The sequence below is a fragment of the Schistosoma haematobium genome, chromosome 1, assembly GCF_000699445.3.
Source record: "Schistosoma haematobium chromosome 1, whole genome shotgun sequence".
In the NCBI taxonomy this organism is placed as follows: Eukaryota; Metazoa; Platyhelminthes; class Trematoda; order Strigeidida; family Schistosomatidae; genus Schistosoma; species Schistosoma haematobium.
In genome coordinates, this window is record NC_067196.1 from 53,118,705 (window position 1) to 53,262,883 (window position 144,179).

At 31.5% G+C, this 144,179-nt stretch overlaps 1 protein-coding gene across 1 annotated transcript; it reads right to left on the reverse strand.

Annotated features, from left to right (window-relative positions):
• Nucleotides 1-19,085: 19,085 nt before the first annotated feature.
• On the reverse strand, nt 19,086-76,522 carry MS3_00001584 (uncharacterized protein; the record flags this gene model as incomplete). Its single annotated transcript, XM_012942489.3, has 5 exons — nt 75,504-76,522; nt 36,401-37,581; nt 24,642-25,203; nt 22,110-22,448; nt 19,086-20,020 (listed from the first exon to the last, which is right to left on the reverse strand). The coding sequence occupies exons 1-5, from the start codon at nt 76,282-76,284 to the stop codon at nt 19,086-19,088; spliced, it is 3,798 nt and encodes a 1,265-aa protein (XP_012797943.2). The 5' UTR covers nt 76,285-76,522.
• Between the last annotated feature and the right edge of the window lie 67,657 nt (nt 76,523-144,179).

Sequence of the window (144,179 nt, forward strand, 5' to 3'; positions counted from 1 at the left end):
TCTCCATAAAACCTCTCTCTGATTATAATAGTTTAGTCTTATTTATATTCTACAAATGGTTATTTAGTATATATCTGAAGAGTTATGTTCGATATATATTCTATTTATGATAAGTTAATGTGTCATGAATATTAAGACCTTTAAAATTGTTGTTTTCAGCTGCTACCCATACCTCTTTAGATAACCAATAAATGTTAACTATTCATTATTGTTAACAGTCTTTCTTAGAATTTGAAAACAAATTAAACGTTTTCAAAGTTGTACGAATAGTCTGTAAGCTGAATGTAGTTTCTCTTTGATATTAAGCATAATAATTTTGGAATAAAACTCTTTTAGTATTGTTTCATGTTATATTGTTTTGTCGTTTGACTGTTGAAAGGTCATAGCATTTTCATAATGAATTAAAATAAATTTAAAAGCGTACAGTCTGTCCAACAAAAGTGACAGTTTATGCTGCTTGTTTTATGATATTTTACAAGTTATATTTCTTCGTTTATTTTTCTTACAGTGAAGTCTTATTTTAATTGCTAAATGTATAAGTGTAGCGTGTGTTACTTATATTGACCTAAGTTGTATATGATGTTAGTCGTGAACAGAATGTCTGACAGCAGAGAGACAAGAGAATCGAACAGTAAAGAATGGAAACAGAATGCAATTTGTAAGAAAATGCAAGAACAATGAAATTTGAGTCATTTTGAGACAATTGGTGGATATCTTGCATATTAAGCATTTACTTTATGAATCTTAGATTTTATTAAAAAGTCCTGTAGTTTTGTGTTAAATACATTCGATTGTCCCCACCTGTGTTCTGTTCACTACATAAGTAAAATATAACTGACATTTTTCCTGAAGTCATTTCTAATTTAAGCCAGACAGAATGTTTAATATTTAATCATAAAGAAATTAATAAGTGAAGGTCAACTACATACCTACATACAAAGAGAATTAAAGATTCATTATATATGAAAATTATATTTGAAATAATCTCAGTGATTGAAATTTAAATAATTCCATTTTGGTCCCTTCAAAGATTATTAACATCTAGACTTATAATTTAAAAGGGTATCACATACTTAAGATGGATTATGATTACAACAAAACATAAAAACTATGCTACCTGAATTAGACACAAACATAAAAAGTTATAATGATGACGGAAACAAACAGCTACAACAGTAAACTATTTTTAGATTATAAAAATGTGTAAAAATGTAGTTTTAAAGTAAATAATTATGAACTAAAAGAAGTGCTCTGAATAGAATATTTCATTTACACTATAATAATGTAAAAGTATCTTAGAGATCCTTAATATTCCAGGCAATCATTTTAGTAGATATGTATTAGATCCAATAATTTATTCGTTGTCCCCTTTTAACTTTGTCTATTCGACGTAAACGATTGCAGAAAATTGGTTAGTTATCTTAAAACCATCTCACTAAAGACGAAAGTTATTTTTAAAGTGGTTTAATCTAATTGATGGAGATCTGGACAATTTCCTATTCTATGTTTCTTTCCGAAATGTATCAAAAACTATATTCCGTTATCGGATGTTTATTAATAGAGTCTTAATTGATAATAACTTGTTTCTCAAAGTCATCTTCCATTGTGTCTGTCATAAGTTAAGAATGATCTACGCTACTCACAGTTAACATTTATGAAAAAAATGAAACACTAAGGAGAAGTTTTGGTCTAGTTTGTTGCTTTACAACAGAACACTTTAGTGGTTCAACACTGGTTTGATTCTCCCATATTTTTGATTTTATATAGCTTGTAATACGGTACGAGTACGTTATTGTTTTACTGTTATAAGTCACGAATCTCCACTGTTATTAATTTCTGCAGTTAACAAATGATGCCATTCAAAACTGTTTAGTTTTCATTGAATCTTCTGATGTTATTCAGTGATAGAAATTACCTTTAAACTATACAATTTTTTGTAATTGTTTAATTTATCTTGTATAAGGTTAAGTTATTTGAATAAATCGTTGGTTAATTACGTATATCCTGGGACCAACGAGTAAGTAACACAGTTGTTAGGAAACGGGTACTAGGTAAGGATGGCAAATCAATTGATGACGTAGTGAAACTTCATCAGTTGAGATGGCTTGGACACGTGTTACGTATGCCCAACGACCGACTGCCTCGACGTGCGATGTTCAGTGGTATAGTGGTAGGTTGGAAGAAACCTAGGGGCGGTTAGACCAAAACATGGCACAAGTCCATGAAGTCACTGACAAGTGGACTGAGTCATGTTGGTAGGTGTAGACTACCTGGTTGGGGACCGCGAGATGATAGCAACCGATGGTTAGAGACCCTGAATGACATGGCTCAAAATCGTTTGCAATGGCGCAGGTGCATCCACTCTCTGTGTTCTCCCAAATTCTAATCTTCTGAATTCTTCATGTCCCTTTTTTCCTCTTTCCAAATTTATTTCACTGGATTATACTGTTTAAATAACATCTCCAAACCCTAATCTTCCCGATTACTGCTTATACTCTTATTACCTCTACGACTACGGGATTTGAATCGACCACTGCATCTCTGTGCTAATGTGGTGTGGCAACTCGAACTGATGTACGTACGTACGAAGTTCTACGTTGTTACTGACTGACTGATTAATTACGTGATGATCACATGATTAGTTAAGAATAAAATTTATACTACATAATTGACTATTTGATAATATAATTATTCCATCACTAAGTCTATCTAAAACTGCTTAATGAACAAAGTAATTTTTCAACATCATAAATGATATCCAGTATGTAAATGATCTAATGTGACAAAATAATGATTCTACTGCTCATTACAACGGATATCGCGTTTAGTAACTTACTAATTATACATACAGTTGTTACTATTAACTACATTAACTCTATTTGTAAATTAAAAGCTTTAATTATTTTTGTACAATATTTAGGTTTTTAAAAATTCTCTAATTCTGAACTGACTGATAAGCTTATCATAGAATTAATATCAAAAGGGGTTTTTGTGGATATTATAGTAATTTTAATAGTTGAAATCATGGGTCAATTGATGCTAGACCACCATGAAAAACCTGGAAGCGCTGGACGGCCATTTCGTTCTAGTATGGTACCCCTCAACAGTGCGCACCCACGATCTCGACTCGCGAGATTCTAATCCAGGACCTGTCAGTCTCGCGTGTGAACGCTTAACCTCTAGACAACTGAGCCAACCAGCATTTAACGGTGTTAATTTCTAACGTCAACTAATCCACGAAATTAAGCGACATACCCACCATTGTCTTCTGTGAGTTACTATCTCACAATAGACCCGGTTGAACTCTACTGGTCACTGCTTCTCAGTAGAACTCCAGGAAATACTTCTTAAAGCCAGTCACTAGTGAACATATATTGATTAATATCAGAAGGGGCCTTTGTGGATATTATAGTAATTTTAATAGTTGAGATCATGCGTCAATTGAATTTTGTGTCAAATGTATCAAAAGAGTTTATAGTGATTACCTTCCAAATAATGTGTAGATTATACAAACAATCAACAGATGACTTAAATGATTAACGATAACTAATTGATTGTTTGATACTAAATGATGTTCAATAAGAAACAATAACATTTTTCATTATTTGATGCACTAACTCAGAGTAATTTAAACTAGGTTTATTGATAATATCTGTATTATAAAGTAGTCAAAGCGACTAACTACTGAGTTCATAAGAAATATAGTTTAACTTAATTGTGCATATACTGAATAGTTAATTTATAGGTGAAGCTGATTTCTCACTAATTAACAAGAATAATAATAATTGGCCAATTAGAAAGATAAGGAACTATCTCCAAACAGTTCTGTTTGAGAAGTCAAATAGCATCACTAACCTTCATATAAAGTGGGAATATAAGCCTATTGAATAAATACGTACTTCGTAAGTTAGTTACTGTAAACTCTGTCCAGAGCCCCCTGGTGTTACTGCGGGTTCAGACTACGAGTTAAGGAGGAGAGTTGGGTGAAGAGTCAGCAACCACACCTCGTAAGAATGACCTCGCTACAAAAATGCTAGCCACTAAGAACTGTTTGACACAGCTAAACTCTATACTTGAAGTTGAACGGTCTTCATATAAAAGAATTATGAGATTATTCGAAAGTCAAGGGGCCACTTCCTTCTGACAACCATAACAAAAATTAGTGCAGGTACATGGAATATCAGGACCATGTGAGAGACCAACAGAGTCATTCAATCTGTCGTGGAATTGAGAAGACACAGTCTGATGGAGCTTGGAACAATCAAAAGCCGTCAAATGCAGTCTGGACAAACGGGACAAATTTCAGATGAACCGTTATTGTATTCTGGTCACAATAAAAGGTGTTAAACTGTTTCTGTCGTAGAAGCGCGAGAAGTACTTACAGGATGGGAGCCGATGACTCGATGATCACCAAAACATCCTTCAAAACGGAGAAGGCATCACAACAAATGTCGTCCAGTGCTACTCACTAACCAGTGATGGCAGCAAGGATGACGAGAATCAGTTTTATGAGGGGTTGTAGTCGATCGTAGAGATATGTTCAGGATAACACTTGATGGAGATCCGAATACCAATGTCGGGATGGACAACACTAAGTGTGAAGATATCATGGGACGACATGTACCAGGAGAAAGCTACATAGACGGTAAGCGACTGGTAGATGACTGTTTTCAACAGTTTGACCACAGGTGATGGCATTTTTACCTCCAAATGCATACACGAAGCTGTGTGTATTTTATCGGACGACAGCATAATCAACCAGATAGATCACATCTGGATAAATAAAAGATTCAAAAAGTTTATAGAAGGCGTAAAAACAATGAGGGAATTACCATATGGTGTTGGCTGGGTGAAAACTGAAACTAGACAAACATGGAACAGTTGAATGGGTAGCACTACGCAAGTTGAATATATCCTTTCTTTGAAAAGCTAAAACAAATCAGATAGCTCTCAGCAAAAAGTTTTAAGTTTCGCAAGATCAACTGGGAGAAACCACTATGGAGAGGAATTTGAAAGGGAACGACAGGTTGAATCGCAAAGATGTTCACAGGAATCAGGTCTCAGATGCGTCTCATGCGAAAGCTGGTGTCAGACATGACCTTTTACTCTTGCCTTTTATCCTTCTTCTGGTTGTAGACTGGATTATGAGAACCTTCACACTTAAGGAGCAGCACGTAATACAGTGGGCAGCTTGTAAAGCTGGACGATTTGGAGTTCATGGACGACCTAGTCCTTCTACTCCACACATTGCAACAAATGCAAAAGAAGACAGTCATTGTAGCGGTCCGTTTTTCAGAAATAGGCCTCAATATTTACAAAGGAGAGAGTGTGATTCTAAAGTAAAACGCAACGAGCACCTAACGATTCATACTTGATGGCGTAGCTGTAGAAGATTTACTTGCTTGAACGGAACCATCAATAAACAAAGAGGAGCCAATACAGATGTGAAGCCAAGAATCGTGGAAGCAAGGAGAGCACTACTTCAATTGAAGAATGTCTGGGATTCGAAAGAGTTATCATCCAAGATCGAAGCCACAATTTTCAATACCAACGTTGAAACAGTTCTTTCGCACAGAGCTGAAGATTAGAAAACTACCTCAACCATCATTAAAAAGTGAATGTATTTATATTTAGCTATATACGCAAGATACTCTAGATCAATTGATCGGAGACCATCGGAAATAACTGTGGTACAGAAAATATAGTGGTGGTGGGTTTGACATATATTATGGACCCTAATGCAAGCTATAACTTCAAATCAACAAGAGGAAAGGACAAGAGAAAAACCAAGGAGCACTTGGCACAGGGTTCAGAGTCAAACAACAAGACCGTGAAAAGTACTTAGAAACAACTGGAAAGAACAGCCTGTAACAGAGTTGTTTGAAATTTCCTGGTTGGATGTATATAACTCATATGAGGTTATAGGCTCAGATACGTAAGTAGACTAGTTACGTTGAAGTTTGAATCTTGTTGGCGTTCCAGATAGGGAACATTATTCTTAGATAATCTATTTCCATTTCAAATGAATACATCTGTGATGCGTTGACGGAGACAGAAATAAGAAAAAGGTCTACATTAGACAAAAACTGTAGATAAAGTTGCTTGTCAAATATATAGTGCACAAACAATATTAGAAAACCTGTGAAGTCGGAATTTTTTTATTCAATTGAATAGTTGGTGAATAGTGATGACGGTTTTTTGAGAACAATGGTAACTTGATGACAAGAGTACCTGATAATGGATTAAGTATAACAAAAAAGTATCAGACGAAACTATAAAATCGGTACATATTCTCAGACAATTGGTAAAACTCTTCTGAAGAACATAAAGAATATTTGACAACTGATATATACGTTATACTATTTGAAGAATATGATTTAGACAAAATCATCACGTTGACTATTTCCGCAACCATTTCAATGAGACTGTCTATTAATTTGTTTTTTATGCAATACTATGTTGCTTAGGTAAAATGAAAGAGAAAACTCGAAATGACTATTTTATTCTTTTTGATCAATAGAGAGGTTATTCAATATTTCTTTTATTTACTCACTCATCATTTGTTGTCAATTTTAACAAATATTTTCATTATATGCTAAAATTATCTGAAATACAAATGAAACCCAAGTAAATGTGACGTTTTTTTACTTTATTCTACTGTATAAACTATTTTGTTAAAATGAATACACAACACCGTCAACTTTAGTGAATGCTAAACAAAATGTAAACAACCGTTAATTTAAATGAACTTGAATCAATGAACTAGTCGGACAATATTTGTAATTGAAATATTTTTAAGTCACTATATATAGTCAAGACAGTTCTATTGTATGGGGCGGAAACCTGGAGAACTACTAAAGCCATCATCCAGAAGATACAAGTGTTCATTAACAGTCATCTACGTAAAATACTTCGGATCCGTTGACCGGACACTATCAACAACAACCTACTGTGGGAGAGAACAAACCAGATTCCAGTGGAGGAAGAAATCAGGAAGAAGCGCTGGAAGTGGATAGGACACACATTGAGGAAAGCACCCAACTGCGTCACAAGACAGGTCCTCACCTGGAACCCTCAAGGCCAAAGGAGAAAAAGAAGACCAAAGAACACATTACGCCAAGAAATGGAGACAGATATGAGAAAAATGAACAAGAACCGGACAGAACTGGAAAGGAAGGCCCAGGACAGAGTGGGTTGGAGAATGCTGGTCGGCTGCCTATACTCCATTTGGATTAATAGGTGTAAGTAAGTAAGTTAGTAAAGTAATATAGTAAACGATCTTATTTGAAAGTTAAATTCGGTTTAAAGACAATAGTAGAACTTAAGTAGTGCAAAATTCTCAAGCTAATTGGATTTATAACATTTACAATGTTAAATTATAGTGTTTATATAACAAAACAAACAATATACGACCAATCAAACCTACTAATCTGAACTTCATCAAGTTTATATGCAAATAACTTCACTGAAACAAAGCTAACATTAATTACACATTAAATCCTATTACCCGATAACTCTATCACCATGACTGATAACTACATACATCTGCAGAGATTCATATTGTTTCGAACGTAAATAATTACCAATATTGTAAAACGATAATTAAGCAACAAATTTTTAATGACAGGTATGATAAATTAAAGAAATACATAAGTTTACAAGTTCCGCGAAAACGTCACTTGGTATAGATAAGCTACTTCACTATGACAGCATATTTGGGTGACTACTAAAATGATTTGTGGTGCGAAAGAATGCGAACTTTCACTAAGCTTCCATAGGGTCTGAGACGCTACCCATTCTTCTATTGTAGTATGCTTTTGCAAAAAAAATCGAAAGATTGAGTATAGCTGTTATATTCAAAGCTAAATATCTCATTAGATGAAGAAACATGGACGTGGTCAGTATTAAGCACAGTTATCAACTAATAAGTTATTCGTTTACATAATTTTGCATATTCTTCAGTTTGTTAAATTGTTCACTAGTATAGACTTGAATATTAAAAAGGTTTTAGCCTCTTAACTAGTTGACGAAAGCCATGTTGCATACAACAGAACATATTGATAGCTTTCCAGCTTAATCAATGCAGTTCTGAGAAGTAAAACAAAACTAATGAAATATGCGGTTAAATTTCGTAATATATAACAAATCCAATACTTAAATAGAATAGCAGCTAATAAAATGTAGATATAAGTGCCTTGCTCGTTGTAAACAATACCTTTCGTTCTCCGACTATCCTTGAAGTTTACCTAGACATTTAGTATTTTCAGACAAATTATAGACAACAAATAAACTGGTTCACAAACTTTGTATATTGCTATGAAGTTCGAGAAAAATTTAGTTAAGGCATTCATAATACCGACATTAGTTCACTATTTGCATACAATAAGAAATCATTGTAAAATACAATTTGAATATTACTCATCCATATGCATTAGATCTTTGTTTATAACTTGGTTAATGGTTGTAGATGATGTTTGCAGAAATTCATTAATTAATAACATAATTCAGTTACCCTGTTCAAAACAAACATGCATCATTTTACGAAGATTATCAGAACTATGTGATATATTAGTTCCGATAATCTTCGTCTTCTTATTACATTATCGAAATTTATCAAAGGGACTAATTACTTTAAAGAAGAATATATGACTAATTAGTGTGATACTTACAGTGATGTTATATACAGTTGCTGCATGTTTTTAAGGAGTGGACAGTAAAGGCTATCAACGTCAATTATTATGCATACAATTTTTCCTCAAGATAAGTTACATATTAATACGTCAGTTCAGTCAAAAACGATGGTGCGTATGATAGAATTGCTAATGGTTGTATACTAGAGACTTACAAATTGTCCAAAAATAATTTAATTCCGAATTACCTCAACCTGGATTAACCGAATAATTGCTAGACAACCTTGTTCATCAAAATCATTTAATTGAGATCATGAATCAATAAATGTTACATCACCATTGAAAGCCTGGAAGCACTGGACGGCAGTTTCTTTCTAGTATTGTACTCCTCAACAGTGCACGCACGCGATCCAGCACATGGAAATTGAACCCATGACCTTCAGTCTTGAGCGCGAACTTTTAACCTATAGACCATTGAGCTGGCATCAGGCATCCGACGATGTTAATGTCTAACTCCAAACAATCCATGATATTGCGCTACCAACTTACATTATATTCGGTGGGTAACTGCCTCACACCCGACACGGATTAGCTTCACCAGTCATGGCTTCTCACTAGAACTCCGAGAATCACCTCTCAAAGCTAGTCACTAGTTGGCGCAGGATAATTATCAGTATAAGATTCTGCTACTGATACTAATGTGGTGGCAAATCGTGTTTTAAACGTTTTTATAGCTCATTTTTATCTAAAAAAAATCTGACAATACTCTATCTCTGGCCTGATAAATAGTGCGTTTCACTTGCTTGAGTTTAGATTAATACAAATAATCATATGAAAGTTGTTTTAACATTCGTCTGAATAATGAACAACAACTACCCTAAACTACTACTTACTGAGATCATAGTCACATTAAAGAAGCAGAAACATTACGAAAACTGATATGTGATGGCAAAATATGCTGTTTGCAGCTACGAAATAAGGACACGCAAAGTACTTGACAACACGTAACATGTACGCAATGTAATTACACATCAATCCAATTTTTTTTGTTGGAATACCTCATAGAGTATTAAGTGATATGAACTTAGAATTAATAAAGTTGAATGAGTGCCAAATAAATTATAAGTTTATAAGATTAATAATAATGTTACATGAATAATAATACCAATAATAATAATAATAATAATAATAATAATAATAATAATAATAATAATAATAATAACGAAAACAATACAAAGGTAACCTCACAATTTCATTTAACATATAATTTTATTCAAGTGATCATGGAATGTTAGTCAGTTCAATATTAAATGTTATTTTATTTTACAAACAATCCCAAATATAAATTCACTTGATATTGTTTACTTGAATCTTTCCGTTGATGTTTAGGTCTGCAGTTGATCAGTCTCTTATTGGCATATGTGCATATTGTGCATAGCGCCTCGATATTGCCTCAAATAAACAATATCGAGTGGATTTAAACTTCACTTCATTGCACAAACAATTAACTACCGGGACTCAGTAGCTAAGTGGATAGCGCGACGACTTTTGAAAAGAACGGTACTGGGTTCGAGTCCCAGAGTGAACATCAACTATGGGATGCAGATACACCCAACTGACGAGTCCCAAACAGGACAAAACGCATGTCCTGAATTCCATTGCTAGTCACTATCCATCTATACGTATAATCGTAAGTTTATATAACCTAATTGTAAACGATGTGTTGCTTTAAACTTGGTCGTTCTTTTGGGTTATTAATTTAACCTTATAGCTTTATAGAAGCTGACGAGAATTTGTTGAAAATAATATTCTTTGTTCATATACCTTATATTCAGTTTTAAATAAATAAAAAATTATTATAAATTATTTACTTCCTCATAATTCACGTTTGTTTGCACGAATTATTATGGAATCTCATGATTAACATACAGTTGAATAACATCCACGTGAGAAAAAAGGTCATCTAAAGAATCCTTAAAAAGTACATATAATATTAGCGGCTTCTATTTCAACATTTACTGTTAATAATCATTCAGTCAAATAACTTCAAATATAAAAAATGTCGGTTTTCATGAAAAGTCATTTTCAATCAAAATTATCTTACCCCTTCTGATACTAATCAGCATATGCCACTAGTGACTGGCTTCAGGATGTATATCTTGGAGTTCTAGTGAGAAGCAGTGACCAGTGGAGTTCAACCGGGTCTGTTGTGAGATAGTAACTCACTGAAGACAATTTCGTGAATTAGTTGAAGTTAGACATTAACACCGTTGGATGCCGGCTCAGTTGTCTAGTGGTTAAGCGCTCGTACACGAAATTGATAAGTCCTGGGTTCGAATCCCGAGGGCGGGGTCGTGGATGCGCATTGTCGAGGAGTCCCACAACAGGGCAAAACGGCCGTCCGGTGCTTCAAGGTTTTTCATGGTGGTCTAGCTTGAACTGACTCATGATCTCAACTATTGCAATTACTATCTTCTGTTAGTTTATTTTCAATGTTTTAGTTTATTTGAAATATTGAATAATTTGCTAGTTTATTTTCCTTTAGACTGAAAGCAGTTAATGATATGAATATTGTTATTCTGATATGCTGAATGAACTTTTTACCTTACACATTTTTCGTCTCTTAATTAGTTTGTTTTATCAATCTTTTTCTTGTTGGCGTCAGAATTATCATTTTTTATAAATCATACATGATGATGGATAAAAGCCAATATTCGTAATAGGAATTCAGCGATATTTTAATTATAAATTACGAAAGCCAGAAATGTAATGGTATTGAGACTATATGCGGAAATTCAGTAACTCATCGGTGGATACAGTCAATCAGATCCTCAGAAGATATTCATGCATCTAAGAGTCTGTCACTAGTTATTTTATTGATTAAACAGAAAATCAACAAAATTAGAACGTTATTTCATTCCAATTATTAATCAAGTACCACATGAGTCTTGACACCAGTAAGCTTGTTCTATAAAATCATCTCATCTGTGAAATACAATAAACACACTGACGCCTAATGAATGCAGATAATTGTTCACTAATTATGATCATTTTAACGTTGTAATTCGGAGATAATATGTTGACTTCTAATGTGACCGGTACCTAATACACTGGTGATTCAAGGCTATATTAAAGTAATGTATTTTTAAATGAAGAATAGCCTCAGTCATCTTACATTCAAAACCAACTGTTTTTGTAAACTAATCAATCATATGCGGGAATTTCAACTCTATGCCTATTTTTTAATATTTCTGATATAAGCAGGAATTCAAGGAAAAAAAACAAAGTGAAAGACCTGATGTGATAGAAAATAAATATATGAGATTCTTAAAAATGATTAACAGTCGGTTAATTTCTTGAGGAGAATAATTACCAGGTTTAAATTAATAAAGTATTAGTGGGAATATTAGTGTTAATATTAGCATACAAAATCTCACTTTTTCAACGTCATTCTAGAGAAAGTGTTTTATGACTCCTGATGTGAAGAGAAAAATGAAGAAGTAATGCCGAAAATTGAAGGCTACGTTTTTGGACATTCTTTCACTCAATTCAAAATCAGTAAATCGCTAACATTTAATTATGCTGAGGAGTCCCATACTAGGAAGAAATGGCCGTTCAGTGCTTCCAGGTTTTCCATAGTGGTCTAGCTTCAATTGACTCATGATTTCAACTACTGAAATTACTAAAATCTCCATAAAACCTCTTCTGATTTAATTATGTACCTGCTTCATTCACAAATTAGTCATCGTTGTATTTCATTTTTTCTCCTCTAATGTCCTAGTATTGTATAACTGCATTTCAATTGTTCCTTTTATGTAGTGGTCTCGTTATTCAAATATCTATCCATATGCTTATTTCGAGTTAGTCGAACTGGCCGTTCGGCCTTGAGGTTAAACACCAGAGATGCAGTCTCAAGGGTGTACTCAACAACATAGGACGTCAAGGTCATAAAACAGTTCGATACAACTTTTCCTCTCCGCATATCTAAGAGCAGGATAGTGGCCAGATAGTTAGGTCGTAACAACTCTAAAATTTAAACAACATTTAGAAAAATAAGAATCGAAAAACTCCTTTGATTGCTGAATGTATCGGTAAAATCAGTTTACGAGTAGAAGTTAACTGTCAATATTCTACAACACACACGTTAGGACTAAATAGACTTTACCATAAAAATCAAAACAGGATTATAATTTTAAAGGAAGTGATTCATAAGGTTTTTTTAATCAATAAATAATCTTAGCCCCTAATTAAAGTATTGTGTAGTGTCGGTCATTGTGTTAAGCCCATATACCTTATTATAGCTTTTGGAGTCACGTTTTGACTTTTGAACACATATATTTTGTATATAAAGCGAATGGAAAAGAAAGAAGCAGAACGACTCGCAATAGAGACGGTGGGTAAGCCAACACCCCCTTTCACCAAACGTTAATCAGTAATTATAGTTACAGACATGTGATGAGTAATGAGGTGAGAAGTGTACATACACCTACGGGCTCATAGAAAAACAGTCAAGAATGATAAGCGAGTAATTAACAAGGTCAAAACGTGACTCAACTAGAATGAATAGAATGGGCTGTCCAAAAGCCAGAATAAGGTATATGGGTTTAACATAATAACCGACACTACAATTGCTTCCACATAAATTCCCCAATGAAAGGTAATATCACTTATCATTAATATATAAATGATAGCGAATACGTTGTTTTATTCTTTCACCGGAGCTCCATATTTATCTGAATTATGTGCCGATACATTGAAAAATGCTAGTTAGTCCGAGTTGTGGCTTATGAATTGTTTTTTTCTTAATGATTCATTTGATACCAAGTACTAATTGGTTATAATCGATAGCTGACTAGTCATTTTTTAACATTTCTCAAAACATCTTCGGATTCACTATTTCGGAACATTTTTTAATGACCAGAAAACTTATTGACGCGACCCAAGATGTGTAATCGCTATCTGGTTTGATATATATAACTTTTGAATTCCTATGTTAAAACTAAGTTAAAATCCATGTCACGATAAGAGTTAATCTAGAAGATTACTAACCAGAGGTTCAGTATCACGTCAGTTGTGAGGTGAAAACAAACATATTTCATTGTTTTAAATGAAGCTTATTTTCCCTATTAATTAGCATTCTACACATCTTGTAAATTCTGACTACATATAAACTGCTTGTATGCTAACTAGCCACAATAAGTATTTTATTTTAAATGTCGTGTTGTTACGAGGACTTGATGTGATAATGTAATAAACCCACTGAGTCATTAAGCAAAATAAAGACTTTACAGTCAAGGAAACTTCCTTTCTGACGATACCCTTCACTAGAGCTTAACAATCGTGATATGACGCGATAAAAAGGTAGGATTGTTTTAGTCAATATTTTTTGTATCAATTCATCATGAATTTTGGCTAGAGCGACAGGTGTGAACTTCGTTCACTGTGGCGCTTTAAGGTCAATATTCTTTGTATCTATTTAGTATAAACTTTGTTTTCGTTGATTTTTTGTCCACTGTGATAATTATATTCGCTGTATCAATTTAGGTGAACTATATTTAGTTCCTGTTTTTTTATAATAACTCTATTTTCCTCTCTATGAGCTATTGTAGTGTGTTTAGAAATCAGTGTGTAATTGATAGTATTTTGGTCTAATGCTGACGCGATTTTGAGAGTTGCTTGGGAGCGTGTTTTTTGGAGGGTCCATAAATCTTGATTGTATTAGTCTTTCATCTTCTTACTTTGTATCCTGGGAATCGTACTAATTCCTGGTCCAAAATGTAAGCAGTTATTTAAAAGAATTCCAGTGGTTCTCGATGGTCAAGTATGAGCAATAAGGCTATAGACTGAACATAGTCGGTACGCACGTGGAGGAGGCAACACGAAGATAAACAGTGACCGCCAAATATATATATATATATATATATATATATATATATATATATATATATACTAGTCTCAGTCACGCAAAATGATACTTTTATGTCATTGTGAAATAGATTACTTCAATACCGTTTATCGATTTTATTTAAGCACCTCGAAGTTACTAAGTTTTTATACATTCACTCAAAAAGGTAAAGTATTTTCCAATTAAATAAAACTTCTTGTACAAAGAAGTTTTTTGTAAACTAAATTTTTTCTAAGAAATCAGGTGATCTATAATAATCTCTTAATTCTATATGACTGGCAAGTAATTTCCATATCAGAGCGTGTACAAAGTGATCAATTTCACACATAATACAACACACGATAATAATTCAAAATCCACAATCAAACCACTGATTTTGAGACTAATTTATCATACATCAATCATAGTTACATTTGATTAGTTGTTAACAAACAATCGAAAACATCGTCCTAAAAATTTTACTTATCACAACTCAGTAGATTGATGACGATAACTTCCGTTGTCTATCACACTAGAAATTATTATTCAGAGACAGCAGTCTATTTTGACATTTTTTTAATTTTCAAACTGGCTTGTTCTAAAATTTTACCTTGTTCAGAAACAATCATTCCTGAAGATTGGACTAATATAAGTGAATATAAAGGAAAATATTTAGTATATCAAGGCTGGAAATGTTCACTTATTGGTTACCGAATTAGCACGGATCTCGTGAATTAAAAATAACGAAAATGTATTCGAACTAAATAGCAAATATGAATGCAATGTATCCGATTTGTATAATCTTTCCCAGTTAATCATATATCATATGATTTATATAACATGGTTTTGTATAAATTACAAATCCAATGACTTGGGCTAAGATCAAACTTAAAAATCAAAATGGAATTCAGTTATCACGAACTAGGAAATGAGAATTTGTATATTACTTGAAAAATCTAGCACACCTCTGTACATTTTCCTTTACTTATACAGTGTACTATCGATGATTAAATTTTTAAGCAGAGACTTTGATAAAATTCCAAGGTATTTATGAAAGTAATTTAATTCCTTAACGAAATTTACTAGGATATAATGTATAAATATGAAAGATCCTTACTTACTTACGCCTGCTATTCCCTGTGAAGCATAAAAAGGTCATGTTTTCGTGATAGATTAGTAATTATTCTTGATTGAATAATGTGTTATGTTTCCTCTATGTATTAAATTAAAACAATAATCATTACTCACGTACGCCTGTTACCTCCAATGGAACATAGGCCACTGACGAGCATTCTCTAACCCACTCTGTCCTGGTCATTCCTTTCGTGTGGCTAACAGCTTTTCATGTTGACCTGCGATCTAAATGGTTAATATAATTAATTTAGCTATAACTCTTTAATCATACACATCTAAATTGTCAATATCCCTCTATTATTCTCCGACAATGTCGTTGCTTACTGGTTTTTAGCCGGTTGGTAGATTGGCTTTATTGACTGCCAAATGATCTGAATGAGAACCTTCTAAAAATCAACTCAAGGTTTAATCAAAATCATATCTACAACGATCAACATCCATAAATTTGAGGTGAGATATTTCGTGAGCCATTGCAGCTAATCAATGTCTAAGTAGAAGGGGAACAGGTCTACCACTTTCCAGTTAAGCGTTGTTTTTTTATGACTAATTTATTATTTAGATGATATTTGACTTATCGACCGTTTTCATTACATTCCTCAGTTTTGTAATATAAATTTAAACTTTATGTACATGCCAGTTATAGTAATGTGGATAGTCCACAATCATTTGTTCCTCTCTAACGACAGAGGCCTTTAGCACGATGAACAAGATAATCCGACAGTTGATTTTTACGCGTGACTTAGTAAGTAATAATGGGTTTCATAAACTTTTAGGAAATTATATGAACAACAGCTCATAAACTCGGGATTTTAGAAAAGAATTGTGAGTCGATTAATGATTCTTCAACGTGTTTTGACTGAGATGCATTTGAGACATGCTTTACGAATTCTTAAATTATGTCTCTCCTAGTGCTGGTTATTGTAAGTAGGTTGAAGGCTAAAAATGATCAAACAAAAACATCAATACATGATATTAATGACTTGTACGCATAGCCGTATGGGGAGATGGAAGCTTCTTAATCTGAGTCTACAAGATAATAGTAATTAAGGTTTTATTCTTTAATATGTTATTATTATTATTATTATTATTATTATTATTATTATTATTATGGATTACATTAGATATTGTCATTTCTTTGATATGCATTCATTCTTTTGACCTCCCCGTCACGTTGTTTCTATGATACATTGAAACTTTAATCACAACATTCTCGTACTAAATTCGGTATTATGTACGACCTACTTATTTCCATCTACGTAGAACCGAGTAAACTACCATAACAATAGTGTATATATCATCAGAGTGTGAGCCTTGCTATATTACTCACTAACCAATATCGCATATGTAAGTTGTCACTTATGTACCCAATACTTGAAACGCCGAATTGCTTATCTTACAAACAATTATGAAGAGTCGCATATTCAAAATGGTCAATAATCTAGATATTACTTAATTTAACATATGAAAAAGAATTTTTTTGATATTCCATTATTTGAGAAATTGTTGTATTAATACAGATTTGAGATAATCACCCAATAGTTCATCAATATAACTTTAACCTATTTCATTAATATATAGCAAAATAAACTTGCCAATATTCTATACCAAACTACATGTAATATTCACATGTGTTACCATCACATGACTATTTTTTAGTTAGACATAAAAGTAAAAACTTAATGACACTATTATGATCACATGTAGTTCTTAACCATTTCTTGAAATCATTTATACATTAGAACAAACCTTGAATAATGATTATGATGATAAGTTGAAATCATGAGCCAATTGAAGCTAGACCACCATGGAAAACCTGGAAGCACTGGACGGCCGTTTCGTAGTAGTATGGGAGAAGTCATTACCAGTGGAGTTCAACCAGGTCTGTTGTGAGATAGTAACTCACTGAAGACAATGGTGTACGGTGGCGCAACTTCGTGGATTGGTTGAAGTTAGACATTAACACCGTTGGATGCCGGCTCATTGGTCTAGTTGGTTAAGCGCCTGGCGCGAGACCGATAGATCCTGGGTTCGAATCTCGTGGGGGGAAGGATCGTGGATGCGCCCTGCTGAGCAGTCCCATACTAGTACGAAACGGCCGTCCAGTGCTTCCAGGTTTTCCATGGTGGTCTAGATTCCACTGACTCATGATTTCAACAAGTGAAATTCCTAAAATTCTCCACAAAACCCATTCTGATGACGGTAAGATTGTAATTAGAGTTATTGCATAATATTTTTTTATTATATTTAACTCGAGAAAAGATAATTATCAATTTCATCAAGAAAATAAATAAAAAGTAGAATGGAGGAGGAGAAAAAAAAACAAGTAGCTAACATGTGTAAAAACAACAGACATATTGACTCATAAACATAAAATGGGAAAATAGCTTGATAATTTTAAGCAAAATAATTAATTCATTTATTGACTGAACAACACAAGGAGATATGTACTTGGATATACGTATCCAATGTTATATATATAAATGTTTGTATATACACATCAAGCAGATATGGTATAAATATTCTGTATTATATCGATTAAGGTGTACTCAAAAGACCGATAACATTAAATATTAGTAAATTACAGAGAAAAAGGAATATCAACATAAAAATGACAATAGTTGTATTGTTGATGTTGAGGCATACTGAGAAATATTTGTTCTGTTGATAAAACCAAATTGAAAAATATATATGTGTATGTGTATGGATGTTTCATCATAGTCATGGATGATAGATATGATTTTATTGCAGATATGATCGATGTCATGTTTTTTTTCAATATGAAGTTATATAACGTTTAAGAAATGAATCATTCCAGCAAATTGGCGCTTTTAGCATAAAATATTGAAGAATATTATTACAGTAAACTTTTGTATACATTGAATGGTAACTATTTACATATATTTTTTTAATATTATGATTATTCACATTACTGATAATAGTAGTATATTCTTTTTATTCAGTGGTGAATTGGTTTGAGTAAAACAAAACAATAAGATGATTGTAACCACTGCATTTGTGCTTCAAACGAATGAAAATAATGAAATTGGAAAAAACATTTGTTATTAATAAGTTTGTTTAAAGTGAGATATTCACATTCGTTGATTTATTTTATAGTTTGAATATCCACTGTTATGTATCTTGAAACATATCTTGAATGAAGTAACGTCACAGTTGATGGTAACTTTTCTTTTGTGGGGGATTTCGTTGTGATATTTTCCAATGACAAAGTATTGGTATGAAACAATGTTAACATGTACAGAATAACTTAACTGGCATATTACGATTTAACTGAATAAGAAATTATAGAGGAAAGAAGGAAAGTGAATAATAGAGGAGACAAGACTTTAAACATCAAGATGACTAAATGCATACATTTAATTTTATGTGATCAAACGTAGAATACTCATAAACGAAATAGAAGATTCAAAAAAGTTTTATTAAACTTGACTACATAATCTAGTTTCTTGATTTTCATCGGTTGATAAATGAGATGTCAATAATAATGGTAACTCTTCCATAGAACTAGGTTGACCATTAATGAAAGTGTCACCAATCATGATATTATTATTATTACAGCTACTACCGGTTATTCTACTTGACTGATTATTTTTACTATTATTATTATGTATATCTGTTAGTACATTGTCAATCATTTCAGGAATTGTTGATTGACCGACAGATGTATTTGGATACAAAGAGTATATATTGGAATTATTGTTGTTGTTTGTATTGTTATTTGTAGAGATATTTCCATGTCTCAAATAACCTGAATTGTTCATAAATGTATTAGATGATTTAGGCAAATCGATAGTGTCTACTTGATTTTTACCAACATTTTGTAATTGATTTTTTAACAATAAACTAGAATGAAATGTAGGGAATGCATTATCATATGGTCCACTGCCATAAGTAATTGTACCAACTTTATCTTTGTCAATCGATTTTTCGTCAAATGAACTACCCTCTGTTGTAATGGTATGCAATAAGCTTGATACATTTTGATTATAAGATGTAGTTCCACTAGTTGAATTAATATCATCTTTAAATGTTACTCTTGGTCCATTTGAAGATGAAGATGGTACTTTAGTTGAAGCCAATGAATTTCCTGTATTCTGTACACTCGAATTCATTAAACCGCATTCCCCAGGTGATAATACTGTAGTATTTTGATGTGACCGTAAACATATCACCTCGTTCGACGCACCAATTCTTGGGAGATTACCGTATGATTCAGTTGCTGTAGTTGTTCGAGAATCTGTAGATGTTAGATTCGGGAAACGATTTATTAATGAAAACGAATTTGAATGTACAACTTTTGGTGATGTGAAACCGAATCCTGGATAAGATGGACCTCCCTGTATAGAAATTTTATCTATAAGGAACAAATGAAGGATATTACTGAAAAAGATGAAAAGTATCTAACAAAACTGATTATTAAAGGACTATGGAAAATTACTAGATTTTCTATTTTCCAATATAAATCTGATCATAACTTCGGTTGACAGAACCTATCATTCTAAATTGTTTGTGAGAGCGAATCACATCTACAGAAAAGTGTATGCACACATCTGCTTTGAATTTCAGAACGGTTAAGTTAAATTAGTCCTAACAATCTTGTCTCGTTACATTCAAACATATTTCATTTGTTTTATCACTTGTTCATCTGTTTTATCATTATTGCCATTGTTATGTATTCTCACTCTGTTAGGGGGGACTAAGGTTATCTAGTTTTTGTTATTGCATCTTTCTTTAAAGGACAACCTCAACGATATTTTTCAAATTCAAATGCCCGCAATGACCTTTGTTATTATTTGATCGACTGTTGTTAACTTTAGTTTACTAATTTTTCTATATCCCAAGATGTTACCATAAAGAAAATGTCGGTTCATTTCAATATTTAACTTCTATATGGAATATAAGCTATCCAGAAAGCCCTATCTTCTTAATCATATATTAGCGTGTGGATTATTAACGTCTAAATTTTGTTATTACAGTCGCCATTCTATCGAGTCAGTCATAGAACAAGTTCATGTTAAAACAAGTTCTAGTGTTTCTTAATTATCAAGCACCGTAGGTCTTTACAGAATACAATCTGAAAATAGAACACACTCCTGCTTACAATGATTATCGTTTAGCTGCTTAACGAACAATCAGATCGTAAACCTTTATTTTGTAGTTGTATATAAGGTTTTAGTTATCATACGTCTATATTTTCTAAATATCCTGATAATTCATTTTCTAATTTGTTTCATTTATTCTGGGTAAAACGTCGTCACCGTACTCATAGTAAACAGGTTTATTAAACTACAAATCTATTCATCATCTTAATAGTTGCATATTAATACAATCGTACAATATTTGAAAATTAAGTTGTCAAATTAACTTTTCTTCTGCGAAATATTTGCCCCTAAAACGACATGGGTGATAATAATAAATAACTAACTTTACCAGAATCTTTTATAACTCAATAAGGTTTTTTTAAAGCTGGCTACTTGGTAGGTCATTAATAACTGTTTTCTTCAAATTTTATGGTACCACAATGAAAGCCATTAAAAATAATTCATGCTACTGAATTGTTTATCAGTAGAGTGAAATTAAATCACGATTTTTCTAAGCACTGGGATAAAGATTTTCTGAGGAATATATTTACCTGTAAGGGACTTTACACTGAGTTATAAATCATATTAAGAATATTTAAATATTCTCAACTGAAATTAGTTTCATATCTTTATTCTAGTATTTACTGATGTCACTATCAGTATGTTTTTGAAAAATATGTGTTTAATCTACAGTCACGCTCAATTTTAGCCTCCTTATTAATCCCAATTGATCATTTATTCATTAATTATACGTATATCAAAACAGTCGTTTAACCTTTTGTCATTTCTTATTATTGATTGAATTTATTATCCATTAGTCTGTTGGAAACTCTGAAATTGAAATTTAGCTGAGTGTAATGGCTTCAGTAGTTTGAAATTTATTTCAAAGCTGGTTTATAATTTCTTTCTAAAAAGCTATAATCTTAGTTTTAAAAACTGTGTTGTGCTACAGAGATGTATGTGTAACACACTTCCATATTCAAATCTATTTGAGTGATTTTTGATGGCATGCTATATACTAAATAATTCTGAATGTAGTATTTATGAGTCTACAAAAGTAGTTATTACAATGAATAGAAGAAAAAGGACTACTTTCAGAAAAAAACTAGAAACACTTTCAGTAAATGGTTTAAATTGGTTTTCTGAAACAATATGACATGTAGTGATCTTAATATTGTTTCTCAGCAGATATTCACATTGATAATGATAATTCAAAGACTGTATATAAATGTTAGTTCATTGGATCCTCTGTGATAAAAATTACCAGTAGAAGTTCTTACAACAAAATTATATTTTACCAATAAATAAACATAGTTCAAAAGGCATTCTTGTTTTTGAATATGGATGGAAAATGTAACTTACTTGCAGGTTGTATTGTACTCATTGAATTTTCATCATCATCTACTCCACCATGACCTGAAGAACTGGACGATAGTTGAGTATTATTAGTTACGTTATCATTGTTAGAATTATTATTAAGATATCCTGAATATAAATTCAATGTAGGATATTGGAGCTGACTAGTTGATGACGATATTGTGACTGGTGTCAATGTTTGTAATCCAATACAGTCATTATGATTATTATTATTGTTATCGCTATTCCCATTATTGTTGTTAGAGCTAACAAGGATTGGTTGACCTATATTAGAAATATTATTTGAATTCAGGGCACTTTGAAGGCAAACATAGTTATTCCCACCTAAAGCATAAATATGAAATGTTTTATTGTAATCATGTTGAATTTTAAAGAAGTAACACTTTAGGTACTATGCATAACAAAGAGATGGCTAAGAGAAGAATATCTAAGTTTATGCGCGTTGGTGTGACGACATGAGTGCTTTATAAGAATCCGATGATGAAAAAACATTTCCATACTGTATAGTCATCTTGAATTTGATATTTCACAAAAATTAATAACTTTTCATATACCTTTTTTCAAAAGTTTTAGGATTGAATCATCGACATCAGTTTTAGTTAATAATATAACTCCAGGAATCAATCCACTGTGGAGTGAAGATAGTTTTTATGATCTACTGATGTCTCTCAAGATATCATTAGAAACTGTCATATGATTCTTACTTAATAATGCTAAAATTAGGAATATGATTGATAAACTATGTTAGCGGTTTAGGTAACCTACTTATAAATGTAATCAAACATTGATAAGAACCTATTGAAAAAAGATGTACCGTATATTCTTTGAATTAAATGGCTCAACGTAATTGGACAGTATAAATCATGATTAATTGTATTACCATGACTAGTATTGAATAATCACATGTTATTTCGTGGTTTCTATTTATTCATTAACTGAAAATTAACTCATAGTTATACTATTTCGGATATATATATATATATATATATATATATATATAATGTTAATTTCGTAATACATATATGTATATACTCAATTGTCGTGCCCGTGATTCTTCTGTTTCAAGTCTATTTGAATTGGATTTAAGAAACAGTTCTATCAGTAAATTATCAATTAGAACATCATATTAATTGAAGTATTAAGTAATTTATATATTCCAATCTCAACAACTGGCTTCGTTAGCTGCCGATTTAAAGTGATATTTTATTCTACTTAGTTAGAGTAACTGTACTGTAAAAGCATTAGTGAGGTTCATATCAAGATGAAAGATTATGTTTTCTACAGAGAAGGTGAACAGTAATTTTAAATATGAATGTTGCACTCATAGTATTAAAGGAGAACAATGTACATTGGCTGAATGTCTAATATGATAGATATACAACACAATACACAAATAACTTATAACTTGTTTTTTCCTGGTCATTATTAATACTTTTCGAAAGTTTTGGGAAATATTCATTTGGCTTAAATAAGTTTGTACGTTAAATGAAATTATGGGATATATGATCAGACTAAATATGGTTGACATGGAGGTGAAAGAGATAATAAAATAGTTACGAATGAAAAATTACGTAATATGTAGAATAATATGAATTAGTAAATAGGGGTGGATGTTGATTAAATTAATAATACTCCATTATTATTATTATTATTATTATTATTATTATTATTATCAATGTAGGTATTAGTGCCAAGGTTGGACTTGATAGCTTCAAATTAATTGAGTATTGGGTAAAAAGTTAATGATAGATATACTACTTGTTATATTCCAATCAGTAAAAAACTTGTATTTCTGACGTTTCGTGACTTAATGTAAGCCACTACTTCAGAATGAATGAATAACCCAAATAAAATTAGTACAAGTTTAAATAATACATACAAAATAATGTAAAATATTCTCAGTACAATTAAAATCATAATAAGTCTGAATATGATAATGTCGCAATGGCCACTATTGTTATCATTATTATAGTACCTGCAAACGTTCTGAGAAAATTATCCAGCATCCACCTCTATTTACTAATTCGTATCTCATTCATATTATCTTGAATATTCATTTATTGATGTTTGAATTTAGTTCTCAAACAGATAAGATGCAAAACTGTTCCCGATTGATCTTTTATTATAAGAATGAAGAATATTTACGATCATCATATATAAAACTTAATATTCTGTTACATTATAGAAACTTTTCTAGTCATTTTATTTCTTTATGCTTATCACAAATCTAACAATGTAGAGAATGTTCACTTGATTTATCAATTGATTCTTAAATTTAAACTTCTTGATTAATGAAGCCGGTTTATTTTAATAACACAACTAAGAAAATCAATCAACTAAGTTTTACATATATTAGTTTCCTTCAATAAGCATAAAACTAGCCATTCAATTTGTCTTTATGATATTAAAATGTATGATTTCTGTAAGAGAATGAAGTGTCAGTAGAATGGTTCATTATATTGACAAAGTTTCTGATTCATTGCACAATATTCAATTCTAAAGACATAGTTATCTTACCACTTTGTCTACTACCTGCCTCAGCGTCTTCAATCCCATGCTCTGCGTTACGTGTATCAACATTACTACTAACTTGATTATTAGGTCCGATTGATGAATTCACTAAATTAGATGTATTATTATTACTGATCATTTCTGGTGTAACTAGTATCTGTGCGTTCATTGGTAAACCGATACTTGAAGCACTTGCTGATATACCATAAAATCCAGTATTTTTATCATGAAAACATGCATAAATTGGGCTAGCCGGTACACCAACTGGCTGTGAACCATTCACATCAGTATGCATGAAACCATCATCATTTGAGCCAAGCATGGTCATTTGTGTATGAATATTTGATGAATTTGGATTATGTAATGTATTTGTTAATCGGTTATTAGTTCCATTCATTGGTATACCATAATTTGTTGATGTTGTTATTTGTCTTATTTGACTATTAAACATTGAATTTTGTATCATATCATTGACTGGTTGATAATTTATAGGCGGAATAAAAGTTATTGGTTGAAATCCAGTTGTCAGTACACCTGGTGATGATACAGTTTGAAGTGGAAGATTCACCTTAAAAAATAATAAACAAACAAATAGATAAATCAAACATCTAAATGTGAAGCTTATGACGATTGTAAATATAGCTTACTGTAATACTTTTTAGTTACAGTATGAACTTTTGGTTAAGAATATTTTTGTTTTCAAATAAAAAACGAATTCTAGTTAATATCTCAAGCAAAAATAAGTCAAATAACATTTACTATAGTTATAAGCAGAGTTGGATTGTGACTGGCAGTGGAAACCAGGACGCGTGTTTCGTCCTATCCGTGGCTTGATGTCAATATCAAAGTAATCCACACAGGATGCGCATATGTCAATAAGATATGCCAAGCGATCGCAGTCCTAAAAATCAGTGAGGTAATTCAAAAACCAATAAAAATAAGTTTACTGTAGTTGTTTTAGTTTAGTGTGGAACACTATGAGTGTATGTTTATCTTTAACTCCAACTAAATAGTTGATACTAACAGGATTTAAAGATGGTAGATTGACGACTCGTTTAAGTCTCTTTTTGCAGATTCTAAATTAACCCACTCTTACAGATTACATTTTCATGTACACTTTCAATGTCTAAAGACACTTACTGATGTCAAAAGCTTGTTTATATTTCTTGTTATGAGAAATTATTTCGATCTAATGATTCATTATCTCTGTAATGATTGTAAAGTTAAATACATAACTGAAGAAACTAAAACTGCAGACTTTCATTTCATCCAATAAACTTATAAGGAGAAAATTATGAGTACACAGGGAAATTAAAATAATAATGAAGTGAAGACTTAGAATTAGATATTAAGTGTATTTTAGATGCTAGACCCTGTAAAATTTTACAAAACTATTTTGGAATTCCACAATTGTATAGAAAACTTGAATCACTAGAAATTGAATTCATGGATTAATTCTATGTGTGGTGCATGTGTGACTGATGTCGACAGATATACGTAGTATGTGCCACCAATCGAAAGTGAAATGCCTAGCGACAGAAGGTGAAAAAGATTGAAGAAAAGAGAATGAGAACAGAGAGTGATTGGTGTGGAAACGAAGGAACAATGAATTCTGATACAACTGATTGACATTTTGTAAATGAAGTATTTACTGTATAGTTCTCAGATTTTATCAAGATATTCTGTAATGTTGTGTCCTAGTACACTTGGATGGCCGCATCTGTGTTCTCGTTCACCACATATGTATTAAGATTATCATTCTGTGGCTTCTCATTTCGGTTTTTCAGTTTCGTGGTTTTTAGACAAAGTGAGACAGTCACATATAGCATTTTCTCGTTATATTTAATTTGTCTAATGATTTACTTATGAGGTAGTTGGTTATTAATCTACTACAAGTAAAAGTATAGAAGTTTAATGCAAATTTCTTAAAAAGCCATAGATAACTGAACTATCCACCTAGTTAAAGATATTTTTGATTTTAATTTAATAAATGAAGTGCAGTATTGTGACAAATATGCATAATCAGTAGATATTAATCAATTCTGAAAAGTTTAATTATAACAGTCAAAGTCTCTGGATAATGAAATAATTCTAGAATTTAATTACCGTCATGGGACCAGCTAACTGTTGTGTAAAGCAGGCTTCAACACTTTTGTTCATTCAACATAATAAACCCTTGGTAAATTTATTATGCATATAGACTGAAATACATATTGACTGTATTTTGATGTGTGTATAGATGTTTAGTTATAAAAATAAATGATTCTAATGAATAGTATACTTCAAGTTTTCATGATAAGTTTATAAGCAGAGATGATTTTGGCTGGCAATGGAATCCAGGACTTGTCAGCTGGATGTACCTGCATAACAAAGTTGATGTACACTCCTGGATTCCGCTGATAGTCACCATCATCTCTGTTTGTAATGCTTGTGACTTAAATCAATATCGGGGAAATGCTTACAAAATGTACATATATTAATAAGAGACTGGTCAACTTTAATCCTAAACGTCAATGGGAACATCCAAGCAACCAGTACAAAGATGAATTAAGTCTAAGTTTGTGATTTTAAATATCATATGATGTGCAGAGAAAATTATGTTAATTCATTAAGAAATTGAATGATAATTGCCCGTCAATGCAATAAATAATCTCCTTTATTTCGCCGGTTAAAAATCCTAAAAAAAGCAACCATTATAATTACTTGATTTACATCGTCCATTTTTATTCGACTGCCACAACATATGAAGTAGCTAGATATGAATTACGCTACTGATATTTTCGCTTGTTTGGTCGTCTTTTAACAAAGTAATTTGAACTCCTATACTCCAGAAACGACTATTTTATTGTTATCATTATTATAACCTATAAATATTTTGAATCATTGTGTATTTCGAATAATGGCTGAGTTCTACAAAGACTGGATATCTCCTTGGAGTTTAGAACAATTAAATGAAATTCTCCATTTCCATCAGTAACAACAATAAAAGTTTTTTCGATCACATTTATTTTTTGTTATGCCATTTACTCTTAATCCTTTGTTTACTATTTCAATATCAATTGGAATGGTTTGAAGTCAACTAATTTTTATCATTAATAGTCCTAGTGAATAATAAGAGGTTTTCAATATTTGTCATTCGAAAGTATGAATTTTAAAAAATGATCAACGATGAAGTATGCTACTTAAATATGGTTGTAAATAGTATATAAATGTAATGGGAAAACAGAGACATTGACAGAGATCATTGGACTTCGATGGATTTATGTATTTGTACCTCAAATAATCACCTTACTATGATTTAGATGAGGAAATTAGTTTTCATTTATGATGAAAACCAATTCATTCAACCTTTATTCTGGATAAATTAATATATATTTAGATTGATATCATGAATGGATCGATGTTAGACCAACATAGAAAACCTGGAAGTAACGGACGCCAGTTCATCCTAGTATGGAACTCCACAGTAGTGCGCATCTAAAATCCCACATGCGAGACTCAAACGCTTAACCTCCAGACCACTGATCCGGTATCCAACGGCGTAAATGTCTAACTGTAACCAATTCATTAGTGACTAGCTTCAAGATAGATCTTCTGGAGTTCTAGTGAAAAGCCGTGATCAATGGAGTTCAAGTGTGTCTGCTGTGATGCAGTTACTCGCTGAAGACAATGGTGGATGGTAGCGCAAAATCGTGGATTGGTTGAAGTTAGACATTAACATTGCTGGATGCCGGCTCAGTGGTCTAGAGGTCAAACATTTAAGTGCGAGACCGAAGGTCCTGAGTTCCAACCCGAAGAGCGGGGTCATGGATGCGCACTGCTGAAGAGTCATATACTAGGATGAACTGACCTTCCATTACTTCCAGGTTTTCAATGTTGGTCTAACATCGATCCATCCATAATATCAATCTAAATTCAATAAACTCCACAAACCTATACTGATATTATATATCTGTTCAAATAGCTAGCGATCACAAACGAATACATATCAGCAATATGCTGACCAGTTCAACTATTTAAACCTCTTATTTCAAATTAAAATGATGATATCAGATAATTTGTTCGAATTGGATAGAATGGTGGTCTAAAATTGCTGGTTAACATTGAATAATCAGTTAACACAGATGTACAACATAGAATAGGTTATTTATACACATTGATAACTTGTACCAGTCATAAAAAAATTATTTATGAATACAGATTGAAGATGTTAAAAGTAGAAATAAGTAAATATTCTATTTACAAACCCATCCGTCTACATATTATTATAGGCGTACGGGCGTGTTTATGCGTATGTGTTACTTATTTATACAGTTACTTAGATTAAAAAAGCTTACGTTCTTTATATCATTATTATTATTATTATTATTATTATTACTATTATTACTTTGAATTGGTGTCGACAAAAACGCAACAAATAAATTAATGCAATGGAAAGCATCGATCCCATGCTCCTATGAATCACATTTCGGGCTCTTTTATTATGATACAAACTTATTTTAAACATTTGTAAACATATCTTGACACATATACGTAACATTTTGTAACATTTACCATTATTCATTGTGATGTATATCTTTATTGTCAAACCACATAACGCATTATGTAACAAAATACGTTTATTAAAAAAAAAACAAGGAAACACCGGTAATAGTTGTAGACTTATATTCTATTCATTTGTGGGATTGAGAGGGAAAAAAAAGAAAAAATAATAAAAAAATTGAGTACACCTTCAGTTATTTGACACCATCTATTTGGAAAATAATAAACATAAATTATTTAATAGAGGTGCTTCCTAAAATTGGATTTTCGGCATTTTTGAAAAAAATTTTTTTCTTCATTAGTCTGTTTGAATCTGTAAATGTTTAATAGTAGTAAATTAGATATTGTTGATGGATTAAGATATAAAAGATAAACACTTTTTTATTACAACTTATGTAATAATGCCTACGTCCGATTCAAAGAACATATTCCGAAAAGTTTAAGATTAAATGGATTAAAAGCATCCAGTAGTGCCATCGCAAGACATCTTCTTAACACAGGACATGAAGTTGATATACTGAAGTCCTTCAAGGTGATTAATAAACAATCAAACTCCAACCTTTTGAAATTTGTCAGAAGGGGTTTGTGGAGATTTTTAGAAATTTTCACAGATTGAAATCATGATTCAGTTGAAGCTAGACCACCATTGAAAACCTGGAAGCACTGGACGGCCGTTTCGTCCTTGTATGGGACTTCTCAGCAGTGCGCATCCGCGTGGTGCGGGATCGTGGATGTGCGCTTTTGAAATTTGCTGAAGCAATAGCAATTAAGCGTCTAAAATCAGATGTATGTATACAAAAAGAGACAGTAATAAATCTTTCTTTACCCTGGTAACAATAACCCCCTTTTTATTCATTTATTTCTCTATTTATTTATTGCGTCATTATACCAACTCTTTTAAATTACATCATATGTAACTGACTGATTTCAGCTCGTATTTTCTTTATTACCATTAATCTATTTTCATGAGTTCTAATCACTATTTCAATGTTCCGGAACTTTCCCTCTCAAACTCTATTTATTCGAAACAAAATTTTATGTGCTCATTAACTCTATCGGAATCTTCGCTACACCATGATACATTTATTCATTTTTAATCACCCTCTTATGTATAAATATGTCTGTAATAATGTTGAATTTCAAATATTTTAGGTTGTAAGCAGCTGATGAGAACCTAACGAAATAAAATGAACTCATATTATTCTGCACCAAACTTTGTTCTTGCTCTCTTTAAGATAATAAAGGGAACTATGTGTATGAAATAATGATAGAATTGAATTTAGAAAACGAAAGCATTCATCTAATTATTTAACTAGTGAGGAAATATTAAAATTGATACTGACAGGAATGATGAATAGAACAGAAAACTCTTAAAAATATTTGAATCAGCAATATCTCATCTTTTTCTTATGTTTATCAAGATATCTAGAGGTTTCTGAGACGGTAGAATTATTAAAAATAAGAAAATTCAGTTGAAACCATAACATCCAGAATAAATTATATTTAAAATGGTAAATAGAATAAAGTGTTATTTCTTTTCTTGCACTCTAGTTCATTTTCACTTAACCTGCTATTAAGGAGTTACATTTTACCATAGGTTTATGTTCATATAAAAATCCAATTGCCTCAAACGACCTGCCAGTGAAGCATTTCATAAGTTCTAACAAGTCATACTAAAACCTGATCGATAGAATTTAGCTAACACTAAGAACTAAACAGACATGACGTTGGTTTTCACTCGATGTTATATGAAGTCCTCTTATATCTGGTTGGATACATGGGAGTTGTAGCTACCCGTTACTCAGTAAATCCTTATGATTTTTTAAAGTGGTATCGACTACCTCTAATAACCGCTTTATATTACTCACTTCATGAAAGATCTTAATGTATTATGTTTTATCGGTATTAGTCAGCTGGTCATGCAGTTTTTGGATTTCACCATCGGTCACTAAAAATATGATCAGAAACAACTTCAAGAAGTCTATATATGGACAATTAGTGTATTAATCAGAAATATTTTTAACTGAACGTTTTTGTGATAGGTTTAATCCAAACTTCAGAATTCTTCTGCATATGCAGTATACATCTCAGTCAATGTTTCGGATAAAAGCTGACTACTCTACGCACTGGTCTTTAATTAATAATGACTTCTGAAAGACTGAACCATGTTAGCACTTTTATAAATACAGTTTTCAGTAAGAAGAGATGAATATAACAAAAGCCTTCCAAAGAATTTTAGGATCATTTGGCAAACATTAAATTTGGATAGCAAGATAAAATTTCCTCTGTTCAGTAATTTACAGTAGATGTTTGACTAATAATGATCTATAAAAAATCCATTTTCATTTAAATCGAGAACTTCTAGTTGGTCAACATCAAATGAAAACCTTCCGTCTGACCACATGTTTGTTTCCAATGTCAAGCTTCCGATTCGAATAGATAACGAAATCGTCACATGGTCACTGTTTTAATAATGAGATTAAATTAATTACAATGTCTGAATATGACTTTGCTTAAAAAATAGATAATGATAAGCATATATGACTCTCATGATGAGTGTAATTTAAAACTACCACTCTCTCTCCCTCTCCCCCTCCCTCTCTTGATATATTTCAATGAAACGCATTTCAGTGTATTCGTCAGTTACGTAATTCGTATCGCAATTATTTATTTGATTGATTTTTATTATTCAAGCAACACCTACCAGTGTTCAGCCTCTTGAGACATCAACAACTTAGCCTTTGTCAAGCAGATGGCATGGTGTTCTCCTCTTAGTCTAAGCTTTTGTGGAGTGTGGTCAAAGATGACGACACACTCTCCTTTCTGTTCTTCCTATATGCTATGATAAGTACATGTAAATTGGTGGTTACAATTGTTGATAAGATAAGGCGAGCATTGCTTCATACAGTTCTTCAAGTTAATTAATAAACAAAGAACGTAGAATTTACTATGGTTTGCCTAAGCAATTACCTTGAAAATAATCAAACCAAATTAATGTATCCAGTAAGATTCAGTTGTAAATCTTGTTATGTTGATTGTTACACAATACTTTTCATGATACTATTAATTAAATTCAGCTTCTCATCTGATCTGTAACCATAACATTAATTTCTTATTTCTAAATAACTGTTTCTATGTTCTTAGTTGTTTATTCTAGAATATCTTTATATTCAGCTTATACATATTAACATTAATTAACATCTGAACATCTGTTACCGTCTTTTCATACTTATTGCTCTTTACATTAGTTTTCATTGATGAGAAATGTTTCGATATGATGATGTTAAGTATGTACGCTGATTTTTAAAGATTAATACTATCAGGTTTAGGTTGTAAGCAGCTAATGATAAACCGCCAAATATAATGTGAGCATGCTAATATTAATTATTCTTATTTTAATCAAATTCATAAATAAGAAAAATTTGTATGAAATGGAATTTTGCTAAACAGACTACGAGTTGAAAGTTCTAACAATGCCTGATAATAAAAATTACTATCTATATATGTTATTATAAGAAGTTAATTTAGCTAATCAAAGACATGGTTACAAATGGTTACAGATCGAAATTTATATGCAACTGTCTTTTCAGTATACTTGTAATCTTGAGTGATTTTAATAACAATCACTTCATATCACATTTCCCTCAAAAAAATATATTTGACGGTCTTTAGAATATAACCCAGAAAGAACGTTAACTGGTCAATTTCAAATGAGCAGAGAACAATGAGATATAGGAACTGATAAACATTTACACATTTCAATTTGGTTGACTAAAAAATGGTGAACATATTAAGATGGTAATCTCTTTCGAAATCTAGCACGGCCGTATAATCAATCTATTGTAAATAGCTACCAGATTGATGTGAGGAAATTCTTTTTACTAAACAAAGTATTAAAGGTGGTAATTTAACGAAAAACCATCTAGTCGTAATACATATGGTATGTTAAAGTGAAAAAGGGATAATCCGAATCAAAACTACAATTATCATGATCTGCCTGAAAAACTAAGCTTAGATTTTCCTTTGACTTCTAACACACTGATAGACAACTTCAACTGTCATACCACGTAATTAGGTGTCTTTATAAGTGTTATGATTACACATTTTAATGTGCTGAAAACTGGTAGGTGTTGCTTGAATAATAAAAATCAATCAAATAAATAATTGCGATATGAATTACGTAACTGACGAATACACTGAAATGCGTTTCATTGAAATATATCAAGAGAGGGAGGGGGAGAGGGAGAGAGAGTGGTAGTTTTAAATTACACTCATCATGAGAGTCATATATGCTTATCATTATCTATTTTTTAAGCAAAGTCATATTCAGACATTGTAATTAATTTAATCTCATTATTAAAACAGTGACCATGTGACGATTTCGTTATCTATTCGAATCGGAAGCTTGACATTGGAAACAAACATGTGGTCAGACGGAAGGTTTTCATTTGATGTTGACCAACTAGAAGTTCTCGATTTAAATGAAAATGGATTTTTATAGATCATTATTAGTCAAACATCTACTGTAAATTACTGAACAGAGGAAATTTTATCTTGCTATTCAAATTTAATGTTTTACTAACTGATATTAAGATTCTTTTAAAGACAACTTAGATTACAATTTATTTAACTGATTTCCTCCTATGATTGACAAGCATCACGTAAATCGAATATATATATATATATATATATATATATATATATATATATCAGACTGGTTACCGGCCAGAACAGCTGAAAAGTGTGTTATTTATTATTTAATCTAATTCACTGTAAATTTCCTTGAATATACTTACTAAGTTGTTAATGATTGAAAAGCCAATTTTTTCTGTCAAAATCATAAGTAACAGGATATTTCGAAACTAAATAATATTTAAAAACTAATTAAGTTAATTGAATATGATTAAAGAAATTTTCCTGGAAAATAGCAAATAGAATTTTGTTTTCTATTTTGTAAAACTACTGTTTATTGTATAAATATATAAGTATATGTACGTGTATAGTAGAATATGGATGTGGCTCACATGTTTCCCCACATGGATGTACCGTCACAAATCATGGTTTAGTGACATTTAGCTTATTGAATATATCAACAATACTACCAAGTAGATACACTACAATTGATAATAGTGTCTATCATATGTTTTCAATGATAAACAAACAAAGTCAGTCACATACATACCAACAAATACTGTCAAACAATTTTTATTCACTATTATTTTAACCAGTAACTTTATTTGTAAATAAAGTTGATTAGATTATTTCATGAGATAGGCAGCTGACCTTTGTCATCAAATTACTTGTCTACTTGATTTTATGTTTACTTGTATTGATACTGTTTTCAGTTTGTATTATTCCATTTTTCTTTACTACAATCTTAATTCACTAGTTATCTATTTTCTTACTGTCATGTTACTCGTTTTAAAATCTTTGTCTATAATTGGAAATCAATGCAAAACTGTTTTACATAGTGACTAATTTGAAAGACGTGTTTTGGTGAATAAATTCTCCCTATTCAGCGTGTGAAGATAAAAATATAAAAGGTTTACCGGAAAGTATATCTTTCTTTTTTTCCCCGCAAAGCATTTATATATTCACGTGTATGGTTGTAAAATGGAGTAATGTATGTTCTCAAAATAAAGATAACTACAATATATATATATATATATATGCATATTTTATGTATGCATAATTGTAATTGTCATTTATGTTTCTCTCCTCGGTTTGTTAAAACAATCACTAAAATAGTATGAGGAAGTTGACGCCCATTTGAAGATATTAAACAAAAACTGCCTACTATCTAGTTTTTTCTCTTTCAAAAAGTAACCAAAATTAGTTCTTTCAAGAAGCATATATTATTGTTATTTATTATTACGAAATCTTTTCTCTTGTGAAAATGAGAGAGACAACAGAATTGAAAATTTTAAGACTTACTTTATGGTAAGTAAGAAGAGAGGAATTACTTAGATTTTAGTCTAGGTTATATTAACCAACTCTGTATTAATCACAAATGAATTACTAGTCCAAATATAATAAATTATTGACTGTTTGTGTTACTTATAATTAGAACAAATTGTTAACCACTTATTTATGGTTGGTGGCCTATGCTCCTCCATGGGGGTAACAGGCATAAGTAAGTAAGTAAGTAATTAGTTATGGTCACTGCTACTTAGGAGTTGGATGAAAAAGCCTTATTAAGTGTATAATTGAATGAAATATAAAAAGATAAGTTCCACTCTATTTTATCTGATAGTGAATATAGCCTGTAGATATTCAGTTTTATTTGATCAAGATAGTTGCAGAATTGATTTATTTGGCTTTTTCCAAGATAAATATTTAGAGCTTCCACTTCAATTCTATACATTTCAAAAAATCATCTATTTAGTTTAGCTAATAATAAGCTTTTTTTTGTTTATTTTGATCTATTATTTTGGTTCGTGTTATAAATTCCATGAATTTCTCTAGCAGAAATAATCACAATTAAGGATTGTAAATTCATTATTCTAATTCTATTCTTATCAATATTTGATGCAACATAATTGATTGATCTTTGAGTTTCAATTGAAATAATTATCAATAAGTTACATTTTAAAGTTCCTTTACATCATCTTCAAATATTTTTATTGTCACCGAATGCATCTAAAAAGCAATTTTCTTTCGATTACAGCATGATTCTCATTCATTTAGTTTAGTAGTTACATTCCAATAACGATTGACAAAATTCAATTAGTATTATAGATTAAACAGTATGACACTGGTAATACCTCGGTAACTTGATATTATGATTATGGAAGATGAAAAATAAACTTATAATGTACTTATGAGACATTTGGAGACTAGTTCTAGTTATAATACCTTTAATCAATTCATCATTAAATTAATTCATTTATTGAAATCAACAGTTTAACAAATCCATCGGAATATTATTCTGATAACTTTGCTTTTTATGTGATTAATCAAAGTATATGACATATTGAATGAGTATTATGATAACTAATAACATCTACTGTCTAGTAACACAACATCTTGCTCTTAATATCAAACAGTATATATATATATATATATATATATATATATATATATATATATATATATATTCGAAAATTCTACAATAGATTTCCAGAAAATATTGTGTACAGTACTCGTTAATTGTATCACACTAATTTTATTATAAGACAAAAACAAGAAAACTAAGTAACAATACAATCAATTATCTAACTTACCTGAAATTTCCAAGCAGGTTTTAATGTAAATGCAAACCAAGCAATAAACCAAGCGAACATAACAACAATTCCTGAGATTACACTGAACAACAAAATAGAATGTCTAGTTATCCTGTATACCAATATACAATCCCACATAATTGGAATTTTACAAGCAAGTACAATTAAACTGCCAATCAATGCACATATATGCGGTGTGTATGAATATAGATAACATCGACATCCATTATGTAACATTTCTGCACCGTAACTATAACCACGAGTTTTACCTGTTGTCCAACCATTTGCATCAGTACTAGTACCTAAACAGTGACTGGATTTTCCACCACTTATTTGACCCGAATGTACTGATTCTGTCACTGTATGATTGAATAAATTACCTGAAGATAAACCATTGGCATTCATTCCACAATTACTGCGTCTTTCCATCAATTCACCATTAGAAATAAGACCACCTCCATTTACAAGTGGATAACCGTTTCCGTTACATGATCCAATAAGATAATGTCTATAAGCTGCCAGATTTTCTGTGAATTGATGATAACCATATTCAAACATTGCTATGAAAAGACTAAGAAATAACATAGTTCCAGAGAATGAAAGTGCTAACGGTCCGATAATATTTAAAGTAAAACTTGACTCCACAGGTAATACGTCGAATGGGTCTGATTTATCACTTTCGGCTGATTCACCTGTTTGAACTGTTTTCTTTTCAATACTCAAATCGCCTGCTGGTAGATTCGGTAATGTAAGAAGTTTTAATTCAGTTGGCCAAATTTCACTTGGAAGTAGAAATTGATTCCAGCCAAGTCGTACAAGTATAGATGTTGCACAACATTCTAATAAGGCATTCACACCCGTCAACAATAATAGTAGGGAGAAAACAAACGAAAATCCACGATTGGTATACCAAAACACACTTGGATAACGTAAGCTAAGAATTAAGAACGCTATAGCCAAATTGAAGAATTCCGGTGATATTGCTCTTAAATCATCCCAAGTTGACTTATCATCATGAAGTAAATGTTGTGAATCTTTCAAATTTGATTGCGCTTCTAACTTAGTAGATGATAAGAGATTCAATGTGTTTCCTGATGAAGATGGTAATAGCTGATTCGATGGTTGTACAAATACATTACGTAAACCAAACAAGACATCCAGATCTGAACGCCAAATCCGATCTGTAGTTATAATTAAAAAGTCAAAAATCTCTTAATTGATATTTTAATAAACATAAAAATAATATAGGTGATGATTAATATTAAAAGATAATTAGATGAGAAACTTGTAAGTGGGTTTCCTGCTGAAAAACAATACAGATTATCAACAGTTTCTTCGAGAATGTAACACAGTTTCGAATTTTACAGAAAGATTGCGGACCACGTTTTCAAGTTGCTACTGACATTATTTAATAATAAATTATACAATGAATTTATAGTCATAAACTAACCAAGGTTATAATCATGACGTTTTTGATGAATCTATCAGCCGAAGGAATGTATGACAATACAGTTGTTATACAAAGTTATTCTAGGTAGTCTTACGGCAACAGCAAAACTGATACACGAATTACTTACACTAACAACTTCGTTTCGTTTTCACTTATTCAGTTGGTCAGGTGGATTAAATTTTGCAATATTTTATGGGTTCATGATTTTGTACTCAGAATAGGTAAAACAGTAAACTAGTCCAAATGGACGATTAATGAAATACTAAATAATCATTTTTGGTCACTTACAATGTTAATCGGAATTTACAGAAGGCATAATGGCTTCTAATTTTCCAAACTATATAAGGAATTCTCGTTAAGAGGTAGAATCAGGTTCAAAACCTATTTTTCTACTTCGGTCAGAAGAAGGCTTATCGTTAAACAATCATCTCAATTCCAAGATGACTCATTAAACGTGATTTAAGTTTCATACTTCATCTCTATGTATATGGAAAAACCTACTTAGCTCTCTCCCTATTTTTGCGGCCTCTTACACTATATTATTTCATATATTAGTGAAACTAAATATGTCATAATAACTAATTATACAGTATCGTTTTTTATCCTTTATTATCTATATTTATTCTAAATACTGATTATCAAACTCTATTTGACCTAAAATCCATCTCAGACCAGATCAACATTAAACACGATAAGACGGAACCAAGTTATAGTTCTATGTTCATATTTATATTTTAATAATACATTTGTCTGGCTATTCCTTTTAAACTAGATTGGTGAACATGATGAAATTTAACTTTATACAACCCATTCATATATATATATATATATATATATATATATATATATATATATATATATATATACATATATATATATATATACGTTGAAAGTAAATCCCTTCAATGAATTTCATGCTTTTTAAGTTATTAGTCACTAAAGTATTTGCCTAGGTGATTGTCTCTTTTGAATTCATATCCAATATTGAAAGATATTTCGACAAACTATATAAATATGATAATGACTAGGTTAATGGTTCGGTAGATTCACTATTATGGATCTAGATCATTTTATTAAATATAATCAAACTGACTTTTTATGTTCATTTGAACTAAATATGTAATTAGCAATTGAAGAGCGAGATTGATTATGAATACAGTGACTTTGAGTACTGCTAGAGGTATGGTTGGGCCACGTGTTACGTATGCCTGAACACCGATTACCACGAGGTGCAATGCTGAATAGTGTGGGAGACGGTTAGAAGAAACTTAGGGGCGGCCAAACCAAAAACGTGGTATCAGTCCTTAAAGTCACTAACTTCTAGTTTGAGCCATGTTGGTAGATGCGGATTACTTGGTTGCGGTCCACGTGACTATCGTAACCAATGGTTGGGGACTCTGTGTGACATGGCTCAGAATCGACCACAATGGTGTCGGTGTATACTTTCTATGTCGTCCCTTAAACAGTGAGATTAAAGTGGCTTTATATCTTTCTTTCTACGAATTAATTCTTTCTTCCTGTATTATATCCTTATGCATAATCTTTCTTCTATACATTACTACCATTAAATTGACTACTTCTATGAATCCGGTGTTCATCCTGGTGTACTAATGAGATGTGGCAACTTCGGCCGATGCATATATGTGCCTGGTCCTACGTTGTAGCTTACTGACTGGCTGAAATATGGAATCTAATGAATATGTTTCATTAAGGTTTTAAAACAATCTTTAAGAAAGAAATATCAGACTACGACTGTGAATATAGTTTCTACTGAAAAAAGTAATTTTTGTGTGCATATCAGAGGAATTTTATAAGCTGTCTCTATAATATATAGAACTAAACAAAACCTTTTTTAAAAATTACACTAGAACTTGTTGGAATAAAAGGTATTTTAGTGGGACCCTTTATTTAGACGTCAATTAGATCGGAAGATGTTTTCGACAAGCTCACCACTTTGTGGCCCTGGGATTTGACTCCAATTAGATCGTATGAATGTGATTGAAGTACACATGTCGTCTATCCTTGTATAGAATCATCGGATTAACACGTGTTAGTGAATAACGGAATTAAATAAGTCAAATACGAAAATGGATTTCCGAATACCTATATTTTGTACAATCGTTGACCCAGGAAGACTGTCAAAAGAACGAAATGAAACAAAATGATACATGAAGGATAAGGCATGTGAGCCAACACCCTTTAGTCAAGCGTTAATCAATGTTTATAGTCACATAAAAATAAGATACCGATATGTGATGGCTGTTTTTATATGAGCGTATGTGTGTACATCTTATCCTACTCAAGGTTGATAAGTGAATAATTAACAAGGTCAAAACGTAACTCAAGAAAGATGGATCCAGTAGCTAGAATAAGTTATGTGGGTTTAACACAGTAACCGACACTACAGTATATACAGGACTCATTAAAACAATACCATGTTAATTTGAATATAAGATAGAAGAATTTTGTTTCTTGATGTCATATGATTAACCTCTATATCTGTCGATGCTTCAATAGATTTAATTGTGTTTATCTGTCTTAAGTTCTCTGAAAAAGTGATAATTTATCAGGAAATCGCAAATAATTTGGCTATAATAAATTAAATAATAACTCTAGAGTTTACAAACTTAGTCAAAGCTTCCAAATGTAACGTTAAAATGTTCTTTTTTTGAGATTTTAATTAGGCTGAAGGAACTTTAGGATCACAACAACCTTCCTTGTTTAAATCTAACATTCCATTAACAAAATTTCATTCTAACATAGAGATATAGATCACTCAGCAATGAGAAAAAATTTACTGAAATATCTTTTGTTTAAAAAAAACTGTGAAATATAATAGCATTAATATGGCTAGTACAAATGAGAAACAACTAAGAGCTCCTGGAATTGATTGCTTTAAATAATAAATTAGTTTGTAATCCGAGTGGGGTTTCGTGGATATTATAGCAATTTAATAGTTGAATTTATGAGTTTAGAGGTTAAGCGTTCACTCGCTGGACCTATAAGTCCTGGGTTCGAATCTTGCGAGGCGGGATCGTGGGTGTGCATTGCTGAGGAGTCACATAATAGGACGGAATGGCTGTCTAGTTCTTCCAGGTTTTGCATGGTGATTTAGTTTCAACTGGCTCATGAATTGAACTATTAAAATAAATTAGTCATTTAACTTGCTAGCTACTGGTTTTTACAACGGGGATAAGTTATAATTTATTTATAAAGATTTAAATCCTACGTTAGTGATATTACGAAGATCTATAAGAAATACAAAATCCATTCAGTCTGTGAACTGCACCATTTACAAAGTCTATCCATTTTGCTCCATGCTTACAAAATGCTGCACAAATTTATAACTTTATATTATACAATCTAATTTCTAAAATTGCTTGAGGTCAGTGTTTGCATCCAATAGAAACAGTGAGTTACCTATGTCCTAAGCATACTATTTATAATGAATCTGTATTGACATTTTAAAAATAAAATTAACATTCATTTATAAATGGATGAGTAATGACATAAACTAATAAGTTTAGTTGATTTACTCAAACATTTATTTACTACGCCCTGAAATTATACCTACAAATCTATTTCTATGGGATGAGGGTGGAAAAAAAAGTGGATTTCAAAATGAAATAATAATTCATGACCATTTCAATCGGCTATCAAACTACTCAATTAAATGAGTCATATCAAAAATTAATTAAAAAATATACATGTATATTGGGGTTTAACATTGATTTTTACTTTTATTCTAACTCATGACTAAACACTAGTATATATGCTTATAAGCTAATCCATTTATTGATGATGATGATGATGATTATAGGGAAATAATGTCAGATGTTATTCACAAATCTGTCGTTTATTTTAAAAAAACAAAAACAAAATGGCTGTACATTCTTGAATATTCTAAAAGTTCCATTGAATGTGTTCATACGTATACGTTGATATGGATTAGAGGGATAACAGAATAACAATTTTAAGAAAAAATAAAACCTATGGACTATATCTATCGTATCGTAAACATAAATTGTCATACAACTTTGTTTTAGAAAAAATTATTCACATGACTAAACATTTCCGTTTTGAAATTTATTGATAAATTGATTGTTTGTTTATTTATTTGTTTGTTTGTTTTTGCATAGATGTGAGTGTGTGTGTTTAGTTAAAAATTAAAAAAAAAACAAATAGACAAAATGTGGCGGGAAAAACAAACCAATTGCTTAATCATAAAAGAAACTATCACGCAAATAATAATAAATGAAGTTGAATTTCAACAATTTATTTGTTATTATTATTGTTCTTGTTTAAATTAGACTGAGATCTCATTTACAAAATTGTATTATTCATAGAAAGTACGTTGTAAAAATGAAAACAAAAAGCATTGATTGAAAGAGGTACTATCAAATGTGTTTATCTGCGTAGAAATAATTAATTACCAGTATATAGGGGTTGTGGAGATTATTAAGTATTTGATTGAGATCATGAGCCGATTGGTGTTAGAACATCGTTGGAAAACTGGAAGCATTGGACGGTCGTTTCTTCCTATCATGCGACTCCTCAACAGTGCGCATCCACGATCCCGCTCGTGGGATTCGAACCAAGGGCCTTCAGTCTTGCGCACGAACGCTTAACCTACTGGACGATTGAGCAGGCACCCATTGGTGTTAGTGTCTAACATCAAGTAATCCATGAAATGGCGTGACCATCTTCCATTGTACTGAGGTAGATACCTGTCTCTACCCGACACGGATTAGCTTCACTGGTCACGGCTTCTCACTAGAATTCCCTCATGAAGCTAGTCACTAATGAGCACATATTAATTATCAGTATAGAGGTTGTGGAGATTATTAAGTGCTTCCAAGTTTCCAACATTGGTCTAATATCAGTCGGTTCATGACATATTCGGTGTTTTCTATCGATTAAGTTTTGCTGTACGATTATGTCTAAAGTTTATAATTAACTCAAATATTAAAAATGAAATAGATGACTGACAAGTTCATCAATGTTAAAGACAAATGTCATATTCAAAGGTGAAGTGTTTATTTATCAAATGCGAGTAGTATGTTTTCAGTAATACTTTATATTATAATTGTTTGATGACATTGATTCAAATAAATGATAATAAGTTCGAATTCATAAGAACAATATTGGACACTTGACATTATATTTAAATATCTTAGCTATGAGTAGTCTATCAAAATACTTTTAAGAAATCATAGTCAAATCAATTTTCATTACATAACAGTGGTGGTTAATTGTTTGATAAGTAAACTGATATTATGCCTTCATCAAGATAACCTTAAATGTGTTACTGAGGTGTGATATTTATCTGCTTATTTTCACATTAGGGATATGTACTTAAAACACTATCCAGATAAGTGGACTAGTTGAATTTAGACTTGTACACTACTGTATCCCGCCTTTAGTAGTCTTAAGGCTAAACATTAGCATTCTAGATCGAGGGTCCTAGGTCGATTACCGGTTACGAGTTTATGGACACTTACTGATGAAAATTACCATGCTAGGAAGAAGCGACTGTCCAGTGCTCTCAGATTTTCAATACTTGTGTAACTAAGATCATTTTACTATTTCAATGAAAAATCAACTTAAGCATTTTGAAAAAGTGTGGGTAATTATAAGAGACATTTAACGACAAATGTAAAATCAAGACCACAACAACTGTGAACAAGAGAGAACATGTTTTGAGTTTTTTAGCAGTCCACATCCACACAAGCATATGTGTCGTTTTTATATTTAAATTCTTCAGTTACATAATTTTGATGAAAATATCTATGACTGAATATCGACATTGTCATAAGTTTAGTTTAATCATCTCTACGAAATACAATATACATACATTATGTTGTTCAGAATCGAAAACACAAAACAAGTAACTACTTGTTAAAGACATAAAAGTTTGGATTTTGTTGTAATCTGTTTTTCTTTGTCCGAAAGGGTGAATTGAATTTTTTTTTAAACACACATTAGTTTTATCCTCTGAAATTAAAGAACTGTCTCACTCCAACGTTTAGCTATTTTCATTTGGAGACAATGCGGTTAATTCCAAAATAAGTGAATTAAAAAATCCAGTAATCATAAGTTTGATTTGAATTTCTCAGGCGCCCTTGACTATAATGCAGTAGATATAAGGTTAATTTCTGAAAAAAACCATTTTCCCAATGGTAAATGCTTTAAATCATAAGGATAAATAAATAAACTAAATTTAATCATTGTTACCTAAAATAGTTCCAGAATGTGGACCAAAAATACACATGAATACACTTAAAAAGGATGGGATAGGTTAACTTTATTAGTTAAAAAGAAAAATGTTTAATAAATGTCCCAAATAAAAACTTTTGATCACAATGAAATATAATAGTAGAATAGGGACCAAATTTTATCATGTCTAAGTAAGATTGAGGCTTACAAAAATTGATCCTATTCAAAATTTCAATCTAGTGTTTTAAGTCTAAAAGCAATTAAATCTAAATAATAATAGTTATTCCCTATCAAACTGATGATAGTATACTCAGTTCATACAATAGGAAATGATAACTGGTCATAGCTTTCATGGACAATGAGTTCTTCTAAATTACCTTAAAAGGACATTTACAAGATAATTGTTTAATGGAATCAAGATTAAATTTACAAACTCAAGCGAAAATAACATTCTTCGAAGGCACTTAGAATCTGTAAATATTTAACCCAATATTCAATATTTAAATTCACTTGGTGTTTGGCTTGTACCTTCCACTCAGTAGCTGATTGGATAACGAGATGACGTTTGAAGCGAATGGTACTGGGTTCGAGTCCCAGAGTGAACATCGACTCTGAGATGCAGGTAAATCCAGCTGACGAGTCCCAAATAGGACGAAACGCGCGTCCTGGATTCCACTGCTAGCCGCTATCCATCATTGCTTACAAAAATTCAATATTTAAGTTAATTTGATCAACCTAGATAAATTTTACAATTGAAGTAAATTATACAAAGCTGGTAAAAAATTGAGTAACACTAACAAATTATTGATTAAAAATGTAATGGATAGAACCCAGTTAAGTATTTATATTAGGGGACTTAGTCGATCAACTGTAATCCGTGAATTGTCAAATATGCATTCTTCGAAACTATGAACCTTTACTTAACTAGCTATCACTCAAATATACAATCAAACGGTCGAGTTAAATAGATGAATTATAGTTTGTTATTCATTTACTATTATAAGAAAAAAAGCTGAGTGTTTTTTGTAAATTTCAACATTGTTCAAATTTATTATGACAAAATACCATTACTACTATTACTATCCGAATGAAGTAAAAGATGATGAAGAAAAGTGGGAAAAAGAGGAAAGGAAATTAGTGACGATTACTACTTATTCGACAAGATTATACAATAACGAATCAATTCAGTACACTAAAATTAAAAACTGTATAGTAGACTCCTGCAAACAACGACGAATACTAACAAACTGAAGTGTCACTCTGTAAATCTCTTACATTAATTTATATGAAGTTAGGTATTGAAATTAGATTGTGCAATAATAATCATTGTTTATCATAATAATTTTCCATTATAAACTTTTATCAGGCACGATGAATCAAAATTAAAGTGTTCCTAACATTTACAGAGAAATACTACATAGGGTTCCATTGTAAAACCATGATTTCTGATATGAGAAAGATTATAAGTGAGCAGCATTAATAACCAGTAACATTGGGAAGTGGTAATTTTTCTTCCTAAATTGACAGTAGACATGTTTAGCAATGGACCAAGTAACTGTGTTGAGAAATTTACTGATTTCGAATTCTATTCTGTAACGATTCAACAAATAGAACGAACTTATAGACATTTGTAAAGTTGTCATCCATCTACATAACGTCAAAGAACCAGTACGGAAAACATTAGTGACAACATTAAATCCATGGGCACAGTGAGCAAAAATTATGGATTATCATTTGTAATAATATATAAAATGAATTAATCATAAATAACTGAATTATTGAACTAATTTCAAGTTATAAGACATACTATAGACTAAAGATCAAAGACAGAACTCTAAGATGAGAGGTTTTGGTGTGACTTCATAATTAGGTAAATGTTAGTTATTATGAATGAGAAGAATCGACTTGACATAATCATATAATGACAATGAATGAAGTGAGAGAATGTCAATGGGTCAAACATGAAAACAGAGGGTTTATTTGTTTCACCAAATTAGTGTAAACTTCGTTTGTTTCATGCATCCAACGTAGCAAGATGGGACATTTTCACAGACTTTAGTTAACAATGATGAGAACAATAAGGTCATTAGTATTAAATCAAATAAGCGAATTAGAATTTCTATTTTAAACTGATAAATTCTAAGAAAAAATCGCCAAGTGATATTTTGTGCATGAAATTGCTAACATTCCTTTTTTTTCTCAACGCATTACAATAACAATACAGATAACACTAACAGTTGGAATGACATCATTACACTTAATTGCATTTTTGCACAAATTTGTTTTCAAATATGTATGAATTATAGAATATTTGTCGACATTACATCATACTTACACAATGTGGTGAATGTGCTATGTTTAAAAAAACAACTTTACAAGCATAATCAAATGAGAGATGAATGCTTTGGAATAAAACTTACTGAAAATCGCAATTAGAAAGAGTATAAATCTTTAGAAACGGTATGTATCCTAGTTACTTAGCAGTATATATGTGTATACGTAAATGAGTATAAATTTATCCTTTTCTGAATATAGAGGTTTTTTGTATTTAGCAGTTGATTATCTTAGTTTTAATTAATATATGGTAACTAAACAGGGAGAGGCAGGAAGGTATACGATGAATTTTATTAGAATTTCCCGATAAGTTTATAAATCATTCGAAATCTGTGAGATGAGATCGATTACTAGGGCAATGACTTTGCTTAAAACAATGTAAATTTGTTAGTGTATGATTTGAACATGAAAATATGAAGATCATGTGTATTCGTGTAGTCATCAACATTATATATTTATGCAATCTGAATGAAACTAATCCTCTACCAACCATTCGATTTGGCGTCACTCAGAAAGTTGACTCCCTTATGTTAGCAAATGGACTTTCTGGATATATAACAAAATGCACAAGGATAATGTGATAAGTCTTATGGATTTTCTCCCCACTCATCAAAAACGAAGTAGGTCTGTAGTGAACGAAGACTTAGTGGGGAATCAATTTAGTGTTTAATGTAAGGTCACATAATAACTTAGTAGAATGTGAAAATCATAAATTAAATACATAATTTTAACAGCTTCCTTGATCTGTCATTTACGTATTCCATTATTTGTCTAGTTCTTTTGTTATTTTGTTTACGCTCCGGTTTCATTTCTATTCTCTTCATTTCAACTTCTGCTGTCAGACATTCCACTTTCGATTAGTACTACATGCTACTTATGTGTCAGCATTAGTAGCATATATCACTGAGATATTAAGGCTAACATATTCGTTATATTTGGTATTGGGTTTTGGAGTAATTCAGTGAAGTACTCAGGATTTGATAGCATGATACAATAAGTTACTCTCCAAAGACTGAAAAATACAAAGAAACTAAAACTACTTACGACTCCGACTGTGGTTTTCTAGGGTTACCGCCGGTCCCAAACCCGGACAAAGGAGGAGGGTTGGGAATGGGGTCAGCAACTTCATAGAAAACAGCTTCACTAAAAAACGCTAGCCGGAATGGACAAATTAGATCATCTAAACTCTGCCCTCAGAGTCGAAGGATTTTCATTTAAAGGGATGATCAAAGCCGAAATTCTTCGGAAGTCACGAGGCTGATGCTCCTTCTAACAACCAGAGCAACAATTTTTATAAGCACATGGAATGCATGAACAATGTGAGAGACCGGGAGAACCAGTCAGATATCTGTGGAAATGAGGAGATACAACTTGACTGTGCTCAAAATCAGCGAGACCAATTGAACTTTAACTGAACAGCGAAGGCTAGATATTAGAGAGATGCTGCTGTACTCTGGTCACGGAGAGGAAAATGCTCCACACACTCAGGGAGTTGCTCGGATGCTGTCAATAGATGTGAGAATGCTCTTATTGGGTGGGGATCCCATAGATCCAGAATTATCAGAGAATCATTCCAAACGAAGAAGGAGAGAATCACAATGAACAAGGAGGACATGATGCAGACATGAAGGTATGGATTAGCAAAACAACAAAAATAACATTCCTACTATTGAGGAACATATGGAAGTCAAAGCAACTGTCAACAAATATAAAAGTCACAATCTTCAATACCAACGTTAAGACAGTTCTACTGTACGGAGATGAAACCTCGAGAACTACCGGAACCATCATCAAAAAGGTACAAGTACTTTTAAACAATTGTCTACTCAAGATTCTCAGTGTCCGTTGGTCAGATACCATCAGTAACAGCCTATTGTAGAAGAGAACAAACCAGCTTTGAACTGAATAGGTAATTAAGAAAAGACGCTGAGATTGAATAGAACATACATTGAGAAAATCATCAAATTGCATCACGTGACAAGTGCCAACATGGAATCCTGAAGGGAAACGAAAAAGAGGAAGACCGATTAACACACTTCTCCAGGAAATGGAAGCAGACGTGAAAAGGATGAATAGAAACTAGAAACAACTGGAAAGGATTGCCCAAGATAGATTTCAGTGGAGAATGCTGGTGGGCAGCCTATTCTTCTCCACAAGTGACAACAGGCGTATGTATGTAATTAACAAATCTGCTTACAAGTTAATTTAAACAAATTTCAAGCTTTCTATGTAGGTCATGACTACTATTTAAATAGATATTTAATTTGAAAGCATAAGATAATTGATATGTTCTTCATGAAACCAGACAAAAGTTGCAGTTTGTTATTTGCTTTTTGTTAACAAAACAATCATTTAATACCATGATCACTTCCTAATATTTACTAAATAACCATTATTATTATTTGAGGGTACTGGGGCGGTAGTCTTCAAGCATTAAACAATTTGGTTATGTCTTTATAAATAAGATAAGGGCTCAACTGTTGGTTGTATTTTCTAATTTAGCTTATCGTATTCTTTGTATCAGATTTTCTTCAACTAACTTCCAAACAATTTATTTATGACCTTAAATAATAATATAATGACAAATATCTTGTCATTAACCTTTTATTTGTAGAATGTGCATAATGTTTTGCATGATAGTAAAGAAAGTTTGAAATGAGGACTTAATATTCCTTGTTTACTGGCTTGTGAGTATATTACATTGTTCCATTGTTTATATCAACATAAATTCAACCATTATTATTATTATTATTGTTATTATTATTATTATTATTATTATTATACTCCCTCCTAAATGTTTCGTATTAGGATAAAATGGGCGGAAATAAATGTAGTATATTGTACGGTTATTCTGCTTTGTTGTCAGATAAAAACACTAATTCATTTGATGAATACATGCAAATAGGTTTTTTAAATAGTAAGCAATTCTGTAGTATTAATAGTAATAATAATGATAATAGTTATATGATTTGACCCACATAACTTTTTATTTCAACCGTGATTAATTTATTTTCTTTATGTTTCCTAATTAACAAACTTTATTGACATTTCTTCCATAATGTAGCTGTTTTAATGTTTTTATCTAGGAAAGATAGTTTGAAGTTGTCAGTTCTATTTGTTAATAAGATGTTATGATTCATTGAAACATATTTTTATGTATATGTGTTTGATGTTGTACGTTAGTTGATTGAGTCACATGGAAAGTATCAGTAAGTCAATTCAATATGTCAAGTCATTAATTTGTGTCTAAATTGTAGGATATTGTTACATTTTAGGCTATACTAGTTCTGCGTAGAATATACAATAATAAACTAGTTATTTTATAATCATAGTTAAAGTGTTTAAACTAGAACGATCAAGTAACTAGCGATAACTGGTTCTTCAGACATTTCAGATAGTGTAACTTCATGGAAAAAAATTATCTCTAAAACTTATTGTCATTCATATTAGATTCCTAGTAATGATTAACCATTTACATCTTGTAAACTGAGTGTACTCATGAAGTACTTATACAGAAATTAGGTGTACATGAAGTGGGATAAGTTAATCTTGTTTAGAACGATAATGAAAGCTCTACAGCTAAACCATCTAGTTGAAAGGACTCAACAACACAAAAATGTGCTCATTATATGGACATATACAATAAATACTTATTAACTTCAAACTAATTACCGCTTTAAAACAATTATCTTATTATTCATTATAAAAGGTGCCTATCACTTAGACTGATATCATGAATGGAGCAATGTTAGACTAATACTGAAAACCTGGAAGTAATGGAAGGTCAGTTCATCCTAGTATGGGACTCCTCAGTAGTGCGCATCCACGATCCTGTTCGTGGGTTTCGAATCCAGTACCCTCAGTATCGCGCGCAAACCTTTAGCCTCTAGACGACTAAGCCGTCATCCAACAATGTTAATGTATAACTTCAACCAATCCACGATATTGCGCGACTATCCACTATTGTCTTCAGTGGGAAACTGCCTCGTTACAGTCACGATTGAACCCCACTGGTCACGGGTTCCCACTAGAATTCCAGGAAATTCATATTGAAGCTAGTCACCATTGAGTCTCGTATGCAGGATCGAGGATGCTCACTGCAGAGGAATCCCACAATAAGACGAAACGACCGTCCACTACTTCCAGGTTTTCAATAATGGTCTAACATCGATCCAATCAATAATTTCTAAAACCCTATACTGATGTTTATTTCTTAGTTATTTTTATAAGGAGGTCAAGAAATATTGAACTATTTTGATTAGCGTAAATAATATCAACCGTTCACAAAGAAAACGATTACTACAAGAAAATTAGTCTAGTTGAGGTCATAATTTATGACTGAATTTAAATTATTAAAAAAGTTAAATTCTTTCCAATTTTAGTCGATCATTTACGAAAACACAATTCTACACAAGACAACAAAATGAACACAAAAAAAACTATAATATTCAAGTACTTTTATTTGACCTGTAAATGAAATGAAAATAAACAAATAAATAAAATAAACAAATAAAATCTGAAAAAAGAGAAGTGATTCCAGGTATTTACTTGTTTATTTCATCTTCCGTTACGTGATATGTCGACAATGTATTGTATTTTCTCGATTAGAATGAATAGACTAGTATACGTGAGTATATATTATGTAAGAACACATGACAGAGACAGTCAACAGTAAAGTTTTTTTTGATGGATTGTAATAAATTAACTGCTTACATACTTCCTTCATCTAGGTTTTATAATAATAATGGCATTAAATGATATTCAATTTTCAACTGAATATAGATCATCATTTAATTAATTATTGTGCCCCTAAATGCCCTGATACGGCGGAGGGTGGGAAATGTTAGCTCTCCCTTTCTAAATGCTCACACATGGCCACGTGCATACAAACACTGTCAGGGAATTCCTACTCACCGCCTTCTCTCAGCGGGGGTTATTGTTTACGAAATCCAGAGGACCAAAAACGAATGTCCTGCGCTTTAACCGGGTTGGTGGACACAGAGAGTCCACCTAGGGGAGTTTGAAAACCCTGATTCCAAATCAATGGTGAACATAGGCTCCAATATCCTGAAGGAACAAATGGCATACGAGCCAACTGTTGGTCACCGGCTAACATAGGACTGCGTCTCCTGACGTTGCTCCACTGCCTTATGGATTAGACCTTTTGGTCGAAGGCTCCGGGTATGGCCCCCTAAGAAAACCACCTGCTTCGGTCTGGGCACCCGTGCAGCATCACAGCCAACACACAAATCAAGTGACTTATGTGGCACATATGTATTCGGTGCCCCTTTGTTCCGATGTTTGTGTGTTCAAATTAATAAATAAACAATAAATAATTATTGTAGTAATTCTTGCCTTGATCGAAACCACCTAATAGTTTATTTGAAGCTAAACTTTATGATAAACAAAATGAGTTGTCATAGTTTTAATGAATAATATACTTTTCATGAAATATCTAAACTACTGAACTCAAACGGTGACACTGTAAAATACGAAATATCTGAATTCTGAAATCAAGACACCAAGATAGATGAGTAGAAATTTGATGCAATTTTGACTAAAGTTGGAAATACCAACCATTTAATTTCGGCACAACAGTCTAAAGGAGTTGTGAACACCGTAATAATTAAAAGTTCTGAATTGAATTTTGTTTAGTGTCGCATGTACATTCTATTGTAAAGTTACAAAGTAAAACGGAACAGGAGTCGATCGCACATTGATTTTTAACATGGTTCTCCTGGTAGAATCACCGGTTGTGAAAAGCAATCTTACTGAAACTAGACTTTTTATGACATCTCATTTTTATTTGTCGTTAAATCGATTATCGGTACGAATTATAATGTTAGCTAAAAGTAATTAAACTTCACATATATCAATACACTGCTCATTAATAAACTTTATCTCACATTTATTATCTTTCTAAATATGTAGTGTTGTACAGAATTGAAGAGCTAAAATTAGATGAGATAAATAACCTACAAATATTGCGAGACAGAACATGTGCTTGTTGGTAGTTTACTGTTTGTATTAATTAGAGCTAGTATAGAAAACAATAAAAATAAATCATTTGTCACCTGAAAAGCCAACCTAGATGTAATAATATGAATAACAACATTTTCAAATATACTTATGAAGGGCAATAGCTCAAACATACATAAGCAAAAAGGACATTGTGAATACTAAGCAGATATCCATTTTATGAATGATGTAAACAACGTAGTGATTAAAATGTTTATAAATGTTGTAGACTGAAGAGGTGAGCGATACGTGAAGTCATGATGAATTAATTATTTGAACAAGGTTACTAATATAGTAGGTCAGAGTAATGATACCGATAAAAGTTGTTTTAATATTACATTTTCTTAATTGTACAATCTAAAGTATGTTTATTTCTAAGAAATATGGTCATCATGATATAACCTGCATGGGTTAATTAAGAAAACTGTACACTAAACTTTAAACACTTGATAGCGGTATCATAATAATTAATTGGTCTTGTTAACAGCTAACATTAGGTTTTCATCAGTGTACCACTGTCGCTCACCCATACTGATTTGACTTGATAATCTTATATATATCATAATTGCAACTGATTTACAGAGAAACTAAAAGAAATTTTCCTTTATTTTTCGAAATGAGGAAAATACTCACTAATCATCAGGTTATTAACGAATAGTTTTTGAGATAAAGTATTAAAAGTTCTGCTGAGCGTTTTTGACTTCTGAAATCAGTCGTTCAGTGTTTGCGGAAGTCATCCACTGATGTTATGGGATACAAAATGAGCTAAATGGTTAGTTGATTGAAGTTAAACGTAAGATCATTGAAATTCAACTCAATAGTTCAATGTTATTATGATCACTGAGTTCCATAATGTTATAAGAAATGATGAGATCTCAGTTAAGGGGAAAAACCTATTTAGAACATTTGCTTTTCCAGTAGTTGTTAGGCTGACGTTATTCGGTAGTGTAAAATAGTTAGAAGAAATTTTTTCCGGATATGGATCTGGTTAGTCAAGTATTTTCATAGTTATATTAATGACAATAACAAACAATTTAAAAATTATGTACATGTACTGGACGAAATTTGAAAAAAAGGATTAGTGAATTAAATATAACAATAAACGTAATTTTCATTAGATGGCAATGATATACAATTTGTTCTAGATGTGATTGGTCTCCATACATGAAGCACCTTGTTCGCTTATTATTGGCGGGTGAAAATCAATAACAATGAGAAATAATTTAATGAACAATATAATTATAATTTTGATCTATTTCATAAGATATTACATTACTTATAAGCTTTCTAACATTGTTGTCAGGATAGCTGAATCGGAATATTTATGAGCAAATCTCACTTTCTTTGGTGAATTGGATATCAGGTTCCTCGTAACTTAGAAAATCATTTATTTAATATGAAAGGTTGACACTGGAAGCTTTCCAAATATCTGATCATAATAATACAGATAGATTGTTTTATAAATGCAATTATTCCTAATTTCAAATATTTACCGACTAGTTGATAATGAGTTATTTATTAAACGACATGTTGTTCACATTAACTGTCATCAGTCAGTTAGTACTGTTCAGTGATAACACTCGACTTCCAATATTCATTTGTACTTTCTTGGCTTTCTTTGTGAAAAAAAGATATTTTTTCATTAACTTGATGTAACTAGATGTTCTAATTAAAATCCACAAATCTTGTTTAGTGGTTTATGATTTTCAAATATCTATGTCAACAATCTTTTCTTCTCTACTTCGGTAACAGGCTACACTTGAGCTAGTGAACAAGCTTATAATCATTATTTTTGCAATTTATAAGTGGAGCCAAGTAAACTAATTAGATATAATCGGTTAATTAAATAGATAGGCAACATAAACACCAGTAGCGTCGTCTGTTTTGGTTCCGCTTAATCATAGTTGCTTTTAGTTTTGCTTATTCCATGGATTTTAGAATGAGAAATTGTAGAAGAAATAGGGATCGAATAAGAGAACAGACTTCAATACAGTACAACTAATTAAAATTTATTGAATGGAACATTAAAAAAATTATTATAGACTGACGTTATTTTCCGATACATTGCATTTCTCTGTTATTTTGATGCAATTACTGTTATAACTTGTGGCCTTGTGCCCTATTATTATATGACGTAATGATACCGCCAATTAGAAAACAGTGATTTATCGACCGGACTGATGACGCGTAAAATCCGTACTAACAGTCTAGAGTCTTTATCGGTCCTTCTTTCTGCCTAGCCCTGACTATTAAGTTCAGAACACCAATCTCAGCCTTCGTGATAAAAAATCATGTAGTTCAAACATACTGCATTTATATGCAAACCAAACGGACCATATCGTACCACAAAATAGAAAATAACATTTGTACAAGATCCAGCCAAAAGAGGTTGTGAATGTGACAGACCGTAATCAATGGACTGGGCATAAATCAAGAACGGTAAATCGTATAATAATAATAATCTATGGGTCAAAATAAAGCTTATAATAAGAGAAACATGAATATGCATAGTTTACCTACTTAACATTTATACAATAAAAAAATATGTGTATAGTATTAGTCCATAAACAGATCTCGACAGTTATCAATCATTATTCTCGTCGGGATATAATAATTACGAAATTAAAAATCCTCAACACTAACATATTTCAAGATGTTATGTTATACTAGTTTGAAATCTCCAATTAATGTTTACAACAATCATATGAAGTAATGAAACATAGAACTTTTGGGTAGTCCCAGGCTGTTGACTTCTTAATCTGAAATATGGTGATGGGATAGCTATTGTATTCAGTTACATTTGACTTAATCTGAATGTTAACTGAGTTAACTGGTGAGTACTACTGAACTCCATGATCCTAACTTTTCCAATTTACACACGATTTCCTCCTATTGAAATTGTAAAGATTTGAAATGGTAGTAGATTGTGACTGAAGTTTTCTTGAGGTTACGAAATGTGTTCGAGTTTAATACTTCGATGCACCTCAATCAAACAAAGGTAATTATGATGTGAATGATTATTTTATTTATATTGAAGTGCATTTTTTTGGTTTTTTATACAAATAAACAATTATATAAATGACTGACATTCAAATAAACAAGTACTTATGTAGTGCTCGAAAGGTTAGTGACTAAAAAGTTACTGGAATTTAAAGGACAATACATGAGAGTGCTGACTGTAATGTACCATAGGAAGCTAACTTAAAACTGATTAAATGATTAAATGGGTCATATCAACTTACTATTTGAATTTAACTTAGAAGTTATAACCTTGAATATAATCTAAAGTTATCTGTAGTACTTCATCAAGGTTGATTTCTAATATCAATAACCTTCAATAATCTCCACAAAACCCCATACTGATAATTCAGTATTGTTTCCACAGTCTAGACAAGTTAGGAAAGTGTTTCTTATAAAATATTCCTTCCCGCTTCTAAGAAAAAAAAATAAAACCTTCACATTTTCAGAAGTGAATGCAAACTTCAAAATGCAACTAAAATCATCAAAGATATAACCAACATTATGCTTATTTTAGATAAATAATAGAATTAATTATTATTCCATGAAAGTAGTAGGTAAGCATAGTTTTCATGATGAGCTAATGATAGATGTGATATTATTAAAAACTGAAGTGCATTGAATATGTAATCCATCCTAATTTGTGACTTTTCAACGACATGCACCAATGAACATACCTAGGATAACATTTAGGGCCTTAAATTCTGGTTGAGTCAGTCTATGAATACTATAGGAAATATCAATTAATATTTCATTTCAAACCGTGTTTAGTTCCATATAGGTTCATAGGTGTGAGCTGTTAAGGAGTTCTAAACAGGAACAAAATGGTTATCTGATAAGTCCTTACTTTTGATAGTCCTCCAACTGACATCAAATTTGTTTAAGGATATCACATAATGATTACGTAACAACTATTTGGTTGTTAATCTTTTACTATATGGTGATAGAATTAAATCAATTAAACTTAGTCGATAATTAACATGTTGATTATAACAGTTATCACTGTGTTAACTAATAATGATAATCCTTAATGTTATAACTATTTACATCTTAAGGCATTATCAGTATGAAATCTCTATCATGAAATTAATATGACTATCAAAGAATCAATTCATTAACTGTTAACTTATTTTTGTAAATAAGATATTTCATTACAGCTTATAACAATCTAATTTACTGTGAAAAATTTATATTCATATGATTCAATTATCAGGATTGTTGTCTCTTTTTTTAAAAAATTAACTCTACAATAGCAAATGCATTTTTACATTTTTATATTTTTTTTTCAAAAAAACACATTCTCCAGGTTATCAATAATCCAGTGATGTTTTTGGTGATAAGACAATAGAAAAGCCATTTGATTGGTTAGCTACAACACCATGATATATTTTTTCATTACAAGTTTCTAGATAGTAAATTAAATCAATTTATTGATTGATTTGAGATTTCAATTTTTGATTATGGTGATAATTTGATTATAAAAAAAATTGAGGGATAGTTAATCATTTATAGATTTAAAAGTAAATTATCTACTATAATTCTGATAATGTGCTACGATTACTAAACAAGTAGTAAACTCTAGTAAAGGAATCGTTAAATTTAAATTTTCTGCAATACTATCATAGATTGGTTGAAGTTAGACATTAACACCGTTGGATGCCAGCTGAGTGGTCTAGTGGTTAAGTGTTCGCGCGCAAGACTTCTAGGTTTTGGGTTCGAATCTCGTGAGGCAGGATCGTGAATGCACACTGATGAGGAGTCCCCTACCATAACAAAACGGCCGTCCAGTACTTCTAGGTTTTCCATGGTGGTCTAGCTTCAATTGACTCATGATTTCAATCAGTGAGATAATCAATAGTTTGTTATTTGGACCCTATGGGGACCTAAGTAAACTACTGAAAAAAATCAATTGATTATTACTGTACACTTCTAATTTGAATAAATACTCTTCATCTTCTTAACTAAGCATAAAACAAAATGTTACTAAGAAAGGAAGCCGAAATTTAAAATCATTTAACAACCATGTAAGTCAACAAAGATTATACCCTCGTGTTTACTACAAAGAGAAAAATCAAAACAATCTATAAGAAATAAATAATTGAAAACAACAAACTACTGAGATGCTATTTTACAATCATTCAACTATACTACGAACGTCATCAATCTGAAGCAAATTTAATAATGTAATTACTTACATTGATTTTGTATTTTTATACATGGTGTAATATCATGATGTGTACAATAGTAAACTGATATTTAGTTTTGATTTAATTTATTTTGTTGAAATGAACTCCACATAAACTGAGTTTAAATTTCAATTAAAGGAACTATGTTAAGAAATAAGTAAACTAGTTATTTGAACTATATATTGGTTAATCTCTAATATATTTAATGTACAAGTGTTTGTATAAAATGATACTGGAGTATTTAAAACAATATGAGTTTAAAAACAAATTTTCATTATGAATTATTAACATAAAAAGAACGCGTGATAAAACAAAAAATAATAATAAACCATTCTGGTTGGGGTCATAAACAGATTAATGTTAGACCACTATTGAAAACCTGGAAGAACTGGATGGCCATTTTGTCCTATTGTAGGACTACTCAGCAGTATGCGTCTATAATCTTGCTCGCGGAATTCGAACTCAGGACCGTCAGTCTCGCGCACGAACGCTTAACCTCTAGATTAGTATACATTTTAAATTTTCGAAAGTTTTAGAAGTAATTATTGACCGATATCAACTTTTTATTAAAATGAAAGAAGAAAACTTCCAGAATGAATGAGAAAATTATGAAATATCAAGAAAATTTTTATCAAAAATATTATTAATAATCTGTTAATAACACTAGACCATAATTATACATATGAAACAATGTAGACAACTATAACTTTTAAGGAGTATAATGTAAAGATTTACATGATAACTCTATGACCAGTAAATTTCATTGAAAATGTAGGAGTATACAAATAAATGTTTAGGTTATTTTTACATTCTAATAAGTAAAATTATGTGTATATAGTTAATCGGTTACCAGCTTGTCCAAAAAAATGTGGAATAAATGATGATAATACTAAACAACTAGTTCACTTTTAGAGTTAATAATTATGAGTAGTTAAGTAGTAGTAGTGTGAAGCCATGAATAATTTTTTCGTGAAAAATAAAATAATTTCTGATTTTACATTATTCAACATTCTATACAATCATATTTTTCATTTTTCAATCTGTAAATCATTATATTTCGAATATTTTAAAGGGGATAGTCTCTCAATTTGGAATTGGTTAAATGTCTATATAACTAGACAGTTTTAAACAAACGAGTTTTTATCAGAAGAATCTCATACACAAATTGGTGTATCTATCTATTTATATATATATAATGCAAGAGAAATAATCAATAGAAAACAGAAATGTCACTCAAACAGTTTTTTTTTCTTTCTTTTCAAAACAATAATAATAATATTATCATTAATCAATAAAATAATATTTTTTAAAAAAAGAGAAAAAAAAATACAAACACTCAATTTCACTTTTGTCATGTATTGTTATCATGGTAATTATTAAATGTAAAAAGTACTGTTAATAATTACTGTATATTTATATATACACACAGATACAGATGATGATAGCATGTGTAAACTCATTTATATTTAACTGAATGACTCATGAAACAGACACGTAAGGCGTTATTCTGTAAATAATAATAATAATAATAATAATAATAATAATAATGTCCACGATGAATATTGAAAGTTACTAGGAAAGATATAAATTGAATGAAAAAGGAGACAATAAAACTAGTCAATTTAACTAAGATTTAATATTTTCATAAATAAGTATACTTTAAAAAAAAGGAGAAATTTCTTCTTTTAAAAAAGAAAAATATTTTTTAGTGTAAAATAATCTTTAATCCTTTACTGTCTGATTTCTTTCTTTTGAAATACAATGAAATACAGTGACATTTATTTCGTATGAGATAGTCTTTGCTTACTGCTTAATATTTTTAGACCATAATGAAAGTAATTGGAATGTAGAAGGAATACACTTATATTTGATAAATTTACGACAGTTGGTCAGTTTACTATACAGAAACGATTTGTTATTTTGTTTTGTTTTTTTGACACAAAATAAATCTAGTCGTATAGATGATTAGATAAGTTGTGGTTATTTCACACATTTTACATCTTAGTACCTACAGGTAAAAATGCTACTACATTTATTCACAGATTTGTATACTTGTATCCTCATATATCATGTACATATTTTTTAAAATGAATTAATCGATTACTGGAATACAATTCAACAGTTAACTATAGTTGGTTGTGCAAGATGTGTTGTAAAAAAAAAATCAAGGATATATACCTACAAATCATCCTTTAGTACACATTGGTGATAATTGTAGATAATAGATGAGAAATCATAAAATCCAATCAAACTTTTTTCTTATTCACATATAAAATAATTCAAAATATTAACTGTTCTTTATGTAATATTTCGATCGGTTGTTAGTTGCTATAGTTTTTATTTGAAACTAAGATCATCTAAAAGAGATGTTAGAAACAAGAAACTGACAAATAAATGTTTCGAAAATTACAGATAAGTCTAAAATGAAGATGACTGAATTTCGAAATTAGTCTATTATCATTATTATTGTTATTTAATTAGCGGGTTGAAAAGTAATGGTTTGTATTGATCCGTCTCAGACAACTCGTGATGTATCATAATAACCGTCTGTATAAGTAGCTACTTGCATGAAATGAAATTATTCTTTTAGTTTAATTCTTACCAACTAGTTATAAGCAATAATAAAACTGTAATTATTTTTATCGGTTGTTGGAACTTCATGAAAAACTATGTTCACTAGGAAGCTAATTTTCTTGAACTAAACTGGCAGTTAATTATCTATATAGAAATAATGATGTAAGTCATATTTTTCAGTTTAAATCATGAACTATTATTATTTGGACCACCATTTAAGATTTGGAAGCTCTAGACAATGGTGTTGTACTATTATGGAACTCTTCAGAAATGAGTATCCATGATTTCGCATCTGAGAACCAAAGCCAGAACCTTCAGTCTTACGCGCGGACGCTTAACCTCTAGACCAATAAATCGGAATTCAACGGTGTTAATATATGGTTTCAATTATTCACTATATTACGCAACCTTCATTAACTGTCTGTGGTGGATAGTTGTCTCACACCTGACATCGATTGAACTCCATTGATCATCGCTTATTATTAGAATTCAAAGAGTTACGTCATGAAGCTGGTCACCAGTGACCACATGATTATCATTAGTTTACATGAGATACTGAATGTTTATTGTTATCAACTCTAGATTATATGTATTTAACTGCATGATGTCTGTTCATATTAAAGATTGAACGCTAATAACAGTCACCTTAAAGCAATATAATATAAATGAAGGGCGTCAACTAAAGAGAAATTTCCAACCTGATAGACATTCTAGATACTACAAATATCAAGTCATGCTAGAATTAAGGAAAACAGTATTACTATTATTAACTAGGACAAAAATCTACCCAATATTCCTTTTTAAGTTGACATTTAGTTTCAGATAGGAACTCTTTTAAAGGAAATTATTTAGTAATCAAGTGTAAATATTTCATGGTTAATCACATCAATACCTTGTTAGATGGATGGCAATGGAATTTACTAAGTTCTTTCTATTTTTCTTCTTTTTTGTATTACATTGAACTAAACTAAAATCAAAATTCTAAACTCTTACTCTTAATTGTATGATCCTATTCAAAGAGTAGTTTATTCTATCGTTAGTATAATAAGCAGATTGATACATATAGGGATTACAATTGATGATAATCTGTTTTAACGGTAACTTGATTTTTTTCAAACTGTGTATTGAATATATAGATTTTGCATATACATGTGTACAAGTATTCAGTTTATAAACCTATGATAATTTTATCTTGATTAAAAAGCCATTTTTCATATATTTTAATAACAATACACTTTAGTATATGTTTTACATTACATTTTCACTTATCTTAGAAATGTTTCGTTATTACTAAAGACTAATGTGTATTGTATGAAATACTGTTGACTAAAGTATTAAAAAAAATTGAAATACTGATGGCCAACAATCGAAAAAAGGAGGTTATGCTATTGACAGAAAACAACAGGCATTATAAAATGTTTACTACTTTTTTTTCCTACAGTGCTATGATGAAAATTAAGATGACAAGTGACAAGTATTATTTCGTTTTACATCGATATTATAGTTATTTGTTACCAATTGACAATAGTTTTTTTTGTCTATGGATTTCCCACACATTATTGAAAAGTTGGTGATGTAAACTACTGATCTATTAAATTATAAATCATTATCTGTCGATAAATGAACATTTTGCACAAAAAAACTCTCACTACCTAGATCATCGGTTTAGGAGTGAGTTTTTAACTGAACTTCCACTAAACCCTTTCAAGTGGTCTAAAGGTTATGTTCGTGCACGAGAGTGGGGGTTCTGTGTTCGAGTCCCAAGTACGGGATCGTGAATACGCACTGCTGAGGAGTTCCATACTAGGACGAAACGGCCGTCCAATACATTCAGGCTTTCAATGATGGTCATCATCGGCGGCCTGCTTGAATATCTGGGCTACCTGTTTCTGCCATCTGATTATTTCAACAAGTTATCTGTTTTTCATTTGTTTTAATTTATAATTATGTCCATTAATCGCATAACCTATTCAGGTGCTTTTATGAAAAGCCTACGACCTTTCGCTGCACAAGTTACGAAAAAGTACTATAAAAGGCATCGTGGTGGTTGGCAATATGCGTTAAATAGAATGAATATTAATCGTATGTCGATTCCAGAGCTCCCAAATTCTAACTGTCGACCGCTAATCAACAAAGTGGACCATCTGCAATTCCTACTTAGTCAAAATACGTATCGTAATTGTGGTGTAATCACAATTCAAGAATCTTGGTTGAATGATTTACAGGATGACTGCCTTGTATCACTACGTGATTTTAAAATTTATCGTCAGGATCGATCGAACAATAAAAAGAGGTGTGGTGGCGGTGTAGCTACGTTTGTAAACATAAACTGGTGTCGATCTTCGTTTGTGTGTTTTAAGTTTTCAAATGACTTTATCGACTGTCTAACTCTAAGATGTCGTCCAAAACGTCTAAATAAATACAAATATGTTTATGTTGCCAATATCTACGTGACTCCAGATTGCACATCATCTGCACTATCTGTTTTCGCTGATGAATTCACTGAGTTCGCTGTTACTGTCCTCAGTGATTCACTTTTAGTTGTATGTGGTGATTTCAATTCATGTGACTGTAGCTTCCTTACGTCACTAGGTCACCAAAATGTAGTAGATTTTCCTACCCGTTTGGATGCTCATCTAGACTTCGTCTTCATTAATGATGTGGGTATATATGCGACTCGTAAACGTGCTCCATTGTCTAGCTCAGATCACTGTATAATTCGTGTTCTACCTACAGTATATGGAAAGCATGGGAAGAGTACACTCTTACATCAAACCAAGAAAGTCAAATATAGGAATTACTCAGAAAATATCCGAAATCTGAAAAACATGTTTCATACGACTAACGGAGAACTATTTACAGATGACTCACTGGAAATCACTACTGATGTTATCACTTGTTACCTTAAATTCTGTTTTGATATTTGTTGTCCCACTGAAACCATTTTTTTAAGTTTTGATCGACTTACATCTTCACAACCAAAACGACTACGGAAGGTGAAAGAAGGAATGTACAAGGAGAAAAACTCTAATGAAGTTCTTAAGCTAAATGTTCTGATAAACTCAGAGATTAGACGTCTCAACTGTATGTTTACTCAAAAACTCTTGTCTTGCAAAAACTCTCCAAGTATGTGGAAACTCTTTAAAGAAGTTACAGGTGACAGAAAGTTTAGAAGCGATAACCAGCTGAATGTTTGTGACTTAAATAAGTCTTTTGTACGTCAGTCATCTGATGTGATGCTCCCTCTATCCACGGGTTTAAAAAATAGCTGTGTTCCTACTTTCACTGAAACTGATGTACGAGGATGTCTCCAGTCGCTTAATTCATCTCGATGTTTGGGACCTGATGGTATCCCAAACATCCTTTTTAAAAAATGTGCTGACGTTCTGTGTCATCCGTTCACAACTATATTTAACAGATCCTTCTCATCTAATCTCATACCGAAAATGTGGAGAAAGATGAATATAATTCCTGTACCCAAGAAAGCATTTGATGATAAGTATGTAAAATTTAGACCTATTGCAATAACTTCACCCTTCCTCAAAACCATGGAAAAATTATTAATACTTCCACTTCAGTCTGCGATAAAAGAGCATACTGACCCATACCAGTTTGCATACAGGCGCAAAAGAAGCACTTTAGATGCTGTTGCAGTTCTGCATCACAACATAGTGTTCAACTTAGAAAAGGGTAAGAAGTATGTTCGATGTGCTTTTCTGGACTATACTTCAGCTTTTGACTCTATACCAAGACAACGTTTACTTAACAAGTTAATAAGCGTCAACACTGACAGCTGGATAACCAACTGGCCATGTTCCTACCTCTCTGGAAGGGAACAGTACACTGTGTTTGGAGGAAAGAGTTCAGAGTCTCTGCTGTCTCATGAAGGTGTACCACAAGAAGCTGTTCTTTCACCTCTTCTATTCTCCTTTTTTCTGCATGACCTTCCATCTTCCACAGAAAACACTTTTGTGAAGTATGCGGATGATCTCACTGTATGTATGCCTATATCTTCCTCTTTACATCCCATAGAAATGAATGAGTTTTTGTCTCGTATTGATTGTTGGTCTGTTGGTAATGGTCTCATACTTAATCCGTCTAAGTGTCAAGCTGTTAACTTTAGCATGAGACATGAACGGAATATAAACACTATTTTGAGATCCCATAATGCTTGTACCATCTGAGACTCTTTGATAAACACAGTGTCAAAGGTCAATTATCTTGGTGTCACCTTTTCCTCTGATCTGTCATGGTCTTCCCACGTTTTATTGTTATCAAAGAGGGTTTTCCGTCTGAACTTCTACATAAAGAGATTGCATGCTCTTGAGATTACTCGTCATTTACTCTTACAATTTGTCAATTCTTGCATATTACCTATTATTCTTTACTGTTCTCCATTATTCTTTCCCGGGCTTTTGAGAAAAGACTTCTCTGTATTGCGAAGAGTGCTGAAGGCAGTTAGCAAGATGTGTGGTGAATCTTTCGAGGTCATAATTAATATGGTTGTGGATAGACATTTAAAATCATGCAAACTCCTGGCAGGTGTTATTTTATCAGATACTAGCCATCCCCTTCACTCTTATCTTTCTCCTTGTATATCTTCTGGTAGAACGAGACGTAATTACATTAAAATCCATGCACGCAAGGAAAAGTATAAAAGTTCTATAATAACTTACCCAGCAAATATACTCTGTGAAGAACAGGTTGTTAGAATTAACCTAGTCAATAACTTGCATTCTTAACATGTCTTTAATTTTAAAAAGTTTGTACAGTTTTTTGTTTTTTTTCTTTTTTATTATTTTTTTAAAAAAAAACCTTTTTTAATTTCTTTTTGTATTTGTTACTGCCTTTTTGTTCGTTGTTCAGCAAGTAACTTGTTGAAATACCCTGTGCTGAGAATTCTATGTTGTACCAAGATATAATATTGAATAAAGCCATTAATAATAATAATAATAATAGATCAACTTATGAATTCAATCACTAAAATCATCAAACGCCTTACGCTTTCGTATTTTAACATGTCCTCAACATCCGTCTCTTGATTCTTACGTGAACACTATAATACTGACCTCTAATCAAAGTGTTTTGTTAGTTCTACTTATTATAATCTTCCTTACAGTTACTCAATATTATTTTGTAATCACTGCGACATTACGTATATATATATAAATATATATATATAGCCATGATGAAAAACGAATAGAAAAGAAGTTTAGATTATGTTTAAGGACTGGAAACTAATTTAATGTATGTTCACTGATAGTAACAAAACGACTAATAAAAGGGATGAGTATTACAGCTCAATCATTTAACGACTTATAACAAACACTACTGAAAGTGAAGAATTATCAGTGAAAAAAATTCTTTAATAAGTATTGAAATTCGAGTAAATGGTGATATAAACCTGAAACTCTTCATTTCATTGGCATCAACATTTACAACCTAGGTACACAATAGTCATCATTTATTAAGGTCCGACCTCTTACGAAAATGCATAAAAATGAAAACAGCGATGTTAATTAGGTTTGTACCAAAAATATTTGTATTTACCATTACACGCATACACAAAATCGCATTCCACACGCTTATGTTTGTTTGTAAACAAATCAAGTCAGCAGGTGTTTGTTTTAGTATATATATATATATATATATATATATATATATATATATATATATATATATATGAGTGATAAACAGACAGAGACAGAGACAAGAGATCAATGTGGTTATGAGAAAATGTCACATAGTGAGCGTAAACTAAACACTTTCGGCTCTTTTCGATTAAAATCATAAAAAATAAAAATGGTTTTTCCTGTATATGCTTTAAGTATATAGATAAGAAAAAGACAGTAAAGGGAGACGAAGATTCATGACAACTGTTATTAAATCTCAATCCTACTGTTATAATGTTAGGCATAATATTCTTTTAATTATATCTCATTCATTTTATTGCATCAAAACTCCTGTCACACACTGCTATCTAAAAAGAGAAGTAAACTTTTTTTCATCAGGTAAATAAGGTAGAAACGCTTTTAAAGATAACTGGAATGCATTGAAGTATCATTTGATCTGTTCAGCGATATATATATATATACGTACATCTAGCCAACAATTCCCAAACAGGACGAAATGCACGTCCCGGATTTCACTGCTAGCCACCAACCATATTGGAAATCTATCTTTAATTCAACTTTATTGAAAATTAATCATACTTAAACATTGGTTGAATAAAACTACATACATCTCAGATTTATTCACTACGGTTAGTGTTCATTTACTTAAATATAATGAACGTTATACTCGCTTCATCAAGTCTTATTATTTTCTTTACATACATTTTGTGGGTAATTTACCCACAGGTGAAATGCATCCATAATCTAACAAAAATTTAGGATTAACTTCTAGATGAATGTGTTGTAAATACCTGATTTCTCATTCACAACTTTTTAAAAAACCAAATTTTATTTATTTTCGATGATCTACCGATCTGACAAAGTGTTTAGCTATCAAGGCTTTTCGTAAACGCTTTGGCTTTGATAAAGTTTAACTTTGTAGTTTCATAAAATTGGAGACAACTGACTTCACTCTTTTCTTACTGATATGTACTAGTTTAGGAATTATACTGATTTCTTATCAAGCATGATGTATAGCAATTGTCATTTGTTTTCTAATAAGTAAGTATGATAGAATTATATATATATATATATATATATATATATATATATATATATATATATATATATATATATATATATATATATATATATATATATATATATATATATATATCATTTTACTCAAAGCCATTTTACAAACCTGTTCAAACATGCACTCGCCCTTCATTATAATAATGGAGTTATATTGGTTGTATTGTACATGAAACTGCAATAAGACATCAGTGATACCACATACAATAACGTCTACTGCCAATAGTAAACAAATACAATATATATCATAAATCAATTACTTCTGAATAGGCTCCATATAACTAATGCAATTAACCTATTGAAACTGGCATAGAAAATTTTGTTTTTATCTTTGGTAAACGAAAAACATACATTCCTTACATATATCAACTGTGTTCTTATTTCTTGTTACTATGTTTATTATAAGAAGGCAAGTTTCAACATGTTTGTTAAAAGATGTCAGGTTTTGCTGAAATTCTATATTATTTTACACAGATTGTTCGTTGTAATATAGAGCTGTTTATTCAAATGAAATATCCTATGGTGAAGAAGATTCTGATCAATAATACTTTGAAGACATATCAATGATAATTAAATAATTCAGAACGAATTATCTTGACAATTTATAGTGTGACTGCATTAACATCGTATTCTAGCGAGGAAAAGACAATAAAATAATTTGGAATTAATTTCCAACGACTTCAAGCAGTTACTACCCTTAACACATGATAGCGTCGTAAGCACATGGACAATAAATACTCAAACTTTTAAAAATAATGATGTCAACAATTACCACTGATACTCTGTTGATTAACAATAACAACAGTATACATTTTTATATTTTGCGATAGAAATATTGTAAAAATAACAGTTGATTTGATACATGTATAATCAGTTTCAGAGACTGTTATTGAAAAAAAGGAGTAATTAACAGATTGTTTTCTAGACGAGCTAATTCATACTGCGCTAACTATATGGGGAGTGAGAAATTATTCACAGTTATCAACATTATTTTACAATTAAACAAGTTTTGGAAATATGTACCATTGAATTGTAACTCAGTGGAGTAAAATGACTATGCTCAATCCGAAGATTGAATGTCTGGGATTTAAGCCTATGTTGGGTGGATTTCTAGAAAGTATTAAATGGCTACGAAACAGTCGTCCATTGCTTTTCAGTTTACATTTGCCCTCAAATATAGTAGTTCATGATGAAATCTATCTTCTCACGGAGTTAAACTTCAGAAAGCTCATAATGGGATAACTAGAATATTGCTTAATCACATTTTTGTGTGAAGATTTAACTGAATGAAAATAGGAAGGAAATATTTTTCTATTTAGTTGATATAAAATTCTATTCCATTATCTGATTAATTATCATAAGTAACGAGCAAATGACAAAATAATTCCCTTTTTGCAAACATTGGTTTTAATTAGTCTATGTATGACCACCTTGACTTTGGAGTACAACATATTAAAGGGATCAGTTATATTGGTGTGAAAATAGTGAGAAATGTTTCTCAAAAACAAACAGGAGGGAATAGCTGCTGCTTCAGCCGTTTTTAACCATATATATCTGAAAATTAATAACTTTCAAATGAGTTTCAATGTCTATTTGTAAAGCGGATAAAGGATTTAACTAATAACAAAAGTAGTTTCAAGAGCTGAATGTATAGAAAGATATCGCTAAATAAACTATTTGTCAGGCTTGTATGTACATCGTAAGTATCTGGTTGCCAAAACAGTTGAATTTTATTGGAATCGTGAATCGATCAGTGTAAGATCACCATTGGAAACCTGGAAGCACTGAATGATCATTTTGTTCTACTATAGGACTTCTCAGCAGTTCATCCACGACCCCGCTCGCGGGAATCGACCTCAGAACCCGCCGATTTGAGCAAGGACAGTTGATCTGTAGACAACTGAGCCAGGATCCAACAGTGTTAACGTCTAACCTCAATTAATCCACGACATTGAGCGACTATCTTCGATTGTCTTCGGTGGCTATCTGAATTATTTTTATCAATATTTTAAACAAAATAACTTCTGGTCGGCAGGAACGAGAGGATAGGACCAATCGAAGCAACAAACGTGACAATGAGCATTGATGGCCATTTAAGAGTAATCATATAATTAAAAAGGATAGGCTGTATAGATATTTACTATTTCTATAAGGGAACACTTATATTACTGAATGGTGTTACTGTCAAGCATGAGTGAATTGTTGATGATATACTTTCTTGTAATGATCAAGTGATATCAAAAGAAAGACATAAACTTTTTATCGTAAATAAAATTATCATTTACCACTTTTACTAACTTCTTGTACATGAAGAAAAACATTTCAGCTTGAACGTTTTGAAAATGATGTAATTAGCATAACTGAAGAAACCATAGACAATCTAGAAGGGTTAGTTCTAACGATTTTGCTTAATACTTCTTGTCCTAATGTATAACTGATTTTGGAAAATATTGAAAATGTTATTTGATTAGCAGAGTGGGATCAGTGGCTTACGAATTACAATGAAAGCGCTTTGATACGACAACTATAAACCATAATTCCTGAACCAGTTAAAATTTCAATTTTGTAAAATGTATCCTGTGAAATAACTTGATTGAAATTAATCAAACTGTAACCATTTAGTCTTAAGTAAATAAATAGTAGTTAATTTCGAATCATTTGAAAAATCACTGAAAATTAAGGATAAACAGCAAGTGAAAAATTGTATACAGTTTCAAAAATTTTGGGGAAAATCAAACCGATGGATTTTGATCAACTGAATTAACTGTATCAAATTGAATGCTAAATGTTTCAGTTTTAAGTCATATCTTGCAAGGAGTCAATGATTGTCAGTAATGAATATTCTAAAAGGAACATTAAACATCATCTTATTGATCATTGACTTGATGTTGCTTTGGAGTGTAGAATAACCTAAAGCTGTTCACGTCCCATGCTATTGTCAAGAGCTCATGGATGATGGTGCAATTGAAATCTGAGTAATGAATCAAACTCTCTGCCAGGTAAATTTATGAGCAAGACATAAATTCGTAAGTCATTTCTAAATTTCTTTAGAAATAGTCATAAACCTGTTCACTCTTGAACAAAGGGGTGAATTACCACATCATCTAATTGATAAAGGAATATAAAAATTAAAAAAAACAACCGTGTAGTGAGAAATTACTGGAGTAGATGCACTTTGATTTTATGGATTAACTAATCAGGGATGTGGATTATAAATAATTTTATTACATAAGTTAATAAGGTGTAGTTCAGGATGAATATAATGAGAAACATCTGGATTTCATTTCAGTGACACAACACGTTATTTGGGAACTCACTAACTCTGATTTCTAATAAATATACAGTTCTGGTCACGTATTATTATATTATATTATCTTTCTTGTATTACATCCGTTTTTCATTGATAAACAAACTATTAACATATCTCTTTTTTCAGTCAATAAAGAAATGAAATTTCAAAATAAATTTGTGAAATGATAAGTTGCCGACAGATGTTTATTGTTTGCTCATGATTAACAATTTGTTAAAACTCTCATTTGGTCACTACTGGGTGATACATTTATAGTAAACAGATAGTTCTTTTCAAATTACAAAAATTTAAAAACGATATCATATTTAGTTCTCTAAGCGTTATTTGTTCATTTTAATAAATGTTATCTCTAATATGAGATTTTTGTAACTTTTTAGAAGATTTGAACTACAGGTTGATAATGGCGAAACTAATGGGAAGCCGTTTTTATTTGATCTTATAACTACTCAAAACTAATCACCTTTGATGACTGCAAATCATTTCATGGGTCTTAAACTTCACAGAACAAATGTTATCCGAAATATCAGAGGACTCTTAGTTTGCACATAATAGTTTTGTTAGCTAACTGATAACGAATTCTCAAGATAAAATAAGACACGTAGAATGACCTCATTGATTTTAAGTTACTGTTCCACAAATATTAACTTGTACTGTAAGTTACAGCCAAATACTCGCTAACATACAGGAATCATATTTTTATAACATCTTAGATAAAATAGAGAAATAACTCTAAACTGAATGAATTTCTATCAAAGCTAGGTTACAGATTCTACCAAATAGAATCAAGCTCATAGCTCATTGATCATTGACAAAAAATAGTAATTCCTAAACGAGGGATTCACTGCTGGCCAAAAGCAATTGTTGGATAGATTGTAAGATTTATGACTAGCTGTTATTTTAAATACATATGTAGAGATAACTTGAACTAAGATGATGGTCTGTTCACTATTCAGACAGTGACATCACTTTGAAGAACTTCATACTGAGATTATCCCTAGCCGCGGTATAAGTGATATACATGGTTATCTATCACGAGGCTAGTATAATTAGCATTAGTTTATTTTATAGAACCATTTTTAATAAAAAATATTGATACATTATGAATATCCGGGTGCAAACTTCTCAGAAACTCTACTCGTATGTACAAGGACTACCGATTGAGCTATTTTGCAACTAAGCAATAAATAACACGCTAGCCTAAACAAAACTTGATAACAGCTAATAATTGATATTCAGCTTTATACCCTTTTAACCATAGGAAGCAAGTCCTCATCTTCACATACTTACACAAATACCTGTGTCCAATATTTATATTTTATTGTTTTTCACTATTTGCGTGATTAACGTTTTTTTGTGATGACTACACGACTGTCTGAAACTGTTTAATTTATTTTTATCAGCATGAATATTTCATTTTAATCCTTCAATATCCAATAAACTGAAGTACCAAAAAGTCGACAAATGGGTTAATTGATTATAGTGAACTGATAAAGTATCTAATTCAACATAGGTGTTCAGCTTATATTTTAATAATACGATAAAAAACAAACAAAAGAATGATATGCAAATTGTTCATAGTAGACAGATGATAATAAACTTAGAGCATAGAGTAGTTCATAGGCACCATAAACATAAGGACCTTCACCTCTTCTCTCTCTCTCTCCTCCATTATATATGATTCGTTACGGGGATCCAGACTATTTTATACGACAAAAGACATTGGTAATAGTAAAATCGGTTGACTTTAAATTAAACAGAGGTTAAGACTTGACCTATTGTGCGGTAAAACACAATTTGATTGCAGTCATCGGATATCTCTGCAAAAGATAGGTACAGATGGTAGAACTAAAAACTCCAAACTGTTTGAAGAACATCTATTATCAAATAACGTGATGACATAGCTTTATTACAATTTAAGCATGCATTTTGAATGAAACCAATAATTTAGTATTATTGTTTTTATATACAGAGTCATTAAAACTGCAAACTTTAAACCATGTTTCTTAATTCCAACTTATACATAAACATGTGTCAAAGGTCCTAAGGATTAGAGTTAGAACTAAACAAAGACCATTCACAGTTGAAATCACGACTCAGCCTAAGTTAAACCACAGAAAATCTTGATGCATAAATCCTCATACTGATAACTATCATTAGCTCATCAGTAACTAGCTTCAAGATAGATTTCCTAGAGTTCTATTGAGAAGCTGTGACCAGTGGAGTTCAATGCTTGTCGACTGCGAGACAGTCAACCACCTCAGACAATAGATGAGGGCTTGCGTAAGATCATGGATAACTCGAAGTTAAACATCAACACCGTTGAATGCCGGCTCAGTGGTTTAGACGTTAAATGTTCTCGCACGAGACAGAAGGTCCTTGATTCGAGTCCCACGTGCGGGGTTGTTGATGCTCACTTCTGACTCACTAACTAGGATGGAATGAGCGTCCAGTGCTTCCAAGTTTTCCGTGGTGGTCTAGCTTAGATCGACTCGTGATTTCAACTGTGAAAAATACTACAATCTCCACAAATCCCCATGAAAACTATCCAGTCGCAAAGTGTTCAGTTAATTATAAGATTCACTTATTGCCAAGTTAAGGAAGCTAGACAAACGAAAAGAATCCCTTACCATTGAAAAAAGTCACTCAACAAAATGATTCCAGTACTATAAGTAGTTACTCACGCCTAGAAGCATGTGAATAAAAAATAACATAAATTGTGTAAACCTTTTTTTGTTATGTAATAAAGTGTTATTACATCATATCAAACCATCTTTTATAATGCATCCAATTGTTAATTTAACATTCGTAATCATAAATAAGGTTTTAAGATTACAATTATTTGCATTTTGTATAACTGACAAGACAAATCAAAAATCTTTTGAAGAAAATGTAAAAAGAATGTATTTGTGTTTGTATGAATCTCGGTTTTCTACTTCGTAATTCTGATACGCAAAATTTGTTTACAAATTGACTACATTGTGAATTTCCTTAAAATGGGGATGATGATAATGCTATTCAAGAAATGTAATTAGTAAGCAGTATAGTTAGAGGTATAATGGATATATGGATATACACCATAGTAATCGATTTTACTAGTATTACAGTTCTGACTTATTTATGACACAGTTAATCTTAAAGAATCAACCCACTTTGACAAATTAACACCCAAGCTTATATGCAACGGTTGAAAGTAAACAAACTACCTTAAAGACCTAATATAATATATGTTGACTAATTTATACTGAATAATTCACGAGTCGTATAGAAAACAACAGTGGTATTCTAAGTTATTAGATTTTGTAAAATATTTTTTAAACATGATCATAGCAAGTACAACAGTTCAAGCAGTAGATAAATATTATACCAGGAGAATTTTACTGTCGCAAAAAGTCGATTCTTTTTTAGTATCAAGCAAAAGCACACTAATCCAATATGACATAAATTTACCAACTGATGTACTGAATGCCGTTATTCATATAGTTTTATAGCTCTAAAAGATATATAAATGTTTTTTTCAAGTGTTAACTTCTCTTACACAAAAATAAAGAGCTAAACAAGCAGTTTTATGTACTTATTATTGTCATTTGAAATGTTTGTTTACATTTCAAGGTCAACTAAGGTAGTGAATTTAACATTTTTAGAGTAATAAAAAGCATTAGGTTGTCATGTTTACTTACTGAAATAATAAAGATTTTCAAACGTCAAATTGCTTTAAGTGACCTCATTTAAAAAAAATTAATTAATGATTCTAATATTAGGATTATTACAGTTGTATTAGTGACAATCGATTGTTTATAGGCAATTGGGTCATCCATTTATTGAACAACTGGTTTAATATTTAAGGTTCAATGCTTAGAATATTTAAGTTAAAAGTCACTACTATTACTACTAAACCAGTCAAGAGAAATACTGCTAATAACATCAAAGAGTTCCTGTAGTTCTGATAATATAATTCTATGAGAACATAACGTACTAAAAGCCAAATTTTATTATAAATGATTCAAATTTTGAAAAAATAAATAAACATTTACTATTTTTGTTTTAATCATCAGATTTGAAAAACTAAACAAACAAAGAAATCTAATCGCAGTCAGAAGTGTTATTGAGTAGATAAGACTTTCGATTAGATTTTCCTTTTAGATTCTATGTTTACAGAATATTTTTAAATTGAATGATATGATATAAGTCAGTCAGTCAGTCAGCTACAACGTAGGACCAGGCACATATATGCATCGGTCCAGGTTGCCATACCGCATTAGCACAGCAAGATGAACACCGTGTTCATAGGAGTGGTTAGGTCAAAGGTGGTAATATATAGGAGAAAGATTGCATATAAGGATACAGTACAGGAAGAAAGAATTAGTTCGTAGAAAGAAAGATATGAAGTGATTTTAATCTCTTAGTTTAAGGGAAGACAGGGAGTATATACACCTACGCCATTGTGATCGATTCTGAGTCATGTCACCAAGAGTCTCCAACCATCGGTTACGAAAGTCACGCGGACTCCAACCAAGTATAAACAGATCATAAAATTGAAAAACCAATTGTATTACGTAGTAGTTCGTCTGTATGAGAGAAGAGATAATGATATTGTGTCTGGGGAACACAGTGTGCCATATGGGATAGAAATAAATATAATTTTAAAAGTTGTATTAAAATTTAGATGGTTGATAGAATGATTTTTAAAAGGAATACGTTCTAATTGTTTTTAGAATGATTGATTGATTAAAACAACGGAGAACTTCACATAATAGTGAAGTTATGGGATCTTTGTTAAAGTTTAATAACACAACATACCAATTGAGATGACAAAAAAAGTCCTTTTGTAAAAAAAGACACCGAAATATGAAAGATTTATCAGCAGAGAAAAAGACGACCCTAAATTTCTATGTTAATAGTCAGCGAACAATTTGATCTGTTTCATCTTGATGAGTTTAGCTGGGATTTCAAATATCTATACTATTTAGTGAAGTTAAGTATACTGAACATTTTGCCTTTTGATAATATCGAAAGCGATTTTAATTTAGACTTCTTCTTGATAATTCATTAGGTCTCTATGATACACAATGGTGTTTATGCCAATAATTTTCATAAAAGGTATTGCACCTATATTAAATTGCTTGATTTTACTTTTTCAGATGAAATTAAGGTTCTATTCAAGTGATAAATAAAGACTGAGAATTGGAACGTTTCATGGTAGATAAGACTATACTGCAAAAATTTATAATAACAAGTTAGAGGAAAAAATAGTTTGCAACAGAAATATATAGAAATGTTTATTTTTACTTACTGACAGGCAATGCTCGATGATATATTTGTTGTGATTGCATTAAAGGTATTGGTATGTATAAACAATAAGCCATAATCAAATGCAAAACAACACAATATGGCAAAAAATTCCTTTTAAATCGTTGCCATAATAAATCGAAGCTACATTTAAAAGATAAATGCAAATAATTATCATTAGAAATTAAACGTTGGCTAGTAGATGTGTTATTAGGATTGTTAGTTGCATAAGAGTTGAATAAAGTTTGATTAACTCCACTACGTCCTGACCATGTGTCATAATTAGGACCAGGTAGAACATCATCTGGTCCGATAGCTGAAGCATGATCATCATCACCTGGATTGTAACCATTTCGACTTAATGTTTTCATCATATTCCCATTACCGTTTGTTGAGTTAGGATACATACAATTTTGATGATCCGTCATTGAAGTTAACTTCATCATAGGTAGTTCAGATTTCCAAGCACATGTAGAACTTAATAAATGTAAATTGTTTGTATCTCTACCAATCTGAGTTCCTTCGTTAGCATAATTTGTTGTACGTACCAAACTGCAGAATAGAAATAAACAGAAACATGTCAATGTTGTAATAAGCATTGCCAATGTGAAATTCATACATGACTGATCCCAAGCACCACCAAATTTAGCATCAAATGCTTGTGTCTTAAAAGCTAAATAACGATTAATTCCGACATATATGAGAAATATATGTAATACTGTGATTAATATTGTGTTCCATGCACGCCATAATTTATCGCAATTCGTTCCATTCCCGTAAACCATATTGAATTTCAATGTAAAACTGGTTAACTTGTTATGTACATGAGGAAATCAAATATTATTATTATTATTTTTATTTTTGACAATACATAAACTAAAACATATCCAACTAATTAGTAAAACTTGATCATTCTGCACACTAGAAACAAATCACTGAAGTATTAAGTTTCTGCCATCAATGATTATATAATTAATAAGAATCGTGTAAAATGTTTCACAAATTTTAGTCTATGAAGATAGATGAATAAAACTACTACAATAGGGTCGAGGATATTTTGATAATTAGCTACTTCAAAACCTAAGACAGGTTACACGTACACGTGAATTTTACGAAATTTGATTGGTTTAGCGGGTCAGCCAATTACTTTTCAGAATGGACATTATTATTATTGTCATTATTATTATTATTATTATTATTATTATTATTATTATTATTATTATTATTAATTGACATTCTCGTCTCAATGCTTCTGATAAGTAGTAATGACCTTGGCCTAATTAAAGCAAAATAATTTGAAAATACATGTATTTCAACGTTGTCGATTGGATTGTCAGTAAAGTGAATTATATCGTGATTATGACCAATTATAAAGTTATTCCTGTTGTGATTTGTAAACCACGTTATTTTTTTCTGCTAAATGAACCCTCAATTATACATGATCAACAATAAATTCGTTTAAGGTAGATGTAAGCCTTAAAAAAAGAAACAAGATCATCACTAATGGTGTAGAGGAAAGTTTAGGTTAAAAATTATAAGTTTTTGATTGAGATCATGAACCGATTGATGATAGACCACCACTGGAAAGCTGGGAGCACTGGACGGCCGTTTCGTCCTATTGTGGGACCCCTCAACAGTGCGCATTCACGATCCTGCTCGTGAGATTCGAACCTAGGGCCTTCAGTTTCGCACTCGAACGCTTAACCTACAGGACCACTGAGCTGGCATCCAGTGGTGTAAGTGTCTAACGCAAACCAATTCACAAAATTGCGTGACCATCTTCCATTGTACTGAGGTAGATACCTATCTCTACCCGACACGGATTATAATGTGGCATTTGCTTACAATCATTAATAAATAATTATTCGAATCACCTTCAAATTATTAATGTTATCCTCAAATCTGTCACATTTCAAATACAATGAGAGCGAATTCTCGTAAATCAAATGAACAATAAAATAGTTTGATCATTCTAACTCTAAAAAAATAGACGTTTAGTATTTTGTGGCAAGGGAATTATCATTTAGATTATTAGGTTAACGTCAGACTTTGAATTTGATATCATGTGTGAAATTTTAATCCAGAGACATGCAACACATAAGAAATGAAAAACCATGTGATTCACATTGATGATCAATAGTGGTTCAACAAATGCTGTCTTACACCAAGGAGGATTTCATTTTTATTTTAATCGAAACTCTTGTCAATCATCAACTGCTTTTAGACGAAACAAGTTAATTAAAAACTGACAGAAATAGATCACTTTCAATATGATTGAAATGTTAATGGAGGCCTAGAATAAACATTGAATATATTATAGTGAACGAGCAGGTAGGTCTATTATATATTATAAGATTAAGGAGACTGGATTATATCGTATATAAGATGCAAGATTAATATTTTTTTCGGATCCTCAAAAGCTATTTTTAACAAACAGTCAGATACTAAAACACTTTCATGGAAAATTTATGAACTTGTACGACAAAAATAAGTAAGACATGAATATAAGCGACTGTATGGACAACGTTCTAAAGGTATTTACGAAGAACGTCAAATAGTAACTTAGACTGAATAAAATATGTTTCTTAAACTGAGGATAATTATGATGTCGAAAAATAGAAAAAAGATAAACATGACGAGAATTGGTGAAAGGGATTGTAATTTGTTTCTCTCCTGTGAAATTTAGCACTATATCAAGTGCTTACGCTATACCAAAAAGCAAATCATGCATGACGTAACTCACTTTTACTCATTATCTGGTTATTAGGTTATTGCTACACTATTTACTTACAACCAGCATAACTATCTAATCATTTGTGTTCCAAGCTGATATCTCAGAGGCTACTAAATTGAATTTATCTGAGACATAGGTTTGCTTTCAGTATCAGGTCATCATTATGTTATGTCTTTATATTCTAACCTAACGTGATAATGAACCCTAGGGAAAAAACACTTGGGAAACTTCCTGGACATATCATCTTTATACATTCATCTGAATGAAACATAATAAATCATAATTCATTCATGTTTTCTAAATATGAATTAGAACTTGATTCACAAATATGACAGTGAGAATCTTGTCCGAAAATTTAAAATGCGAGAATACTCTAGAATAAAATAACAAGAATTTTAAAAAAAATTATGAAATTTGATGTAGCTCATCAGAATTACGTACCTTTTATGCAATGAACTGCATTATATTTTTAGTATAACTAATAATTTCGAACTGTGATTATATTATATTCATAAAATTACCAGCCATGCATCTATTTATAGTATTTGTTCAGCTAATTTGCTGAATTTTTTTTTATTCGCGCTTTTTTGGCGAGTTAATTTTCTATGGGATGTAGTCGTTAACCTCAATTCCAACGCTCCTCCTTCATCCGGGCTTGGAACCGGTAGTAATCCTAGAGAGGCTCCAGGCGGAGCAGCATATCTACAACTGGAAAACATCTGGAGCTCAAAACAACTATCAACCAACAACAAGGTCAGAATTTTCTGCACGAATGTCAAGATAGTTCTACTGTATGGGGCGGAAACCTGGAGAACTATGAAAGCCATTATTCAAAAGATACAAGTGTTTATTAACAGTTGTCCACGCAAAATACTTCGCATCCGTTGATCAGACACTATCAGCAACAACCTACTGTGAAAGAGGACAAACCAGATCTCAGTAGAGGAGGAAATCAGAAAGAAGCACCGGAAATGGATAGGACATACATTGAGGAAAGCACCCAACTGAGTCACAAGACAGGCCCTCACTTGGAATCCTCAAGACCAAAGGAGAAGAGGAAGATGAAAGAACACATTACACCGAGAAATGGAAACATATATGAGAGGAGTGAACAAAAATTGAATCGAACTAGGAAGAAAGGCTAAGGACAGAGTGAGGTCGGCAGCCTATGCTCCATTAGGAGTAACAGGCGTAAGTAAGTAAATAATTTGTTGAATTTAAGCATTTAATTTTGTTGACATCTTTATGATGCTTATTAAAAATAGTAAATTATAACAATTATTTTAGGCATCCTAAAGACTTCTGTACCAAATAGATTTAATAAAAGTTATGTGTTCACTGAAATGTTTGTATAAATCTCTCTTTAGGAAATTACTTAGTAATATTATGCGACTTTCTTCTTACTATGAATTCGAATGATATACAATGAGTATTATAAGTTAAACGATGCAGATTGCACAATTGTAATCATAATATATGAAATAAAAGTCAGTGTTGAATGACTAAATAAATCAATGGTTATTACTGGTTGACAAGTGCTTTCTATTACAATTTTCATTGAACAATTGAAAGGGTAATTTTCTCCTATTTTAATAAAAACATAATCCACATTAAACAAGGAACAAACTCAATAGTAACCTATTGTTTTCTCAATACAAAAACCTAATTTATTTCTTTACAACCAATACATTTCATAAGTAATCATATAGGAAATAATAAACATTCTATAAAAATGATTATTCACCTTTGATATTCAATTTAAACATCCCTTCTCATATAATTAGTATTATTAATATAATTAGTACTCCCAATTCACAAGCTTTGTATTAAAGAAATTAGATATGGTTTTATGTTTAACACAACTCTTTCAATCACGTATTCTATGTATATTAAGGTTAATAAATAAATTACATTTGGAGTTACCAAAAAAAGAAAAGAAAAGAAAACTGTTCCATTTAATGATAAATTATGCATTAAATACAGAAATAAGAATAAATAATAATAAATTACAAGTTAAAATTAAATTGTCTAGTGGTAGATCTAACTGTATATTCATAGTGTTGGTAGAATATCAATTTATCTTATTTGATAATTAATTACCACACAAGAAAAATAGAAATGACACATTTGTATATTTATAAGTAAAGGATACATACAAATCGTGAGAAAGTGTTTATTCTTAGACAATTACTTATTATAAATAAGTAGTATGTATTTAGTGGGTATTTTCGTTTTTACTGAATTAAATTTTACAAAATAAGTGACTGAATTCATCACTAACTACATACAAATTATCTCTTTCATTTACTATTTAGCTGGGTGGTTTCTCAAGGTTCTTTCAAATCAGAGACAAGGGGAAATAGTTGTTCAGTATTCCCAGGTTTTCAATGGTAATTCATCTGATGTACGATGTAAATGTAAACTGTTATCATTATTGAATTCACTTGATATTATTTATTTGAATTTTCCTATTGATGTTTAGGACTGGTATATGTGTATATTGTGCATATTACCTCGATATTGCCTCTATTCACAAGCATTATAAACAAAGATGGATGGTAGCTAGCAGTGGAATTCAGGACGCGCGTTTCGTTCTGTTCGGGACTCGTCAGTTGAATGTACCTACATTCCAGAGTTAGTGTTCACTCTGGGACTCTAGCTCAGTATCGTTTGCTTCAAAAGTCATCGCGTTATCTACTTGACCACTAAGTCCTGATAGTCACTGTGTTTATAATGCTTGTGACTTCAGGCAATATCGGGGCAATCCGCACAGGATGTACTTATGCTAATAACAGACTACTCTACATCAATAGGAAGATTTAAACAAACAATACAAAATGAATTTAGATCAGCTTTTAACTTAAGAACATGAAAGTCATCTAAAGAATTCTTTAATGTCATTTTAATAGTTAATTTAGGCGATCTTACTGACAAAATTCAAATAAACCAATGGTAGAAATTCATTTTATTTTATTGTATTATTTTCTGTCATATATTACTAAATATAATCAGATGATAACACATTTGAGAACTAATAATTAAGATTTTCATCAGAGAGCAGTGAATTGCTTGAAATATGAAACCTTATTGTTGTTTTAACTAATGAAATTCGAAAGGAAAATTCAAATTTATTTATATTTCTTGTATGCTAGAGATAGTTTCATAAATATATTCCCCAAGAAACTATTATTAATGGAGTGGTAATGAGAATGTAAAATGAAATTAATGTTGAATTTGATGAATAGTAGGCGTAAAATAAAGAAACTAGTTAATTACATTGTACTATAATGAAGGCTGGATAAAATTTGCCAACTCGCGTTGGATAAAAATGAAGCAGCTTCTACAAAATGTATTATGAATGAAATACGCAATTTAGCAGTTATCATGAGTATACTTATTATATATACTTCGTGTCATTTGTTGAACATGTAGCATTTCATCCAGTTAATGTTGTTATTTGACTTTTTGATATGCAGATTCTTCTAAATGTGCACGATAATCCACGAAGAATCATATCTATTTGCTCTGCAATCTAAAGGCTAACACACATCTTTGTAGATCGGTTTATAAACGTAAAAACAACAAGCAGATAGGTACATGGTCATCTTAATTTGTTTAGCTAGTATTATTGATTGCCAAATAAAATATTTTTATTTTATCATCATTTAAATTTCCAACATAGTGAGGTCCGTGGTTTTAACTATAGTTCTAAATACCTTTAAACAGATTTGAACTCATGAGAAATTGATTTCTGTGGTTTAATTAATAATTTTGTGTCAATTACCTGTAATCTGCAACCATCTCAACGATTTCAGTTGAATCTGTAGGGGCTGGTACTATGTCAAGCCCACATAGGTTATTCTAGACTCTAGAAAGATCAATCTATTTATTCTTCCCAACCATATTTTTACCCTGTCACGTATTATCTTATCAACCCTGACTTTTCATGTAAGCGTGTGTTCATTTCTTATATTACTCATCACATATCTGTAACTTATTTTTGTTTGACTAAATATTGATTCACGCTTGACTAAATTGAGTTGGCTCACTCGTCTTTCCCATCGCATGTCATTCCGTTTTGCTTCGCTTTCGATCAACGGTCGTACGAAATATACGTCTTAAAAAATCTACCCTCGTATTTGACCTTTTTAATTCTGTTATTCACTACCACGATTTAAGTCGATGATTACATACGAGGATTGGCGACACGTAAAGTTGAATAACAAGAATCAAAGGATCTACTTGAATTCAGCGTAATTTATTTTGCTTTTTCATACTTACTTTTCTAGTATCTGTTAATTCATGTACAGAGGTTTAAACAAACTAAACTGAACTTAAAATTTAGAATCGCTGTTCAAATATCGGATAGATTTTCATGTATAAGTTCCTATGATCGATCGAAACATTGCCTTCATTTGAAATATGATTGGTTACGGCCTTTTAAGATGTCGAATAGCTCCTCTCTGAATTGTAAGTTCAATTCCTTTTAAAAACCTAAGCGTAAACATTATGATTAGTACGTTAACCTCATTTGTTATTTATTGTCGAATCCATTTTTTTGTGATACAGTCCTTTCTATCCTTCTATAGACATATATTTTCCATACAACTATATATACAAATGTTCAGCTTAAGTAAATGATTTCGTCGAAAAGAAAAATTTCTTCACTGAATTCTCTTTTTCTTATTCAATGACACTATGGGTTATTTTAATTATCTAAACATTATACATTTATTGTGTAATTACTTATTTATTCAGAGAATGAAACTTAGCATAGGGTATTTTAAAAATTCACATTTGAGTAAACTTGGTACGATGGTCATAATTTCATTAACTTCCGTAAATATAATTGTGTGTATCAAGGGTTGTTTTATAGTCTGATAACAAAGCATAAGCTTCCTCCAACAATAATCACTGTAGTTAACGTCAGATAATCTATTTATGTGCAGACTGATTTTATAGACTGGTCACCTTATGAGAGCAGTTGTAGCAGACACAACAATTGATCATGTAAAAACAATTCAGTTACAAAGAATTCGATCATATATATATGGTGCCCTATAACATCTGTTTTATTCAAAATATTTGCCTATTGAAACGTCTACTTTGTGTTCTATCTAATTACTGAAGCATTATTTTTGATTTTTCGGCTAAATATAAATTCTTTACTTGTTTATCATGATAAATACAAAATATTCCCACATAACGTTCTACGTACTGGGAATACATACAAAATTTTAATAAAAGTTAAGAAACAACTAACTGGTTTTAAAAAAAATGACTTCATAAGTAGTTGTGAATACAAGTTCATTTGATTGTTGTATTTAGATTATCGTTTACCTTTACAAAATGACATTGACTACTAATAATTTACTAAAAAAATCTGGTTAGTTTCAAATTATAGTCTCAGTGTAAAAGTTCTCATCGTAGGCTTATAAAGCTTGGATTAATTCCATTAGAGATTCATTGATATATTTTTCCTGAAATTTCTACAAATAATCTCAGTCTGTGATAATCACTGGATTCCGCAAAAATTGACAGTCATATTATTTCACAGGTTGAAATCATGAGTCAATTGAAGCTAGACCACCATGGAAAACCTGGAAGCACTGGACGGCCGTTTCGTCCTGGCATGGGACTCCTCAGCAATGCGCATCCACGATCTCGCACCCCGCGGGATTCGAACCCAGGACCTACTGGTTTCGCGCGCGAGCACTTAATCACTAGACCACTGAGCCAGCATCCATTCTTAAAATATTACTGCTGACTGGCTTATCTTTTCTAGTAAATATTAGTTATCAAAATTTATAATTCCAGTAATATGAAACTGTTATATCCGGACGAAGAATAAGTGAATAGTAACTGCTAGAATCTATTTATGGATTGTTATTATACATATTCTTATTGTATAGTTATTAAGTAACTGTTTTATGTACATTCATATTCCTTTCATCATAAGCTTCCTTTTGATCTATTGACTACTATTATAAAATTTATTATTCTTAGGTTATTCACCAATTTATTGGTCACAGTCTCCCCCAATCACAGCCACTTTTGACTTGATCTTGTGTAATTGTTATTTTCTATTTTATGATGTGATGCGGTCTGATTTGCTTGTATATAAACTGCGTATGTCTGAAATACATGATTCATATGACGGAAGATGATATTGTTAATCTAGACTGAACCGACTGGGTTAAGCAAGAAGCTACTATCTCAAAAGACTAACAAGAACTCAGAGTTGACTTCAGGCTGCTCATACTAGTTTATACGTCATTAGACTAGTCAGTAAGTCAATCTTCTAATTGACGATCTTATCACGTGATACATTGATAAGCCATAATGACATAATAGAAATCATTTTTAAAAACACATACTAATACATTCACTATTTAAGTAGTAAAACATACTTATAGTAATCTCATTCACTTAAAATCATTGAATATTTGTATCAGAAGGGGTTTAGCCGAGATTATAGTAATTTCAACAGTTGATATTAAGAATCAGTTGAAGCTAGACCACCATGAAAAACTCGGAAGCACTAAACGGCCATTTCGTCCTATTGTGGGACTCCTCAGCAGTGCGCATCTACGACCCTGCCTCGCGAGATTCGAACCCAGGACACATCAGTCTCGCGCACGAGCGCTTAACCATTAAACCACTGAGCCAGCCGGTATCCAACGGCGTTAATGTCTAAGTTCAATTAATCCATGAAATTGAATTGAGGATTCCCACAACAGCCGTCCAATGCTTCCAGGTTTTCCATGGTGGTCTAGCTTCAATTGACTCATGATCTCAACTATTGAATATTTATTATACTATTGTAGATTAAACTAATTATCATTCATTATGATCTGTTTTTCACCCATAGTTGCAACATTTTAAGTTTTATATTTTAATATTGATACGAATAGTAGTAACGAGAATGTAACAATTTGAGTTTATTCTATTTCAATTGAAAATAATAAAAAAAGAGTTAATTTTTCTCCTTTGTATTAGAGGGTAGTTGTCGAGTTAAAACAAAAAAAAGAAGAATGCAACAATTCACTAAACCGGTTTGTTCATTTATTTATTGATTAATTTACAATAAATAAAAAAGTATTTTGCAAATTTTGTTACATAATTTCAGTTGCTGAATTTTATTTAGTTATTTAATTTACTTTTATGATCCTGATGACGAGTCTTTTTTTTAAACAAAAGTAATGTTGTGTGAACGAGAATATTCAACAAACTGTACTCATGTTATGTACTGTATAGCTAGATTGATAGTTGGAGGAAACTATTGAAAAAACCAGGAATATAGGTTATATGTTAAATGGTTCTTGTTAGAAAAATGTATCAATCATCTCATGAAAGAAATCAGATCAATCCAGATTCCAAAAACATCTTACCACTAGCTGGTTATTAATATATAGAATGTGAGTACATTGTTTTCTTTCAAAAAGTCTCTAACCCTTTGATGGAAATAGCAGTGTTTATACATTGACAGAAAAATAATGTTCACTGGTTGAAATCATGAGTCAATTGAAGCTAGACCACTATGGAAAACCTGAAAGCATTGGACGGCTGTTTCATCCTGGTATAGGACTCCCCACGCGCGCGAAACCAGTAGATCCTGGGTTTGAATCCCGCGGGGTGCAGGATCGTGGATGCGCACTGCTGAGAAGTCCCATACCAGGATGAAACGGCCGTCCAGTGCTTTTCAGGTTTCCCATGGTGGTCTAGCTTCAATTGGCTCATGATTTCAACAAGTGAACTTTCTAAAAATCTCCACAAAACCCATTCTGATAGAAAAATAATGATTGCTCGTAATAATCGATTGAGGTAAGATAAATTGTATACTGATTACTTCATTCAATAAAAAAATATTACGTCTAATTAAGTATAACAATTTATATGTGTATACTAAAGCATAAATTTTGGAAAAACAAAGAGAAGGGCATATATTTGTAGTTTTGGGTAGTTTTTAAATAATTTGAAATCCAATGCTGCTCCACTGATTAACAGTTCAGTAGCCCACGTTATCAATGACTGTAGCTAGTTCAAAACAAGTGTAAACAAAAATTTAAATTCCTGCTTAGTATATTCGGACTATAATTAATAACGAAATCTAGGAAGGGTGCTTCGGTTCATTTTGGATTTATCAGTTGGATATGTCTTTATCTGTGTTGATTTTCAAGCCCCAATGCTCTGTGTCCTGAGGCGAGTTCAAATAGCCAGTAGATTGTTTAACTGGAATGATGTTTATTCGTATAGTTTTATATTATCGTGCTTTCTGATTTTAGTGACTAAACTGATCAATCTCAATCAGTATATGGGAAAATCTTATTTGATCTTGTTGAAGATTCATCATTAAAAAACTAACAACTAACTTGTTTCCAAAAAAGGAATAGCGGTCAGTTTATCACCGATATGGTAGATCTAATTTCTTTATTATCTGTTTCCAGTTTATTACAACTTGTATCTAGTTGGTTATTTGGTGCAATTCAAAATCGCTTCTGTCTATTTTGTGTTGTTTTCACTGTTCTGATTTCTAAAAACTTATGAAAATCCAGATGTATGAACGATGAATATTGTTTTCGATAAACCCCTGTTAGATTATATAGTTACAGGTCTAAAATAATGATCAGAAATGCAGCTAAATAACAACACCTTTTAAATTACAGCTTATTAATTGGGGATTGTTGATGGAATACATTTTTTATCGTTTGTAAATATTCACTATCATGTAACATATTCTCAAATCACTCTATAGATCAGATTGCAGATTTGTGGTACTTCTTGAAGAAAGTGTACATCATGAAACCGCTTTAACTAGACAACTATAAGAAAACAAATGTGATAACTTGAATTGGTACACGTTTGCTACCTTTCATCTATTTGCTACTACTTTTCGACTACTAAATGGTGTGGGTGTCTGCTAACGAAGCAACAGTTTTACCCTTTGATTTTCGTGATCATTCTTTTTAGTTATTATCTAGATAACAACACATATACTGTTTAGAATTAGCTTAAATTTCACATAGCAATTGAACTTTAAATCAATAAAATAGTGTTGTCGCGTTATTTAGAGCTTCTAATTTTAGTCCATTACTGAATTGTGAAAGAATACTGCTTGGTTGTTTCAAAACGGAACGAAATATTTGTTCAATACTGACTCTTGATAATTCTTCAGTTGATTCGTTAAAAATTAACTTAGAGCATTTTTCCAGTATGAAAAGGATGAATAAAAACTGTAAGGAGCTGGAAAAAATTGCCCAGGACAGGGTTAGATGGAGAATGCTGGTGAGCGGCCTATGCTCTTTCACGAGGAGTAACAGGCAAATCCATTGAACGCAAATATAACTTAATAATAAAAAAAGACAAATCGTTGACAAAAGATGTAATAATGAAAAGCCTATTAATAACATTTTAGTGGCGCTCATCAAACGTGCATTGATGAATTGAACATTTTAGTGAATTTGTCTCAAAAATAGAGAATGGCATTATGGTTTATCTTCCCATTTTATGAAATCTTAATTAATCAGTGAGAAATTATATATTCGGTACAAAATATATTTTGTGTATAAGTTTTTAAAATGTGGGTTGTTCATTTCAAGAATTTTAGAAGGAACCTTTGTTGTTCAAACTAGAAATCAATCTATAGATATCAGTTAATCATCTTTGGTAAAAAAGGCTCCATTTTTTTACATATAGTAACTATTACTTTGTACGTTACCAAACACCTTATTCTTAATCTTTTAAAACAACTTCATGACTATTCACAGTACTCCTCCATCTGTGAGCGCTCGTTGGTTTGTAACTACAACACTAAGTTCTGATTGGACATGGAACTTTCTGTATTGTACACAACATTCTATACTATTACTTTCTCTAGGGTTGTCAGGCGGTAACTGTAGGTGAAGAGTCTTCAATGAATTAATTTGTGAGTCATATTCTCTACTCACTATGTACTGGCAAACCTGGTTATCTCATATGATCTGTATCTTCCATCTCATCACTTACCAAATTCACCCAATACTAATCGTGTTCCTTAACGGACCAAAAACTGAAGATTCTTCAACTTTAACAGTATATATTTAATAAAAATGGCTACAATTAAAATAAATAGTTCGTGTAGATAAAAATGACTATGTTAAAACTAAGTTAAATAATAGAAGAAGGAATAAACGAACCAATCATGCCCAATCCTTGGTAAATATACAAGTGTTGAATTCTTTTTTTGTAAGAATTCCAAATGATTTATGTATATTAAGTAGGTTCAACAGCTGGCAACATCAATTATGTTCGGGGTGTAATGTTTATGGCATTATATATATATATATATATATATATATATATATATATATATATATATATATATATGAATTAAATTTTAAGGTATCTTGACTACTGCCCGTTGACTACTGAAGCGATTTAGTGTACTGAACGAAATCTATAAGTTGATCTGTCAAATATTATTTACTACAAATATACACTTTTGATTGTCAAAAAAAGAAAACAAGTAATGTTTGAATTTCATTTTGAGAGAAATGTCATCTTTTTTCTTTGACTACCTTTTGTTAAATATACACATAAACAGTTGTTGATATCATCTATTTGTTTGTTTTTATTTGATTTTTCCGTTAACTAGTCTTGAATGGCCTGTATGCTAATCCACTCGTATCTCTTCACTAGGTGCCATTAGTAAATAACGTAAAGTTATCGTTCTACTAACATATCTAAGACAACAGTACCAAGGCTAGAGTGAAGGACAACAATACCAGTAATATTAACAATGGACACACAAATGAAAAATAAAGAAAAAGGGAAAGGTGTGAATACAGTGAAAGAGGGATGGAATACTTTCTCGGAGCATGATATTTTGAGTTTAAATTGAAAAAGAAATTATTCACCTACCCATTAAAGGACATATCATAACATACATTTATTCATGCCCTTACAAACAAAGAATTTAATTTGACAGTGAAAAATGTTTCTCCAAATAACTTATGCACTAAAACAAATGAAAAAAATCTAAAAACTACTTCTCGTATAATTATAGTATTGGCAGATATTCTACTCATATATATATATATATGTGGAGAGAGAGACGTATACTGAAATAAGAATAGCAACGAGACAATGAACTACATTGGTGAGTCACTGTCTAATTTTTCCATGTTTATGCTCAGTGAACCATGTATACATTTTAGTGAATAAGGTAATCGATAGAGTACTGAGGCCACATAATATCAATTTTAACTGAATAAAACTCAAACGTTGAGCTATATACTGACAATGATAAATTGTGTTATAAACTGTTTGTAGAGTGTGTCTTAGAGTAATGTAACCTAATAACCATAACCGTGAAGTTTATTCTGAGTTAAACCAGTGATACAGTCAAAACGTGGCAGGTGGGACGGATTTTTAGCCTATAGAGCATAGTACTCGAGGGTCGAGTGCTTTGAAAGGTGGCCATAGTAACATAGTTTATTTTTTATTTATTTATGTAAATATTTAGGTGATAGTGAGCAATTTTTCGACAACCCCTTTATTTTGCATGGCATCTTATTTACTACTAACAGCTTTCAGAAATAAAAAGTCAAAGTTGTGTACTGGCAAATAAGTAATAAATTTGCTGTCCTAGAAAATAAATAATCCATGCAGTAAATTTAGTCGCAGTTATTTTATCAGGACGACGAACTAAATGTTAAATGTTCATGTTTTAATAACTTTTATTGTCGGAAATTTATTCGAATTAAAAATAAGGTACTTAATTGACTAAAAACACCTATGGTATCATATCTAGTCTTTTTCGGTCAATATATGGTTAAGCAGCCTGAAGTCTGTGTTATAAATTTCGACACTTTTGAATAATATATATATATATATATATATATATATATATATATATATATATATATATATATGTACATCGAAAAACGGAACTTCGCCTATATCAGTTGCTTATACTAGCTTATTGGCGGCCTGCTTGAATATCTGGCCTACCTGTGACTCACACCTAGATATTTCTACAAGTTATTTGTTTTATTGTTTGTTTTAACACATCATTATATCTATTGAGCACACAACCTATTCAGGTACGTTTATGAAAAGTTCACAACCCTTCGCTGTACACGTTACAAAAAGGTACAATCAGCGACATCATGGTGGCTGGCAATATGCATTGAAACGAATGAACATTATTCATATGTTCATTACCGAACTCCTAACATCTAACTGGCTATCACTCAATATTTATCGTCAGAATCGATCAACAAATAAGTAAAGGAAACTTGTTGAAATACTTTATGTTGACTTTGTGCTGGAACAGTTAGATCTAGATTTACCACCAGTTCGAGTTATCATCTATACATAATTGACCTGATATTAGTTTAAACATGACTGTAATATATATTCCATTGTTGCTAATATGTCATATAGAATCATGAGCAAATATAAGTTTAACATAAAATAACAAAGCTAATTGAAATATTGCAATTTAGTTATCAATAAACTTACACACATTGTATTATAACTAGATTCAGAATATACAATCAGTATTATTATGTTCAAAGGTGGATTGTAGCAAGAATAGAGAAAGATTCATGTAAAATTATTAGTTTGAACTCTATCAATGTACAAGTGATTACAAACAAAATTGGATTTATTCTGTAAACGATATGGGAGTATACTTAACAACGTTTTCTTTTTTTAGAAACAAACTGCACTTATATCATCCTAAACCTCTTATAGTAAGCATTTAAATAAATGTTATTCATAACTATTTTATTGAAATGTACTTTGTCCCATATCAACTTACATCATTTTGTTTATCATTGCTATCAAGTTGTTTACCACTAACGGTATCGGTTATTTTAATATTTATCAATCAATTAACTTTTTATTTTAATAGTTGAGATCATGAGTCAATTGAAGCTAGACCACTATGGAAAACCTGGAAGCACTGGACGGCTGTTTCGTCCCACTGAGAGACTCTTCAGTAGTGCTCATCCATGATCCCGCCTCGTGAGATTCGAACCCAGGACTTATCAGTCTCGCGCACGAGCGCTTAATGATTAGACCACTGAGCTTGGCTCCAACTGTTTTAATGTTTAACTTCAACTAATCCACGAAATTGAGTAACACATCCATCATTGTCTGATACCAATTAATTTTTAATAATATTTATTATTGAATTCTAATAAAAAGCTGTATATTTTATTAAAATCATTTTCAACGATTTCTGATTAAATTATGTATCTTTAATGTTTATTCGTAAATTAAAATTATTAAACTAGGGAATTGAATTTCTATTTCAAGTAAATTAAATTTTAATGAAGCTAATCTTAAATTAATATTCTAAGTAGGTTCCTCTTATAAAGGAGATTAATCAATATTAGTTTATTCCCATCTTATGTTGTAGTTTTGATTTTAAACCACCCTAAAAGATATACTCCATGAACTATGGTAACGTAAAGTATAGTACATTCATTACTGTCCTTTTCCTCAGTGAAATTTAATTAAAATATTTGAGAATTTCTTTCGGTAAAATTGGTAACTTGTAACTGAATCAGACATTTTGATATAAAGATGATAGACTAATATATGATCGATCATTTGAACAAAAACTTCTATACTTTAATGTATTCAACTTAATGCAATGAGATTATAATTATTTTCAGTTCATACAATTTACATCATTTTAGTATTAATTCAGGTTCAATTTATAGGAGATAATCCTAAAGCGTCATAATAAAGAGATGAAGTTATTATTGTAAATGGTAATGATACAAGAGTTCGAATTTATTTGATACTATGTAGTGATATCAGCTCACACACCACGTTTATTGTGAGTTTGTAAACTACAGCTATAAAAATGATTTAACGGACAATAGTTTAAAGATGATGTTTTAGTGACTTAGTGTTTTCTGAGCTGGTTGAACTGACTGTGTATATGATCATCGGGACCTTCTTCAACTGGGTGTCAAAGTTATTTTACTAGTGCTAAACAGTTCTAAGTGATACTGTTGTCTATATGGTTATTAAAACAGCATATATAAGCAAGCAATATCATTCTCAACTAGATCTCTATCAGGCTTTACTCTAATATACGGTAATATTTATGTGTATATACGAAATTATTAAACCAATCAACTTAGAACCAGGTAACTTATCCTTAGGTTGAGGAATCATCATAGATCAGGTCTGCCATATCTATGTGTATCTATGAATTCGGCTGCTTCTGTGGAGAAAATCTTATTGGGTGCACAGCCAGAAAATTGGGCCGACGAGTTAGTGAAAACCTCCCTTCGTGGTTAGGAAGGGGTACCTTCAAAAGAATTTACAGCTCTGTTCTATCACATTTGGACTCGTCAGATGGATGTACCTGCATCTCAGAGTCGATGTCCACATCGGGACTCGAACCCAGTACCGTTCACCTCAAACGCCATCACGCTATCTACTTAGCTACTCAGTCCTGATAGCAATTTGCTCATAGTGCTTGTGAATCACGGCAATATCGAAGCAATCTGCACAGTATGCACATATGCCAATAAGAGACTGATCAGTTGCAGTCCTAAATATCATTGGGAAATTTCAAGTAAACAATATCAAGTGAATTTATATTTGTCATATTTTTGCAACCTACCTGTTATACAAGTTTTCTAAATCTGCATTGATATGATTGATGATATATCGGTTCGTTTAACAGTCAATTCATTTGAGAATAAAATATCTAATCTTTTCAAAAATAAATCCTTCTAATAAATGTTATAATTCATTTGTTGAGTAACGTTTCGTTGTCTATATTTTGAATTGGTACCATACGAAAGAAGTAAATGTATACAGTTTGAATATAATTCATTTATTTTAAGATACTTAAAGGCATAATTTATCAATTGTAGCAGTTCATAGTCAATGGTCAAGGTGCACAAAATAGAAGAAACATGTCATTCTCGAATCTAATTGATAGAAAAGAAGTGAATTTGAATTAGTACACTGATAACACATCTTTATTAAACCTACTTGGTGTGTTCAGAAAGTATTGTGAATGCGATGGAATACATCGATCCAGTTTTCAAGGTATCAATAAACCATCCCAAAATAGTCATCTCTGATTTAAAGACCAGTTATTTTTACTAAAGTTTCACTCGAACTTTATTTTAATCGTATTTCTAGTCAACATATTTAAAATAACACTAAGTGATCGTCCGAATCCTGGAATATTGTCACATTTAAAATTAACTCAGCTGAATTTATTTTGTGATGATATCAAAACTATATGCTACATTCCACCTAATGTCTACAATCTAATAAATGATCATATCAGTAAATGTAAATTAAAACTATTAATGACTAATCCTGCAAAATGATATTTTATACTTTATGATATATATATCAGTCCATCAAAGTCTCATTACAATAATTAGATATCTTTCAAGGCCTCCTTTTTACTCTCTACAATTATTGTTTAAACATAAGCTAATGTTAACATTAAGTTATTCTTAGTGTAGCCACTACTACTAACACTAGAATTATTTCTAATAATAATGATATTTTGCTTACAAATCAACAATATTCTTTGTGTACCTTTGCAAACTTCATATCACTAAAACAAAGACAATAAACTAGTTCATTCTGGAGTCACGTTTAAAATACGAAAATCTGTCAGGAAAGTAACATTTACATAGTAATTCTCTGGTCACGTTTACGTATATATATATATATATATATATATATATATATATATATAGATAGATAGATAGATAGATAGATAGATATATCCTATTCTTCATCTACGATTGCAGCGACACTAAGTTATTGTACACGAAGAAGTTACAATTACAGTATATAGCGAGAGCTGATATTTTTAGCTATTCAATGATTTTTCTGTATTCTTTACCTACATATAATGGAAATCTGGGCGAGGAAGGTTCGATTCGTGCAACGTTTATCAGTTCACTCAATGTTACAATCACGTTTCATTAACTAGTCCTGTTTAGTACAAGTCCATATCCAGGGTTCTCTGATGACTATTTTCAGCTGCCTACTATAATAGAATTATATTATACAGTATAGCAAATATTCTATACTTATGCATTATTATACCCAACTATTTATTTCTTTATAGTGAATTATAATATGATTACTTTCATTAACAATGACTTATCAACTGATATTCATTTATAAATATTTAGAAAATGAACCTACTACTAAACATATGCACGCATGTTGATCATGAACACAAATAACTTCAGTTATGCAACTAGTCAACTTCTATGCCATGACTTTCAAGGTATTTTAATTTACAGAAAACGTTTCGCTTTATTAGAAACAAATAATTTATGACAAACAGTTGAAATAGACGAATTGTTGTGAATAAAAACTAAACAATAAACATTAATAAGATAGGAAATCTTAATGTGAAGTCATGTATTATCTTCAATATTCATATAGCTTTTATGGTCAGGGAAACAACACTAATGATCGCAGCTTTTTTTATACCATTTCAGAAATCACAGTTGAATTTGGTCAATTTAAACCACCTCGAGAATTAGAAAAACACAAACAATCAGTTAAAATAATTACTTTACATTAAGAAATAAAACAGTTAGATCATTTGGATCATCGTTGTGATTTCAGATCAAAAAGTTTAGTTAAATTTTTCTATGAGAATATAAGGGTTGTTAGTTTTATTGTGGTTTATATTTTTGATCAATTTCAACCTTTTCTGAGAGTGTTTAAAACTCTCTATGAAATGCGTCATATCCACTTTAAGATAAAGTGCTTACAAGTGATCATATAACTGTATCAGGCACACTTTTCGTATGAATTAAAATATATGGTTTTAAGAATTCTAAAATTTGAAACACACAATTTATCCGTCTCCTTGATTATAATTTGAATAAAGACATTCCATTACTAAATGATCCTATAAAATTTGTCTATAATGATGTTAGACACTAACACCGTTGGATACAGGCCAGTGGTCTAGAGGTTAAACGCTTGCACATGAGACTGAAGGTTTCCGGTTTGGATCCCGCGTGAAGGACCGTGGGTGTGCACCGCTCAGGAGTACCATACTAGAATGAAACAGCCATCCAGTGTTTCCAGGTTATCAGTGGTGGTCCAGCTTAGATCGACTCATGAATTCAACTGTTGAAAGGATCCTATAAAAATGAGTAAGAATATGGTCATATATAATAAATTCCTTGCCAAATCATCTGTAATTGTGTGTCTATAAAATGACAATATATATCATTATGTTCAATTTTATAATGTTTCATTGCTTATTTTTAATTTGATATAAGTTTGTATCTGATAAATTAGGCGAATTAAAAAATTAAATATATTTGTAACAATTTTCTAACATGAAGTTATGCTTTGATGTCTGAATTAAATTCAAAAGAATAAAATGTAATATGTCGTTTGAAGTGGATGGTACTGGGTTCGCACCACAAAGTGAACACCAACTCTGAGATACAGGTACATCCAGCTGACGAGTCACAAATAGGGCGAAACGCGCGTCCTTGATTCCACTGCTAGCTACTATCCATCTTTAATACCACCAGTAGCTCTTCCAAAGTTACTGACGGTCCCAAGCCCGGGTAAAGGAAGAGGGTTGGGCATGGGGTTAGCGACCCCATCCCGTAGAAAACTAACTCGCTAAATAAAACGCTAAACAGGAAAAATAATTCAAACAACTTAAATTCTGACCTGGAAGTTAGAAGGCCTTCATTTAGAAGAACTATAACGCCTCATGGTGAAGGCCGAGTTCCTTCCGAAGCCACGATGCCAATGCCCCTTCTAACAACCAGAGCAAAACATTTTTATTGGTACATGTAGCGTCCGGACAATGTAGGAGACCGGGAAGACCAGTCAAACAGCAACGGAAATGAGGAGATACAACTTGGCAGTACTGGGAATCAGCAGAACCCATTGGACCCAAGCTGGACAACAAAGGCTAAATAGGGGAGAGATGCTACTATACTCCGGCCACGAAGAGGAAAATGCTCTACACACTCAGGGGGTTGCCCTTATGCTGTCCAAAGAAGCACGAAATGTACTTGTAGGATGGGAATCTAAAAGCATCATTCAGAACAAAGTTCTTTCGTTAAATTTATTGAATATATAAGTTTACCATTTGGTTATTTAATCAATCTTTTGATACTTCATCTACTTCTTGTAACAGAACATGACGTAAAATCTTAAATGTTCAGTTGATAGGTTTTGCTTACTTTAAGTTTTACTACATACAAATTATGGTAGTAGAATAACATAGAATTGGATTTCTATTGAATTACATGAGAGACTTGGTTCTTTATGTACAACTACTGTAAAGATAAATTTCTTGCTTAGATAGTCTTAAACTATCTAATTATACATTTCAACTACATAGTTTTCTTATGCACTTTCATTAGATTTACCAGTTATCATGAAAATAATATATTCCATAAATTCCATCAAGAACCATCACAGTGATGTATATATATTTGTCATTCTCGACTCTTTGAAGAAGTCGATTACGTTGAGATTAGTGGATTAAACTTATTATAGCATAAAAAAATTTTAATTGAAGAAAGACTGGTAAAAAACGTTCCTACATTTAAAGATGAATGACAGCTATTTATTGGTAAAAACATTTTTTAATATTTGTAAGAAGTGAGAAGCAGTGACCAGTGGAGTTCAACTGGATCTGTTGTGCGATAGTAACTTAATGGGGACAGTGATGGATGTGTCGCTTAGACATTAATACTTTTGGATGCCGGTTCAGTGGTTTAGAAGTTAAGCGTTTACGCATGAGCGAGACTGATAGGTCCCGGGTTCGAATCTCGCGAGGCGGGGTCATGGATGAGCACTACTGAAGAGTCTCTCAGTGAGACGAAACAGCCGTCCAGTGCTTTCAGGTTTTCCATAGTGGTCTAGCTCCAATTGACTCATGATCTCAACTATTGAAATATTTATAAATCAAACAGACATGAGAGGAGAATTTTACACCTTTTTGTGATGCAAAATATTTCTCATAATTAAACACACAGTACAGAATAAATCATTGTGCTAAGAGCCTAACCATTTACCACTAATAATTACCAAAAATATCTAAAGTGAATTGTGCAATACCGAAATCATTTAGTAGAATACTACAGCTTTATATGGATTCACATCTTCCTTAATATTGATGACATTTATGACTATGAAACTAATAAATCTTATTTCCAGTATAATGCTTACCACAATCTGATAGGCATCTAAGATCGGTTGAAAATTTTTTACACATATTTCATTCTATTTTCGGACTTTCCAGTAATGAATACCAAGTGAATGTAAGTCTTAATTAAGTAGTCAACAAATTTAAATTTGGCCACTTTGTCATAAAGAACTCTCCTTGTTCAATGTTGTGGACGAGTTATTGCCTTTCTCTCGATATAATAGAGATCACTGAACTTAGGAAATCCATTAGTCAGAACAAGATTGTCAGTATGAAGGTTATAGAGATTATTAGATTTTCTTGAGAGATCACGAACTAATCTAAGTTAAACAACCATTAAAAACCTTGAAGAACTAAACAGCCGTTTCGTTTTGGGTTTATCCCAGATGGCAGAATCATGGATACGTATCACTGACGAGTTCCATACTGGGACGAAATGATGGTTGTCTAAAGAATGTGTTTGTGATTTCTCAAGAGGGAAACATAACTATTCCTTTTTCTTTTGCAAATAAATAAGTAGTTAACATCAATCGAAAAAAACATCTGGAAGAATATATCAACAAGTTGCATACTAATTACTTATGGTTTATAGGGACACATGATATTCTTCTTGAGTATATGAGGATACACAAGTGTCTAAATAATAATTACAGGGAACTTTTATTGAGTTATGTAGGTTATGATTATCTTAGTTAACCGACTAAACATTCAGTTTCCATACTAAGAAACCATCCATTTGATGTAGAAAATAAAAAAGGACAACATACCAGAAAATATATGATTAAGTAATTACACACCAGTTTTTGTAACAAGCATTGTTTTATCTAGAATTTAATGCCAATTAAATTTTATAAATTGAATTTACAAATATGTAGGTCTGGTTTAAATTCAACATCATTAGTCATTTTATCCTTGTGGTCTCTGAAAAGCAAACATTACCTATAAATTGGAATAAAAGTATCGTTTATTTTCATTTGATATGCCCACCTACAGAGTAACTCTCAAATGTAACATAAGCTTATTAGGATCATTATCATAATGGACTTATTGTATTGGTTCCAGTTAAGCTTTATTCAGAGATATTATAAAATAGTTATTCAATCTATAACAAGTAAACCAGAATATTTTAGATCCTTATTGCAATGTCCAAACCTATATTTATCAATACATTTCAAACTATAAGGGTTATTCAAATCAAATACGTATTCCCCTTTTTAAAAAGAATTCACAGAATTTAATATATTATCTAAGAAAAATGACTGTTTGTACATAAATACCAACCGCACAGTAATTTGGTAATTGGTTAAAGATTTAATATAACAATTAGTAATCGTAAACAGTAACGTGAAAAAAAAATACTGACTACAAATAATCAATGACATCATAGCAGTTGTAATGAGTTACACTGCATTTTTTTTAGAAATATACGAAATAATTCTTCATGTAATGTAGTGAAGGAGAACACAGGTGAGGACAACCGAATTATATTTAGCACAAAATTACAGAGTTACTTGGTAAAATAGAAAAAGCATACTATAATACTTAATTTGCAAAATGTTCAATAATTGTCTCGGACTTCATTGTTCTTGCATTTCCATACTAATTGTTTACTATTCCCGCTCTTCTTTTCTTGATCTTCCCCATCTTCTGCCGCCAGACATTACATTCCTGACTCGCGTTATACACTACTTATATCAATATAAGTAGCACGCACCACAGTAACATATTCACCGTGGGAAAGTGTGAATAGTGAAAAACTTGTAATATTTACTTTACTAATTGAAGAGATCAATAGGTACAACAGAAATACATATTGTCATTCATGTATTCCAGGAATACTAAATATTCCAGATCAGTAAGCGGTATCTACTTTATTAATCCTAATAAAACACTATACTTAAACTGGTACAATGCAAAATAATGATCACTGGACAGTTGGAACTAAAATCATATTGATCAACAGAACTAATATGTAAAAACTTGATGATTTCTGTTAAATCAATCTAGGTAAATGAAATGTTAATTGAAATTTTACATTCCTATTTTAATTTACGACATCATATTTCTGATAGTCTAAGATTTATACACTTAGTGATCATGAATATATTTACATGTATAAAATGTATACTGATATCACTGTCTGAGACCAAGCAACATTAGTTAAACTCTGAAATTCAAATAAACCATAAGGGGTTTTAAATTTACAATTCAAGGATTGAAATCTTTTTGTCTCTATGACAAAGCGTACGCTGTTATATATCCTGAAGTTCATTGATCATAGATCATAGTTCTTACAGATAAAAGTAACAAACTGAATTAGAATTCATACTTAAAAGATACGAATACTAAATTGAATCCATACTATCTGACCATGAAGGTATATATATATATATATATATATATATATATATATATATATATATATATATATATATATATCGTGGTTTATAAAAGCACTTGTCCATTTAATCTAAATATAGTTTAAAAGATTGACTTACAGTCGGAGTTGAACTTTTTTTAGTTAGGTAAGACATACAGAACTACAAACCAGACTACTAAAAGGAATGTTTAATACACCCTCAATATTAGTGGCTTGTATTTTGTCGCTTGCAAATAATTACTACTATGATCATTACTACTTTTTAAATCTTTTATCATCATAATTATCTTTTTCCGAATAGAAAATTTATTTCAACTTTGAAGTTTCTTTTAAAAACCATAGAAACTAATAAATCAGATAGGATAAGTGAAAAAGTACTGACCTTGTGTTCAGTCGTTGTGTTTTTAAGAGAATTTCAATAAGATTTATTGATTGTATCCAAATAAATAGTAAGAAGATATTTTGAGGTAAAAAAACACCGCATTAAACTTTTTGAATACTACTTAAACAAACTATTTAAACCCTTACAATGAAAGTGGATACTGTTGGATACAAGAAAAATTAATGCTTCTTGTCTATTTTAAACTAGGAAAAGTGAAGTAATTTTGGTTGTTTTAAACCTTTAGAACTATTTTTTAAAAATACGGTAATAATAAGGTTTATTGTAAACATGGTACCAGCACTTGTCAATTTAATTTGAGATATTACCGTTATCATAGTTCTGTAAAATTAAACTTCTTTCCTACAATGTTATTTTAGATGGTTTTTTTATTATTAGCTAAAGTATTGGTGTAGGCTGATTTATTAGTTACTGTTATTAGAGAAAGAAGATAATCGAAATCGTTAAATCTTGTACTTTACATTATGAACTGACTTTTGTCAACCAACCACTAAAAACCAAGAAGTACAGAACAACTATTTCATCCTAGTATGAAACTTTTTGGTAGTGCTTATCCATGACTTCGCCGAGCATTGATACTAGCACTTTTAAATTATTGTCGATTAAACATCAAGATGTATTTCCTGAATTTATAGTCAGAAGCCATGACCAGTAGAGTTCTACTGTGTCTGTTGTGAGGCAGCTACTCACTGAAGACAAAAGTAGATGGTCGGGCAATATAGTGGACTGGTCGAAGTTAAACGTCAACACCGTTAGATAAAGGCTCAGTGGTATACACGTTAAGTGTTCGCGCATGAGACCGAAGGCCCTGAGTTCGAGCCCTACGTGCGGAATCGTGGATACGCACATTGATCCATTCATGATATCAATTTTTAAAAAATGAGACGGGATTTTTCCTTGATCTCAACTCTTACCAATAACCACATGCTAAATGATATTTATTATTGATTTGAATCGGTGACTGAAAAACTGTTTATGTCTCTCATTATTATATTTACTAGTTTTATTTCAATTGTTATCTGTAGTGCTTTGTGGCTGTGTGATGTAAATACTAACTAAATTACATTATCATTCTTTTAAAAAATGTATATATTTGGCTAACTTACACAGCTTTTCTTAGCTGAAGTAGTGACTACTGTGCAAAAGAAATATATCTTTATGGATATGACGCTTCATTTACTTCCTTTTTAAATTTGCTAAGGTATACACGACATGTCATTTTTAGTATGTTATTACTTTTACTTAGTTACTTTCCATTCAGCTGGGAAATTAGTTAATTTTCTTTGCTTGTCACTAAATGACGTAACATTCTGACCTGGATTAATTCATAACAATCAAGTAATTACTTTCGTACAGAGTAGTTTACATGTTACTGTCTACTATCAAAAAAACTTTCTACAATGATGAACTGAAAGAAATGATTTATATTTCAAATAGCGTATCATAACCAAACTCCTTTTAACGAAATTGTAAAGGAAGACAATCAAAGGTTAATGGTCCATTTATCCAGCTGAAAGTACACTGTTGTACTGAATAATTCGATAAGTTATTAACGAAGTTCAATAATAATAAAATAATATTGTAGTCAAGTAATATTATGGTGTGTGCTACTTATATTGACATAAGTAGTATATGATGTTAGTCGTGAACAGAAGGTCTGACAGCAGAGAGATAAGAGGAGCGAACAGCAAAGAATGGTAACAGGATGCAATTTGTATGGAAATGCAAGAACAATGAATTCTGAGTCATTTTGAGACAACTGGTGTACATTTTGCAAATTAATCATTTACTTTATGATTGTTAGATTTTATGAACAAGTCCTGTAATTTTGTGTTAAATACATTCGATTGTCCCCACCCGTATTCTGTTCACTACAATATGATCTAAATAAAAATTATTTCATATAAGCTCATGTACACTTCCTTTTATCACTTTAGATTATCTTTCACTCCTATACTCATACATTTCAAAATGGACTATACTATTATCATAATAGTCATAATGTGTATACTTGATTCATTCAATATACAATAAACGACAAATGGTATTTTCTTTTAGAAAAAAGAACATTTCTATACTGTGAGAGATAATAAATTTATCTTTAATATAATTAATCATGCATAAATATACGTATAACAATTGGGCGAAAACGGTATAACAAAAGGGAGAATTGTAACACCGAACACAAAGAATCATATTTAAAGATGTTTAACACCAAACAAGAAAACTTTTTTTCCCATTCGCTTAAACATTGACAGTTTTCACTTTGAAATGGTAGATAATTTTTCATTTCACAACGAAAAAAAAACAGAAAACGAGAAACACATTAGCGCATTCGAAGAAGTTGTCGTCAAAAGCACGTGTATGAATAGGGAGAAAAAATTCAGTTTTTTTTCTCTTAGATTAAACTAGATATTATACAAAGTGTATATTATATAGTGATTAATGTCATTAGGTATTTTTCGAGAGAATATTTGGATAGTTATATTTTGTCTAAAAAATAGTCTACGTTTTTTTAAACATATTTTTCTGAATGTCTTTTGTTGAATTAGTCTATTAAGGTTAAGTTGATTGTTCAAAATTGATAATATAATTTAGTCAAATTGTAAAATTAGACGGGTTTTGTGGATATTATAGTGATTTCAATGGTTAAGATCATGAGTCAGTTGAAGCTAAACCACTATGGAAAACCTGGAAGTACTGGACTGCCGTTTCGTTCTATTGTGGGACTCCTCAGCAGTGCGCATACACGACCTCGCCCCCTGCGAGATTCGAACCCAGGACCTACTGGTTTCGCGCGCGAGCACTTAAACACTAGACCACTGAGCCGGCATCCAACGGTGTTAATGTCTAACTTCAACTAATCCACGAAATTGAGCGACACATTCACCATTGTCTTCAGTGAGTTACTATCTCACGACAGACCCAGTTGAACTCTACTGGTCATTGCTTCTCACTAAAACTCCAGGATATACCTCGTGAAGCCAGTCACTAGTGAGCATATGTTGATTAATATCAGATGGGTTTTATGGATATTATAGTAATTTTAATGGTTAAGATCATGAGTCAGTTGACATTTTGCTTTTGATTTTATGATTACATTGTACTTGAGGTGATTTTGAAAAATGAAATATTTTTATGATGTAACAAAGTTAAGAATGTTATAGTACAACTCTTTCTTTCGTTTATATGCTTTATTGCTGGGAAACTATGGTAAAAATTTGTTGTATCATTATTAGTGCTAGACAAATGGATTTTTTAGCATTATTGTTACAAGTATTATTTACTTAGGATATCATTCATATATTTTTAAAAAGTTAAATATTTTAGACATGATCTCTATAGTTACAGCTCATTATACATCAATAGTAAACTATTGGAAAGGACTGCCCAGAACAGAGCTCGATGGAGAATGCTGGTGAACGGTCTATGCTCTTCAACGAGGGGTAACAGGCGTAAGTAAGTAAGTAAGTAAGTAAGTAAGTAAGTAAGTAATACATCAACAGTAACTTGAAACATAAGTTTACGCTAAGATTAACTGTGAAACAAAATGTGTAGATTTCGTGATAATCATCTCTAAAGATATCTGGCTAGCAGAAGCCAAAAAAGTAAAAAGTATTACGAATTCAGCTATCTGACAAAATTTATTTTTGTCCGTGATTTATCTGATGAGGAAGAGGGAAGATAATGGTATTGATTAGTTAATTGGTGATATATCGGGATGAAAAAGTAAAATTACATTATTTTACTCATTGTGAGTTTTAATCAACAGTACTTCCCTTTTAGTTCAATGTGATAATTGCTCAGTGTAGCGTTCGGTTTTGTTTCCCAGTATGGTATTTCATTCGGTATAACATTCATCTATTTCAGTGTGATATTTATTCAAGTTAAGATACGATATTTTTGTATTAAATTAACGGGAACTATCCTCAGCATGATATACAGAGTGTGATTTATTCTAACTCTGAGTAGTTTTCCTCTATGTGATTTTCTTCTAATTAACAATCGAAATAGGTGTATAATCAATATTTTCGACTAGGATCGTTGTCATGTTTTTTTGTTAATGAATCTTGATTTGTACCAGTCTTGATGTTGTGAGAAATACAGTGCTTCCTCATTAGTTTTCAAGTATGAGTAATAAGCAACGTGAAAATATTAGTTGGTTTTTCATTCCCTTATGCATTCAAGTCATTAAATTTCCAACAGGAAAGGTTTGATTAAAAGTAAATCCGAAAACTCTAAACTATGAATTCTTAAAGATTTAAAAATATATCCTGAACTTCTAAACGTTTATACTTTCTCCTATTAAAATAGAGAAAAATATACTAGTGATTACTGACTGATAAACCATACATGAACCTGAAAAATAATTATAGTAGAAACATAGTGACACGAATTTTGTTTTGGTTTTACTTATCTAGGAATGAATGAAAAGACTTGAGACTCTGAATCAAGTTCACAACAGTCGACTTAGTGTTTGAATAAATAAGAAATTGTTCACTTGCAGTCCTAGACACCAATGGTAAGCAAACAATACCAAGTGAATTTAAACTTCACCCCATTGCACAAGCAAGTGGCTATCAGGACTCAGTAGCTAAGTATATAACGTGATGGCGTTTGAAGCAAACGATATTGGGTTCCAGTCCTGGAGTGAAAATCAACTGTGAGATGCAGGTACATCTATGAGACGAGTCCCCGATGGGACAAAACATGCGTCCTGAATTGCATTTCTACTCAACACCCATCTTTGTTTATAATGCTTATGACTTAAGGCATTATCGAGGCAATACGCACAGTATACATATGTACCACTAAGCGACTGATTAATTGCATTCCTAAACATCAATGGAAAGATTCAAACAAACGATACCAAGTAGATTTAGAAAGAGGAATTTCTTTCGATATCGCTTTTTAATTAATTCAGATAACATTTTTACTAACTTTAAATCTCATGAATTTTCATCATCTTCATTATGATTTATTATTTACATGTGAATACGAAGAAAAGGATTTTACAAAATTTATTCAATTCAAGTTAGAATATTTTAACAATGTCCTCATTACTATGACAAATATATATGGACTAGAGTAGTGTTGAACAGTTACAGTAAGTTAGAGAAAAAGAGAGATGGAACAACGGCGAAAAAAGTAAAACAAATACATTTGTAAGCATTCGAGTTGTAATTTCTTTTTTTTAAAAAAACTAATATCTATCGTTGTCAAAAATCCATTAGGCTTAACGTAGAATAATGAAGTTGAAATAAAGAAAACATAAAATAGTAAGTGAGATGTAACATTTATACGTCAACAATATCATAATAATCATATAATTGATGTGTATGGAAACTGTTTAATACCTAATTATTAAGGGTTGGATGGAGAATGCTGGTGAGCGGCCTATGCTCCTCCACGAGGAGTAACAGGCGTAAGTAAGTAAGTAAGTAAGTATTAAAAGCCAAATATGTGTTTCTTTTTTTTTTTGTTTTTGAGGTTTATTTTTTTTGTTGTTGTTGCTACTTTTGATTATTTTTTCATTTGTTTATATGAATCTATCAACGGTTGGATAAACGAATATATATACTATCATATTTAATGTCCAAATTGTTCTATTGAGTTTTGCGAAATGTATTATTCAAAGCATAATGTACCATGTTGATGATCATATTAATTATTTATTATTATTATTATTATTAATAAATATGATGTATAATGTCGTATATTAATTGTATAATTTAAAAATTTATTTACTATATTTCTCAAACTAGTTCAATAACAATAATAATGTCATATAACTATACATATGTATATCTACACTTGTAGATTACAGAAATATTCATCATTAGTGAAAATACATTTCTTTTTTGTTATGCTTTTCATGTACACTTATCTGATTATATACATTTTATCATCTGATAACTAGGTATATTAATACAGTATATATATTTGTGTATAGTATATGTATGTATAGTAAACATATGTATATCGGTAATTCAGTGAGATGAATTAGAAGTTTGAAAAAGCAAAAATATTTGAATTTTTTACTTATTTATAACGTTAAGAAAGTGGAAATCTATAAACGACTAATGTTATATTATATCAAGTAATGTAATAGATAATAGTTGAATCCATGGTTTAAATTAAGCTAGACCATCTTTGGAAACCTGGAAGCATTGGAAGACTGTTTCGTCCGGGTATGGGAATTCTCAGCGGTGCAAATCCATGATCTTGCATATGGAACTAGAATTCAGGACCTTCGATCTCATGCGCGAATACATACTGTGTAGACCACTGAGCCTATATCCAACGGTGTTAATGTCTTACTTCAACCAATATAAGTTTCTAAATGACCCTGTACGGCCGATAGTGTAGAGAGTCCGCTCTCCATTTCGAAATCCTCTCACATGGCCACGTGCATACAACCAAGTCAGGTAATTCCTACTCACTACCTTCTCTCAGCAGGAGGTGTTGTTTACGAAATTGAGAGGACCAAAAACGAATGTCCTGCGCTTTAACCGGGTTGGTGGACACGGAGAATCCACCTATGGGAGTTCGAGAACCCTGATTCCAAACTAATGGTGCACATTGGCTCCAATATCCTGAAGGAACAAATTGCGTATGAACCTGTTGTCCGTCATCGGCTACCATGGGACTTCATCTCCTGACGTTGCTCCACTGCCTTGCGGATTAGACCTTTAGGTCAAAAGCTCCGGGTGTGGCCCCTTAGGAAAACCACCTGCTTCGGTCTGGGCACCCGGGCAGTACCCCAGCCTTCACACAAATCGAATGATTCATGAGGCGTGGTGTTATTGTTGAATGTTATTGAGACATCCCAGAATAGAATGGAATATTTGTCCAGTGATACTTAGTTCCAATGGTTCTCTAACGGATCACCATCTATAACAAAACCTGTCTTCAAATAGTATGTTGTACTGATTTTTCTATGGAAAAAATATGTGTACTAACGTATTCAAGAATATCTCTGTATAGAGAAACTCATATCTAATTGGAAGAATTAATTTACACAAAATGGTTTGCAAGTGAATACTTCATAAAAAAATCAATGCCACAAGAAACCGTGCTTAAGTCATGTTTAAAAGAAATATTTCGGGAAGAGAATTTGTAATTTTGTGTAATCCAATTTTACGATGACAAACAGAACAAGGTTGTTGTAAAGACCAATTACTTAATCTAACGATACTAGTATATAGAGTACCGTTAAATGAAAATGTGAGGACGTATAATGAAATTTGATTATACTTTTCCATGTAATAACTAGACCGAAACGTTTCGAGTCAAATGGGTCTCCATTTCACCTTTTTCTATTTGGACAGATAAGTGTCACTAGCCATAGGCCTTAAGACAAATGCATTAACTTGTCGTTGTATACTGAGATATGGTGATTTATTAATAACATTACTGTTTGTTTGTAATTTAGATCAATGTTCTTTACATAAAATACAGAGACAGATAGAAAAAGTGGATAAATATGATGAAAAATAAGCAAATCAAGTGTTCCTCCATTAGAAAATTGGGTGTATGATTATAAGAAGATTTCAATAAACAAATCATCATTAAAATTATATAGTTATAGCAATACAATGGGATTAATTGATTTATCTCGTCTATTGAGTATATTTCATTGATATAGGAAATAATTGATACTTAAATTATGTTATTATTATTCATATCGATAATGAAAATAATGAATTTAAGTGCTTTTTCTGATGGGGTACATCTATCCTGTTAATATATAAATGTACAGAAATAAAGATTTATTTTGTTTAATTGTTTTCCGTAGTGAATTTTATACTGAATGAAACAAATATAAAACAGTCAATTTGTCGTTTTTAACACTTGTTCTAAAGTTATTAAGCAGGATTGAAAAATGGCTAGCAACGATATCCAGGGTGAATATTTCGTCCTATTTGAGACCCGTTAGTTGTATATACCCATATCTTTTTCAACATTCACTTTAGGACTCGAACGTATTACCGTTTGTTTCAAACTCCAACGGGTTATCTACTTAACTACAGGGCTCAGATAGTAACTAGTTCGAGCTAATGGGATGAATTATAACTCCCTTATAAGGGTTTTAATCTACCCGCTATTGATGTTAAAAACTCTAAATTTAATAGATTTTGTTATTTAAAAGATCATAAAAGTCTAAGAGTAACACTGCTAAGATGGTGTTTGGAAGTAGTCAACAGGAAACCCTGAACCTTGGTTTCGTGCTACTTGGCAGTCGTCAGCAAGTTGAACCTGTAATTTTGAGGGAACTGGTGTTACCTGATGGTTTGGATCCCGTGTCACCCAGCTTCACAGTCAGAGATGTTACCACTGAGCTACTCGGACCGCAAATGACCTCCTGTAGAACTGAGATGTTTTACAATTGGTTGATCACTGGATGATGATCAGTGTCATGTATGCCAGGTCCTTTTTAGTACAGTCATTGATCACCATCCAGTGATCAATCAATTTTAACACTGCTATCACTGATTAATCTGCAATGAAAACAATACTTTAGAATACAACGTGCTTTTGATATCAATTTCTTAGTTGCATATCAATAATCGACAAACTTGTACTCAGAATTCGATTGAACTTATTCATGAATCAATTATAATCTGTGACATGTTTAAGCATATGACTCGTTTTTTATTTCAGTGCCTTGGTTCAAATACTTTTATGCTTTCTTTTATCAAAGTATATTATAATATCATTAAGGCAAATTTTATCTTAGTAAACGTTTTGAATAAACATACTGTCACATTATATTGCAAGTTAACTAACGTTAAAAACAGGAATGATAAGATTCCGATTCACTAAGTTGATCACATCGTACTTGTTATGAAATCTGAGTATCCGAAATTCATTTTGTGTGTGCTCACTGCTAAGGATAAACTGACTTTCATATTTATGCTACTTGGTGAATCGATGGTCTACCTACAAATGAACTCTATTCTTTTAAATAAAGAATAACCTAATTTAAATTCGATTTTCTTTTGTTTAAATGTTGTTACATAAGAACTATATCAGGATGTGTATTTGACACTTATAGACTTTTATGAAACCTCTGAAACTAAATGTTGAAAACTAAGAGTCTATTTTTTCAGAGGATGTCTTAATCAGTGTAAACAGTTGATATACATCTTTGGTAGTTGGAAAAATAGTATTGTTTGCTAATGCTCATTTATATCGATCCCAATCCAGTAAGCAAACGCTCAACCTCTAGTTAGTTCATTTTTTGGTTTTATTGCCAATAATGTTGCGTGGTGTATGACTTCATGATTGACTAACTTACCATCATGAGATTAAAATTACCCACCCAATTACTAGTAATAACTTTTTTACATAAACTTATAAATCGACGCCATTTGGTAGAAAATATTTTATGAGCAGTCGGTGATGAATAAGCTTTTTATACTGACTGGTCACTGAGTAATAGTCAGTGTCGTAATTATTTACTTTTTAATATTAATTGAGTTCTATCGTTCAAGCTGTAATATGGCCATCAGACAAAATGGCTCAACATCCTTTGAACTATGTTTTTATATTAAATGGATGAAAGCAACCGATAAAGAAAGTTTTGTCCTAACAAATTTCTGTGTTAATCATTTTTTTGTCAGTTTGGGGTTATGAAAATTGTTGAGTTTTAATTGAGATCATGAAATGATCAATGTTTGACCACCATTCTTGTATGAATACTTTTAACTACTTAAAATAAATAGCGTTATTCGATATTATAATTTACAGAAACCAATGGAAAATATTAAGATTGTATTATGTTTTGCTTCTCCTTTACATCCTACCACAAAGTTGGACTACAAAAGTTGCTTTATCTGTGCTTTATAACTCGCTTTGCTTTACCATTATGCATTTTTGGTATTTCTCATAATGGGACATGTTAAGTGGTAGTGTAAGGCGGAAAACCAAATATACTCGAATAGAAAATTTATAGAACATCTTGATAAAATCTGAAAACCATACAGTAAATATTTCACTTGCAAAATATCCATCAATCGTCTCACATTTGATTGTTCCCTATCTTTCACACAAATCACTCTCTATTATCTTTCCCTTCTCTTAGATTTTCTTAACCTTCTACTACAAGACACTCCACTTTGGATTGGTGATACACACTACTCATATCTGTCGATATCAGTAGCACACACCACATTAGGTGTTGAAAAAACAGATAACACAATATCATCATTGTGAAAGTTTGATATTCATATTGTTCAATTGAATGATCCTGGTTTGTGTATCCCAACTACTATTGCATGATTTTCATCAGATATTCAACAGCCAATACAATTCAGTAGAGTTATTAGATGGTTTTTGATCAGTAAAGAATAGATAGTCTACTTATATAAACAGTAAATTATACTTAATATTATAAACCATTGAAAATTTTAAGGATTGATAATTAAATTATTACAATTAAATAATCGATTTACAGTTTAGCTTTCCATTTGTAGTTTTACAGAAAGCAATAAAATGAAATAAAATTTGGGAAGATTATAGTTTTTCTTAGATGATTCAATTAATGTAAACATTTTGTTTATTTTTTAATTAATTTAAATATGAATAAATAGAATTTTTTAGAATTTATAACCATTTAGCTGTTGCTTATTCAGTTATTTATTGAATAACCCACAGATGAGTGCATGAAACATATCTCAATCATTTTCATGACCCAATACAATAATATGTTTATTACATTGGAATCAATTAGATATTTGTGACTAATAACCATGGGAACTCCGCCTGTAGCTCTTCCAAAGTTAACGACGGTCCCAAGCCCGGGTTAAAGAAGAGGGTTGGACAGGGGTTTAGCGACCCCATTCCGTAGAAAACTAACTTGCTAAAAAACGCTGACCAGAAAAAATAACTCAAACTACTTAAACTCCGCCCTGGTAGTTAGGAGGTCTTCATTCAGAAGAGTTATGACGCCTCGTGGTGAAAGCCGAGTTCCTTTCGAAGCCACGATACCGATGCCCCTTCTAACAACCAGAGCAACAATTTTTATAGGTACATGGAACGTCCGGACAATGTGGGGGACCGGAAAGACCAGTCAAACAGCAACGGAAATAAGGAGATACAAATGGTTAGTAATGGTAATCAGCGAAACCCATTGGACCCAAGCTGCTCACTAGTGACTAGCTTCAAAACGTAACTCCTGGAGTTATAGTGAGAAACGCCATGACCACTGGAGTCCAGTCAGTGTACGCTAGAGACAGTTAGCTACCTCAGACAATTGATTACGGGTTGAGCAAGATCATGAATCAACTGAAGCCAGACATTAACACTGTTGGATGCTGGATCAGTGATCTACATATTGAACGTTCGCGCTCGAAACCGAAGGTCCTGGGTTCCAGTCATATGTGCGGGATCGTGAATGTGCACTACTAAGAAGTCCCATACTAGGACGACGTTGTTGTCCAATAGTTCTAGGTTTTCAATAGTGGTCTAGCTTAGATCGACTCACGAATTCAACTGAAAATACTACAATCTCCACAAATCTTCATACTGATCTCGTACGGGATGTTTTAACTTTAGTTTCACTTCAACATTTAACTGACCGGTTCGTAAATAAATTAACACGAACCCAAGCCTGACTTACTAATGATACATAGAAACTTGATATTATCCTTTTCAGATACGTTGTTCGTCTAACTACACTGCATTTTGAATTTCCCATTTTAATACAAATTACTGAATAGCAATTTTAAGACATGCATTGATTGAATGATTCGGAAATATGAGTGAACTAAAGTTGCAAGTAAACTGTTTAGATTTAACGTTATTGACGTTTTAATTCAGTAAAAAAATTGGCGTTGTATCCTATCCGATTAGTGTATACATCGAATGCTTATTTAGCCCGGTTATTTAGAGTAAAGAAACCAAAACTGTTAAGAAGCTTTATTACTTAAAGTCAAGCAATATTGTTTAAAATTCATACATTTATGGCTATCGAAATAGTGATGATGGCTAGGTAAGAAACCCCACCGAAACCTTCATCTCACTTAATAACAGGTCTTGTTCCATATACCTTTGTTTATCTCATCACAAAGGCAATCTTAATTTAAGTCATAGTATCCGTAAGCATCTTCTATAATTGAATAATTATTAGACCAGCTATTCATATCCAGATAGTTTTCAATAAAAATTTGGAAAACCAGTAATTTTATACCTTTTGAGTAAAGGGACAATTTCAATAATTTTTTTTCTTTAAACCATAACAAAGTACAATCTACATAAATTTATAATAATACCCTAGATTTACCATTCAATAACAATGTTCACATAATCATTTCCATTGATACTTCACAATATATCACTTGAATAATGGTTAGATATTCAAAAGCTTTATTAGTGATTGTCCCTATGCAATGAATGTTAAAATAAACTGTAACTAGAACATAATGAATGACCTGCACATGCCATAAATTTGTGCCTGATAAATGTTTTAACATGATGTTTGCCAAGTAAAACAGATTAAATTACTAATTGTGATAAATTATAACAAAAAAAAGCAAACTGATAACGAGAAAACAAACTATATCAACACTAGAACTAATTAAGCATGTATATTTGTGAGATTATCCGTCTGTTATCCTGTAAAATAGCAGTTTGAATAGGCTGTACAAATTGTACAAAGACTCTACATTATCATGACTCATTGTTTGATATTACAGGTATCAACATGATAATCTTTACTGTTAGTATGATTGTTTATGTATCGAATCATAGTAAAGGTTTAGTCTGAGGTTTAACTAGCAAGAGTTTAACGATTAGCAATACCTATAAATTTAGCTGTTTCTAATATATCGATAATAAAACTTGTAATACTTAAGTTTTAATAGATAAGCATTGTAACCCATATGATCACATTCTGATCTATAAACGTGGTTCATAGCTTGCTATAACTACAGCTTGATGTCTGCCATCCATATATTATCTGTTTGAAATAGAAAAATCATTAGACGTTGATATTAAATATGGTTCAAGTCAAATCGACAACTATATATTATCCCATACAATGAACTTTCAGCAACATTTATTGTGTGAATCTCAAAAGAACCAAATCTCAGTTGGCCGCGGAGTGTCCGATTATTGAACCCCTATATACGGATGAGTTAAAATTTTGATTGCTAGAAATTATACTTAGTAGATGCATTTTTTCAACTGATTCTCCATTGTTGTTTAATAAAAGACAACGGTTAAAGCATTAAAAATGTAGTCGAACTATCATATCCGGAAATGTATTTTACGTAAATTCTAATTTGTTTCAATTAGTTGGCTACACGCTAAATATACTAAAACATTTTTAGTGCTGTTATAATATATAAGGCTGGAAATGGGAGAAAAGTTTCTCTACATCTGGATTCGGATCCCTGAAAATTCTCCTTACTACAGGTGAAATGGCTTGAATTTGCTCAATTGATATTTCCTTCCCATACAGGGACTCGCTTACTTACTTACACCTGTTACTCCTCATCAAGGATCATAAGCCTCCCACCAGCATTCTCCACTGAATTCTGTCCTTGGCAATCTTTTACAATTGTTGTTCATTCTTTTCATGTCTGCTTCCAATTCCCAATACAATGTTGTCTTTGGTCTTCCTTTATTCCGTTTCCCTTCAAGATTCCATGTTGGGGCTTGTCCCGTGATACAGTTTGATAATTTTCTGAATGTATGTCCTCTCCACCTTCAACATCTTTTCCTAATTTCCTCTTCAGACCGAAGCCGGTTTGTTCTCTACCACAGTAGGTTATTACTGATGTTATTCAACCAACAGATATCGATTATCTTGTGTAGAAAATTTTTTATAAATACTTGTACCTTTTTTGATGATGGATGTGGTAGTTCTTCAAGTTTCATCTCCATACAATAGAACTATTTTGATGTTCTTATTCAAGACTGTGAATTTGATGTTCGCTGACAGTTGATTTGAGTTCCAAATGTTATTCAACATTGGAACTGCTCTCCTTACCTTACCAATCCTCGACTTTACGTCTGCATCTGATCCTCCTTGTTCATCGAAGATGCTGTCAAGGTACGTGAAACGTTCCACATCTTCCAGAGATTCTCCATCAAGTGTGATTGGGTTAGTAGGTGCTCTCCGTGTTGTATTTGAGGATGTTGATTTTTCCCTTGTGTATGCTGAGGTCTACCGATGCACAGGCTTCTGCTACACTAGTTGTCTTCATTTGCATTTGTCGATGTGTATGGGATCAAAGAGCTAAATCATCTGCGAAGCCCAAATCGTCTAGTTGCATGCAAGCTGTGAATTGTATTCTTTATAATCCAGTCAACCACGAGAAGAAAGAGGAAGGAAGAGACTAAGCAGCCTTGTCCCATAAACGAGGATAAGTTGGAAATTTAATATATACGTTTCCCTGATTATTGTCGTTCTCGTTTCTAAAAATAAGGATAGTTTATTAAAATAAATTACTTTGAAAATGATCAATATTAGATATATAATACTTCTTTCAATCTATAACTATAATACTACGAAGACTACACAGAAAACAACAAAGACAGAAAATGGAAAACTTAAGTAAATAATTGAAAATCGTGCTGAATACTGATGAATGCTTTCTGCAAGGAGCAGTTTCCAATTTACTTTAGCTAATATTCTGAATATTAACGATCAGTATCCCCCGACAAATAGATATTCTTACAAGTGAATTGTATCATTAACTTTTAAATATATACTGCATTTGATTCTTGATATTAAAAAAAACAAAACAAACTAATACTAGGATACAGATATGTTGAGCTAGCAAGTTATAAAGTGAATTGACAAACTATTCACGATTATTATTTCTAATGAACAACTAATTAAACCTTAATATCACCAATATGAATTAGTTCAATAATCATATATGAAATGTTCATTTTCTCATATAAAAATGTTACTGTTTCTAAATTCTAACAACTGACTTAAATAATATAATTGATTTATCTGAGAATTATTTATGTCCCTTCTTTTAGCAATTATATAATTTTAAAAAAACCACTTACCAATGTAGGTTAACAACAATCTAGAATAATATCAATGCATTTCCATAGTGAAAATTCAATATTTTCTAAAGTGGGTTCTTTTTTTTAAAAAGTTTATAAGTAGAATCATTTACAGTGTAATAGACATTAGTGACATTTCAAATCTAATAAATCCTTTCATAGTAAAATAAAATCAATACTTTACTATCATTATGATAAGATTTTTTTAGAAAAATATAAAAAAATTACTGTGCACTAGGGAAAAATGGTATGAAGGTAGTCAAACAGTAGGGGGAAAAACACTATTTTTATTTTCTTCCTAACAGTTGTTTATAGTTAAAAAATAATTTATAACTTTAATTCAATATATTTCATCTTTAAGTAAATTGACCGATTAACCATACATATTGTATGAAATCTAATGTTCATATAAGCAAAGATGAATGATGGCTAGCAGTGGAATTCAGGACGCGCGTTTCGTCCCATTGGGGACTCATCAGACTAATGTAACTGCATTTCAGAGTTGATGTTCACATCGACACTCGAACCCAATATCGTTCACTTCAAACGCCATCACGTTATTCACTTAGCTACTGAGTCCTGATAACCACTTGCTTGTGCAATTGGGAGAAGTTAAAATACACATATACCAATAAGCGACTAATCAATTACAAACCTAAATATCAATAGGAAGATTCAAGTAAACAATACTAAATGAATTTAATGTTCATATGTTTAAAAAATTTTGAATTTAGCATACTGTTTATTTCAAACAAACAAAATTAACTGATGAAATATATAAATCAATTTTAAAAACAGGAATCATTCATTATAAACCATTAGGAAAATTAAACCTGGTTGAATTAGTTTAATAATGAATACAAGTTAAGGAAAGAAAATATTATCCGTAGGTAATGAATAGAATTTCTTGCACATTAACGTAGGTTATTATTCGTTGTAAATAACTAATTAGTATTTTTTTTCAGTGTCTAACCGTAAAAATACTAATTTCAAGAGAGATGATGTTATTGTATTCTGTATGTTTAAATTTTCACATCATCAACTTGTAGAGCAATGAGTTTCAGTTGTAGGAAGCCTGGTATAAACGTTTATCATACTACATTGTGGTGCGTGCTACTTATATTGATATAAGTAGTATATGACGCGAATCAGGAATGTAATGTCTGGCGGCAGAAGATGGGGAAGATCAAGAAAGGAAGAGCGGGAATAGAAAGCAATTAGTATGGAAATTCAAGAACAATGAATTTCGAGACAATTATTGAACATTTTGCAAATTAAGTATTATAGTATGCTTTTTCTATTTTATCAAGTAACTCTGTAATTTTGTGCTAAATATAATTCGGTTGTCCTCACCTGTGTTCTCCATGACTACAACATCAGCACAATAGGGCGAACTTATTAAACGAGTCAAAATAATTAGAGTAGGATTGACAGTAAAATGGGTCAGAATTTGAGAATATAGTTCGAAAAGATTGAACATATAGAGAATACTAGAGTTTAAGATCTGGAGAAGGACAAAGAGCGGACGCATACGCGCAGTTGTGATCGATTGCGAACCATGTTAATTAACACCAACTACTAGTCGCAGTTATCATACCGATCGAAATCATACAGTCTACTTCCAACAAAACTACTTAAACTAAAAATCAGTAATTTCGAATGACACAATAAGTTAGTTAGGAATTTAGCATCCAGAGCTTCTGGTGCTTGATCTAAACGTGTGCACAGTAAGGTTTGTTTTCATTCGTTTAGAAGAGATCATATTTTCTACGAATAAAAAGATATAAACAATTATGAATCTCGAACACTTAAGATTTACAAGATCATTTGGTTATACTTTTAAACGACCTAAGACTTTTATCACAATTAGTTTGAGTCAGTAACAATTCCGTCATTAGAATTAATCTAAGAATTCATTAATTATATATTTATATTACAAATTAATTAACATATATCTCTGTTTAGCTAATGTATGGCTTATCTCAAATGAACCTCAGAGTGAAATAATTCATTAAAACCACTTGGTGTTGTTTTACTTGTTTAGGACTTACTTATTTAGGACTGCAATTGGTCAGTCTCTTGTTGGCATATGTGCATCCTGTACGGATTACCTCGATATAGCTTTGAGTCACAGGTTTTTTAAGCAAAGATGGATAGTGGCTAACAGTGGAATCCAGGAGGCGCATTTCGTCCTAAGTGAATAACACGATGACGTTTGATGCGAATGATACTGGGTTCGAGTCCCGGGGTGAATATTAACTCTAGGATACATATACATTCAGCTGACGAGTCCCAAATGACATTGTTCATTTATCATAGTAAGTAACTATGTATTGATTATATCATCATAGAAAAACATAAGTTAATATCATTTTTATACAAAAATAAAATGTATTTGTCAATGGATAGCTGATTCATTGAACTTTCATTAATACTAGGATGATATAAATGTATTTTCACACAAAATTGATCTACTATTGACTATAAATGCGTAGATGATCTGTTAGTAAACAACTCGTACAATCTGACCAATATTTAAGATAAATTATTCAACATATGAAGAATTCAAATTAATGAACTTATAATTAAATAGCATCTCATTGAAGCATAAACATTAATGATGATTTGCTTTTTTGTTATGAACAGTTGTAATTTGATTGTAGATCTTTAGATAATTTCATATTTTCCATTCTGACTTACTATTTGATATGGCCGAAGATGAATAATTATTATAATGAAAGAGGGGTTTTGTGGAGATTGTAGTAATTTATTAATTGAATTCATAGGTCAATCGAGGTTTAACCATCATGGAAAACCTGGAAGCACTGGCCGGACGTTTCGTCCTAGCGTGAGCCTCCTCAGCAGTGCACATCCAAGATCCCGCCTTGCGAAACTCGAACCGTGGACTGATAGGTCCTAGGTCATGAATCATGAATTCAATTATCGGATAATTATTAGTTTACCTAAATAAACTAATTCTCTATTATAGTTTGAACAGTTGATATTTAGAAAATAAAAAAACCCAGTAAACTATTAAAAATAATTCTTATTTCCTTGATATGTTATAACTAAAAATAGCACCAAACCATATACGATTTTATACGGATAATGAATGCTTCATAAGATGATAAATGATGAACGGACCTTTGCTGTGCTAAGAACGTTTTTTGAGGATGATTTAGGTTTGCGAATAGTTAAGTAATTGAATAGATTTCTGCTATTATCCCGCTAAAAACAGATTCGCAGATGATAATTACTCCTATATAATAATTTTATATAGCTTTTATACTATTGGAATGATAATCGTGACATTATGGTGTAGTCAGTAGACTTCAACTACAATTTTATGACATGTTTGAATAGATTTAACATACATAAACTTTTATAAATTATAAGAAAGCTATCAATTTGAAGATAAACTCTTATCACTCGTATAAACATTGATACTTGTTTTGTCTAGGTTACCTAGTACTGAGATTTCATATAATTTGAATGTGATTTTTATGACAAGCTGATTTCAGCTGGATTCTGATTTTCATAGTTAATGATGTCATAGTTCTCAATTAAACTTGAAGGTCAGTAGCTAGATCCTATGTGACTACATAAATATACGTTGTTGATAAGTGACAAACTAGGAAAATGAGAATTTTACATGAATCCAATTTGTCCAGCCTACTTATTCAGTTGTTATAACGTTCGAATAACCATTTATCTTTTCACTTTCATAACGGATAAAAATAATTGTTATTTTAAAAAATGTATACTACTAGTTCACTCAAACTAATTTTATGATTAACACATTCTACAATATATAATTAGTTTTCTTGTACATAAATAAAAGTACAACACTGTAAAAAAAAACCCTATAGGTATTAGTAGTCTAAGTCAATGCATTTGAGAAGTTACATAAAATTAAATTCAATTAACACCAAAAACATACACTAATTTACATGAATGTAGTTTTATTTTCACAATTTCAGGGGATCATCTTCTATACCTATTCTTTACAAAATTGCATATATCCTTGTATACATAAATTCTATCATGTTTCAGTAATAATAGTAAGTTAATACTGAACTGTATAACACTTCCGTTTTGTATAGGAAGTGGAGAACTATTGACAGAATAAACATTAAGAATTATATGGTTACATTCATTAAAAAAGTATGTTTCCTGTCTAATTCCTACTGCATTTTAAGCAGTATCAAATGCTACTTATGATAATAATAATAATAATAGTAGTAATAATGTTTATAGATAGTCAGACTATTGCTTTTTTTTCCCCCTCTTTTAATTATAAAGAATCTAAAACGAAACAATAGACGATCCATTCGCTATTCTCAAAAATTACCAATCATTATTAAATGTCTAATATGTGGAAGCGGAATAGATGTATTTTTTCTTTTATCACTCCCCTACCAGTATTTATGTTGAAAAAGAGAAGATGAAGTGAGAAATAAATAAACTATTCATTTTCAGAATAAGTATATTTATTTCCTGTTCGTTAGTTATATTTTTTTGTACTTGAATATGACCTACTATTGACGTTCTATATCAGAAAAAAAAGTATATTGTAGAATAGATAGAACGTGGACAGCAATCGAATTCAGGACACTTATTCCATCCTATTTTAGACCCACAGTCTGAATATATCTATATTTCAGTGTTGATGTCTTCACCCCAATTCGAATCCAGTATTTTTTTTCACACTCTTAATGCATTATCCAATGAATTACTAAGCCTAAAAAGTGGCTAACTTGTGCAACTGGTATGAACTTAATTTTAATTTATAATTATTTGAATTATCCTGTTGTTGATATTCTTGATTAAATTTGATCAATATTAGTTAATGTAAGTGTGTCTTGTGAGGATTGCATTGATTGAGCCATAAAAATTTTCGCAAAATCTACCTATTCCAGCCAAGACTGATCAATATCCATAAACAGTACGAACAGAGGGATATTTCAAATTATTACAAATAAACCGAAGGATTTTAGTATTGAACAGTTAAAGATAACCAGTAAGTACAGTGAATGTATTTTTTAAATTGAATGTCCACTGAATGAGTTTCTAAAAGAACGTGTTTTCAGCTGATAATTAACAGTGATAATTAAAGAGATATGTATTACGGAGGAATTTCATACAACTTGATTTATTAAGGTCACTTTGTGAAAGTATTGTAAAATTCGTGTGAAAGATTTTGTCACAAACTTGAGAGCCATTAAAAAATATCAGGTACCGAGAATCCACTGTTTTCTATCTTGGCGCCTTTCTGTCAACGGCATCCACAGGAAGAAACTTGAGACCCACAGGACATGTAACTAGTACAGGCCTTTTAAGTAAATTAATTGAAATCAGTAAACGATATTGAAGAAACATCTAATGACATGAAGATACTTGGAGAACTAAAACAACCGCTGAACACTAAAAGCTTGAACGGACCTATCCAGAAATTTTCTAGTTACATTTTTCAACACAACTGTGAATTACTACCCAATGTGTGATTAGTATTGTATACCTTGAGAGGCATGGAGGTCTTGAGTTTTGCCTCATGTCACTTAATAGATATAAACTGACTACATGTTTCAAACTAAAACGAAACATTTGATTAACATCACTGGCTTGATCAATATAATCACTAAAAAATCTGTGAATGAAGGAAACGAATTTATTTCTTGTAAGTTGGTGACTGTTTCACTGTCTCGTAACTCCATTTTATGCTATTGCATCAATAAGTAATTGTAAATTCGGGGTCTTTCACTCGCTATAAAATTATCAGAGATGAATGACAAACTTTTTTTCGATTGTCGTGTAAGTAAGATTACTTCACAACGTGATCCACATAAACCCTCTAGTCTAACAATTAAAAAAAACCCTGCAAAATTGGAGCATACAAACTTATTGATTTACGCCTGTTACCCCTCGTGGAGGAGCATAGGCCTCCCACCAGTATTCTCCATCCAACCCTATCCTGAGCAATCCTTTCTAGTTGTTATTCATCCTCTTTGTATCTGATTCTATTTCCCGACGTAATGTGTTCTTTGGCCTTTCTCTTTTCCGCTTCCCTTCAGGATTCCAAGAGCATACAAACACCAATATTTATTTATTCCGATCACTCTACTGATGCACAGGTTGATTTTATTGTTGCTTAAACAATTTGTTCAAATCTACCTAAAACTGTAGAAGCCCTTGTCATCCATGAGATGAAACCACAACTGTGTATATAATAGAAATACATCTTATCTTTATATTTACTATGGCCTTAAACCATTATTATTTTTAATTTTATTTCGTATTTGAAAATAACCCTCTTCTTTCTTTAACTATTTCTCATATTCCCATGTTTCTATTCCTAATTTTTTTTCTAATATCACTTCATTTCACTTAACCCATTTATTATCTTTTATTATTGTATCAAAAATATTTTAATTATCTTACCTCATTCACATTATAATCTCTTATTATTTTTACAAGGCTTTTCATTTTCACACACACAACCCCTTATTGTTACTACGTACATTATTTAATCTAGTATTACAACCGTTCTATTACATTATCATAGAAAATATTTTCAGATATATATACGATTTTACAGCTTGATAATAAATTCATTAGAAAGAGATCACTTTACTGAACTGGGTGTTTTAAATTTATACCAAAACCAACTATAATCCATTCAGAAATATAAATATAAATATTGATGAAAAAAAAGGATTCTTGAAATTAAATTAATGTAACTGAAAATTTTCAGTTGACTGTAACTCAGCGAATATTCTACATTTCTTACGAAATGAAAACAGCTACTCAACAGAATCATATTATAATCACCTCGTTTATAGTAGTAGTAATGGTGTCGGTGCTAGTAGTAGTTGCTGTTATTGTTGTTGTTGCTATACTAATAGTATTCTAATGGTTTCTGCTCTGTTGATAGAAATAGTCTATTGACATTTTCTCTACTCATTCAGATTCGTAACCGTTAAGTTCAGAATATTCAACAGGTAAGCAATTATCAATCGAGCAATATAAAATTATAAAATAACTCATAGCATAAGTATATAGATTATCACATGAGACATTTGTTCAATTAGAAGGGATTCTAGCATAAAACTAACAATCTTCGAATTATTAACCCGCTGATTCATTGGGTAGTTTTTAATGACTACTGCTAAATAGTAAATACTACCACATTAGTGACCCATATTGTATTTTCTCTTTTGTTTAAATCAATAGTTTTATAGACATAAACAAGTCTATCATAAGTAGTAATATAATATTACAACAAACAACTGTTGTTATGAATTATTGTCTACATTGATAATAAATGTAAATGTTCAATTGAACATTTAAGTTTAGTTCATTGTAACTAATAATAAATAAAATTTACAAGAGTAATATTAAAAATTACCCCATAAATACATTTTTCTTTCTTCTTTTTTTGAAAAAGGCACAAATTTTATGGATTTTTTTTAAATTAAACAAACATAAATGAGAATTAATTTTTTTCCACTTAACTTTGATACTTATTGAAATGTTAACTAATATACGCCACCCACTATGGTTACTTAAAGTTTATTTTCTACTAGTAATTAATTAATTAATTTATTTATTTATGATATATAGATATGTCAACCAAAAATGGTTGCCATGACGACAGAAGTGTTTTGAATACTATAGTGGTTGTCTAAAAATATCAATTATAGAAATGTTAAGATACAAAGACATCGAAATTACTAACTGTCTATAAAATGTTTTGAGAAAAAAAGGAGTTATGGAAATAGTAATATTTTGAATGTTTCAATCTGATGTAACTATAACTTGTCTAAATTTTTTAGAATGATTTTTAGATTTTAATTCTTGGAGAGAAAAGAAGTAATAACTTCCAAATAGTTATTTTCATTTTAAATGTCTACCTAGGTGTTTAGTTTTTAGTGGTTGTAAGTATAACCCAAGTAATTTTATCTTTTCTCTATACAATTTCTATCATTAGTTAAGGTTCAGTTACTGAAATTCTGAATAAGAAGAAGAGCTCAAACTCATGTAACATGGCAATAGACATTTGTCTGGCTATTTGAACAAGAAATAGATATGTATATAAAAAGTTTACTGACGCAAATACATAGTGGGTCAAGTCTGTTACAATTTAAAATTAGTAAGTATGAAGTTTCCTCTCTTCTCTCACTATCTAGTCACAACTTATAATGTCTTGATTAATCACTGTGAGTCACAGTTTTATAAATTGATATTAATTAGCTCAATAAAAAGGTGTGTAATAGTAGCACTGAGTGATCTCAATTCAAATCTGTAGATAATAGTGGTTTCCCAAACATTATTTACTAATGCCTACGAACATCAATACCCTTCTATCAATCAGCAGTTATATTATGAGTTATGATATCGAGCCAAATATATTGATGGACTTATCAAAGTAGATATAACTTATTCAACACTAATGACTAGACAAAATGCTTAATTTTCTGCAAAATTATCAATTATCTAAAACATTTGACAAGATATTTCAAACAAAAGAGTTGTTGATACATTAGTAAGCTTCTTGTTTCAACTCATGAATAATCAACTTGAGATTAATGCAAGAGGGGCAGATGTTAAAAAAATAAGCTTTCTCAAATAAATAGGAAACATAATATAAACGATGCCAAAATGAAAACACCGTAAATGAGTAGATGTTTAAAAGATGATTTTATGAAAAATAGATAAGTACAATGCTTTGTGAATAGTTTTACATAAATAAATAGCAGAGAGAAGTATATTTATTTTCGAAATGAAACGTAAACAAAAACAAAATCTTTTTGATTGAGATCATGAACCGATTGATGTTAGACCATTGTTGAAAACCTAGAAGCACTGGACGATCGTTTCGTCCCGTTGTGGGACCCCTCAGCAGTGCGCATCCACGATCCCACTCATGGGATTCCAACTCAGGGCCTTCAGTCTCACGCGTGAACGCTTAATCTACTGGACCAGTAAGCCTGAATCCAGTGGTGTTAGAGTCTAACACAAACCAATCCACGAAATTGCGCAACCAGGACGAAACGGCCTTCCAGTGCTTCCAGGTTTCCAACGGTGGTTTAACATCAATATGTATATATATATATATTCGTTTGTGATTGAGTTAACTGAAATCTAAATCAAATACTATCTACGTTTATAGACTGTAATTGGAATATATCACATCCTACGTTGGATTATATCACTGGAGAGTTGGTCAAACAGATTGGAATTACCAAGCATCTATAATTGTGGTTTCTTAGTACCAGACCGAAGCCGAACACGCATCAATTTGGTGAACTTAAGTAAAGTCCCAACTTTCTATTGTATTTATAATAATTAACTTATATATATTAACATTTCTATTGATCTTTATTAACTTTGTTGATACTTTTTGCGTTTATATATCATCTGGTCCACCACAATTATATATATATATATATATGTATATATAACAAAAATGATAAAAATCAGTGAACGACTTCGATTTTATTATAGAGAACGATCTGTTAGTCAAATAACATCATATATCTTATTTATTTTCGAAAATTTCAGTTATGAATATTTCACATTACTCTATTACATAATATGTAAGTTGTATATTGCAGTGAATACTTTTATTTTTTTTTAAAAATGAATTTATTATTTTATTTAGTAAATTGAACTTCGATATTGAGTTATCATTAAATATGATAATAGTTTGGTCCAGGATAGAGTAAGTTGGAGAATGCTAGTCAGCAGCCTATGCTCCATTTGGGAGTAACAGGGGTAAGTAAGTAAGTAAGTAAGTAAGTAAGTAAGTAAGTAAGTAAGTGAGTAAGTAAGTAAATAAGTAAGTAAGTAAGTAAGTGAGTAAGTAAGTAAATAAGTAAGTAAGTAAGTAAGTGAGTAAGTAAGTAAGTGAGTAAGTAAGTAAGTAAGTGAGTAAGTAAGTAAGTAAGTAAGTAATGATAATAGTTTATTTTATCAGAAATGAGAAAGTTTTATTTTTTCCATTTAGATAAAAAAAATTAGATAAATATTACTAAAAAACAGGATTTAATACAAAAAATTTTTTTGATAGCTGATTTTTAATGGACTCATAAAAACAAAAATAATAATAATCCAATATACATCATTTGTTTAAATAGTACAACTTAAATGAATTTACCTCCGATCATCATTGACTCTATTAAGAAACTATGCAATTTGATTACTTAATTATTTTTGTAGAAAATTGTGAAGATTTACTATATCAAGAGTTATAGTTCATATATAAATTATTTGGTGAACTATTGTAAGGCAAATATATTTTGACAGAAAGCATTAACAACTTTAGATAGAATCAAAGTTAGAATTGTCAAACACAAATTATGATATGCTAGTCGTATTGACAAATCACTGACTAACTCTAAAGATAACTTAAGATATTAAAATCATTCGATAATGTTAGAAATTTTATATTGATTCATAACTTAGTCGTGCTTGAATTGTCATTAAAACATAAATCTTGATAAAACTTCGGTGAGACTATAATTTATGGACGACCGTTGAAAGACGCTAAAGTGACCTTGAGAATGTCCACCTACTAATTAAGGTTAACTGAGGGTTATAAAGCAGTGTGAAGAATTAGATTAAGGATTTACAGTTGATAGTTAGGGTTAGGAACTAGATTTATGGTTTCCATCACGAACTGTCATCAGCTAAAGTCCCGAATCGTTATTTAGCTAGATAGATGGATAGAATTTTCGTTAAAATCCAAAACCTGTTGTCTTATATCTGATTGATTAGTCCATAAATAATAGTCTCGCTAAAATTTCTTATTGATACTTATAAACAGGAGCTCTTTAATCTATAAGGGATTCTGAAGTAATTTTGATGTCAAACAGTTAGTTTATATTAGTCAAAGAATCATGCTAAAGTCAAACGGAGAACTCCGTCAAATTAGGCGATTTAAAGGAAATTTAGATGCTGTACTTGGAATTGGTGGATAATTTAAATGCAGGTTGGGATAAAATAGAAAACTTAAAGGCTGATAATAGATTATTTCCTGAATAATTCCTTAATGAACAGGCCAGTCCCACTGGACCCACCACACCTCGAAGCAGCACACACAGACCACTCTATAGAAGTCACTCCACAAACGATCGAAGATGTAGCTAGACGATCTGAACTTCGCACATCACCTACCTCTTCTACCCCATTCACATCAACAAATGCAGGTGGAAACCACTAGTGTAGCGGCAGCCTCTGCATCAGTAGGCCTCAACATGTACAAGGGAGAAACCAAAATCCTCAAATACAACACGGATAACGCCAACCCACCCAATTACACTTCATGGAGAAACTCTGGAACAGGTGGAAACTTTCACCTACCTACCCAATCAGCATCATCGATGAAGAAGCAGGATCCGATGCAGACATAAAAGTAAGGATTGGCAAACCAGAAGTTGCATTCCTACAGTAAAGCAGCATATAGAACTCAGATCATCTACCAACCAACCTCAAAGTCACAATCTTCAATATGAATGTCAAGACAGTTCTGCTGTACAGAGCTGAAACATGAAGAACTATCATAACCATCATCAAAATAGTACAAGGGTTTATAAACAAGTGTCTACAAAATATACTCAATATCCGTTGGTCGGTACCATCAGCAACAACCTACTGCGGAGACGAACAAACTAGGTTCCATCTGAAGAGGAAATTAAGAAAAGATGTTAGAGATGGATAAAACATACATTGAGGAAATCATTAAACTGCATCACGAGACAAGCGCCAACTTGGAATCCTGATTGGAAGAGGAAGAGTGGAAGACCAAAGAACTCCTTGAGTCAGAAATTGGACTCAGACATGAAAAGGACTAATAGCAACTGGAAAGAACTGGAATGGATTGCCCAAGACAGAGTTCAATAGAGATTGCTTCTTGGCGGCCTTTATTCCTCCAAGAGGTAAGTGAGTCATCAATAAATATGACAAAACTAAAACAATATCTACTTTGCATATTCCAGGTGATCTACTACTATTGAAACTAAAGGAATGGAAGTCATAGAGATATGTATTAACTAAGTCTCAAAGTGTGTAGACACATAAAGATAACAATTTACGTTGTCAAGCAGTCACAATCAAAGTTCTTAGGGCTAACTGACTTTAAAAAGTGTGTTTTTTCTTGAACTTTAAGTCTGTTGCTTGGAATGACTTTGGAATTCGCTCGATCAAAAACTCTAAGTCAGCGAAAACAACATCATTTACCCAAACTATGAATCTTTACAATAATTTTTCTCTCAAATTCATGTGGTTATCATGATTTAATGCAACGCTCTAGAAAAAGATAAGTTTCTTTACTAATTCTGTTGAAGAATCTAACTTTCATGGATTTAAACATAATGGCTTAATGAAAGAAATTACTTTTGAGTAGAAAAGTAAAACTTGATAACTATACTAAAGGAATTAATAATATAAAGCCTAATATACGTAGATCAAAATATCAAAGAACAATTTGCAATATATCTCTAGAAATTAAGTCAATTATGAATTTCGTCAAAAACTGATGTCCGAAAGAAAATCGGTAAAAATAATGGAACCACTTGAATTAAACTTTACATCTCAGCACTTTGATATTTCACGGTGAACATAATACTTTTTCAGCTTAAATATGCTGAATCGAACAATATACATTCTAAACTCCAGTCACTTCATTCATTTTCACCATTTTTTAAAAAAAATGCTAAGCAATTAGTTTATTATAACTCTTATACGTAACTTGTTTGCTAAGTACATGTTCGTATAATTATTATTGCTTGTTTGAGGATTAATAACATTATCCTATTGTACAAAGAGAATTTTGTGAAGTTGGGTTTTGAACTCGTTAGTTAATGGTTGGAAATCAAGTTCACTATTCCAAGATCTTTCATTTATGAATATTTATATTTGATATTAGAATAGTTAATTATTACTCAATCTTTCAAGCTGTTTCCATTTAGCGTTATATTCAGAAACACTGTGTTATCAGTGATTATTGATAAAAGTATTCAGTAAAGTATTATCTTCTTTATGCTTACTAATAACCAATATAAGATGGATTTAAAACATCATGATAACTGTTTATAATGGCCTAACATTAAAAATAATAAAACCCATATGATATACAGTAACCAAAGTGAATATTAAATCAATTGAATATTATTCATGTGTAATTCGATCATTTTAGTTCCCATTCACTTATCTGAATATTTTAACGATTTTGTCTAATTAATATGACTAGCTAACAGGATATATGTCAACATGTATATGTGTACATAAAGACTATTAGTCTAGTTATTTATTTTCTTATTTTCATAGATTTCAAAACTTTAATTTATCCGCTTGTCAAAATAAACAAAATTTGACTCATATTGGGGTAAAATATACTACTGACATACTTAAATGACATGTAATTCTAATAACTATTTACTTGTCTAATCACGTGTTTATTATTATCATTGTAAATAAGTGACTAGATGTCTAAAGAAATTTTGTATAAATTCATGTTAGGCAGTATCAAATATCTTAAATACAAAAAATGGGCTTTTGTTTTTAGATTGAAAAGCAGTAACAAAGTGAAGGTTTATCATATCTTTGAATTATTCTTTTGTTTATTTACGTGCTTTAAAGGTTTGGGCAAAAATAAAGCATTATTTGTAATTCTCAGTATAGGGATGTGAAGATTATTAAGTTTTTGATCGGAATCATGAACGAATTGATGTTAAACCAACACTGAAAACCTGGAAGCACTAGACAGTAGTTTTGTCTTATTGTTGAACTCCCCAGCAGTGAACAACCATGATCCCGCTCGTCAGACTCCAACCTAGAACCTTCCGTATTGCGCGCGAACGCTTAACATTTAGACCACTGAGCCAGCATCCAATGGTGTTATTGTCTAACCTCAATCAATCCACGAAATTGCGCGACTATCTTACCTTGTAATGACGTAAATACCTATCTCACGGAGCTTCGTGAGGGAATTCTCGGAGTTCTATTGAGAAGTCGTGACCAGTGGAGCTAATACGTTTCGGGTAAAGGCAGGTATCTACCTCAATACATTGGAAGATGGTCGCTCAATTCCGTGGATTGGTTGGGATCGGATATTTATAATTCGTCTGTTATGAATTTAGGTATCTGAAAAAATGGTTTAACAGAATTTAGCTAAGCTATGAATATTCATATTTTCATCTATTCTGTTCTTTATAATATAAATATTGAGTAAAAGGTTTTATTAGGTTAGTGAAATTTTATGATTTCGCTAAAAATTAAATACAGATCTCACTTTTAACTAAATCATTTCAGAAAGGGTTTTGTGAATATTATAGTCATTTTAATAGTTGAGTTTATGATTCGATTAAAGCTAGATCACCATGGAAAACCTGAAAGCACTGAAATGCCGTTTCATACCAGTATAGAAATCCTAATTGTGCTTTCTTATCTAAGCCTATTTTAATGTTGCTCTCTTCTTATTGGCCTACATATATTTCATTATTATTAGTGGCTTTTTTCAATATTATATTTTTGATACAAAGTATTTCAACAAGTTTCCTTTTCTTATTTCTTGATCGATCCTTGCGATGAATATTGAATGGTCGCCAGTTAGATGTTAGCATTTCAGGAATCGACATCTGAATAATGTTTTTTCGATGCATACTGTCAGCAACCATGATGTCTCTGGTTGGGCTCTTTTGTAACTTGTACAGCGAAATATCGTAATTTTTTTCACGAACGCATCTGAATAGGTTATGAGACAAATAGGCATAATGATGTGTTAAAACAAACAAGAAAACACGTAACTTGTTGAAATATCCCGATGACAGGAACAGGTAGCCTAGATTTTAAGCAGGCCGTCTTGAGATTTAAGAGATCTTTTTAGTAAAACATTGTCAATATGCCTGTGTAAATTAGTCATTAACAGTGGGTAGTCTTTAATAAATACTGAAATATATAAATCAAGTCATAATGTATATACATATTTAAGTAACTAAGCACTACTGAGTTCATTGGGACTAAAAATAGATTAGTGGCTGAAACAAGCTTAATTTAAGTAGCCAATGGGTATCAATAGTCTTCATAAAAACATGAACTCTGACTTAAATCAGGATATATTAACTTATATTAGGCTACTATGTCCCCATTTACGACTCTTAATTGATTGACTTCAAATCCATGTATACACCAATCATACATTAAATGGATTCTCAATTTGTAAATTCATCCCAAGTTTCTTAAGATTGTCTCCAAAATATTTTATTTGAAGATATGTTTTAACTGATTATATGTATGATGATAATAATAAAGGCTTACTTAGTAGGTTGATAGCTGACAAATTTATATAATGATGGAGTAAATGGAATATTTCAAAATCTCCTATTTATTAAAGTGTGTTGATAAGTTAGCTTAATTTATTGATATCTAATTTATTTATCTTCGTTGTTACTTAGTCATTGGATATACAAAGTGATATGTACAGTGAGGTTTGTTGATACCAGATCACCTTATCAGTCTATTAATGATGTCGCAAACCTATAACCTCTTGATTTAGGGATAACGTATCTATTTGTTCATCTCAGGAGATTACTTTGGAATTAATCAAAAAGAATCAATTGTTTAAAATTCAGAGTAGATATTAGCTTTTGGTATAATCATTTACCTACAAATTTGATTACAAATGGATTTATGTTAGAAAAAAGAAAAATATACAAAGGTTTCTGCTATGAGGTAGGTTATCGAATGATAGATATAATGAAATATTAGATTGTCAAAATTAATGAGTAAAATGGTAATTAATTAATGAATGCAATGAAATGATATACCTGAATACTTGACTTAATCATTTGAATGATTAGAAATTAAAGACAGGACCACTAGCCAGATGAGTAGGTTTTTATGTAGTAAAATAACATGTATGCGTAAGGAAAATAAACACAAAATAAACACGATAAAACGCATAGGCTATTGAAGTAAATTAGCTTGTAGGTAACTCATTCTCTAATCAACTGAGATTGGACTGTTGAGTCTAATCATTAGACACCGTATCACTTTGAACGAAATAATGTTTTTAAGCTGTTAGTTTATGATCAAAGAGCTATTGGATTACTTTCACTTATTCTCTTGACTGTAATGCAATAGATATAAGGTTAATTTCTGAAAAAACCATTTTCCCAATGGTAAATGCTTTAAATCATAAGGATAAATAAATAAGCTAAATTTAATCATTGTTACCTAAAATAGTTCCAGAATGTGGACCAAAAATACACATGAATACACTTAAAAAGGATGGGATAGGTTAACTTTATTAGTTAAAAAGAAAAATGTTTAATAAATGTCCCAAATAAAAACTTTTGATCACAATGAAATATAATAGTAGAATAGGGACCAAATTTTATCATGTCTAAGTAAGATTGAGGCTTACAAAAATTGATCCTATTCAAAATTTCAATCTAGTGTTTTAAGTCTAAAAGCAATTAAATCTAAATAATAATAGTTATTCCCTATCAAACTGATGATAGTATACTCAGTTCATACAATAGGAAATGATAACTGGTCATAGCTTTCATGGACAATGAGTTCTTCTAAATTACCTTAAAAGGACATTTACAAGATAATTGTTTAATGGAATCAAGATTAAATTTACAAACTCAAGCGAAAATAACATTCTTCGAAGGCACTTAGAATCTGTAAATATTTAACCCAATATTCAATATTTAAATTCACTTGGTGTTTGGCTTGTACCTTCACTCAGTAGCTGATTGGATAACGAGATGGCGTTTGAAGCGAATGGTACTGGGTTCGAGTCCCAGAGTGAACATCGACTCTGAGATGCAGGTAAATCCAGCTGACGAGTCCCAAATAGGACGAAACGCGCGTCCTGGATTCCACTGCTAGCCGCTATCCATCATTGCTTACAAAAATTCAATATTTAAGTTAATTTGATCAACCTAGATAAATTTTACAATTGAAGTAAATTATACAAAGCTGGTAAAAAATTGAGTAACACTAACAAATTATTGATTAAAAATGTAATGGATAGAACCCAGTTAAGTATTTATATTAGGGGACTTAATCGATCAACTGTAATCCGTGAATTGTCAATTATGCATTCTTCGAAACTATGAATCTTTACTTAACTACTTACTTACTTACTTACGCCTGTTACTCCCAATGGAGCATAGGCCGCCGACCAGCATTCTCCAACCCACTCTGTCCCACTCTGCCTTCTTTTCTAGTTCCATCCAATTCTTGTTCATTTTTCTCATGTCTATTTCCATTTCTCGGCGTAATGTGTTCTTTGGTCTTCCTCTTTTCCTTTGGCCTTGAGGATTCCATGTGAGGACTTGCCTTGTAACGCAGTTGGGTGCTTTCTTCAATGTGTGTCCTATACACTTCCAGCGCTTCATCCTGATTTCTTCCTCCACTGGGATCTGGTTTGATCTCTTCCAAATATAGATAGTAATAAGTCTCAAATAAATCCTTCAGTTGTTCATGAATTCACAAGCTAAGAAACTGCAGGTTTAGAAAGTCATAAAACTCGTGGCAGTATTTAACTTAATATTGATATATTATGGTTAGACCACATTATTTAACTCACCTGGTTGAGTATATATGTGGTTTAAACATTTAGTCATTCGTTAAGACTTTGCCAATGGACTAAACAAATTAAATCTTGTGTTTCTTTTAAGCAGTAACTGGATTTTTTTCATAGAGATTCATTTTCTATTAGCTCTTTTAGGTGATTTCATTCGAAATGTCTTTGAATAGCACTTGTTTGTATGTTTAACATTTTAACCAAATATAATATTTGAAACATCGTGAAATTTACAGACTAACTGTAGGAAATCAATAACTGTCTTATTTATGCTTTGACTTCTAATTAGTAATTATACTATGCTCCATCAGTGTTGTATGTTTTTCAATGGTTGCTTTTATAAGTAGTATCGATAAGATAATTATTTACTTTATTTCCCATACATTTAAATTTGCTTACATCGAGAAATAAATGAATCGAGTGAATTAATTTTGAACTAACAACTTCATAATTAAAAATGAACAATAACCAATTTCAGATCTTTCTTTATAGCAATTCATTATTTGAATTAATGATGATTAACTTATAATTTGTCAATTAGAAATAGTTTGGAAAATAGAATGACATCATGCGAGGAATTGATAGTAACTTGGATGTATGGATGAAGTTTTTCTTTGTAAAAATGGCGTTAGTTCCTTTTTTCCCCCACTTTGGAACCGATTAAAATAGAAAATTTATGAATATTTATCCTTAGATTTTACTCTTTATATCAAATTCAAAATTCATATTCGTTATAAGGAAAATACTACTTTAATCTCCAGTTCAGTAATAAAAAAGGGAAAGGTTTTATCAAATTGAAATTTTATATATTGTATAAAAACACTTTTTCTTAAATATTGATACTAGACAAAAACGTTTTGGGAATCAGATAGCATTAGAGTGGTGTTTCCTCTTAATTTTGGAATTGTCAGCAGCTTTTTCCAAATATACATATCATCATTAAGCGTGGAACTTTTAAATCATTCAACGATGTTTCTATTATTTATCTAAGGAATACAGCTTACTGGTTCGTCGTGTAATTTAAATCAGAAATATGATTGTCATAAAACTACTTCTTTTATTACGTGAACAATTCAACAAATAGGTAGTTTCTATACAACGTTTCGAAAGCTGTATTAATGTCAAATCTGTGCCTCGTTTTAATTATGCGTTTTGCTATCGATGAACATAGTTTTCTACTTCTCACGTTGATCGGAGCATTTGACATTAACCGGTTTTGAAGCCATCTAAGCACATGTTCTATGAGCCTTGTTTGCATTATTCGATTACTCCTCCTTATGTATGTGTATCCAACATACATCGATAACAAAACACATAGTTCATTCATTGAAATACTATCTCATATAATATTAATTTATGGGACAATTCTCACATTTCTATCTAATGTTGAATGTTTCAATTTCCATTAATTAGTTTATTTTTCTTTATTTCTTATTAGAAAATTAACAGTGATCTTTTCTTCAATCACTGGTCATAGTGATTAAACAAATTCCTAATTTATTATCAATTATATACAAATGAAATCTTGTATAAATGATTTTAATCTACTAATTCATTCAGAATTATCATATACATTAACTTGTTATTAAAAAAACAGCGACTGTGTTTTTCTTTTGTACGAAAAAAAAAAGAAAAAAACTTGTTTTTTCCCTTTGTGTCAGTTAACAAAGAAAAGAAATAAGCAAGAACAAATTACTAGATAAAAAATGTACACATAATTATTTTTTGTGAACAAATAGAAAAAGCAATATGATGAAGCAGTGTAAGTCAAAAATGGATAATGGCTAGTAGTGGAGTTTAGGATGCGCATTTTGTTCCATTCAGCACTTGTCAGCTGGATATATTTGCATTCCAGAGTTAATGTTCACTCCGGGATTCGAATCCAGTACCGTTCGCTTCAAATGCCATCTTGTTATTCACTTAGCTCTTGAGTTCAGATAGCCACTTGTTTGTGCAAGGGAACTGATCAATTACAGTCTTAAATATCAATGGTATAATTCAAGTAAACAACACCAAGTGAATTTAGCTGATGATATATTTATACAATTATATATAAATACATTTATTTAGGCACGTTATTTTCATTATTTCCTAAGTTTATAAACTTTGATTTGATTTAAAAAGGAAGAATGTTTTTGTAAAATCTCAGCGAAGGAATTTGAAGTAAATCCAACGTTTCGCCTGGCAATCTGGTCCAAGCTTTTTCAAGGGAAATTTACTTCAAGTTCTTTCGCTGAGATTTTATAAATACCTTCTTCCTCTTTAATGTCTCACATTAACTCGGCGACAAATACTGTGAAACTATTTGATTTGATTTATTGATAATATTTTGATATTTCAACTTTCTAATGCTTAGATCGTTTTTAGTATGACTTTGAACTATCCTATTGTTAACATTCTTGACTGTAGTTTGATCCGTCATTGTTGACATATGTGGATTCTTTGGCGATTGTCACGATATGGTCATTTCATTTTATGTTTTATTGAATATATGGATTTGGGATGCAGATGGATGTAGGTAGATACAGGCACATTCAGCTGACGAGTCTCAGATGTAACGAAACGCATGTCCTCGATTTCACTTTTAGTTACAACTCATTTATTGTAATTGTATCATACGGTCCTTATAATAGGAATTATATAATCACGTGAGTAATAGGTGAGAATTTTTATTGCTTATCTTCTCATCTTTGTAGTTTATTATGATAGTAAATTTTAGAAAAGAGGAAATTTCACGGATTATTTGATTAACAAAATTTCAGTAAGGGAGTTGATAGGTTTATCGTTCATGGGTTAGTAAACTAATAATCACGCAACGTTAATGAACAACTAAATAACTTAACTGAAAATAAATCATACAAATTAACCTTATTTAATTGACATACGAGATATGTGAGAAGGATAATAATGGAATACAATCCAGGAATTACAAGATTTCCCAGTGTTTATAACACATTTACATGGTCCTATATATTAATTTGGCCAAAATGATTAAAAATACAATTGTTTGCCTAAAATAAACTTCATTCAGTAAGGATCAATTTATTCCAAAATACAATAAAACTTTTAAAAATGTAATGATCATACTGTCACAAATTTTGTCTTCCTCTACTATTAGATTGTTTAATATAGAGTACAGATAATGCATTTTCTGAAACTAAGACTAAGCTAAACTAAATACATTCTTCGTTACATGAAATTATTAATTGATATCAATGAAAAGGATCTGATAAAATGTTATTACCAATTGGTATATAAATTAAATCTGGTGGTTTATCTAGAACAGAACTATAAATAACTAGTACATTAGATTAGGATAATGAATAGTAGAAGTTTCAGTAGGATATGTAGTTATATTGCTGGTAAAATTTTATAATGATATGACATTATTCTTCACCATAATCCTGTGCATTGTATAAAGTTTATATATTTAACCTTAAATTGATTGGATCGATTTCAATAAACTAACATACATTATTGAGTAAAAAGACGAACAGAACTAAGGAATTTCTTTTGAGTTTACTTTTCATCACACCTATGAACTAATATATATGTATTAGTTGTTTGAGTCTTCCCATTTATGTTTAGGACTGCAATTGATCAGTCTCATATGGCATATGTATATGTGCGGATTGCCTTGATATTTCCTGTAGTCACAAACGTTATAAGCATAAGCTAGTGGCTATCTGAACCCAGTAGCTAAGTAGATAGCGAGATGGCATTTGAAGCGGAATTTACTGGGATCGAGTCACGGATTGAAGATTAACCCCGAGATGCCGGTGCATTCAGCTGACGAGTCCTAAACCGGGTGAAACGCGAGTCCTGAACTCCACTGCTAACCACCATCCATCTCTGCTTATTATATATATATATATATATATATATATATTACTATCGGATGCTGGTATGACATAATAATTATATAACTTATAAGTAAGCACTGAAATAACAACTTATGGTTAACATAATAAAATGTAATTAAATAGCTGCTAGATTATATAGTATGAGATAGATTTTATAACAGTTGTGTAAGAATTACGACAAAGGAATTGAAAACATATAAGAATACAAAATTGAAAGAATCTAAAATATTGTTTTAATGTTTTTTGAAGAATATAGTTAATCAGAATCCACCTAAAACGGATTTCCATAACGATTGCCAGAGTAAATAAGGTTGTATAAGCTTTGTTTGAATACAAAGATTAGATTTATAAATAGGGATTTTAATAGCTATTGAGGTAAACTAAAAGTCAGCCCATAAACCATGCTGTGAACTTGACTAACTATAGTTGATAACTTAAAAAGCTTTATCCAAGTCAACTTGTGGTGTCCTGTGTCAGCAAAGTAACCAAGAAGAGAATTTTTAATCACCCCTAACTTTCATTTTCTCAACTAGACAGAATAGTGTTGACGAGCTTGCCAAAGTACACTTCCTATATAACTGGCTTCGCAGTTATATAGTGTTTTATATTTGTGGAAAATCATAAACTTCCTTTACTTTGGTAACAATTATGTGTTCACTAGTAGCTAACTTCTAAATGAATGAGGTCCTATTAAGAATCATTAACACTTCTCCCGAGAGATAAAATTCAGAGATTAAATCCTTGAAGGGATTATTAGTGAGTACTTCTGATGAGTACTAATAGTCGTTCATTACTACCTGATCTATAATGGTTCTTTTACTCATATGATTTCATGAAAAAATCTAGCTTTAAATTGGTGAAGAATTCGGTATCAATTTTAATTTGACCTAAAATTTTCACTATAATTTCCTAAACAATTCATTGAATTCTTTACAAATGTTAAAACATTTCCATTCAGAAGTTCAATTATACACTGGTATACGAACTAATCAACACAATGTAAATTAACCGTTATCCAAATTGCATATAAATTAGATTAAATACACTATTATACTGATATAATTATAATGTTTTAAAATTAGCATTTGTAATTCACTTATTTTGACAATACCTATCTGTTTATTTGGTAACTTATTATTAACTGTTGATAGATATACTTGTTGCAATTGTGAATATTCATAGTCATACGATTGTTTCTTTAGTTTGTTTTACAATTGTCTTATTTTTCGTTCTGAAATCTAAAAATTGAAAACTTCTAAAATACATTCTTATACGGATTAGTTTGTTAATGAATAAGGAACTATCAGTCTCTCCCGCGGACACTTAACCAGTAGACCACTGAGTCGACCGGTATCGAACGATGTTAATATCTAACTTCAACTAATCCACGAAACTGAGCAACACATCCAACATTGTCATCAGTGAGTTACTATCTCACAACAGACCCGGCTGAACTCTACTAGTCTAGACCACCATGGAAAACCTGGAAGCACTCATGATCTCAACGATTGAAATCACTACAATCTCCACAAAACCCCTTCGGGTATATACTAAAGTTACACAGATCAATCTAAAGAACTTTTAATGCAAATAAACTACAATTAGTTTTATTTTTTTTAAACACACAAGTTCATTAGTTTATATTCTGATAAGATGTAAAATAATCATAAATAATTTCAACATTTATGGATTGTAGGATACTAGGAATTAAAAATTGATAAAAGTTGATTTTTAAGTGTAAATACATCGAAAGGACATTTTAACGTATTTCCCAATAGTGAAACATATTATTATTGTTCAAATATTGATTGGAATCTTTTAAAGCATCATTTTATGAAACTGTATAGATGGATTGATTGGTGACTTAAAAGGTCTTAGAATTCATTTTATATTAATCTTGTACTTAAGAATTGCTGGGGTGTTGAGCATCTTTTTTTTCGATTATTTGTTTTCAGTGATTTTCCAAGTAACGTTAAATCATATTGAAAATAACTAGTAAACTATACGAGTATTAGAGTATTAGAGTTTAAAAAGCGTTCACTTTACATGGTCAATATGACTTATTCCACAAGTTTAAGCAAATATATTGATAAACATCAATGTGCTCCAAATCAGGATTTCATCCGTAACACATTCATGAATGTAAGACTGGCTTGAGAAAACAATTTGAAACTTAACTGAGTAGAAATTTGATGCTCAGGGATTTTGAAATTCAAAACATCAGCAGCTTTATTTCCATTAACTTCGATATTCATAGAAAGAGTTTTGCTTTGATTCATTGGTCATATTCCCTTCTCACACCAGATTACTATACGAATACGTTTATTAAACAGATTTACGCAGTTAAATTTTTTCACATCTCATATTCCAGTAATATTCTTTTGACACACTCTGCATTAACTGATTGTTACACCTCATTTATTTCTCAGGTAGAGTATCTTCCTAGTTTGTGCCATGTGAACTAACCCCCATTCCCACATTATATTTATTAATGGCTTCTGTGTAAGCTTGATTGTGTTAATTTATTACGTCATACGTAACCCGTAGTTGAATTTATAACGACAGCTTTCCATTATTTACAACCAACAAAGATAAGCATTATCTTCAACACTGTTCTTGTCTTCGTACTTAAAAAACACTTAAATTAGACCACTATTTAAATCATCTAAATAATCTTAAGTCCATTTGATAAACTTGTCTGTTTTTATATCAAGGTTTATTTGAGGAGTTACACATTAGGACGAAACGGCCGTCAAGTGTTTCCAGGTTTTCCATGGTTGTCTAGTTTCAATTAACTCATGAACTCAACTATTAAATTACTAAAGTATCCACAAAAACCCCTTTCTGATATATACAAAATAATTTTCTTCAAAACGCAAATTAATATATCTGTGTAGTGAAATCAACAAATGGATAATAATTGATTCTTTTCAATATCCATGAAAAGAAAACTATCATACAAAATAAGAATAAACCTAAATTATATCTAATATACAATCAACCAACTCCGCCTGGAGTCCCTCCGGGGGCTACTGCCGGTCCCAAGCCCGGATAAAGGAGGAGGGTTGGGCATGGGGTTAGCGTCCCCATCCCGTAGAAAACTTACTCGCTAAAAAAACGCTAACCAGAAAAAATTGTTCAAACCTTTTAAACTCTGCCCTGGGAGTCAGAAGATCTTCATTTAGAAGAATTATGACGCCTAATGATGAAAGCCGAATCCCTTCGGAAGTTATGAGGCCGATGCCCCTTCTGACAACCAGAGCGACCATTTATTTAGGTACATGGAATGTTCGTACAATGTGGGACACCGGAAGAGCCTTCCAGATTGCTGCAGAAATGAGAAGATACAACCTAGAGGTACTTGGGATCAGTGAAACACATTGGACACAAGTTGGACAACAACGACTAACTACAGGAGAGTTCCTGTTATACTCCGGCCATGAAGAAGAAAATGCACCACATACACAAGGAGTTGCATTGATGCTGTCCAAACAAGCGCAAAATGCACTTATAGGATGGGAATCTCATGGACCAAGGATCATCAAAGCCTCGTTTAAAACAAAGAAAGAGGGCATTTCAATGAACATCATCCAATGCTATGCGCCTACCAACGACTACAATGAAGACGCTAAAGATCAATTCTACAATAGGCTGCAGTCAATAGTCGAGAAGTGCCCAACAAAGGACCTGACCATTCTGATGGGAGATTTCAACGCCAAGGTTGGAACGGACAACACTGGATATGAAGACATCATGGGACGACACGGACTGGGAGAAAGAAACGAAAATGGTGAGAGATTTGCAAATCTATGTGCCTTCAATAAGCTGGTCATAGGCGGCACCATATTCCCACATAAACGCATACACAAAACCACATGGACTTCACCGGATCACTCTACACAAAACCAAATCGACCATATTTGCATCAACAAAACGTTCAGGAGGACTATAGAGGACGTGAGAACCAAGAGAGGAGCTGATATAGCATCAGATCATCACTTACTGGTCGCCAAGATGAAATGGAAACTCAAGAAGCACTGGACAACGGGGCAGACAGTATCACAAAAGTTCAATACAGCCTTTCTTCAGGATACTAACAAACTCAACGAATTCAAGATAGTCCTCAGCAATAAGTTCCAGGCCTTTCATGATCTACTCAATGGAGAAGGAACTACTGCGGAGAGCAACTGGAAGGGGATCAAAGAGGCAATCACTTCAACATTTCATGAGGTCCTGGGTCACAAGAAGCACCATCACAAAAAATGGATCACTGTTGATACACTGGATAAGATTGAAGAAAGAAGGAACAAGAAACCGGCAATCAATACCAGTCAAACAAGAGCAGAAAAAGCCAAGGCACAAGCTGAATACACGGAAATAAACAAACAAGTGAAGAGGAGCATCAGAACCGACAAACGTAAATATGTGGAAGATTTAGCAACGACGGCGGAAAAGGCTGCAAGAGAAGGAAACATGAGACAATTGTATGACACGACAAAGAAACTCTCTGGAAATCGCCGCAAACCAGAACGACCAGTGAAAAGCAAGGAAGGCGAGGTAATCATCAACATTGAAGAGCAACAAAACAGGTGGGTAGAACACTTCAAAGAACTGTTGAATCGACCAGCTCCACTGAACCCACCCAACATCGAAGCAGCACCCACGGACCTCCCAATCAATGTTGGCCCACCAACAATTGAAGAAATCAACATGGCCATCAGACAAATCAAGAGTGGCAAAGCAGCAGGACCGGACAACATCCCAGCAGAGGCACTAAAAGCAGACGTAGCGGCAACTGCAAGGATACTCCACATTCTCTTCAATAAGATTTGGGATGAGGAACAAGTACCAACAGACTGGAAAGAAGGACTACTGATCAAAATACCAAATAAAGGAGATCTCAGCAACTGTGATAACTACAGGGGCATCACTCCTCTCTCAATACCGGGAAAAGTCTTCAACAGGGTATTGTTAAACAGGATGAAGGACTGCGTAGACGCCCAACTTCGTGACCAACAGGCAGGATTCCGTAAGGATAGATCGTGTACAGACCAAATCGCAACTCTACGGATCATTGTGGAACAATCAATTGAATGGAATTCATCACTCTACATCAACTTCATTGACTACGAAAAGGCATTTGATAGCGTGGATAGAACAACACTATGGAAACTTCTTCGACACTACGGCGTGCCTCAGAAGATAGTCAATATCATACAGAGTTCATATGATGGATTACACTGCAAAATCGTGCATGGAGGACAGTTGACAAAGTCGTTCAAAGTGAAGACCGGTGTTAGGCAAGGTTGCTTACTCTCACCCTTTCTCTTTCTCCTGGTGATCGACTGGATCATGAAGACGTCAACGTCTGAAGGAAAGCGCGGGATACAATGGACATCTAAGATGCAGTTGGATGATCTAGACTTCGTAGACGATCTGGCCCTTCTATCCCAAACGCAACAACAGATGCAGGAGAAGACAAACAGTGTGGCAGCAGCCTCAGCAGCAATAGGTCTCAATATACACAAAGGGAAAAGCAGGATTCTCCGATACAACACAGAATGCACCAATCCAATCACAATTGACGGAGAAGATTTGGAAGATGTAAAAACCTTTACGTATTTGGGCAGCATCATTGATGAACAGGGTGGATCTGATGCAGATGTGAAGGCGCGGATCGGTAAAGCAAGAGCAGCATATTTACAACTGAGGAACATCTGGAACTCAAAGCGACTGTCAACCAACACCAAGGTCAGGATTTTCAATACAAATGTCAAGACAGTTCTACTGTATGGGGCAGAAACCTGGAGAATTACAAAAGCCATCATCCAGAAAATACAGGTGTTTATTAACAATTGTCTACGCAAAATACTTCAGATCCATTGGCCGGACACTTAGCAACAACGTACTGTGGGAAAGAACAAACCAGATCCCAGTGGAGGAAGAAATCAGGATGAAGCGCTGGAAGTGTATAGGACACACATTGAAGAAAGCACCCAACTGCGTTACAAGGCAAGTCCTCACATGGAATCCTCAAGGCCAAAGGAAAAGAGGAAGACCAAAGAACACATTACGCCGAGAAATGGAAATAGACATGAGAAAAATGAACAAGAATTGGATGGAACTAGAAAAGAAGGCAGAGTGGGACAGAGTGGGTTGGAGAATGCTGGTCGGCGGCCTATGCTCCATTGGGAGTAGCAGGCGTAAGTAAGTAAGTAAGTAATACAATCAACCGCTATTTTACTTATAAATTAGCTTAACTGGAAACAAATGAGTATATTAAAATATTACATAAATGGTGCTCACTGATGTGACATTCAAAATTATGACGAAACATTTGTTTACTTCCTTGACAAATTTCTCTACTTTTCTAATCATTTTCAATCTATGAATAATACAATTATTTTGATCCTAAAAAAAGTTGATGAATAAATCGATTGGAATTTATCATTACAAACTTCTAACAGTAATTATATGTACAAAAAAAGAAAATAAACTGTATTTAGTTACTAGGCTAGATGTTAAAATTGAAGTTACAATAAATTGGCATGTAACTTAATTTATTGGTATAACTTCACACGAGAATAAATTATAAAACAGATACGACCATCTTTAATGCCATATAACTGATACAAAGTTTTTTAAACAAATTGTTAATTCTCACTTATTCTAATGTGAAGCAATGACCAATAAAGTTCAACCGGAACTGTTGTGAGATAGTAACTCACTGGAGAAAATGGTGGATATGTCGCTTAATTTCGTGAATTGGTTGAAGTTAGACGTTAACACCGTTCGTTACCGGTCGGCTCAGTGATCTAGACTTTAAGTGTTCACGCATGAGCGGAACCGATAGGTTCTAAGTTTGAATCTGGAAAGGCGGGATCATGGATGCGCACTGCTGAGGAGCCCCGTACTAGGACGAAACGGCCGTCCAGTGCTTTCAGGTTTTCCATGGTTGTCTAGCTTCAATTAACTCATGACTTCAATTACTTACTTACTTACTTACGCCTGCTACTCCCAATGGAGCATAGGCCGCCGACCAGCATTCTCCAACCCACTCTGTCCCACTCTGCCTTCTTTTCTAGTTCCATCCAATTCTTGTTCATTTTTCTCATGCCTATTTCCATTTCTCGGCGTAATGTGTTCTTTGGTCTTCCTCTTTTCCTTTGGCCTTGAGGATTCCATGTGAGGACTTGCCTTGTAACGCAGTTGGGTGCTTTCTTCAATGTGTGTCCTATACACTTCCAGCGCTTCATCCTGATTTCTTCCTCCACTGGGATCTGGTTTGTTCTTTCCCACAGTACGTTGTTGCTAAGTGTCCGGCCAATGGATCTGAAGTATTTTGCGTAGACAATTGTTAATAAACACCTGTATTTTCTGGATGATGGCTCCGCCTGAAGTCCCTCCGGGGGCTACTGCCGGTTCCAAGCCCGGATAAAGCAGGAGGGTTGGGCATGGGGTTAGCGTCCCCATCCCGTAGAAAAC